This window comes from Hyla sarda, chromosome 4 (assembly GCF_029499605.1).
Source record: "Hyla sarda isolate aHylSar1 chromosome 4, aHylSar1.hap1, whole genome shotgun sequence".
In the NCBI taxonomy this organism is placed as follows: Eukaryota; Metazoa; Chordata; class Amphibia; order Anura; family Hylidae; genus Hyla; species Hyla sarda.
Window position 1 is genome coordinate 21,359,537 of NC_079192.1, and position 135,813 is coordinate 21,495,349.

General features: G+C 41.4%; 2 protein-coding genes and 7 non-coding genes across 13 annotated transcripts; 2 read left to right on the forward strand and 7 right to left on the reverse strand.

Annotated features, from left to right (window-relative positions):
* Positions 1–13,385: 13,385 nt before the first annotated feature.
* LOC130367602 (transcription factor HES-7.1-like) lies at positions 13,386–44,605 on the reverse strand. 5 transcript variants are annotated; one of them, XM_056570129.1, is made up of 4 exons: positions 21,431–21,570; positions 19,859–19,954; positions 15,206–15,473; positions 13,386–13,633 (listed from the first exon to the last, which is right to left on the reverse strand). In XM_056570129.1, exons 1-4 carry the CDS (start codon positions 21,479–21,481, stop codon positions 13,626–13,628), a joined length of 423 nt encoding a protein of 140 aa, XP_056426104.1. In that variant the 5' UTR covers positions 21,482–21,570; the 3' UTR covers positions 13,386–13,625. The 5 variants fall into 5 exon arrangements, 3 of the variants coding, with proteins under 3 accessions (XP_056426104.1, XP_056426103.1, XP_056426102.1); XR_008892108.1 differs by lacking the exons at positions 13,386–13,633; positions 21,431–21,570 and adding exons at positions 43,431–43,604; positions 44,414–44,605 and having other exon boundaries at positions 15,338–15,473; XR_008892109.1 differs by lacking the exons at positions 13,386–13,633; positions 21,431–21,570 and adding exons at positions 43,431–43,604; positions 44,414–44,605 and having other exon boundaries at positions 15,428–15,470.
* TRNAW-CCA (transfer RNA tryptophan (anticodon CCA)) lies at positions 43,065–43,136 on the reverse strand. The gene has a single exon. It is a non-coding gene; the product is annotated as a tRNA-Trp (tRNA).
* A 17,639-nt stretch (positions 44,606–62,244) lies between the features above and the next one.
* LOC130367601 (transcription factor HES-7-like) lies at positions 62,245–66,915 on the forward strand. The gene is made up of 4 exons (XM_056570126.1): positions 62,245–63,449; positions 63,682–63,777; positions 65,321–65,399; positions 66,322–66,915. The coding sequence occupies exons 1-4, from the start codon at positions 63,414–63,416 to the stop codon at positions 66,813–66,815; spliced, it is 705 nt and encodes a 234-aa protein (XP_056426101.1). The 5' UTR covers positions 62,245–63,413; the 3' UTR covers positions 66,816–66,915.
* Positions 66,916–79,666: 12,751 nt separating this feature from the next.
* Positions 79,667–79,737, reverse strand: TRNAG-GCC (transfer RNA glycine (anticodon GCC)). Its single transcript has one exon. It is a non-coding gene; the product is annotated as a tRNA-Gly (tRNA).
* An 8,584-nt stretch (positions 79,738–88,321) lies between these two features.
* TRNAG-GCC (transfer RNA glycine (anticodon GCC)) lies at positions 88,322–88,392 on the reverse strand. Its single transcript has one exon. It is a non-coding gene; the product is annotated as a tRNA-Gly (tRNA).
* Positions 88,393–89,809: 1,417 nt separating this feature from the next.
* Positions 89,810–89,880, reverse strand: TRNAG-GCC (transfer RNA glycine (anticodon GCC)). Its single transcript has one exon. It is a non-coding gene; the product is annotated as a tRNA-Gly (tRNA).
* A 6,868-nt stretch (positions 89,881–96,748) lies between these two features.
* On the forward strand, positions 96,749–96,819 carry TRNAG-GCC (transfer RNA glycine (anticodon GCC)). The gene has a single exon. It is a non-coding gene; the product is annotated as a tRNA-Gly (tRNA).
* A 1,207-nt stretch (positions 96,820–98,026) lies between these two features.
* Positions 98,027–98,097, reverse strand: TRNAG-GCC (transfer RNA glycine (anticodon GCC)). Its single transcript has one exon. It is a non-coding gene; the product is annotated as a tRNA-Gly (tRNA).
* A 19,820-nt stretch (positions 98,098–117,917) lies between these two features.
* On the reverse strand, positions 117,918–117,988 carry TRNAG-GCC (transfer RNA glycine (anticodon GCC)). Its single transcript has one exon. It is a non-coding gene; the product is annotated as a tRNA-Gly (tRNA).
* Between the last annotated feature and the right edge of the window lie 17,825 nt (positions 117,989–135,813).

The window sequence follows — 135,813 nt, forward strand, 5'->3', positions numbered from 1 at the left end:
AACCTCTGAATATATTACTACAACACACTGTATGCTCTAAATATCCCTCTGAATACAATACCGTGATGTATTGTGGCTAATGAAAACCATACTACCCCAGAAATTCCTTATACTCTGTGCCCCTCATATATAGTAGTAATGCCCCATCCTGTGCCCCCACATATAACTATGACCTGTCCTGTTCTCCCTCATAATAATAATAATGCCCTCTGTCCTGTGCCCCTACCATATAATGCCCCCCCTGTGCTGTGCCCCTCACATATAATGCCCCTGCAATGTTCCCCTCACATATAATGCCCCCCGTCCTGCTCCCTCAGGGGGCATTATAAGTAAGGGGCACATGACAGGGGGCATTATAAGTTGAAGCACATTATAAGTAAGGGACACAAGACAGGGGGCATTATAAGTGAGTGGCACATGACAGGGGGCATATAAATGAGTATGCTTTAAAGTGTCCTCTTCTCACCCCTATAACCCTTTTATTCTTCCGCATACGGGGCTATATGAGGGCTTATTTTTTGTGCTGTGATCTGATGTTTTTGTCAGGACCATTTTTATTTTGATGGCACTTTTTGATAGTTCTGTTTTTTTTTTAGTTTATGAAGTGACCAAAAATACGCACTTCTGGACTTTGATATTTTTTCATGCTTTCGCCTTTCAGTGTGCAATTTAATTATTATATTTTATTAGTTCAGACATTTGGGCAAGTGGCGCTACCACATATGTTTAGGGTTTATGTCTAGGGTTTTCCTTACATTATTTCATTTAAAAAATGGGAACAAAGGGTGATTCAAACTTTTATTAGGCAAGGGGTAAATCACATTTATTCCTTTTTTTAAATGTATATATATATATATATATATATATATATATATATATTTTTTTTTTTTTTACACTTTTTTGGTCCCCATGTATAGGCCGGTATAGGCCAGTGAGAAAAGGGACATAATACTGCGGGACTATATACATCAGCTTCCCTGTGCTGTACCCACTGCCCTGGCTACTATATATATATATATATATATATATATATATATATATATATATGTTTCTATGCATAAATAAAGCTGCCAGGGCAGTGGGTACAGCACAGGGAAGCTGATGTATATAGCCCAACAGTATCATATCCCGTCCTCATATCCTGTCCTCATTTCCCATCCTCATATCCCGTCCTCATATCCCGTCCTCATATCCTGTCCTCATTTCCCATCCTCATATCCTGTTCTCATTTCCCATCCTCATATCCCTCCCTCATATCCCCTCCTCATATCCCATCCTCATATCCCGTCATCATATCCTGTCCTCATTTCCCATCCTCATATCCCGTCCTCTCATCCCGTCCTCATTTCCTGTCCTTATTTCCCGTCCTCATGTCCTTACCTCATGTCCTGTCCTCATATCCCACCTTCATATCCTGTCCTCATATCCCCTCCTCATATCCCCTCCTCATTTCCCATCCTCCTATCTCGTCCTCATATCCTGTCCTCATATCCCATCCTCCTACCCCGTCCTAATATCCCGTCCTTGTATCCTGTCCTCATATCCCAACATCATATCTCATCCTCATATCCTGTATCTCATACTCATATACCTTGTATCCATTCCTCATATCTCATACTCATATCCCGTCCTCATACAGCGACCTTATATTAAATCCTTGTATCCTAACCTCGTATCCCGTCCTTACATCTCCTTACAGGTGGGGCTGAGCTGTGATGAAAACAATGTAAGGCAAAAATAGAAGGGGGTTTGCAGGGTGTGTGGCTTGGGGTGGGTGTGTGGCTTGAGGAGGGTGTGTGGCCTGGGGAGGGTGTGTGGCTTGGGGAGGGTGTGTGGCTTGGGAAGGGTGTGTGGCTTGGGGAGGGTGTGTGGCTTGATAGCCAGACTGACACATTTACCAAGAGATGAGGAGCTTGTGGTGTAAGGTACCGGAAGTCCCATGGACTTGCATGGGACTTTAGATAAAAACTCTGACCCTCCCAAATGGAGTTGGATTAGGGTTTATTTAACCATCTTTTATTTTTATTATGAATTCAAGTAGACATGGGCACAAGAATCGGGGGGGACACATCCCCTCCCCCCCTCCCCAGGAAATCATGTGGGGGGACCGCTAATTAAGGAATCTCCCCCCCCCCCCCCCCCCAGTTTTGCCCGCATTTCCAATTTAAAAAGTGAGACTACAGGCAAAGTTGGGATTGCGGAGGGAAGGGAGAGGAGAAGGAGTCAGGTGGATGCAGGTATGTCCCAGTCTTCTGCCATGGGCCGAGCATGCGGCCACTTTAAATGACCGGAGGCTGCCAGGAGGTGGTGCACGGAGGCACGTCACTGGCGTACCTGTGTGAGCCTGGGCAGAAGGAACACCGCGGATCAGGAAGACAGGCAGCCGGCCAAGTAATTATACCGGCATAGCACGCTGCCTTCACTGCTCCTCCAGTCCAGGGACCTGCTGCTATAGCCCATAGGTCCAGGACCAAAGGAGTAGTGAGATTGGAGCACAGAGGCGGTTCAGTACACAGACATATTGCCTGCAGCCATATTTTGTACATGGCTGGAGGCAGTATGTTTGTGGGGGCATAGGGGGCCTACACCTAACTTTGGGGGCACTGTGGGCTTACACCTAACAGTGGGGGCACTGGGAGCCTTCATCTACCAATGGTGGCACTGGGGACCTACATCTACCTATGGGGGCAATATTGGGACCTACATCTACTTATGGGGGCAATATGGCGGCCTACATCTACCTATGGAGGCAATATCGGGGCCTACATCTACTTATGGGGGCCTACATCTACTTATGTGGGCAATATGGAAGCCTACATCTACTTATGGGGGCAATACAAGGAGCTTAATAAAATCTGTAAAAATGTAATAAAAACAGCAAAAATTCAAAATGAGAGACAGGTGGCCAAAGAAAGCAAAACTAATCCTAAATATTTTTTTAGATATATAAATACAAAAAAAACAAGGACAGAGCATGTAGGACCCCTTAATAATGATAATGGGGAGGTTGTCACGGGCGATCAAGAGAAGGCGGAGCTACTGAATGGGTTCTTTAGTTCTGTATATACTATGGAAGAAGGAGCTGACATTGGCCAGGTCAGTGCTGGTAACACATCATGTAATGTACTGAACTGGCTTAATGTAGAGATGGTACAAGGTAAGTTAAGTAAAGTAAATGTAAGCAAATCTCCAGGGCCAGATGGACTACACCCAAGAGTTCTTAGAGAGGTAAGTTCAGTAATATCTGTACCCCTGTTCATGATATTTAGAGATTCTCTGGTGTCTGGTATTGTGCCAAGGGACTGGCGCAAGGCTAATGTGGTACCAATCTTCAAGAAGGGCTCTAGGTCTTCGCCAGGCAATTATAGACCGGTAAGTCTAACGTGCATTGTGGGTAAATTGTTTGAAGGACTTATATCGGATTACATACAGGAATACATAGGGGATAATAGTATTATAAGTGATAGCCAGCATGGGTTTACTAAGGATAGAAGTTGTCAAACCAATCTAATTTGCTTTTATGAAGAGGTGAGAAGCCTTGACAGAGGAATGGCTGTGGATATAGTGTTTCTGGATTTTGCTAAAGCGTTTGATACTGTCCCTCATAGACGTCTGACAGGTAAGTTAAGGTCCTTGGGCTTGGAAACTTTAGTTTGTAACTGGATTGAACACTGGCTCATGGATCGTACCCAGAGAGTGGTGGTCAATGATTCGTACTCTGATTGGTCCCCGGTTATTAGTGGTGTACCCCAAGGTTCAGTACTGGGCCCGCTGTTGTATAATTTATTTATCAATGATATAGAGGATGGTATTAACAGCTCTGTTTCTATCTTTGCAGATGACACCAAGCTTTGTAGCACGGTACAGTCTATAGAGGATGTGCATAAGTTACAAGATGACTTGGATAGACTAAGTGTCTGGGCATCCACTTGGCAAATGAGGTTCAATGTGGATAAATGTAAAGTTATGCATCTGGGTACTAATAACCTGCATGCGTCGTATGTCTTAGGGGGGATTAAACTGGCAGAGTCACTGGTAGAGAAGGATCTGGGTGTACTTGTAGATCACAGACTACAGAATAGCATGCAATGTCAGGCTGCTGCTTCCAAAGCCGGCAGGATATTGTCATGTATCAAAAGAGGCATGGACTCAAGGGACAGGGACATAATACTCCCCCTTTATAAAGCATTGGTACGGCCTCACCTGGAATATGCTGTTCAGTTTTGGTCACCTGTTCATAAAAGGGACACTGCGGAGTTGGAAAGGGTGCAGAGACGCGCGACTAAACTAATATGGGGCATGGAACATCTTAGCTATGAGGAGCGATTAAAGGAGTTACAACTGTTTAGTCTTGAGAAGAGACGTTTAAGGGGGGATATGATAAACGTATATAAGTATATTAATGGCCCATACAAAAAATATGGAGAAAAACTGTTCCAGGTTAAACCCCCCCAAAGGACGAGGGGGCACTCCCTCCGTCTGGAGAAGAAAAGGTTTAGTCTAAAGGGGCGACACGCCTTCTTTACCGTGAGGACTGTGAATTTATGGAACGGTCTACCTCAGGAACTGGTCACAGCAGGAACAATTAACAGCTTTAAAACAGGGTTAGATACATTCCTGGAACAAAATAACATTAAAGGAGTAGTCCAGTGGTGATTCAGTGGTGAGCAACTTATCCCCTATCCTAAGGATAGGGGATAAGTTGCAGATCGCGGGGGGTCCGACCCCTGGGGCCCCCCGCGATCTCCTGTACGGAGCCCCGACAGCCCGCTGGAAGGGGGCGTGTTGACCTCCGCACGAGGCGGCGGCCGACACGCCCCCTCAATACAACTCTATGGCAGAGCCGAAGCGCTGCCTTCGGCAATCTCCGGCTCTGCCATAGAGATGTATTGAGGGGGCGTGTCGGCCGCCGCCTCGTGCGGGGGTCGACACCCGCTATCTCGGCGGAGAGCCGGGGCCCCGTACAGAGAGATCGCAGGGGGCCCCAGCGGTCGGACCCCCCGCAATCTCAAACTTATCCCCTATCCTTAGGATAGGGGATAAGTTTTTCACCACTGGACTACCCCTTTAATGCTTATGCAGAATTATAAAACTACATCCCTTCCCCTTATCCCCTTACACCCTTCCCTTCAATTCCCTGGTTGGACTTGATGGACGTATGTCTTTTTTCAACCATACTAACTATATATGTAACTATATATGTAACTATATAATATGGGGGCCTATATCTACTTATGGGGGCAATATGGGGGCCTACACCTACTTATGGGGGCCTACATCTACTTATGGGGGCAGTATGGGGGCCTATATCTACTTATGAGGGCCTACATCTACTAATGGGGGCCTACATCTACTTATAGGGGACTAGATCTACTTATGGGGGCAATATGGGGGCCTACATCTACTTTTGGGGGCAATATGAAGGCCTACATCTGCCTATGGTGGCCTACACCTACCTATGGGACAATATGGGGGCCTACACCTACCTATGGGGGCCTATACCTACCTATGGGGGCAATATGTAGTTTGGGGGCCTACATATACCTATGGAGGCAATGTGGGGACCTACATCTACTTATGGGGGCAATATGGGGGCCTACATCTACTTTTAAGGGCAATATGAAGGCCTACATCTACCTAAGGGGCAATAGGGGGTCCTAAACCTACCTATGGGGGCCTACATCTATCTATGGGGGCCTACACATACCTATGGGGGCAATATGTAGTTTGGGGCCTATATCTACCTATAAGGGCCTGCACCTACCTATGGGGGCAATATGGGAGCCTACACCTACGTATGGGGGCAATGTGGGGGCCTACACCTACCTATAGGGGCAATATGGAGAGCTACACCTACCTATGGGGGCCTACACCAACTTATGGGGGCCTACATCTACCTATGAGGGCCTACATCTACCTATGGGGGCAATATGTAGTATGGGGGCCTACATCTACCTATGGGGGCCTACACATACCTATGGGGGCAATATGTAGTATGGGGCCTACATCTACCTATGAGGGCCTGCACCTACGTATAGGGGCAATGTGGGGGCCTACACCTACCTATTGGGGCAATATGGGGACCTACACCTACCTATGCGGGCCTACACCAACCTATGGGGGCCTACATCTACCTATGGGAGCCTACATCTACCTATGGGGTCAATATGGGGACCTACATCTACCAATGGAGGCCTACACCTACCTATGGGAGCCTACATCTACCTATGGGGTCAATATGGTGACCTACATCTACCAATGGGGGCCTACACCTACCTATGGGGGCCTACCTCTACCTATGGTGGCAATATAGGAGCCTACACCTACCTATGGGGGCTTAAAATATTTATGGGGGCACTGTACCATCTGACTGTACAATTGAATCCTGTAGTGTCGTTGCCGAGAAAGAAGAAGAACAGATCACATGACCTCTTATCATGTGACCTGTAAAGAGATGGGAGAGAAGGCGGGACTGGGCAGCAGCATTCAGCAGCAGGAGCAGAATGTGACAAGTTCCTGTACAGGTGCCCTGGAGGGATTGAGTGGTGTGTGTACAGCAGGGGCGGATCCAGAGCCTAGTCTCGGGAGGGACACTATTAGAGAATTTTGCATTGGCGGACAGCAAATAAGGTGTTGCTTAAGGAACTTACAATATTTTTAAATGTATATAGTATAATAATCAAATATACCAATTACCACAGAATGGGAAAGTGCTAAAGAATTTTTTACCATTTAAAACTACAGCTCCCAGTATGACCTAAGTAGTGGTGAGGAGATGCTGGGAGTTGTTGTTTCACCCATCATTACTGCAAAACTTACAAGTGACTACAGCTCTGATGGGACAGTCAGGACACTACACAATGATATCAGTGACTACAGGTGACGTCTACTCTATAGTCTTTCCTTATGTAATTAAGATGGTACATACCACCGGGTCCAGCTAAATCTTCTCGCTGCAGAACTTGATGCCCAGACGTCTCCCCACTATGTCAGCGCATTCTGATCCTCTATATAAAAACAATAATTATTATAAACCTTCCTGACACTGTATCCTTTGAATATAATACTGGCACACACCCTCTGAATATAATTCTTACACACTGTACCCTACCCTCTGAATTTAATACTGCCACACACTGTACCCTCTAAATATAATACTGCCACACACTGTACCCTCTAAATATAATACTGCCACACACTGAACCCTCTAAATATAATACTGTCACAAATTGTACCCACTGAATAATACTGCCACACATTGTACCCACTGAATAATACTGCCACACATTGTACCCACTGAATATAATACTGCCACACACTGTACCCCTGAATATAATACTGCCACACTGTAACCTCTGAATATATTACTACAACACACTGTACCCTCTAAATATAATACTGCCACAAATTGTACCCACTGAATAATACTGCCACACATTGTACCCACTGAATATAATATTGCCACACACTGTACCCCTGAATATAATACTGCCACACTGTAACCTCTGAATATATTACTACAACACACTGTACCCTCTAAATATAATACTGCCACAAATTGTACCCACTGAATAATACTGCCACACACTGTACCCACTGAATAGAATACTGCCACACACTGTACCCACTGAATATAATACTGCCAAACATTGTACCCACTGAATATAATACTGCCAAACACTGTACCCCTGAATATAATACTGCCACACACTGTACCCCTGAATATAATACTGCCACGCACTGTAACCTCTGAATATATTACTACAACACACTGTATGCTCTAAATATCCCTCTGAATACAATACCGTGATGTATTGTGGCTAATGAAAACCATACTACCCCAGAAATTCCTTATACTCTGTGCCCCTCATATATAGTAGTAATGCCCCATCCTGTGCCCCCACATATAACTATGACCTGTCCTGTTCTCCCTCATAATAATAATAATGCCCTCTGTCCTGTGCCCCTACCATATAATGCCCCCCCTGTGCTGTGCCCCTCACATATAATGCCCCTGCAATGTTCCCCTCACATATAATGCCCCCCGTCCTGCTCCCTCAGGGGGCATTATAAGTAAGGGGCACATGACAGGGGGCATTATAAGTTGAAGCACATTATAAGTAAGGGACACAAGACAGGGGGCATTATAAGTGAGTGGCACATGACAGGGGGCATATAAATGAGTATGCTTTAAAGTGTCCTCTTCTCACCCCTATAACCCTTTTATTCTTCCGCATACGGGGCTATATGAGGGCTTATTTTTTGTGCTGTGATCTGATGTTTTTGTCAGGACCATTTTTATTTTGATGGCACTTTTTGATAGTTCTGTTTTTTTTTTTAGTTTATGAAGTGACCAAAAATACGCACTTCTGGACTTTGATATTTTTTCATGCTTTCGCCTTTCAGTGTGCAATTTTATTATTATAGTTCAGACATTTGGGCAAGTGGCGCTACCACATATGTTTAGGGTTTATGTATAGGGTTTTCCTTACATTATTTCATTTAAAAAATGGGAACAAAGGGTGATTCAAACTTTTATTAGGCAAGGGGTAAATCACATTTATTCCTTTTTTTAAATGTATATATATATATATATATATATATATATATATATATATATATATATATATATATATTTTTTTTTACACTTTTTTGGTCCCCATGTATAGGCCGGTATAGGCCAGTGAGAAAAGGGACATAATACTGCGGGACTATATACATCAGCTTCCCTGTGCTGTACCCACTGCCCTGGCTACTATATATATATATATATATATATATATGTTTCTATGCATAAATAAAGCTGCCAGGGCAGTGGGTACAGCACAGGGAAGCTGATGTATATAGCCCAACAGTATTATGTCCCTATATAGGAATGCCTGTGCTGTGTGTCCTCTGAACTGGCTAGCCCATACTACATATATTATACACGTAATATGGGCCAGGCAGGGCAGAGAACACAGCACAGACATTGGTATACAGTGACAACACTGCGGAACTATATACATCAGCTGTGCTGTACCCACTGCCCTGGCTACTATATATATGTTACGCCGAGCGCTCCGGGTCCCTGCTCCTCCCCGGAGCGCTCACGGCGTCTCTCTCCCTGCAGCGCCCCGGTCAGACCTGCTGACCGGGAGCGCTGCACTGACATTGCCGGCGGGGATGCGATTCGCATAGCGGGACGCGCCCGCTCGCGAATCGCATCCCAAGTCACTTACCCGTCCCGGTCCCCGGCTGTCATGCGCTGGCGCGCGCGGCTCCGCTCTCTAGGGCGCGCGCGCGCCAGCTCTCTGAGACTTAAAGGGCCAGTGCACCAATGATTGGTGCCTGGCCCAATTAGCTTGATTAGCTTCCACCTGCTCCCTGGCTATATTACCTCACTTCCCCTGCACTCCCTTGCTGGATCTTGTTGCCTTGTGCCAGTGAAAGCGTTTTGTGTTGTCCAAGCCTGTGTTACCTGATCTCCTGCTATCCATATTGACTACGAACCTTGCCGCCTGCCCCGACCTTCTGCTACGTCTGACCTTGCCTCTGCCTAGTCCTTCTGTCACACGCCTTCTCAGCAGTCAGCGAGGTTGAGCCGTTGCTAGTGGATACGACCTGGTTGCTACCGCCGCAGCAAGACCATCCCGCTTTGCGGCGGGCTTTGGTGAAAACCAGTAGCCACTTAGAACCGGTCCACCAGCACGGTCCACGCCAATCCCTCGCTGACACAGTGGATCCACAACCTGTAAGCCGAATCGTGACAAAATATATATATATATATATATATATATATATATATATATATATGTTTCTATGCGTAAATATAGCTGCCAGGACAGTGGGTACAGCACAGATAAGCTGATGTATATAGTCCTGCAGTATTATGTCCCTATATACGTGTTGTGTGTCCTCTGAACTGGCTAGCCCATACTACATATATTATATACGTAATATGGGCCAGGCACAGCACAGACATTGGTATACAGTGACATAACACTGAGAGGCTATATACATTAATTGTAGCCTTGACTACTATATACATGCATATATTTATAGCAGCCAGGGCAGTGGGTACAGCACAGCTGATGTATATAGCCCCACAGTGTTATGTCATTGTTTCCCAACTAGGGTGCCTCCAGCTGTTGCAAAGCTACAACTCCCAGCATGCCGGGATAGCCTTTGGCTGTCTGAGCATGCTGGTAGTTGTAGTTTTGCAACAGCTGGAGGCACCCTGTTTGAGAAACACATCACTGTATATCAATGACTGGCCCATACTGCATATACTATATGTAGTATAGGACAGAGGGCACAGCAGTCACTGGTATACAGGTAGTGACTGACATGCCTGGACACTGGGACCTAACTACAGACCTCCTCACCTCTGATGGCCGCCCTGCAGATCAGAGACTGTCAGACTGGACGGAGCTCCGCTGGTATGGAGGATACAGGCCGCAGAGGCTGTACAGCTGGCAGGCAGTGTCTCTCTCTCTGAGGTGAGCAGCCGGGGAGGGGTCGGACGAGCAGGGACTAAGTTGCAGCAGCCGTCAGCTCCCTCTCTTAAAGGGGCAGCAGGAGCTGGAGCAACGTGTGAAAGGTGAGGGGACAGTGGAGCCGGGGACAGCTCCCGCTCCTCAATAATAGGGGCAGCAATTGCCCCGTTTCCCCACCCCCCTGGATCCGCCACTGGTGTACAGGCAGGTACTTGTGTGAATAATGTCCACCACATCTACATTATCATTGGGGTCTCTGAGAGCTCATTATAAATATAGAGAGGGCATATAATTTCTGGCTACTGAATACAGAGGGGAAGCTATAGGGGCTACGGGGGGCATTATGACTGTACAGGGGGTATAGTGGATACAGAGGGGGACATAATGCCTCCTATGTAGCCTCTATGGCTCCTATGCAGTCATTATGCCCACTCTGTAGCCTTTAATATGTCCCCTATACACAGAATGAGCCCTCCGTAGCCAGTAATTTGCCCCCTGTACAGTCATAAGACCCCCTCTGTAGCCTCTATGCCCCTCTGTAGTCATAATGCCCACTGTGCAGTACATAGGGCATATTACTGGCAACAGCGGGGGCATTATGACTGTGTACAGGGGCATAGAGGATACAGAGGGGGCATTATGACTGTGTACAGGGGCATAGAGGATACAGAGGGGGCATTATGACTGTGTACAGGGGCATAGAGGATACAGAGGGGGCATTATGACTGTGTACAGGGGCATAGAGGATACAGGGGGGGGCATTATGACTGTGTACAGGGGCATAGAGGATACAGAGGGGGCATTATGACTGTGTACAGGGGCATAGAGGATACAGAGGGGGCATTATGACTGTGTACAGGGGCATAGAGGATACAGAGGGGGCATTATGACTGTGTACAGGGGCATAGAGGATACAGAGGGGGCATTATGACTGTGTACAGGGGCATAGAGGATACAGAGGGGGCATTATGACTGTGTACAGGGGCATAGAGGATACAGAGGGGGCATTATGACTGTGTACAGGGGCATAAAGGATACAGAGGGGGCATTATGACTGTGTACAGAGGGCATATTAGATACAGAGGGGGCATTATGACTGTGTACAGAGGGCATATTAGATACAGAGGGGGCATTATGACTGTGCACAGAGGGCATATTAGATACAGAGGGGGCATTATGACTGTGTACAGAGGGCATATTAGATACAGAGGGGGCATTATGACTGTGCACAGAGGGCATATTAGATACAGAGGGGGCATTATGACTGTGTACAGAGGGCATATTAGATACAGAGGGGGCATTATGACTGTGCACAAAGGGCATATTAGATACAGAGGGGGCATTATGACTGTGCACAGAGGGCATATTAGATACAGAGGGGGCATTATGACTGTGCACAGAGGGCATATTGGATACAGAGGGGGCATTATGACTGTACATGGGCATATTGGATACAGAGGGGGCATTATAACTGTACATGGGCATATTGGATACAGAGGGGGCATTATGACTGTACATGGGCATATTACTGGCTACAGAGGGGGGATTATGACTGTACAGGGGCATATTGGATACAGAGGGGGTATTATGACTGTACAGGGGCATATTGGATACAGAGGGGGCATTATGACTGTGTACAGGGGCATATTGGATACAGAGGGGGCATTGTGACTGTACATGGGCATATTATTGGCTACAGAAGGGGGATTATGACTGTACAGGGGCATATTGGATACAGAGGGGGCATTATGACTGTACAGGGGCATATTGGATACAGAGGGGGCATTATGACTGTACATGGGCATATTGGATACAGAGGGGGCATTATGACTGTACATGGGCATATTGGATACAGAGGGGGCATTATGACTGTGTACAGAGGGCATATTGAATACAGAGCGGGCATTATGACTGTACATGGGCATATTACTGGCTACAGAGGGGGGATTATGACTCTACAGGGGCACATATAAATTAAGCAAAAATGAAGCTCAATTTGGTACCATCATGCAATATTCAGTGGTTCTGTATCTTTTGGCTCCTCCCCTTTGATACACCCCTTTATGGCTCCACCCCTGCATAGCCACACCCAGTTATAATGTTATCCCCTCCCAGATTTGTGGGGGTTCCTACGCGCCTGCAAGTAGAGAAAAAAAACAGACATGGTCGCACATCCACAACATGCACAATGATCTAAGGCTTCTCAGCAACATTTATCAAACTAACAGGTCGTTAATTTATGTTGTGATAATGAATTGCAAGCCCACTAGCCCCGTCACGGCCACCTGTAAGTGGCGGGTCCCTAACATCCCTATCATAATATGGCGCAGCACTGAGCGGCGACCACCAGCACTGGTGCTGTGTGGCGTCCATTGCTGCCGTGGCACAGTGTCTGTGGGGAGGCGCGGCCCAGGAACTTGTTCGGGCGGCATTGGGGCCGCTCTGCCAGTGGGTCGTTCCCCCTGTGGGCACTGGTGTTGCGGCGGTGGTGGTAAGTACACTAACCACCTGTTAGTGTAATAAATTTTGCTGAGAAGCCTTAGATCAATGTGCATGTTGTGGATGTGCGACCATGTCTGTTTTCTTCTCCCCTTGAATTCATCTTTTATTTTTAGTTGACATAGGTAACATGTGACTAAGTTTCATCGAAATATCTCCAGCCATGTGAAAGTGATGCTGGAACATACACACATACATAGACACACACAAGTTTTCTTTATATATAGATGGTCATCATTACATCCACACCAATCAGGAATGAGGGTTATCAAAACAATATGGCGTCACTTCCTATGGTGGATTGAACCTGGTATGAGGAGGAGGAGCAGGGCCCAACAGCTTCAAGCTCCACCACTAGAGACGACCACTGGACCCAAAGCACAAAAGTTCTTATAAGTCATGTTGGCTTCAATGAATTTATTTTTCTCAATCCATTGACCTTACATCATAACATTATAAATAATACTGTAAACAGTCATGGCACTGCACCTTCACACAACATGAGGAGACCATGGTGGGACCCAAGCTCCAGCTTACTGACAGTCACCACCTCATCCAGTGGCTTACACAGGTCTATATATCGGATACATCAAGAAACTGTGATCATGTTGTATCTAAACAAAGGCCCCATTTGGGTTAACGGTGTATTCAGGTATCTAAAAAAAATAATTGTAGATTGAGGTCATATACAACAAAAAACCTATGCTACCCCAGGTCCCCCGCAGTTCCTGTTCCACTCCTTCTGGTCCCCCTATGCTCCTGTCTTCTTCTGCTTGTGACATGAGATCACAGAGCAGGACCTGCCTGCTCAGCCAATCACTGACCGCAGCAGTATCCTGTCTTGGCCAGTGATTGGCTGAGCTCTTGTCTAGGAAGCAGAAAGGAGACAGGAGCATCGGGGGACTAGAAGGAGACAAATGGGAGCTGCCGGGGATGAGGAGTAGGTAAGTACAGCTTTTATTCCCCCAAGCAATATACAAGCAGAATACCTCTTTAAGGCACAACCGAAACACATCAGGGGAAACACTGTTATATACTATATCGTACTCCAAGTACCCTTCGATTCATGCCTTATGGTTGCTATTATCACTATTGCCTGCTAACTTTATATACGGGGAAGGGCTCTCTTAACCCCTGATATCGAGGCTATCAATGCCCCGATGTTGTAGCTTCAGGGTCAGGACCCAGCTTCTTCTGGTTAATTCAATGGGTAAAAAGGGTCATTTTAAGTGCCTGTTAAGGGGCAATGTATTTTCCTAAATATTTATCCAGTGGGAACCAAGGCTGGATTGTGATATGACCTTACCCAATGTGATCATAGATTATAGCAAAATGGCCTGTTTTATTGAAAAACTGGACCCTGGGTAGGGCCCACCTGCTCATCATTTAACAAAGATTTTCTTGTGAATTCAATATAGAGAAAGAATAATAGTTAAATCACACAGTGTAATGGTTATTTTTACATTACTTGTGGACTAAGGCACTTAAGGGGTCAATAGTAAGTTCATGAAGTTCCCATCATAAAGTGACCCCTAGGAAAAGAGGGTCTTGGACAAGTAAACACTTTGCCTCTCTGTTAAATGTTCTACGTGTAGCAAAATAAATGTGGGCAACGTGTCCCCTTTGCCCACTCCCACTCTGATTTACACCAACCTCTTACGTCTAATTGGCCACCAAGACGTTGTAGGCCCAAAATTTTGTAATACAAAATACAAGATATAAAGAACTATTGTTCGTGTCTACATGAATCTTAACTTAAGGGTTCTGAACCCTAAGCCTAGGGCTCAAGTTCTGCATGAACGCATGGAAACTTAGATTCTGAACTTTTTCCATAGCAGGAACACCATTCCCATTAGCAGGAGTCCTGCAGGACCAGCCCTTGAGTGGGAATCTTGGGTGAGTTCCCATACTTTTTTTTTACTTTTTTCCTAGGACTTGACCCCTGCCTAAAGCATAACCTTATTTATAATACCGGTGTCTTTATAAATGGTCTAGTGGCCGTTGAGCCACCTTGGGCCCAAGGGCCCAGGGTCCAAGTGCAACTTTGTATCCTTCATAGCTGTGGTATCTCAGTACAACCGCCTACAGCCATGGTCTCCAGGACTTGCACGTTTGGTCAGGATGCCAGTCACTTTGGATATCAACATCAGCATTATTTACAACGGGGTTGCGATTATGGTGGTCAAGCCGTTTTGGATTTTCTGTAGACGTGGGATGCAATGACCTACGGAAGCGGAGAGAACGTTGGTCAACTCTAGAAGACATTCTTGTAGAAGACAAGTTTTGGCACAAGAAGTCCTTGCTTGAAGAAGACAACTGCCGATTCCGGGTGATGAAATTCACGGTGGTCCGAAGACATTGTTGGAAGCCGGATCGGTAATCAACAGATTGGAGGTCTTCATGGAACCTCTCTGTGGACCAGATTTTAGACTGAAGATATTCGACCGTGTACTCCAGGATCTCTGCTTTCTCCATCTTTGGATTCTTGAGCTTCTGCTATGGTAAAACAAAATCGATGGATTATACTTCACTTTTTTTTTTTGATGATCTTAAAGGGGTACTCCCCTGAAAAACATTTTTTCAAAATCAACTGGTGCCAGAATGTTGAACAGATTTGCATATTACAGCTATTTAAAAAAAAAATCTTACTCCTTCTAGTTCTTTTCAGCTGCTGCATGCTCTAGTTCTTTTCTTTTTTAATTTCCTTTCTGTCTGACCACAATGCTCTCTGCTGACACCTCTGTCCATGTCAGGAACTGTCCAGAGCAGGATAGGTTTGATATGGGGATTTGCTCCAACTCTGGACAGTTCCTAAAATGGACAGCAGAGAGCGCTATGTTCAGACAGAAAGGAAATTCAAAAAGAGAAGAACTTCCTCTGAAACATACAGTGGCTGATTAGTACTGGAAGAGTTAAGATATTTAAATAGAAGTAATTTGCAAATCTGTTTAATATGTAAACATCTTCTCAAAAGTTTACACAATTTTAGATGCTTATTTTAACATTTTCGTCAAAATTTTGGTCCCGGTAGGACATCTACTGGATCACTCAACCCAAAGTTTGCCTAGTCTAGTAGGTTGAGTTACATGTATAAAGCAGGCCATCTACATTAGATCAGTAGAACCAGGGGGCCTCTAGCTATTGCAAAACTTCAACTCCCAGCATGGGAGGTATTCCAGGAAAAAAAAACTTATATATATATATATATATATATATATATATATATATATATATATATCAACTGGCTCCAGAAAGTTAAACAGATTTGTAAATTACTTCTATTAAAAAATCTTAATCCTTTCAGTACTTTTGAGCTTCTGAAGTTAAGGTTGTTCTTTTCTGTCTAAATTCTCTCTGATGACACCTGTCTCGGGAAACGCCCAGTTTAGAAGAGGTTTGCTATGGGGATTTGCTTCTAAACTGGGCGTTTCCCGAGACAGGTGTCATCAGAGAGCACTTAGACAGAAAAGAACAACCTTAACTTCAGAAGCTCATAAGTACTGAAAGGATTAATATTTTTTAATAGAAGTCATTTACAAATCTGTTTAACTTTCTGGAGCCAGTTGATATATATAAAAAAGTTTTTTTCCTGCATAACCCCTTTAAGTATGTTGGATTTCAAATGCCTGATCCTTTTTTCTTTTGGTTGGCAGCAGCTTACCCCTCCTCTCCCAATCCAGGACACATGCACACTCGGCTGAGACCAAGCTTGCATTTGTATGGAGGAATTGAAAGAAGAACTGTTGGACAAGATTTCCTTAAGTCAACAGTGTTCTTACGTGATTCTCCAGCTTTAGACTGATATTAGCAACTCAACTTGTAAGAAATAGATCCATAATGTTAAGACTTAAAGGGGTATTCTGGTAAAAAAAAAAAAAAAAAATTCATATCATCTGGCTCCAGAAAGTTAAACAGATTTGTAAATGACTTCTATTAAAAAATCTTAATCCTACCAATACTTATCAGCTGCTGAAGTTGAGTTGTTATTTCTGTCTAACAACAGTGCTCTCTGCTGACACCTCTGTCTGTCTCAGGAACTGTCCAGAGCAGGAGAGGTTTGCTATGGGGATTTGCTCCTACTCTGGCCAGTTCCTGAGATAGACAGAGGTGTCAGCAGAGAGCACTGTGGTCAGACAGAAAAGAACAACTCAACTTCAGCAGCTGATAAGTACTGGAAGGATGAATATTTTTTTATAGAAGTAATTTACAAATGAGTAATTTAACTTTCTGGAGCTAGCTGATATGAAAAAAAAAATTCACCGGAGTACCCCTTTAAGGTCACCATACACATTAGCAAAACAGTCAGACGAATCCTACAATTTTAGGGTGACCAGACAAGCATATAATGTGTATGGAGGCCTCAGAAATCTCCTTTACAAGTGATGTTGAGGAAGAGAAGGATCAGGCATGTAGGATTTCAAATGCCCAATCCTTTTTTTCTTTTCTTTTTTTTTTGAGGAAGAAGCCACAGTCTGACAACAGCTTACCTCCCCCCTCCTAGTTTAGAACACATAAATGCTCAGCCAAGCGAATGTTCATGTATTTGAGAGTTAGCTGTTGAAGGTGCATGGGCACCCCAACCCCTAGTGGACCCATAATGTAAATGTACGTCAATTCTGATCACGGCATCTTTAGGCAAATTATAGGTGCCAGAGGATTTGGTTGGGCTCATCAGACCTCCGGCAGCCATTTGTGCTCATCGGACCCCTGCAATTTTTAAATTTTTTAAAAAATCTTTAAAATATATATATATATATATATATATATATATATATATATATATATATATCGTACCCCCTCCCTAATAAATATGTAAATTATCCCCCTTCTTTCCTTAAAAAAAAAAAACATTATTAGCTGCTGAATACTACAGAGGAAATTATTTTCTTTTTGGAACACAGAGCTCTCTGCTGACATCACGGGCACAGTGCTCTCTGCTGACATCTCTGTCCATTTTAGGAACTGCCCAGAGCAGCATTTGTTTTCTATGGGGATTTTCTCCTACTCTGGACAGTTCCTAAAATGGACAGAGGTGTCAGCAGAGAGCACTGTGCCCGTGATGTCAGCAGAGAGCTCTGTGTTCCAAAAAGAAAAGAATTTCCTCTGTAGTATTCAGCAGCTAATAAGTACTGGAAGGATTCATATTTTTTAATTGAAGTAATTACAAATCTGTTTAACTTTCTGGCACCAGTTGATAAAAAAAAAAAAAAGTTTGCCACCGAAGTACCCCTTTAACCCCTTCCCGCTATAGGACGTATGCATACGTCCAAGCATCCGACATGTTCGCGCAATTGGACGTATGCATACGTCCTAGTGATCTCCGGCACTGCCGCGGGCAGCGCAGGAGATCGGCGACGGGACCCGGCTGTTAATCACAGCTGGCGTCCCGCGGCAGCTGCCGGAGCCGCGATCGCGCCAGTCCGGGCAGCATTAACCCCCTAGATGCCGTGATCAATCCTGATCATGGCATCTATGGTGTTGACAGGGGGAGCGCTCTCCCTCTGTTCACCAACAGCGGCGCCGCGATACGATCGCGGGTCGCCGTTGGTTGCTATGGCAGCAGGAGGTCAGATCATGACCTCCTGTCCGCCTGCTACAGAAGCCTGTGAGATCCAGCCAGAGGCTGTAGTGTATGCAGCTCACCAGGTTATACTGTACTGCAGTACAAATATATTGCAGCATAGTATAACCTGTAAAAAGTGTAATAAAAGTGTAATAAAAAGTTCTTCAATAAAAGTATGAAGTGTAAAAAAAAAAAAAAAAAAAAAAATGCCCCTTTCCCAATAAAAGCCCTGTATTATCACCAAAAAAGATCAAAAACACAAATATACATAATAGGTATTGCCACGTCTGTAATGACGTGTACTATAAAACTATAATATAAATTATCCCGCACAGTGAACGCCGTAAAAAAAACCATCAAAAAAAGCACAAAGGTAGCACGAAGCACAAAAATTATACCAATAAAAAGTACAGCTCATCCCGCAAAAAATAATCCCTCACTCAATGGTGTCGGACGAAAAATAAAAAAGTTACGGCTGTTGGAAAATAAATGGCAGAAAAAGAATTTTGCTCAGAAAAGGAAAAAGAACATAGAAAGCGACATAAAATGTTATCGCCATAATCCTACCGACCCACAGAATAAATATAACATCACTTTTACCGCACAGTGTACAGCATTAAAAAAAAGACAGAAATGTTCCAGTTTTTCACAAAAAATGCTGCATGTGTTAACAAAAATGCACCAGTTATATAAAGTACAATATGTCACGAAAAAACTCAGAATCGCTCCGCTCAGAAAAAGCGTTCTAAAGTTATTACCATTTAAAGAGATACATGTCATATTAAAAAAAAAGAGCCTGGTCATTGAGGTTAAAAATGGGTCCGTCCTTAAAGGGGTTATCCATTAAAAAACTTTTTTTTATATATCAACTGGCTTCAGAAAGTTAAACAGATTTGTAAATTACTTCTATTAAAAAATCTTAATCCTTTCAGTACTTATGAGCTTCTGAAGTTGAGTTGTTCTTTTCTGTCTAAGTGCTCTCTGATGACACCTGTCTCGGGAACCGCCCAGCTTAGAAGAAAATCCCCATAGCAAACCTCTTCTAAACTGGGCGGTTCCCGAGACATGTGTCATCAGAGAGCACTTAGACAGAAAAGAACAACTCAACTTCAGAAGCTCATAAGTACTGAAAGGATTAAGATTTTTTAATAGAAGTAATTTACAAATTTGTTTAACTTTCTGGAGCCAGTTGATATATATATATATATATATATATATATATATCTCAAGTTTTTTTTCCTGGATAACCCCTTTAAGGGGTTAAAGGTTGAGTGAAACCATAAAGCACACATCAGGTGTAAATTCCCATCATCCTTACCTCGTCTTTCATGGCCTCAGATAAGAGAAGTCTCATTTTCTCCAGGCAGCTGTTGATTCTCTCTCGTCTTCGTCGTTCTACTTGTGGTTTCAGGAGCTGAGAAGGAGGAAAAGATATTATAAGTGTCCGAATCTCCATCATGACCTCGTGTCACCGCAGGACCTTCTTCACTGAGATGTCCCGTCATTGACCCTGATAATAAATGTTGAGGAAGATCTCTTTAAAGGGGCACTCTGCCCCTAGACATCTTATCCCCTATCCAAAGAATAGGGGATAAGATGTCTGATCGTGGGGGTCCTGTGCCAGATGACTGAAGGCTCGTGGAATCACGGTCACGCAACACTTGCGACGTCACGGCCATGCCCCCTCAATGCAAGTCTATGGCAGGGGGCTGTGACGTCACGAGCGGGGCGCGGCCGTGATGTCACGAGCGGGGCGCGGCCGTGGGGTCACGAGCCTCCGGCGCTGAACCGGGTGCTGAGCCAGGTGTAGCACGGAGATCACGGGGGTCCCCAGCGGCAGGACCCCCGCGATCAGACATCTTATCCCCTATCCAAAGAATAGGGGATAAGATGTCTGATCGTGGGGGTCCTGTGCCAGATGACTGAAGGCTCATGGCATCACAGTCACGCAACGGCCGTCACGCTTCCTTCCATAGACTTGCATTGAGGGGGCTCGGACGTGACGTCACGAGCGGGGCACGGCCGTGATGTCACGAGCGGGACGCGGCAGTGATGTCACGAGCGGGGCACGGCCATGGGGTCACGAGCGGCCAGCACTGAACCGAGTGCTGAGCCGGGTGTAGCACAGAGATCATGGGGTTCCCCAGCGGCAGGAGCCCCGCGATTAGACATCTTATCCCCTATCCAAAGGATAAGGGATAAGATGTCTAGGGGCAGAGTACCCCTTTAAACATTTTACACAGTTCTTCAGACATCTTGACAAACTACGATGACTCCAAAGAAAAGGGGGGGCTTGACCATGACACCACGAGCCTCCGGCGCTGAACCATACGCTCTAACCAAACGCCGGGTGTAGCACGGAGATCACAGGGGTCCCCAGCGCGAGTGCTGAGTGCCGCACTAACATTTCCCATCAAAGGTGATAGACCTGGATCCTGATGGTAGTGTGAACACAGTCTTACAGCTTCAGATATGTTATAGTCAAGTCTAGACAGTGCTCTGTGAGCCAAATAGCCCAGACTCCAGACTGAGACCTTTCACCTGTAATAACACTACGTAGAGAGTCGAGTTGTCCTCCTCATGCGTTGGACTCACAGAGACTTGTCTAGACCGGACACGAATATTTTATGACTAGAATAAGAATTAGGGGGGAGATTTATCAAAACCTGTGTAGAGGAAGAGTGGGGCAGTTGCCCATAGCAACCAATCAGATCGCTTCTTTCATTTCTAAAAAGGCCCCTGGGAAATGAAAGAAGGGATCTGATTGGTTGATATGGGTAACTGCCCCACTCTTCCTCTACACAAGCCATGATAAATCTCTCCCTAGGTCTCTAAAGCAGCAGAAGAGCTTCCTTGAGTCTGTGATATAACGAGACTATAGTAACTTTACCTTTCTTCGAGCCTCCGGTGGGGACTTGGTGGCTTCCATGTCGCCTCTCATGGTCCAGACCCGACCGAGTACAAGGTGTCCTTGTCTGACAGAAACATTGAGATTTTCCCTAGTCGACCCTCACACAGCCTATTTATATGGTCTGGGCTCCACTTGGGCATTGTATACCCTCAACAATGAAATGACCAATCGGTGGTCACCCACCCAGTAGACACAGCCGGCTCAGTAATCCCATTGACTCCCTCCCCGGCCCGCGTCTTCTTCTCTTTTCACATGGGTAATGAAGTAATTCATTAGATCTTAAAGAAGCTGTGAAGATACCAGGATAGGTCTGATAGGTCCGGACTATGCGTGTATTAAAGGAGACCATAGACGGGAAGGTCTACCACCAGTCCTACTAAACTTTAACCCCTTAAGGACCAGGCCATTTTACACCTTAGGACCCGGCCATGTTTTGCACATCTGACCACTGTCACTTTAAACATTAATAACTCTGGAATGCTTTTACCTTTCATTCTGATTCCGAGATAGTTTTTTCGTGACATATTCTACTTTAACATAGTGGTAAAATTTTGTGGTAACTTGCATCCTTTCTTGGTGAAAAATCCCAAAATTTTATGAAAAATTTGAAAATTTAGCATTTTTTTTACTTTGAAGCTCTCTGCTTGTAAGGAAAATGGATATTCCAAATAATTTTTTTTAATTCACATATACAATATGTCCACTTTATGTTTGCATAATAAAATTGACAAGTTTTTACTTTTGGAAGACACCAGAGGGCTTCAAAGTTCAGCAGCAATTTTCCAATTTTTCACAAAATTTCCAAACTCACTATTTTTCAGGGACCAGTTCCGCTTTGAAGTGGATTTGAAGGGTCTTCATCTTAGAAATACCCCACAAATGACCCCATTATAAAAACTGCACCTCCCAAAGTATTCAAAATGACATTCAGTCAGCGTTTTAACCCTTTAGGTGTTTCACAGGAATAGCAGCAAAGTGAAGGAGAAAATTCACAATCTTCATTTTTTACACTTGCATGTTCTTGTAGACCCAATGTTTGAATTTTTACAAGGGGTAAAAGGAGAAAATGTATACTTTTATTTGTAGCCCAATTTCTCTCGAGTAATCACATACCTCATATCTCTATGTAAAGTGTTCGGCGGGTGCAGTAGAGGGCTCAGAAGCGACAAGGGGATTTTGGAGAGTACGTTTTTCTGAAAAGGTTTTTGGGGGGCATGTTGCTCTTAGGAAGCCCCTAAAACACATGGCATACCATTTTGGAAACTAGACGCCTTGAGGAACATAACAAGGAATTAAGTGAGCCTTAATACCCCACAGGTGTTTCACGACTTTTGCATATGTAAAAAATGTTTACTAAATTTCACTAAAATGTGTGTTTCCCCCCAAATTTCACATTTTTGCATGGATTAATAGCAGAAAATACCCCCCAAAATTTGTAACCTCATCTCTTCTGAGTATGGAGGTACCCCATAAGTTGACCTGAAGCGCACTACGGGCGAACTATAATGCTCAGAAGAGAAGGAGTCATATTTGGCTTTTTGAGAGCAAATTTTGCCCGGGGGGCATGTCACATTTAGGAAGCCCCTATGGTGCCAGGACAGCAAAAAAAGCCACATGGCATACCATTTTGGAAACTAGACCCCTTGAGGAATGTAACAAGGGGTACAGTGAGCATTTACCCCCCACTGGTGTCTGTCAGATCTTTGGAACAGTGGGCTGTACAAAATTTTTAATTTGCACAGCCCACTGTTCCAAAGATCTGTCAGACACCAGTGGGGTGTAAATTCTCACTGCACCCCTCATTACATTCCGTGAGGGGTGTAGTTTCCGAAATGGGGTCACATGTGGTGTTTTTTTTTTTTTTTGCATTTGTCAAAACCGCTGTAACAATCAGCCACCCCTGTGCAAATCACCTCAAATGTACATGGTGCACTCTCCCTTCTGGGCCTTGTTGTGTGCCCCCAGAGCACTTTGCGCCCACATATGGGGTATCTCCGTAGTCGGGAGAAATTGCATTACAAATTTTGGGGGGCTTTTTTCCCCTTTTACCTCTTGTCAAAATGAAAAGTATGGGGCAACACCAGTATGTTAGTGTAAAAAATAATTTTTTTAACACTAACATGCTGGTGTAGACCCCAATTTCACCTTTTCATAAGGGGTGAAAGGAGAAAAAGCCCCCCAAGATTTGTAAGGCAATTTCTCCCGAGTACGGCGATACCCCATATGTGGCCCTAAACTGTTGCCTTGAAATACGACAGGGCTCCAAAGTGAGAGCGCCATGTGCATTTGAGGCCTGAATTAGGGATTTGCATAGGGGTGGACATAGGGGTATTCTACGCCAGTGATTCCCAAACAGGGTGCCTCCAGCTGTTGCAAAACTCCCAGCATGCTTGGCCAGTCAACAGCTGTCCGGCAATACTGGGAGTTGTTGTTTTGGAACAACAAAATGGAGGCTCCATTTTGGAAACAGTGGCGTACCAGACGTTTTTCATCTTTATTGCGGAGGGGGGCTGTGTAGGGGTATGTGTATATGTAGTGTTTTTTTACTTTTTATTTTATTTTGTGTTAGTGTAGTGTAGTGTTTTTCGGGGACAGTCACACGGGTGGGGAATTACAGCGAGTTTCCTGCTGCGAGTTTGAGCTGCCACGCAAAATTTGCTGCATCGCAAACTTGCAGCCTGATACTCACTGTAAGCCCCCTGCCCATGTGAGTGTACCCTGTACATTCACAGGGGGGGGGGGGACACCTCCAGCTGTTGTAAAACCACAACTCCCAGCATGTCCAGACAGCCGAAGGGCATATTGGGAGTAGTGGTTACGCAACAGCTGGAGGAGAACAGTTTGGGGACCATTGTGTAGTGGTGTCCAAGCTGTAGCCCTCCAGATGTTGCAAAACTACAACTCCCAGCATGCCCGGACGCCAAGGGCTGTCTGGGCATGCTGGGAGTTGTAGTTTACAAGGTCCCATTAAAGCAATGCATTTCACTTTACGGCGACGTGCATTGCTGTAAAGGGCCCGACGCTGTATTCACCGCCGGGATCTGGGTCTTCAGGGATGAGGTAAGTACCGGGGCCGGGCCCCAGCACTCCCCCGTCCCCCCGCCGCGTCCTCCGGTCTCCGTTGCGTCCTTCCACCTCACTCCTATTCTTTAGCTTGGTCCTGGCTGTCTGTGACAGCCGGGATCATGCAAAATTACCGGGCGGTCGGGTCCCAGAGACCCGATCAGCCCGGTATCGCCGCAGATCGCAGGGGCGATTTCCCTAGCAATTTGCGGCGATTGCCAACATGGGGGGCCTACATGGCCCCCCTCTGCGTTTGCCCTGGATCCCTGCTGAGGCATTTCAGCAGGCATCCGCTTCCGATTTTTGCCCGTGGCGCGGCAGAGACCAGAGAAACACCAGGACGTACGGGGACGTCCTGGGTCCTTAAAGCCCAGGGTGCCAGGACGTTCTAGTACGTCCTGGGTCCTTAAGGGGTTAATTAAAGGGGTACTCTGGTGGAAAACTGTTTTTATTTTTTTAATCAACTGGTGCCAGAAAGTTAAACAGATTTGTAAATTACTTCTATTAAAAAAAATCTTAATCCTTCCAGTACTTATTAGCTGCTGAATACTACAGAGGAAATTCTTTTCTTTTTACTACACAGAGCTCTCTGCTGACATCATGACTACAGTGCTCTCTGCTGACCTCTCTGTCCATTTTAAGAACTGTCCAGAGTAGGAGAAAATCCCCGTAGAAAATATATATACTGCTCGGGACAGTTCCTAAAATGGACAGAGATGTCAGCAGAGAGCACTGTGCTCATAATGTCAGCGGAGAGCACTGTGGTCCAAAAAGAAAATGATTTCCTCTGTAGTATTCAGCAGCTAATAAGTACTGGAAGCATTAAGATTTTTAAATAGAAGTCATTTACAAACGCCAAAGGCGTAACACGTTGTAACCCCAACACCAAATAAAATGCAAGTCAATGTATAAAAATATAGAATTCTTACAGTAATTAAAAGGACATATCTCTAAAAATGTACGTACCGTATTTTTCACCGTATAAGACGCACTTTTTTTTCCCCAAAACTGGGGGGGGAGTTGGTGCGTCTTATACGGCGAATACACCCCTATCGCGTCGGTCCCTGTGGCCATCAACGGCAGTGATGCCCTGTATTAACCCTTCAGACGCGGCGATCAAAGCTGACCGCCGCGTCTGAAGTGAAAGTGACACTAACCCGGGCTGTTCGGGACCGCCGCGGTGAAATTGCGGCGTCCCGAACAGCTTACAGGACACCGGGAGGGACCTTACCTGCCTCCTTGGTGTCTGCTCCGTGCCGGGATCCCCTGCATGGCCGGCGCTCTCCTTCACGTCGTCGCGCACGCCGTCCCGTCATCCAATAGGAGCGGTGTGTGTAGCGACGTGATGGCGGCGATGGACAGCTTGGATCCCGGGGAAGAAGACGTCCGGAGCGTTGGGGACGCGGCGACAGCGATGGAGCGACATTCAGGGCAGCGGTGACGGGTCCGGAGCGGCGGGGACAGGTGAGTATTAACTCCTATCCAGTGGTCTTCAACCTGCGGACCTCCAGATGTTGCAAAACTACAACTCCCAGCATGCCCGGACAGCCAACGGCTGTCCGGGCATGCTGGGAGTTGTAGTTTTGAAACATCTGGAGGTCTGCAGGTTGAAGATCACTGTTGGGTTCAGAATCTTTTTTTTTCTAGGTTTTGCACCTATAAATTGGGTGCATCTTATACGCCGGTGCGTCCTATAGGGCGAAAAATACGGTAATAGACGGAATAAAAAAGATATATCAATCTATAAAAAAAATCATCTCTAGATATATATAGACTGTAGTCCCTCAAGGTACAATATTAATCGGTTCCAGGACGACCATTGTATGTTGAATCCATTGTATGTTGAGACCAGAACTCTATGGAAACCTGGTAATTGGTTCTGAAGCCCCAAAATGTCATCCAAAAATAGGAAAAAGTGAGGATTAAAGAAAAATAAGTAGATAACTAATATAGATAAAACAAAAGTAAGAAAGATCTGCTGGGAGCTGTAATCACTGTCTATTTCAGTGTTTCCCAAAGACGGTGCCTCCAGCTGTTGCAGAACTACAACTCCCAGCATGCCTATGTTTTGTTTTTTATATATGGTCTATGTAGAGGACAGGAGCTTCTTAAGGCTTCTTTTTTTATTTATTTTTTAAATCAGCTGGTGCCAGAAAGTTAAACAGATTTGTAAATTACTATAAAAAAATCTTAATCCTTCCAGTACTTATTAGCTGCTAAAGGGTGGGGTTCACACACTCCTTGTTTTTGCGGGTTTTCCGCTGCGTATTTGAAAGTGGGCGGGCTCTTCTCGACTATCCGCAGCAGATTTGCCACGGCGGAATTTACATTGCGGAAAATCCGCCTGCAAGCCCCATTGAAGTCAATAGGGACTGCGGCGGATTTTCCGCAACGTAAATTCCACCGCGGACAATCTGCTATGGACAGTCGAATAGGGACCGCACCCTTTCAAATACGCAGCGGATAACCCGCGAAAACAAAGAGCGTGTGAATGCACCCAAATACTACAGAGGAAATTCTTTTCTTTTTGGAACACAGTGCTCTCTGCTGACATCATGAGTACAGTGCTCTCTGCTGACACCTCTGTCCATTTTAGGAACTGTCCAGAGCGGCATATGTTTTCGATGGGGATTTTCTCCTACTCTGGACAGTTCCTAAAATGGACAGAGATGTCAGCAGAGAGCACTGTGCTCGTGATGTCAGCAGAGAGCTCTGTGTTCCAAAAAAGAAAATAATTTCCTCTGTAGTATTCAGCAGCTAATAAGTACTGGAAGGATTAAGATTTTTTAATAGAAGTAATTTACAAAACTGTTTAACTTTCTGGCACCAGTTGATTACAAAAAAAAAAAAAAGTTTTCCACCGGAGTACCCCTTTAATTACTATATAAATTAGTATTTATTTATTTAAATTATTTATTTATTTATTATTATTTATTTAAATTATATTTTTTATAGATTGATATACCGTATATTTTTTATTCCATCTATTATGTACATTTTTAGAGATATGTCTTTTTAATTACAATAAAAATTATATATTTGTATACATTGACTTGCATTTTATTTGGTGTTGGGGTCACAACGTGTTTCGCCTTTGGCGTTTGCAGGTATATAACCTTTAATGGCCATACACATTAGGCAACTGTTGGTTGACCCCTCTGAATTGAACAGGATTGGCTGACCTTCTAATGAATATGGGGGTCTCCCGATTGCACATGTTGGGAGATGAAAGATTGGGCAGGTTATATGCCCCTCGAGAAGTCTGGCAGTGACTTACCCCCCCCCCCTCTCCTTATTTATATCTAATGCATGTGTATGGGGGGAACGGGAGAGATAGCTGTTGGAAGAAGAAGCCCAGATGGCTTTTGGTCCTATAGGTGAAATGGCTGGACAATAGGGTCATGTTTAGGTATTTTGGCCACCCTGACATTATTTTTATATGCAATGGCCGGTATTTATCCAACCAATCCTCCAACTCCCGGAATGTTTCACCATATACTATACCAGTGTTTCCCAACCAGAGCGCCCCCAGCTGTTGCAAAACTACAACTCCCAGCATGCTCGGACAGCCGTTGGCTGTCCGGGCATGCTGGGAATTGTAGTTTTGCAACAGCTGGAGGCACCCCTGGTTGAGAAACACTGACCTAAACTATATACTACTATATAGTCCAACATGATGGGAGTTGTAATTTTGCAACAGCTGGAGGCACCCCTGGTTGGGAAACACTGATCTATACTATATACTACTATATAATCCAACATGCTGGGAGTTGTAATTTTGCAACAGCTGGAGGCACGCCTAGTTGGGAAACACTGACCTATACTATATACTAGGGATCGACCGATAGCCGATCGGTGGAGGTTAGGGCCGATAGCCGATAACTTATACCGATATTCCGGCATAAGTTATCGGCTATTTATCCCCCCTCGACACCGCTGCAGATCATTGATTTAAAGCGGGCGCTTTAAATCAATGCACTGCAGTGGCTTTTGTGGTGCCATAGACCGCCGCCGCCACCCGCTTCTCTCCCCCTACCTGTCAGGGTGGTCCGGGCCATCCATCCTTCGTGTAGTGTCCGGCGGCATTCCGGGTGGAGGATGAACCGGTCCGGGCTGTCCTTCTTCTCCGGACGTCATCTTCTCCACTCCGGGCAGGCTCCGGCCTAGTAACGCAGCATAGACGCCGATGCGCAGTGACGCCCGTGCGCAGTGACGCACCTGACGTCACGGCGTAGCGGCGTCTATGCAGCGTACTAGGCCGGAGCCTGCCCGGAGTGGAGAAGATGAACCCCGGAGAAGGACAGCCCGGACCGGTGCACCCTCCACCCGGAATGCCGCCGGACACTACAGGAAGGATGAATGGCCCGGACCACCCCCATTACAGGTAAGTTTAATTTATTTTATTGACTCGGAGGGTGGGGGAGGGGCCCGACCGGTATAGCGGTATGGGCAAAAATCCATACCGTGGGAGAAAAAAAAACACTATCCAGTTCATACTGGTATACCGCCCAGCACTACGGTGGGGGGTGCGACGCGGTGCGGTGGGTTGGGGGGGGGGCTGTCGCGGTGCGGCGGGTCGGGGGGGGGGGCGGTCGCGGTGCGGTGGGGGTGGTGCGGGGGGCGGGGCATTATTGGCTAATCGGCAAGGTAATTGCCGATACCAATAATGACCAAAAATCGTGATTATCGGCCGATAATATCGGCCATACCGATAATCGGTCGATCCCTACTATATACTACTATATAGTCCAACATGCTGGCAGTTGTAGTTTTGCAACAGCTGGAGGCACGCCTAGTTGGGAAACACTGATTTATACTATATATTACTACAGTGGGGGATCAAAAGTTTGGGCACCCTAGGTAAAAATTTGTATTAATGTGCATAAAGAAGCCAAGGAAAGAAGGAAAAATCTCCAAAAGGCATCAAATTACAGATTAGACTTTCTTATAATATGTCAACAAAAGTTAGATTTTATTTCCATCATTTACACTTTCAAAATAACAGAAAACAAAAAAATGGCGTCTGCAAAAGTTTGGGCACCCTGCAGAATTTATAGCATGCACTGCCCCCTTTGCAAAGCTGAGACCTTCCAGTGTCATGGATTGTTCTCAATCATCATCTGGGAAGACCAGGTGATGTCAATCTCAAAGGTTTTAAATGCCCAGACTCATCTGACCTTGCCCCAACAATCAGCACCATGGGTTCTTCTAAACAGTTGTCTAGAAATCTGAAACTGAAAATAGTTAACTCTCACAAAGTTGGAGAAGGCTATAAGAAGATAGCAAAACATTTTCAGATGTCAATATCCTCTGTTGGGAATGTAATTAAGAAATGGCAGTCATCAGGAACAGTGGAAGTTAAAGCAAGATCTGGAAGACCAAGAAAAATATCAGACAGAACAGCTCGCAGGATTGTGAGAAAAACAATTCAAAACTCACGTTTGACTGCACAATCCCTCCAGAAAGATTGGGCAGACACTGGAGTTGTGGTACACTATTCCACTACAAAGAGATACTTGTACAAATATGGTCTTCATGGAAGAGTCATCAGAAGAAAATCTCTTCTACGTCCTCACCACAAAAATCAGTGTTTGAACTTTTCAACTTTGCAAATGAACATATAGACAAGCCTGATACATTTTGGAAACAATTTCTGTGGACCAATGAGGTTAAAATTGAACTTTTTGGATACTATGGATAGACCTTAAAAGAGCAGTGCGCGACAGACAGTCCAGAAATTCTCAAAGAACTGGAAGACTTTTATAAGGAAGAATGGGCAAAGATAGCTCAAACAAGAATTGAAAGACTCTTGGCTGGCTACAAAAAGCGTTTAGAAGCTGTGATACTTGCCAAAGAGGGCAGTAAAAGATATTAACTCTACAGGTGCCCAAACTTTTGCAGACGCCATTTTATTGTTTTCTGAAAATAAAATCTAACATTTGTTGACATATTATAAGAATGTCTAATCTGTAATTTGATGCCTTTTGGAGATTTTTCCATCTTTCCTTGGCTTCTTTATGCACATTAATACCAATTTTTATCTGGGGTGCCCAAACTTTTGATCCCCACTGTGTTTATCTTATATCTATCTATCTATCTATCTCTCTATCTCATATCTATCTCATTTCTATCTATCTATCTATCTATCTATCTCATATCTATCTATCTCATATCTATCTATCTCATATCTATCTATCTATCTCATATCAATCTATCTATCTCATATCTATCTATCTATCTCATTTCTATCTATCTATCTATCTATCTATCTCATATCTATCTATCTATCTCATATCTATCTCATTTCTATCTATCTATCTCATAGATAGATAGATAGATATGAGATAGATAGATAGAAATGAGATAGATATGAGATAGATAGATAGATATGAGATAGATAGATAGATAGATATCTCATATCTATCTCATTTCTATCTATCTATCTCATATCTATCTATCTATCTATCTCATATGCATCTATCTATCTATCTCATATCTATCTCATTTATATCTATCTTCCTATCTCATATATATCTATCTATCTATCTCATATCTATCTATCTCATATCTATCTATCTATCTAGATAAGTAAATACGATGCAGCACTCCACAAGTAGCAAAGAAGGTGATTTTATTCCATCATGTGCATAGACAACGTTTCACCAGTCTCACACTGGCTTTTTCAAGTGAATAATAGTGATACAGGTGGGTATTTATAGACCGCCCACTGGGTCATGTGACATGGAAAATACATGATTTGCATACATAAACAAAAGCGATCCTGATATATTGTGCAATCAATAATACAAAACTTAATGTACAAGACATATATAGACATCCGATAATCAAAGGTTGAGAAAACATACATGTTTTGCTGAAAGTGCAAGAATTGCAGTGACTGTGATCCAAAATACCGGGTGTAGCCGTGTATGCCTTCCGGGGTCCCGCCACGAGGTTTCCTGATCTCAGGCGCCAAAGCGCCGTGTGTGCAATGTGCATCGTAGCAGAGGAGAAGTGCTTCCGGGTCGGGAGAACGCGTCCTCGTATCCATAGAAACCCGACTCCGGAGTGAGCCGTAGCCAGCGCATGCTCAGAGAGGTCTGTGTGTCCGTACATATACAAGCGCTTGTTGTAGAGAGTTCGTCTGAGGTAGGTGTAATCATAATGTGTACACAAGAAAAGGTGTCGCTCCTGGGGACAGCACCATACAGCACAGTAGAAAGTATAGATGAAATATAGAGAAGGCAGTTTGCAGTCGCTGGTCCTCATTTTCTCGATGCAGGAGCCAGATAGTGAGGAATCACTAACTTGTGGTTGCCCATGATAACCGACTGGTCAGTTAGCAAACTATATAGATAAGGCAAAGAAAATGGAACAATGGGTAATGACTCACTCCAGTCGGCGTGCATGGGCCAACTCCACTCTCCATGTATATCATGATTACCGGTGTGTATGAACCGGAGTTAACGATTCGTCCTCGTCTGTGGACCAGACTTGCATCGGTGTATTTGGACCGATATCCGTGTGGTGGTGATCTGTAAAGCACATCACTAGAGAAGGAAAAACGATATTAGAGTAACCAAATAACTCCGCCAGGCGCAATCATTCATCATGGGGCATAGATTACAAGGTCCTGTGCGTATCGGATCATATTTCGGGGGGTGTCTTATGGGTGTTTGTCCATGGACATGGACTGACCCTGCACCTGTGACAGTACCCAAACTGTATATAGGGTAGTTAACTGTCCTGTAACCCCTGAGACCCACGCTATCCAGGGACCTGTATCAATTTGCCCCTGCATGCAACTCTAACATACTGGAGTATCAGTTGTCACTTAATAAGTTGTGAATACATAGGTCCACAGAAGGGCACAGAGGACGGAAGGAGAAATTGATACACGGAGGGGGAGTCATGTCAATTACCCAAAGAGAAGAGTGTGTACAGGGATGGTCAAATGCTGTCTCCACAGGGGTGGGAGAGTCAAAGTCAGAGTGCGATGGTATACAAATTGAGGCTTGTGGCGCGGCTTGACATCAAGGCAGGTACCCGGAAGGCATGTGAACTAAAGGAAAAAAAGAGAAATTAATAATAAAATTAATGATAAGGATTGATCACTATTCACCTAAGCAGGGTAGATGTATCCCAACATATGAGGCTAGACCCATTAACGCTTCAACATTTTGGGTAGCACAGTGAACTCTACATTGAGCCCATTGGGTTTGAGTGTATTCAGATTGTGGATCCACTTGAGTTCTCTGACCTGTAGGAGAGCTATTCTATCACCCCCTCTTTTGGGGGGAGGAATATGGTCTACAATCATGCATTTGAGATCGGCCTCCGTGTGTCCAGCTTCAATGAAGTGTTTGGACACAGGGAGGTCCACACGTTTTTTTCTGATAGAGTACCTGTGTTGGTTCAATCTTGTCCGAAAGTCGTTTTTTGTTTCGCCTATATATAAGAATTTACACGGACACCAAAGAATGTATACTACATGGTCGCTGTCACAGGTTAAATAGAATTTAATGGGGTATTCTTTGTGTGTTTTGGGATGTGTGAATGTTGTTCCTTTCTGTAAGTATTTGCATGTAATGCAGCGGAGGCAGGGAAAACATCCTTTAGTTTTTGTAGAGAAATATTTCTGTTGTTGACCTGGTCCCGAGATATCGGCTTTGACCAGATGGTCTCTAAGGTTGCGTGCTCTGCGATAAGACATGAGTGGGGGAGTCTGGAATTCCCTAATATGGGGATAGCTGTCCTTGACCAAATGCCAGTGTTTCTTAATAGCTCTAGATATATTGTTGGAGACTTCATTGTAGGTGGAAATGAATGGTATCCTAAGGGATTGGTCTTTCTTGTACGTATTGGGTTTGCCTGTGTGTCTTTCTGTCTTAACCTTCTGTACATGTTTGGAGATAATCCTTCTAGGGTAGCCCCTATCTCTAAATTGTTTGACCATTTGATTGACGGCCGCATCAAATTTATTGTCCGTGTCCGTGATACGACTGGCTCTCAATAATTGACTATATGGCAGTGAAGATATCATAGACCTAGGGTGTGACGATTCAAATTTTAATAGAGTATTGCAATCCGTGGGTTTGTGATAGAGATCTGTAGTTAATTTGTTGTTGGAGATGGAAACTTTGGTGTCTAAAAAATTAACTGTATTGTCTGAATGAGATAATGTAAATTGAAGATTAGGGTCAACACTGTTGAGAAAGTTGTGGAAATCCGTAAGCTCATCTGTATTGCCTGTCCAGATGAAGAAGATGTCGTCGATGTACCTCCACCACCCCAGGAGTTTCCTGGAGTGGTGGGATACAAAGACGACATCCTCCTCAAATTCCGCCATCACAATGTTAGCGTACGTGGGTGCCACGTTACTCCCCATCGCGGTCCCACGTAACTGAATGTAAAATTTGTCATTAAAGAAAAAATAGTTGTTTTCTAGGACGAAAGTGAGTAATTGCATGACAAAGGTGGATTGTTGTGAATTGAGATGGAGTTTTTTCAGTCCTTTCTGGACTGCTCTAATGCCTCTATCATGTTGTATGGACGTGTATAAGGATACAATGTCAAAGGAAGCAATAATTGTACGATCCGGAATGTAAATATTTTGAATGATAGATAGAAAATGCATCGTGTCCCTCAAATAGGATTTAGTGTTTGTTGCTAATGGTCTAAGAACTTTATCTAAAAAGATGGAAATGTGATTGGATAGAGAGTTCCTCCCTGAGACAATCGGTCTCCCTGGGGGATCAATTAGTCGTTTGTGTATCTTGGGCAGTAGATATAACACTGGGGTCACGGGAAATTCCACTTGTAAGAATTCTCTAAGCTTAGCATCAATTACATCATTAGTCAATGCTTGTTCTAATATGGTGTTGATTTTCTGTTGCATGTCATTTTTGGGATCATATTTCAGTGTTTTATAGACCTCTTCCTCACCCAACTGTCTATATGCTTCTTTGAGGTATGTACTCCTGTCCATGACCACAATCCCACCGCCTTTATCGGCCGGTTTGATGATAAGATTGTGGTCATGGACAAGTTGTTGCATAGCCATGAGTTCCTCATGAGTCAAATTAGGATGTTTGAGTCTAGTCTGCTGGTCTTTAATGTGTGCAAAGTCTCTTTTAACACAGTCTATAAATGTGGCAATGGAGTGTGATTCAACCGGAGGCTGAAAATCACTACAAGAAGGTAAGTTATACTGTTTGAATTCAAACCTGTGGGGACCCTGGTTAGGGACAGATAGTCCACCAAGGTTTTCCACAGGATGTGAATCAAACCACACCTTGAGTTTTAACCTGCGGATAAAGCTTACAAAATCCATTTCAAGTTGGAACCAATCATTGTATGTACTTGGACAAAAACTTAACCCTTTAGATAACAATAACAGTTGTTCTTTAGAAAGGATATATGAGGAGATATTTACCACAGTCTCTGTGTCGTTTGCTATTGTTTCTTCCTCTGTTGAGTGCTTTTGTGGTTCTGTGCCCGACCAGCTCTCTGTGCCCTTGTTTTTCCTGCTCCTGTGGTGTTTGCGTCCTCCTCGTCTAGGCCGTCCCCGACGGACGGCGTATTCACTAAAAAAGATTCCTGGTTGCTTTGGCGATGTCCAGCTTTAGTTGATTCTGTATCTTCATGTACCTCTGTTTTATTCTTATTGGAGTATCGTTTGTTGGTGGTGGATAAATTTTCCCATGTATAGATATGTCTATATATTTCCCATGTATCGGATGTCTATATATGTCTTGTACATTAAGTTTTGTATTATTGATTGCACAATATATCAGGATCGCTTTTGTTTATGTATGCAAATCATGTATTTTCCATGTCACATGACCCAGTGGGCGGTCTATAAATACCCACCTGTATCACTATTATTCACTTGAAAAAGCCAGTGTGAGACTGGTGAAACGTTGTCTATGCACATGATGGAATAAAATCACCTTCTTTGCTACTTGTGGAGTGCTGCATCGTATTTACTTATCTGGATTAAGGAACCGGAAGGACCCAGGTTCCAGATATGCGGGCACCCCGAATTTCTTCTTCTTTTTTACCCTGGATTTTGGTTGTGCCGTTTTTATTTGCATTGGATTTGAAGGTCGACAAACGAGCACCCTCATCTAAGAACCATAACATGGATATAAACACAGAGACTGCTTCTGCTCCACCTTCCACCGATGTGTTTTCCTATAGCAAGGTTGATGCAGACCGCATTATGGGGAGTTTACCCAGCGACGCTTCTTTTTTACACAATCCATCCAAAATTGATCTCAGGAGGACCTACGAAAGTGAGACCAAGAAACTACTATCTGTCCAACTCCATTTGTCTACTATGAGCGAATACTACAGATCAAGAAAGATACCTAGAGGTATGAGAGCTCAACCCAGAGCTAATGCATTTACAAATGATTCTGACTACCGGACCTGCTATGAAGCTATCTCGAACAAATACTCTCTAGACCTCATACTGCTAAACATAGAATTCCTCCAGCGAGATCTAACATCCATCAAGAACAAAATTTCAGAAGTGGAAACAGCCCTGAAAGCTTCTCTGACCGAGGAAGAATGGAGAGAACTATCAGAAAAACAACAAGCTTTTTTACTTAAACAACGAACCCAAATCGAGGAGACCAAGAGACACAAATGGTTTCGTGATTGTCAGGACTACACCAGCGGACATATCTATACATGGGAAAATTTATCCACCACCAACAAACGATACTCCAATAAGAATAAAACAGAGGTACATGAAGATACAGAATCAACTAAAGCTGGACATCGCCAAAGCAACCAGGAATCTTTTTTAGTGAATACGCCGTCCGTCGGGGACGGCCTAGACGAGGAGGACGCAAACACCACAGGAGCAGGAAAAACAAGGGCACAGAGAGCTGGTCGGGCACAGAACCACAAAAGCACTCAACAGAGGAAGAAACAATAGCAAACGACACAGAGACTGTGGTAAATATCTCCTCATATATCCTTTCTAAAGAACAACTGTTATTGTTATCTAAAGGGTTAAGTTTTTGTCCAAGTACATACAATGATTGGTTCCAACTTGAAATGGATTTTGTAAGCTTTATCCGCAGGTTAAAACTCAAGGTGTGGTTTGATTCACATCCTGTGGAAAACCTTGGTGGACTATCTGTCCCTAACCAGGGTCCCCACAGGTTTGAATTCAAACAGTATAACTTACCTTCTTGTAGTGATTTTCAGCCTCCGGTTGAATCACACTCCATTGCCACATTTATAGACTGTGTTAAAAGAGACTTTGCACACATTAAAGACCAGCAGACTAGACTCAAACATCCTAATTTGACTCATGAGGAACTCATGGCTATGCAACAACTTGTCCATGACCACAATCTTATCATCAAACCGGCCGATAAAGGCGGTGGGATTGTGGTCATGGACAGGAGTACATACCTCAAAGAAGCATATAGACAGTTGGGTGAGGAAGAGGTCTATAAAACACTGAAATATGATCCCAAAAATGACATGCAACAGAAAATCAACACCATATTAGAACAAGCATTGACTAATGATGTAATTGATGCTAAGCTTAGAGAATTCTTACAAGTGGAATTTCCCGTGACCCCAGTGTTATATCTACTGCCCAAGATACACAAACGACTAATTGATCCCCCAGGGAGACCGATTGTCTCAGGGAGGAACTCTCTATCCAATCACATTTCCATCTTTTTAGATAAAGTTCTTAGACCATTAGCAACAAACACTAAATCCTATTTGAGGGACACGATGCATTTTCTATCTATCATTCAAAATATTTACATTCCGGATCGTACAATTATTGCTTCCTTTGACATTGTATCCTTATACACGTCCATACAACATGATAGAGGCATTAGAGCAGTCCAGAAAGGACTGAAAAAACTCCATCTCAATTCACAACAATCCACCTTTGTCATGCAATTACTCACTTTCGTCCTAGAAAACAACTATTTTTTCTTTAATGACAAATTTTACATTCAGTTACGTGGGACCGCGATGGGGAGTAACGTGGCACCCACGTACGCTAACATTGTGATGGCGGAATTTGAGGAGGATGTCGTCTTTGTATCCCACCACTCCAGGAAACTCCTGGGGTGGTGGAGGTACATCGACGACATCTTCTTCATCTGGACAGGCAATACAGATGAGCTTACGGATTTCCACAACTTTCTCAACAGTGTTGACCCTAATCTTCAATTTACATTATCTCATTCAGACAATACAGTTAATTTTTTAGACACCAAAGTTTCCATCTCCAACAACAAATTAACTACAGATCTCTATCACAAACCCACGGATTGCAATACTCTATTAAAATTTGAATCGTCACACCCTAGGTCTATGATATCTTCACTGCCATATAGTCAATTATTGAGAGCCAGTCGTATCACGGACACGGACAATAAATTTGATGCGGCCGTCAATCAAATGGTCAAACAATTTAGAGATAGGGGCTACCCTAGAAGGATTATCTCCAAACATGTACAGAAGGTTAAGACAGAAAGACACACAGGCAAACCCAATACGTACAAGAAAGACCAATCCCTTAGGATACCATTCATTTCCACCTACAATGAAGTCTCCAACAATATATCTAGAGCTATTAAGAAACACTGGCATTTGGTCAAGGACAGCTATCCCCATATTAGGGAATTCCAGACTCCCCCACTCATGTCTTATCGCAGAGCACGCAACCTTAGAGACCATCTGGTCAAAGCCGATATCTCGGGACCAGGTCAACAACAGAAATATTTCTCTACAAAAACTAAAGGATGTTTTCCCTGCCTCCGCTGCATTACATGCAAATACTTACAGAAAGGAACAACATTCACACATCCCAAAACACACAAAGAATACCCCATTAAATTCTATTTAACCTGTGACAGCGACCATGTAGTATACATTCTTTGGTGTCCGTGTAAATTCTTATATATAGGCGAAACAAAAAACGACTTTCGGACAAGATTGAACCAACACAGGTACTCTATCAGAAAAAAACGTGTGGACCTCCCTGTGTCCAAACACTTCATTGAAGCTGGACACACGGAGGCCGATCTCAAATGCATGATTGTAGACCATATTCCTCCCCCCAAAAGAGGGGGTGATAGAATAGCTCTCCTACAGGTCAGAGAACTCAAGTGGATCCACAATCTGAATACACTCAAACCCAATGGGCTCAATGTAGAGTTCACTGTGCTACCCAAAATGTTGAAGCGTTAATGGGTCTAGCCTCATATGTTGGGATACATCTACCCTGCTTAGGTGAATAGTGATCAATCCTTATCATTAATTTTATTATTAATTTCTCTTTTTTTCCTTTAGTTCACATGCCTTCCGGGTACCTGCCTTGATGTCAAGCCGCGCCACAAGCCTCAATTTGTATACCATCGCACTCTGACTTTGACTCTCCCACCCCTGTGGAGACAGCATTTGACCATCCCTGTACACACTCTTCTCTTTGGGTAATTGACATGACTCCCCCTCCGTGTATCAATTTCTCCTTCCGTCCTCTGTGCCCTTCTGTGGACCTATGTATTCACAACTTATTAAGTGACAACTGATACTCCAGTATGTTAGAGTTGCATGCAGGGGCAAATTGATACAGGTCCCTGGATAGCGTGGGTCTCAGGGGTTACAGGACAGTTAACTACCCTATATACAGTTTGGGTACTGTCACAGGTGCAGGGTCAGTCCATGTCCATGGACAAACACCCATAAGACACCCCCCGAAATATGATCCGATACGCACAGGACCTTGTAATCTATGCCCCATGATGAATGATTGCGCCTGGCGGAGTTATTTGGTTACTCTAATATCGTTTTTCCTTCTCTAGTGATGTGCTTTACAGATCACCACCACACGGATATCGGTCCAAATACACCGATGCAAGTCTGGTCCACAGACGAGGACGAATCGTTAACTCCGGTTCATACACACCGGTAATCATGATATACATGGAGAGTGGAGTTGGCCCATGCACGCCGACTGGAGTGAGTCATTACCCATTGTTCCATTTTCTTTGCCTTATCTATATAGTTTGCTAACTGACCAGTCGGTTATCATGGGCAACCACAAGTTAGTGATTCCTCACTATCTGGCTCCTGCATCGAGAAAATGAGGACCAGCGACTGCAAACTGCCTTCTCTATATTTCATCTATACTTTCTACTGTGCTGTATGGTGCTGTCCCCAGGAGCGACACCTTTTCTTGTGTACACATTATGATTACACCTACCTCAGACGAACTCTCTACAACAAGCGCTTGTATATGTACGGACACACAGACCTCTCTGAGCATGCGCTGGCTACGGCTCACTCCGGAGTCGGGTTTCTATGGATACGAGGACGCGTTCTCCCGACCCGGAAGCACTTCTCCTCTGCTACGATGCACATTGCACACACGGCGCTTTGGCGCCTGAGATCAGGAAACCTCGTGGCGGGACCCCGGAAGGCATACACGGCTACACCCGGTATTTTGGATCACAGTCACTGCAATTCTTGCACTTTCAGCAAAACATGTATGTTTTCTCAACCTTTGATTATCGGATGTCTATATATGTCTTGTACATTAAGTTTTGTATTATTGATTGCACAATATATCAGGATCGCTTTTGTTTATGTATGCAAATCATGTATTTTCCATGTCACATGACCCAGTGGGCGGTCTATAAATACCCACCTGTATCACTATTATTCACTTGAAAAAGCCAGTGTGAGACTGGTGAAACGTTGTCTATGCACATGATGGAATAAAATCACCTTCTTTGCTACTTGTGGAGTGCTGCATCGTATTTACTTATCTGGATTAAGGAACCGGAAGGACCCAGGTTCCAGATATGCGGGCACCCCGAATTTCTTCTTCTTTTTTACCCTGGATTTTGGTTGTGCCGTTTTTATTTGCATTGTATCTATCTATCTATCTATCTCATATCTATCTATCTCATATCTATTTATCTATCTCATATCTATCTATCTCATATCTATCTATCTATTTATCTATCTCATATCTATCTATCTCATATCTATTTATCTATCTCATATCTATCTATCTATCTATCTCATATCTATCTCCTATCTATCTTTCTCATATCTATCTATCTATCTATCTATCTATCTATCTATCTTATATTTATCTATCTTCTATTTACCCTCTTAAAATTCCTTTTCATCTACAGTATGAAGTCATGTGAACAGGTCACATGACTATTAACCAAGAATATTTTTCTAGAATGTTCCAATGTTTAGCGGTCCTTTAGGACAGATAATGTGGAGTTCTTGTTGGATCATTTTCCTCTCTCCAGATTACCATGTTGTCCTCTAGTAAGATGTTTGGTTACATGACCTCCTGTATGGTCTTGTGCCCCTCGGGTTTGATGTGTATCATTCCGAGGGTCCTCAGTGATCTCCTATTTCCTCTTTGGGAGGATTTTTAGCTGTAATCTGCAGTCTCTATGGAAGCCTGAGCCAATGTTATGGACCTTGTAGGGCAGAAGAAATGAGTGTGAAGAAGGGTGAGGAGGATTTAGGGCATCTTGAATATCTAAGCAGCTGCCAGAACGAAGGAAGAGACAGGATTTAAGAGTCTTTAAAGGCCGAAATGAGCCTCCACAAAAGGGCCGCAGATAAGATGGATTAGGGGGATAAGCCGTGTTTAATGCCCTTATGGACGGTCAGGGGGAGAACAATAGATCTTACAAGTGTCCCAACCTACCCTGCTACCGCTCGGAAAGAATGTAAATAGATGAGTAAACACGAAATCCAATTATATCACAGAAAATCCATATGTTATCTATCTATCTATCTATCTCATATCTATTTATCTATCTATCTATCTCATATCTATCTATCTATCTATCTATCTCATATCTATCTCTCTCATATCTATCTATCTCATATCTATTTATCTATCTCATATCTATCTATCTCATATCTATCTCATATCTATCTATCTATCTCATATCTATCTATCTATCTATCTCATATCTATCTCTCTCATATCTATCTATCTCATATCTATTTATCTATCTCATATCTATCTATCTCATATCTATCTATCTCATATCTATCTCCTATCTATCTATCTCCTATCTATCTCATATCTCTCTCATATCTATCTATCTATCTATCTCATATCTATCTATCTATCTATCTCTCATATCTGTCTATCTATCTATCTCATATCTATCTATCTATCTATCTATCTATCTCATATCTATCTATCTATCTCCTATCTATCTATCTCCTATCTATCTATCTCATATCTATCTATCTATCTCATATCTATCTATATCATATCTATCTCATATCTATCTATCTATCTCATATCTATCTATATCATATCTATCTCATATCTATCTATCTATCTATCTCATATCTATCTATCTATCTATCTCATATCTATCTATCTCATATCTATCTATCTATCTATCTCATATCTATCTATCTATCTATCTATCTATCTCCTATCTATCTATCTCATATCTATCTATCTATCTCATATCTATCTATATCATATCTATCTATCTATCTATCTATCTCATATCTATCTATATCATATCTATCTCATATCTATCTATCTATCTATCTATCTATCTATCTATCTATCTATCTCATATCTATCTATCTATCTAATATCTATCTATCTCATATCTATCTATCTATCTCATATCTATCTATCTATCTCCTATCTATCTATCTCTACCGATCCTCTCGGGCTCTATCAGGTTGGATAGACCCCCAGTTGAAGTAATTTTCCGGTGTCTCCTCAGATGTTCCATTTTTTCCGGGCTCTGGTTGGGCCCCTAGAGAACATTCTCAGCATTATCTGTCAGGCCGGGTTCACACCACATTTATCATGTACGTTTCCTGTATATATTTTCATTATTGGACTGTATTGAAAACCGTAAACATAGACCAATAACTGAACACCTTATGCATCCGTTTGCGGGCGGTTCGCTTGCTATATGGTTTTCTCCCGTACTCAAAACCGCAGTTTACCACAGTTTAGTCTCTGGTTTAAAAACCTACATCAACCGCATACGTTTTTTGGAACATGGACGTCAATGGGAAACGCACATGTATACGGTTTTTTCTTTGCACATGCGCATTTGCATCCTAAATTCCCTTCCCAACACCCCTCCCATTAAAAATGAACAACATTTTCAAAAACCTATGTTTTTTTTTTTTTTAATTAAAACGGACGGAACTGTATGCACTTTTAAAAAACAGTATATGGTTTAAAAACGCATCCGGTTTACTTTTTCCCATACTGTTCCATCCGTTTTTTTGTCATACGGTTTTCTTTAGAAAAACGGATTGAAAACAGTATGGGAAAAGCATGATGTGAACCCAGCCTTGGCCGCGCTGTCTCGGCTGTGATGTCTCGGCTGTGATGTCTCGGCTGCGCACTTTGGGCCATTGTCTTGTTGGAAGGTGACCCCTAAACCACAGTCCGGAGCGCTCTGTAGTCTATAAATGGGCAGCAAGGCCACTGACCTCCTGTTTCTGTTTCTATTAAGTAAAAAAGGACTTCTGACCCCGACGTGATTTGAACACGCAACCTTCTGATCTGGAGTCAGACGCGCTACCGTTGCGCCACGAGGTCACCTGATAGAATGGTGTTTGCTCTTTATTGATACCAATGTCTCATGGACAAAACGCCCTCCTCCTCCTCCTCCCAGGAGACAATGATCTTCATCTTTGTCCATCACAACATTCTAAGAGCCAAAACCATTTATATTTTACTCCACATAACAATATTTAACCATTAACAGTACATAGAACTTATATAGTAACTTTATTTATATATTTACAAGAACATATATAAGAGAATATATAATATACATAAGAGAATGGAGGATGTAAGGATCTAAGATAGATAGATAGATATGTTGCTCACATTTTGTTCACTGGATTAACGGAATAAACTTCCACCTTTTGACACGAATACCTTTTGTGTGCTGCTGCTTCTTGGATTTTTATGTAAGCGGATCCTCTGACCCAGGCTCCCATACAGCTTGCACCTTATCTCTATTTTGTCTTGCTTTTTTGGTTGTGCTGCTCTCCTGGAATACTAGATAGACAGATAGATAGATAGATGATAGATAGATAGATAGATAGATAGATAGATGATAGATAGATAGATAGATAGTTAGATAGATATGAGGTAGATAGATAATAGATAGATATGAGATAGATAGATAGATATGAGATAGATAGATAGATAGATATGAGATAGATAGATAGATAGATATGAGATAGATAGATAGATAGATATGAGGTAGATAGATAATAGATAGATATGAGATAGATATGAGATAGATAGATAGATAGATATGAGATAGATAGATAGATATGAGATACATAGATATGAGATAGATAGATAGATAGATATGAGATAGATAGATAAATAGATAGATATGAGATAGATAGATATGAGATTATAGATAGATAGATATGAGATAGATAGATATGAGATAGATAGATAGATAGATATGAGATAGATAGATATGAGATAGATAGATAAATATGAGATAGATAGATAGATAGATAGATAGATAGATATGAGATAGATAGATAGATATGAGATAGATAGATAAATATGAGATAGATAGATAGATAGATAGATAGATAGATAGATAGATATGAGATAGATAGATATGAGATAGATAGATATGAGATTATAGATAGATAGATATGAGATAGATAGATAGATATGAGATAGATATGAGATAGATATGAGATAGATAGATAGATAGATAGATAGATAGATAGATAGATAAATAGGAGATAGATAGATAGATAAATATGAGATAGATATGAGGTAGATAGATAATAGATATGGGATAGATAAATAGATTTCAGAACGTTCATGTCATTGACCTCTATAATGATCCGGCTGTCACCAATATCTGATCTATTGTAGGAGATAAATATTTAGGAGAGAATAATTTTTCCCCCGATCTCCCAAATCATAGAAAAGAATAATAAATGGATGTTTTGCTATTAGAGAAGTGGACGGCATCCAAGACAACTCAGAGACGTTGGGGGAGATTTATCAAAACCAGTGCAAAGGAAAACTTGCCCAGTTGCCCATAGCAACCAATCAGATCGCTACTTTCATTTTTCACAGGCCTTCATAATAATGAAAGAAGCGATCTGATTGGTTGCTATGGGCAACTGGGCAAGTTTTCCTTTGCACTGGTTTTGATAAATCTCCCCCGTTGTGCGTCCTGGAGATACATTCAGGATCTTATTATTATTATTATTTTCAGTGTTTTTGGGACCTTCTGCCCTTTTTGGTCGGACTGTTTGATCTCTGGACGCTGACGGCTCCTTCCATGGCCGGGAACAGATTGGGACTTTTCTTCCAGGATTAGGCTCAAGTGACTGAATGTTTGGGCAGGAGGGGCGTCCTTAATGATTATGTGGGGGGCGTCCTGGCAGGGGGGCACAATGAGGAGGCTTCATGGGAGGCAGGAGCGGAAGGGTAGGGGGTAATCAGCCATAGAATTACCAGCTGAATGGTCCAGAGGACGGAGGAGGAGGGGCAGCCCGGCCTCAGCAATTACCACAGGGTTTCCCAAAAGGGGAAACTACAACTCCCAGCATGCTCAACAGCTGGAGGCACCCTTTTGGGAAAAACTAGGATAGGCTGTGCCACAGTATTACATATGATAAATATGCATAACGTATCCCAGCAGGCAGTATCACATATGATTAGCTTAGATACAGTGCTTCACCAGACATGATCATGTGACATATTATAGGCTTACAGTACGGTATTCCTTATGATAAGCTTAGATACAGTAAAAGATATGACAGGATTACAGGACAGTAATAAACATAATAGGCTTTGATACAGTATAACATGACAGGATTAGATACAACATAACATATGATAGGCTTAGATACAGCATTTTAGCAGGCAGTATCACATATGATAAGCTTAGATACAGTGGTTAACCAGATATTATCATACATGATAAGTTTATATACATGATTGAACATGATATTGAACAGGGATGGCTTAGATACACCGACTTAGATACACATCTCAGCAGACGGTATCACACATCATGAAATTAGATACAGCAGCTCAGTGGACAGTATTACACATCATGGGATTAGATACAGCAGCTCAGTGGACAGTATCACACATGGGATTAGATACAGCAGCTCAGAAGAAAGTATCACACATCATGGGATTAGATACAGCAGCTCAGCAGATGGTATCACACATCATGGTATTAGATACAGCAGCTCAACAGACAGAATCACACATCATGGGATTAGAAACAGCAGCTCAGCAGACAGTATCGCACATCATGGGATTAGATACAACAGCTCAGCAGACATTATACTGTATACAGGCTTAGATACACAGTTCTCAGGCAGTATTAAACATGACCAGCTTAGATACACAGCTCAGCAGACAGTATCACACATCATAAGTTTAGCTACACAGGTCAGCAGACAGTATCACATATGATATGATTAGATCCATCAGTTTAGCAGACAGTATCACACATCATAGGATTAGATCCATCAGTTTAGCAGACAGTATCACACATCATAGGATTAGATCCATCAGTTTAGCAGACAGTATCACACATCATAGGATTAGATCCATCAGTTTAGCAGACAGTATCACACATAATAGAATTAGATACATCAGTTTAGCAGACAGTATCACACATCATAGGATTAGATACATCAGTTTAGCAGACAGTATCACACATCATAGGATTAGATACAGCAGTTTAGCAGACAGTATCACACATCATAGGATTAGATACATCAGTTTAGCAGACAGTATCACACATCATAGGATTAGATACAGCAGTTTAGCAGACAGTATCACACATCATAGGATTAGATACATCAGTTTAGCAGACAGTATCACACATCATAGGATTAGATACAGCAGTTTAGCAGACAGTATCACACATGACAGGATTACATACAGCAGCTTATTAAACAGCTTCATGATGGGCTTAGATACACCAGACTCAGTGCTCTTATAGTTCTATCTAGAAGCAAAAAAAATGCCAAAAAAATCTAGAAAAAGATGAGAGAACAGTAATAACAGTAACGTAAAGAACCACAAGGTATGAAACATCATTCACAATAACTATAGAAGAGAGGACGATACATGATCCAACAGCATCACACGGAGGCTTAGATACACATCTCAGCAGACGGTATCACACATCATGAAATTAGATACAGCAGCTCAGTGGACAGTATTACACATCATGGGATTAGATACAGCAGCTCAGTGGACAGTATCACACATGGGATTAGATACAGCAGCTCAGAAGAAAGTATCACACATCATGGGATTAGATACAGCAGCTCAGCAGATGGTATCACACATCATGGTATTAGATACAGCAGCTCAACAGACAGAATCACACATCATGGGATTAGAAACAGCAGCTCAGCAGACAGTATCGCACATCATGGGATTAGATACAACAGCTCAGCAGACATTATACTGTATACAGGCTTAGATACACAGTTCTCAGGCAGTATTAAACATGACCAGCTTAGATACACAGCTCAGCAGACAGTATCACACATCATAAGTTTAGCTACACAGGTCAGCAGACAGTATCACATATGATATGATTAGATCCATCAGTTTAGCAGACAGTATCACACATCATAGGATTAGATCCATCAGTTTAGCAGACAGTATCACACATCATAGGATTAGATACAGCAGTTTAGCAGACAGTATCACACATCATAGGATTAGATCCATCAGTTTAGCAGACAGTATCACACATAATAGAATTAGATACATCAGTTTAGCAGACAGTATCACACATCATAGGATTAGATACATCAGTTTAGCAGACAGTATCACACATCATAGGATTAGATACAGCAGTTTAGCAGACAGTATCACACATCATAGGATTAGATCCATCAGTTTAGCAGACAGTATCACACATCATAGGATTAGATCCATCAGTTTAGCAGACAGTATCACACATCATAGGATTAGATCCATCAGTTTAGCAGACAGTATCACACATCATAGGATTAGATACAGCAGTTTAGCAGACAGTATCACACATCATAGGATTAGATCCATCAGTTTAGCAGACAGTATCACACATAATAGAATTAGATACATCAGTTTAGCAGACAGTATCACACATCATAGGATTAGATACATCAGTTTAGCAGACAGTATCACACATCATAGGATTAGATACAGCAGTTTAGCAGACAGTATCACACATCATAGGATTAGATACATCAGTTTAGCAGACAGTATCACACATCATAGGATTAGATACAGCAGTTTAGCAGACAGTATCACACATGACAGGATTACATACAGCAGCTTATTAAACAGCTTCATGATGGGCTTAGATACACCAGACTCAGTGCTCTTATAGTTCTATCTAGAAGCAAAAAAAATGCCAAAAAAATCTAGAAAAAGATGAGAGAACAGTAATAACAGTAACGTAAAGAACCACAAGGTATGAAACATCATTCACAATAACTATAGAAGAGAGGACGATACATGATCCAACAGCATCACACGGAGGCTTAGATACACAGCTCAGCAGGCAGTATCACACATGATAAGCTTAGATACACAGCTCAGCAGACAGTATCACACATGATAAGCTTAGATACACAGCCCATCTGACAGTATCACATATGATAAGCTTAGATACACAGCTCAGCAGACAGTATCACACATGATAAGCTTAGATACACATCTCAGCAGACAGTATCACACATGAAAAGCTTAGATAAACAGCCCATCTGACAGTATCACACATGATAAGCTTAGATACACAGCACATCTGACAGTATCACATATGATAAGCTTAGATACACTGCTCATCAGACAGTATCACATATGATAAGCTTAGATACACAGCTCATCAGACAGTATCACATATGATAAGCTTAGATACACAGTTCATCAGATAGTATCACATTTGATAAGTTTAGATACACAGCTCATTAGGCAGTATCACATATGATAAGCTTAGATACACAGCTCAGCAGACAGTATCACATATGATAAGCTTAGATACACAGCCTATCTGACAGTATCACATATGATAAGCTTAGATACACAGCTCAGCAGACAGTATCACATATGATAAGCTTAGATACACAGCTCAGCAGATAGTATTACATATGATAAGCTTAGATACACAGCTCAGCAGACAGTATCACATATGATAAGCTTAGATACACAGCTCAGCAGACAGTATCACATATGATAAGCTTAGATACACAGCCCATCTGACAGTATCACATATGATAAGCTTAGATACACAGCTCAGCAGACAGTATCACATATGATAAGCTTAGATACACAGCTCAGCAGACAGTATCACATATGATAAGCTTAGATACACAGCCCATCTGACAGTATCACATATGATAAGCTTAGATACATAGCTCAGCAGACAGTATCACATATGATAAGCTTAGATACACAGCTCAGCAGACAGTATTACATGATAGGCTTAGATACACAGCTCATAAGAAAGTATCACATATGATAGGCTTAGATACACAGCTCATAAGAAAGTATCACATATGATATTGGCCAACAGCTGTCCGGGCATGCTGAGAGTTGTAGTTTTGCAGCATCTGGAGGGCCACAGTTTGGAGACCACTGTGCAGGGGAACACTGGGACTGATATAATCATATATGAGGTGTCCATTATACTCCAGTGGGTGTCTCTGGCCTGTAATTCTCCATGTGTCCACCAGATGGCGATATCATCTACCTTCTCTATACAGTACAGTATGTGGCCTATTCTGGACGCTGTTCACACATTCGGTGTTTGGATTGTGCCGTTCTCCTCTGGACATAGTGTGAGGTGTGAGGACGGACACCGGGACACACTTAGGGGATGGGGTGTGGGACAATTGGGATCCTGAAACAATATTATCCCACCCACCTTCTGATATGTCCCAACAGATATCCTAATGTCCTATATATCAATGTGGGGCAAACTTATCAATGTTGGGGTATGTAGATGTTTTGGTTGGTGTAGATTTGGTGTAATTGCACCAGACCTACCATACTTGTGCAAGCCACATGATACATTCTGATAAAGCTCTAAATCTCCCCACAGTTCTATTTGTTCACCTGATCTGCACCTCACAGGAAAAGTGGACACAGGGATTTTGTTCTATTGCTTTGGATTCCATTGGATTCCATTGAGGTTTTTTGCGTTTTTTTCTTTCTTTTTTGCTGGCGTGTGGAAACAGTCATTTTTGTACCCTGTGGCAATTTTTTTCACTGCCTTCAGGTACCACTCCATGGGTCGGATGCAGAGCGCCCAGTTCACAGGTGTATACAGGGTGCAGAGCATCGCTACTTACCTCCGCCAGCTGTATAGTATACAGGGGTGAATAGTGTACCCATGTATACTATACAGGAGCCCAGCATGGAAAGAGTTAACCCACACTGCTGCTGAGCAGTTCTGGGTTAAGTCTTTGTGCGCTATCCTGTATATAAAGCCGTCTATAGATGATTATATATACAGGATACAGTAGGCAGACGTCGACAATTGGAGGCTCCCTGTTTAGGAACACCCCAGGGGAGAGCGCCAAAAATGTACTAACCTTTTTTTTTTCTCATTTTAGATATGTGAATGCAGAGGACTACGTCAGATTTGGTGGATTGCGACGATGAACAGTGTTTTTTTTTTAAATATCAATAAAAGGGTTAATGAGGGCTGTGGGGGAGTGTTTTTTAAATATTTTTTTTTTATGTGTCGTGTTTTTTTATAATTGAATTTTCAGGCTTAGTAGTGGAAGCCATCTTGTAGATAGAATCCATTACTAAGCCGGGGCTTAGCGTTAGCCTCAAAATCAGTTAGTGCTAACCCAATTATTACTCCTGTACCCACCGCCCCAGGGGTGACGGTAAGAGCCACAGCAACAGGCCCGGAGTGTAAAAAATGGTGCTCTTGGGTCTAGGCGGTAACAGGCTAGTGCTATTTAGGCTGGGGAGGGCCAGAAACAATGGTTCTCGCCCACCCTGGTAACATCAGGCTGTTGCTGCTTGGTTGGTATCTGGCTTTTACTGAAAATAGGGGCAACCCTATGCGTTTGTTTTTTTATTAATTTAAAAAAAATGCATAGGGTTCCCCCTATTTTCAATATCAGCCAGATACCAACCAAGCAGCAACAGCCTGACGCTGCCAGGGTGGGCGAGGACCATTGTTACTGGCCCTCCCCAGCCTAATTAACACCAGCCTGTTACCACCTAGGCCCAGGAGCGCCATTTTGATGCTCTGGGCCTGTTGCTAATGGCTCTTACCGGCACCCCTGTGGTGGTGGATACCGGGGTACTAATTGGGGATTTGCACTAACTGATTTTGGAGCTAACGCTAAGCCCCGGCTTAGTAATGGATTCCGTCTATAAGATGGCTTCCACTACTAAGCCTGAAAACTCAATTATAAAAACACGACACATTGAAAAAAAAATTATTTAGAAAAAAATAAACACTCCCCCACAGCCCTCACTAACCATTTTATTGAAATTAAAAAAATGCTGTTCATCGTCGAATCTGACATAGTCCTCCGCATTCACGTATCTGAAATGAGAAGAAAAGAAGAACAAGAAATATGGGTTAGTAGATTTTTTGCGCTCTCACCTGGGGAGAGCACACATAATGCAGCGTGTTCATAAACAGGGAGCCTCCAATTGTTGCTAAACTACAACTCCCATCATGGGGGCTGTAGTTAAAGGGGTACTCCGCCCCTAGACATCCAAAGGATAGCGGATAAGATTTCAGATCGCCGGGGTCCCGCTGCTGGGGACCCCGGGGATCGCTGCTGCAGCACCCTGCTATCATTACTGCGCAGAGAAAGATTGCCCGTCATGGCCCGCCCGTCACGGCCCGCCCCCGTCAATACAAGTCTATAGGAAGGGGGCGTGATGGTCGTCACGCCCCCTGCCATAGATTTGCATTAAGGGGACGGGCCGTGATGTCATGAGGGGCGGATTCATGACGTCACGCTGCTCCGGCCCCTGTATCGCCCGTCATTACGCACAGAGCGAACTCGCTCTGTGCAGTAATGATGGCGGGGTGCCGCAGCGGCGGTCCCCGGGGTCCCCAGCAACGGGACCGCGGCGATCTAAAATCTTATCCCCTATCCTTTGGATAGGGGATAAGATGCCAGGGGCGGAGTACCCCTTTAAGCAACAGCGGGAAACTCCCTGTTTGAGAACACACTGCCAGAAAGGCTCTGTTCCCATTATGCAAAATGAGAACAGAGTCAGGCCTGGACTGTGTAGCTCCACCCCCTAATGACGTCATCACTATGGGGTGGAGCAGTAAAGGTCACAGGGGGTCTCAGGAGTGAGACCCCCTTTCGATCTGTCCCTCTTCCCTTGGACTACTGTCCCATGATGGGAGTAGTTGTAGTACCGCAGCGTTGAGGGATGGCACTTGCACATCCCCCGGCTGCGAGACTTTTAGGACTACTACCCCCATCATGGACAGACTCCTTCCATGATGGGAATTATAGTCCAGGGGCTGAGGTGCAGATCGCAGCAGGTCATTCTCCAGAGACCCGCTGCGTTCCTTATTTATTAAGTTACCAAGCCGGCAGCACATGCGGCTACACTGCGCACCCAGTCGGCTCCAGGCTCCTGTATACGCTGTCATAATTCATAGTCCCCGCCGCCGGGAGACGGGAACTCTGATTGGTGAATAGCTATTCACCAATTAGAGCTCCTGTCTCCCAGAGGCGGGGAATATGAATTATGAGAGCTGTATATAGGAGCGCAGTGGAGCCACATGTGGCGCTGGGTTGGTAACTTAATAAATGTGGATCGCAGCGGGTCTCTGGAGAATGACCTGCTGCGATCTGCACCTCAGCCCCTGGACTATAACTCCCATCATGAGACAGAGTCTGTCTCATGATGGGAGTAGTTGTAGAACCGCAGCCCTGAGGGATGGCACTTGCACATCCCCCGGCTGCGGGACTTTTAGGACTACTACTACTATCATGGACAGACTCCTTCCATGATGGAAGTTATAGTCCAGGGGCTGAGGTGCAGATCGCAGCAGGTCATTCTCCAGAGACCCACTGCGATCCACATTTATTAAGTTAACAAGCCGGCGTCACATGCGGCTCCACTGCTCTCCCCGCTGGCTCCAGATGGGGAATAATGTATGCGCTGTCATAATTAATAATCCCAGCCGCCGGGAGACCAGAGCTCTGATTGGTGAATAGCTATTCACCAATCAGAGCTCCCATCTCCTGGGCAGGCATTGTGAATTGTGACAGCGTATAAAGGAGCCGGTGCGGAGCGCAGTGAAGCCGCATGTGCCGCCAGCTTTTACAGTTAATAAATGCGGATCTGCACATCAGCCCCTGGACTACTTACCTTATGTTCACTTATAGTGGTGCACAAGGTAAGGGGTTATGTTCACTTATAGCAGTGCGCAAGGTAAGTAGTTATGTTCACTTATAGTGGTGTACAAGGTAAGTAGTTATGTTCACTTATAGTGGTGCACAAGGTAAGTGGTTATGTTCACTTTTAGTGGTGCACAAGGTAAGTAGTTATGTTCACTTATAGTGGTGCACAAGGTAAGTGGTTATGTTCACTTATAGTGGTGCACAAGGTAAGTGGTTATGTTCACTTTTAGTGGTGCACAAGGTAAATAGTTATGTTCACTCATAGTGGTGCACAAGGTAAGTGGTTATGTTCACTTATAGCGGTGCGCAAGGTAAGTAGTTATGTTCACTTATAGTGGTGCACAAGGTAAGTAGTTATGTTCACTTATAGTGGTGCACAAGGTAAGTGGTTATGTTCACTTTTAGTGGTGCACAAGGTAAGTAGTTATGTTCACTTATAGTGGTGCACAAGGTAAGTAGTTATGTTCACGTATAGTGGTGCACAAGGTAAGTAGGTATGTTCACTTATAGTGGTGCACAAGGTAAGTGGTTATGTTCACTTATAGTGGTGCACAAGGTAAGTGGTTATGTTCACTTATAGCGGTGCACAAGGTAAGTGGTTATGTTCACTTATAGTGGTGCACAAGGTAAGTGGTTATGTTCACTTATAGCGGTGCACAAGGTAAGTGGTTATGTTCACTTATAGTGGTGCACAAGGTAAGTGGTTTTGTTCCCTTATAGTGGTGCACAAGGTAAGTGGTTATGTTCACTTATAGTGGTGCACAAGGTAAGTGGTTATGTTCACTTATAGTGGTGCACAAGGTAAGTGGTTATGTTCACTTATAGTGGTGCACAAGGTAAGTGGTTATGTTCACTTATAGTGGTGCACAAGGTAAGTGGTTATGTTCACTTATAGTGGTGCACAAGGTAAGTGGTTATGTTCACTTATAGTGGTGCACAAGGTAAGTGGTTATGTTCACTTATAGTGGTGCACAAGGTAAGTGGTTATGTTCACTTATAGTGGTGCACAAGGTAAGTGGTTATGTTCACTTATAGTGGTGCACAAGGTAAGTGGTTATGTTCACTTATAGTGGTGCACAAGGTAAGTGGTTATGTTCACTTATAGTGGTGCACAAGGTAAGTGGTTATGTTCACTTATAGTGGTGCACAAGGTAAGTGGTTATGTTCACTTATAGTGGTGCACAAGGTAAGTGGTTATGTTCACGTATAGTGGTGCACAAGGTAAGTAGTTATGTTCACTTATAGTGGTGCACAAGGTAAGTGGTTATGTTCACTTATAGTGGTGCACAAGGTAAGTGGTTATGTTCACCTATAGTGGTGCACAAGGTAAGTGGTTATGTTCACTTATAGTGGTGCACAAGATAAGTGGTTATGTTCACGTATAGTGGTGCACAAGGTAAGTGGTTATGTTCACGTATAGTGGTGCACAAGGTAAGTAGACAGTGGTAACTGACATCATTTGGGAGTTTTTTCTTTTGCCTCCAGTAAGTCACAAGGTGGGGGTGGGGCGTAGCTTTTTTTGATGTGCGCCTGTGTAGGAAAGTCTCTGTTTTGTAGAACATGGCGCACGGACGAGACATTGCAGAGATGTGTTCCTGCGCAAAATCAATCAAATGTGGCGCACGTTGTATAAATTTGGCGCACATGCACATTAACGCCACAATAAAGTAATAAAGTACATAATAAAGATGGATAAAAATCGTTTAGCTATGCCAGTGGTCTCCAAACTGTGGACCTCCAGATGTTGCAAAACGAAAACTCCCAGCATGTCCGGACAGCCATTGGCTTTCTGGGCATGCTGGGAGTTGTAGTTTTGCAACATCTGGAGGGCCACAGCTTGGAGACCACTGAAATAGACCCTGTGAGGAATAGTAGCTGGATCAGGGGACATTTTATGTGTGATACTGTCTGGTAAGCTGTGTATCTAAGTTTATCATGTGTGATACTGTCTGATAAAAAGTGTATCTAAGCTTATAATGTGCGATACTGTCTGATGAGCTATGTATCTAAGCTTATCATATGTGATACTGTCTGCTGAGCTGTGTATCTAAGCTTATCGGATGTGATACAGTCTACTGAGCCGTGTATGTAAGCTTATCATATGTGATACAGTCTGCTGAGCTGTGTATCTAAGCTTATCGGATGTGATACAGTCTGCTGAGCTGTGTATCTAAGCTTATCATATGTTATACAGTCTGCTGAGCTGTGTATCTAAGCTTATCCTGTGCGATACTGTCTGCTGAGCTGTGTATCTAAGCTTATCATATGTGATACAGTCTTCTGAGCTGTGTATCTAAGCTTATCATATGTGATACAGTCTGCTGGGCTGTGTATGTAAGCTTATCATATGTGATACAGTCTGCTGAGCTGTGTATCTAAGCTTATTGGATGTGATACAGTCTGCTGAGCTGTGTATCTAAGCTTATCATGTGTGATACAGTCTGCTGAGCTGTGTATCTAAGCTTATCATATGTGATACAATCTGCTGAGCTGAGTATGTCAGCTTATCCTGTGCGATACTGTTTGCTGAGCTGTGTATCTAAGCCTATCATGTGTGATACTGTCTGATGAGCTATGTATCTAAGTTTATCATGTGTGATACTGTCTTCTGAGCAGTGTATCTAAGCCTGCTGTGTATCTAAGCTGATCATGTAAGATACTGTCTAATGAGCTGTGTATCTAAGCTGATCATATGTGATACTGTCTGCTGAGCTGTTTATCTAAGCTTATCCTGTGTGATACTGCCTGCTGAGCTTCATATCTAAGCTTATCATATGTGATACTGTCTGCGCTGAGCTGTGTTTCTAAGTTGATCATTTGTTATACTGTCTGATGGGCAGTGTATCTAAGCTTATCATGTGTGATACTGTCTGATGAGCTTTGTATCTAAGTTTATAATGTGTGATACCTTCTGATGAGCTGTGTATCTAAGCTTATAACGTGGGGTACTGTCTAATGAGCTGTGTATCTAAGCTTTTCCTGTGCGATACTGTCTGCTGAGCTTTGTATCTAAGCTTATAATGTGTGATACCCTCTGCTGAGCTGTGTTTCTAAGCTTGTCCTGTCCAATACTGTCTGCTGAGCTGTGTATCTAAGCTTATTATGTGTGACACTGTCTGCTGAGCTGTGTATCTAAGTTGATCATATGTGATACTGTCTGCTGAGCTGTGTATCTAAGTTCATAATGTGTGATACTGTCTGCTGAGCTGTGTATCTAAGCTTATTATGAGTGATACTGTCTGCTGAACTGTGTATCTAAGCTTATCATATGCAATACTGTCTGCTGAGCTGCATATCTAAGCTTATTATGTGTGATACTCTCTGCTGAGCTGTGTATCTAAGCTTATCATATGCAATACTGTCTGCTGAGCTGCATATCTAAGCCTATTATGTGTGATACTGTCTGATGAAAAGATGTAGAAAAGTCTATTTTTTTTGTGCGCGACGGGACAAAAAAAAACGCCAACAGGTAAATCGTTCAACTGCGTAAGTGGTCTCCAAACTGTGGACCTCCAGAGGTTATAAAACTACAACTCCCAGCATGCCAAGACAGCCAACGGCTGTCTGGGCATTCTGGGAGTTGTAGTTTTGCAACATCTGGAGGTCCACAGTTTGAACACCACTGACCTACACTACGAATGATCAATTCCCTCACCACAGAGTCTGTAAACCCGGTCGGTATCTAATCCTTGTATCTAATCTAGTTGTATCTAATCTAGACAGCTCCAGAACGATACATTGAGAGCGTCACGTAACTGTTGCCGATTTTATTAGGGACACAATCGTAACCTCTTCTCTTAGGTTAGGGCTACGCAGAAACTTGGGCCCCAACTGGGGTCACATGACCACAAAGTGTTTTTCTTTTTTGTACACAAAGTAATGCAACAGGAAGAGTTATAAAATCCAACAAGCACAAATGTGAATGGGGACAAAAGAATTATCTTTGAAATGTTCCCCGGAGCACCCATCCCATAAAGGGGGAACCTATGCTGAAACCTGACCCCGGTGTACCCCTATTTACTCCAATTACTAACATCCCGACGTGTTTCTCAACAAGCAGAACTTCAGGGGACCAGACTGGGATAAAAAAAAAAAAAAAATAGCAAATAAACAAGGATGATTGTAATAATGAGTCTGTCCAACCAATCACTGTCCAGGTGGTTTATCTCATCTGTATTGCCGGAATATTCCATTAACCCCTTGAGGACTCAGCCAATTTCCTTTTTTGCGCTTTCGTTTTCCTCCTCCCCTTATAAGACCCCTAACCCTTTTATTTTTCCATCCACAGACCCGTATGAGGGCTTGTTTTTTACGCGACCAATTGTACTTTTATTTTTACTATAAAGTGTACGAAGCAATGGAAAAAATATATATTTGTGGGTGTAAAATTGAAAAAAAAAAGGGAATATAGACTTCTTACTTTTCTGTATGCGCGGCTGTATGAGCGCTCATTTTTTTTGCATGAATTTGTCATTTTTATCGGTTCGGCGTTTTTGTGACTTTTTGATCTGTTTTACGTTTTTATTCCAATTTTTTCTGGGATGTGATCAAAAATCAGCAATTTTTGACTTTTTTTTTTTAATTACATTTATGCCATTTACCGTATGGGATTATGAACATTGTATTTAAATAGTTGGGAAATTTCCGCACGCGAAGATAGCAAATGTTTCTTTTATTTTTCTTATTTGAAAAATTGGAAAAGAGGGGGGGGGATTCAAATTTTTATTAGGGGATGGGCTTATGTAGATTTATCTTTGAGTTTACCATTTTTATTTTTTTGTTTATTTTTTTTTTTTATTTTTTTAATGGAAATGTTTGTGCAATGCCACATTTGCAGACTGTACTTTGAGGGAGATGGGGGGGGGGGGTGCTCTGTTGAAATCTATTTTACAGTGGGGATCAAAAGTTTGGGCACCCCAGGTAAACATTTGTATTAATGTGCATAAAGAAGCCAAGGAAAGATGGAAAAATCTCCAAAAGGCATCAAATTACAGATTAGACATTCTTATAATATGTCAACAAAAATTAGATTTTATTTCCATCATTTACACTTTCAAAATAAAAGAAAACAAAAAAATGGCGTCTGCAAAAGTTTGGGCCCCCTGCAGAATTTATGCACTGCCCCCTTTGCAAAGCTGAGACCTGCCAGTGTCATGGATTGTTCTCAGTCATCATCTGGGAAGACCAGGTGATGTCAATCTCAAGGGTTTTATATGCCCAGACTAATCTGACCTTGCCCCAACAATCAGCACCATGGGTTCTTCTAAGCAGTTGTCTAGAAATCTGAAAATAGTTGACACTCACAAAGCTGGAGAAGGCTATAAGAAGATAGAAAAACGTTTTCAGATGTCAATATCCTCTGTTCGGAATGTAATTAAGAAATGGCAGTCATCAGGAACAGTGGAAGTTAAAGCTAGATCTGGAAGACCAAGAAAAATATCAGACAGAACAGCTCGCAGGATTGTGAGAAAAAACAATTCAAAACCCACGTTTGACTGCACAATCCCTCCAGAAAGATCTGGCAGACACTGGAGTTGTGGTACACGATTCCACTATAAAGAGATACTTGTACAAATATGGTCATCATGGAAGAGTCATCAGAAGAAAACCTCTTCCACGTCCTCACCACAAAAATCAGCATTTGAACTTTGCAAATGAACATATAGACAAGCCTGATGCATTTTGGAAACAAGTTCTGTGGACTGATGAGAAGAAGGGGAACAGATTTTAATGAAAAGAACCTCTGTCCAACTGTTAAGCATGGGGGTGGATCAATCATGCTTTGGAGTTGTATTGCAGCCAGTGGCACAGGGAATCTCTCACGAGTAGAAGGAAAAACGGATTCATAAAAATTTCAGCAAATTTTGGATGCTAACTTGATGCCATCTGTGAAAAAGCTGAAGTTAAAGAGAGGATGGCTTCTACAAATGGATAATGATCCTAAACACACCTCGAAATCCACGGGGGATTACATCAAGAGGCGTAAACTGAAGGTTTTGCCATGGCCTTCACAATCTCTTGACCTCAACATAATTGAAAATCTATGGATAGACCTTAAAAGAGCAGTGCGTGACAGACAGCCCAGAAATCTCAAAGAACTGGAAGACTTTTATAAGGAAGAATGGACAAAGATACCTCAAACAAGAATTGAAAGACTCTTGGCTGGCTACAAAAAGCGTTTACAAGCTGTGATACTTGCCAAAGGGGGCAGTACTAGATATTAACTCTGCAGGGTGCCCAAACTTTTGCAGACGCCATTTTTTTGTTTTTTTGTTATTTTGAAAGTGTAAATGATGGAAATAAAATCTAACTTTTGTTGACATATTATAAGAATGTCTAATCTGTAATTTGATGCCTTTTGGAGATTTTTCCATCTTTCCTTGGCTTCTTTATGCACATTAATACAAAATGTTTTGATCCCCACTGTACCTTTTGCGGGTTGCAGCGGTAACTAATGTATTTATTTATTAATTATATTTATTTATTATTAACTAATGTATTCTAATTTATTTTCTAATTTTTTTAAAAATGTTATTGTCACAAATTTTAGAGCAAGCGCCTCGGACAGGGCTTAGTTTTTTTTTTTTTTTAGTGTGTATGTTTCGAAAAATCCCTTTTCTTTTGTGCGCGACGGTGCAAAAAAAGGTTGCAAAAATGTTGTGCAAAGGGGTAAACCGTAGAAAATGGCGTACTGGAGTGACATTGCAGAAAATGTGTACCAGCGCAAAACCAATCAATTGTGGTGCACATTGAATACATTTGTCACACATGCGCATTAGCACCACAAAGATAAAGGTGGATAAAAATAATTCAGTTACGCCAGTGGTCTTCAAACTGTGGACCTCCAGATGTTGCAAAACTACAACTCCCAGCATGCCCGGACAGCCGTTGGCTGTCCGGGCATGCTGGGAGTTGTAGATTTGCAACATCTGGGGGTCCACAGTTTGAACACCATTAACCTACACCAAGAATGATAAATCCCCCCCCCCCCCTACAGAGTCTGCAATCCCTGTAGGTATCTAATCCTTGTATCTAATCTAGTTGTACCTAACCTAGACAGCTCCAGAATGACACATTGTATCAAACTACCAGAGAGCTTCATGTCGCTATTGCTGATTTTATTAGGGCTGAGTTGTAATACCACACACAACCTGAGGACATTGGTGGCGCTGTTTTTTGGAAGAAATTAGCTCTTTTTTTTTGTCCATAACCCCTTTAGAATGTACCACATGAACATGGCCTAATACTACCTCATCTGTATGAAACCAAAGTAATGAATCAGGTCCAAATATAGCAAACATTATAATAAAGATGCCCAAAGAAGCACAACAGGAGAGGTAACCCAATCCAGCAAGTCCAGATATGACAAAGTAATATTTCTCTATCAACCATGAGATAGTCAATGGAGCCTGTGCTGGAAACCGATCCCGCTGTACCCCTATCTACTCCAATCACTCATGTCCCAACATGTTTCTCAGTAAATGGATCTTCAGGGGATCGGACAGGGATTAGAAAGACTAAAGTAAATACACAAGGATTTTTATAGTAAAAAGCATTATTGTAAAAAGTGTCTCAATCTTTCTTGACCCCATTGTTGGCCTAATTGTTATATGGGGGGGGGGTATAAAAGGGTGGTATAAGACCCTAATGATGCAGGGACCATTTACAGTGCAAACAATAGAAAGCACAAGAGTTAGTCTCTTAGGTCAGTAGTCTTCACATTGTGGACCTCCAGATGTTGCAAAACTACAACTCCCAGCATGCTGATAGTTTTAGTTTTTGAGACAGCTTGAGGGCCACAGTTTGGTGACCTAGGTCGTAGGTTTGTGTTTTTTTCTTTTTGTCCTGAGCAGGGTAACGTTCCAGCAGCAGAAGTAGAGTATGGAACGTAATGTCAAGGCTGGAGATGTATGGTTGTGCAGTAGTGCAGTGTACAGTAGTGCAGCTGTGTGGGGCTAATAGTAGTAGTACGGTATCGAACATGATGGACAAGGCAGAAGATGTGCGGCTGTGTAGGGCTAGTAGTGGGAGTAGTAGTTGTAGTAGTTGTAGTAGTAGTAATAGTAGTAGTAGGAGCAGTAGTTGTAGTAGTAATAGAAGTAGTAGTTGTAGTAGTAGTAATAGTAGTAGTAGTTGTAGTAGTAGTAATAGTAGTAGTAGGAGCACTAGTAGGAGGAGGAGGAGGAAAAGTAGTAGGAGTAGTAGGAGTAGTAGTTGTAGTAGTAGTATTAGTAATAGTAGTAGTAGGAGCAGTAGTTGTAGTAGTAATAGAAGTAGTAGTTGTAGTAGTAGTAATAGTAGTAGTAGGAGCAGTAGTAGGAGCAGTAGTTGTAGTAGTAATAGAAGTAGTAGTTGTAGTAGTAGTAATAGTAGTAGTAGGAGCACTAGTAGGAGGAGGAGGAAAAGTAGTAGGAGTAGTAGTTGTAGTAGTAGTAAGAGTAGTAGTTGTAGTAGTAATAGTAGGAGTAGGAGTTGTAGGAGTAGTAGTAGTAGTGGGAAGAGTAGTAGTAGGAGTAATAGTAGGAGTAGAGGTAGTAGTAATAGCAGTAGGAGTAGGAGGAGAAGAAGTAGTTGTAGAAGTAGTAATGGGAGTAGTAGTGTAGTAGGAGGAGGAGTATGAGTAGTAATGGGAGTAGTAGTAGGAGAAGTAATGGGAGTAGTAGTAGGAGTAGTAGTAGGAGTAGTAGGAGTAGTAGTAGGAGTAGTAGTTGGAGTAGTAGGAGGAGTAGTACTAGGAGTAGTAGTTGGAGTAGTAGTAGGAGTAGTAGCAGTAGTAGTAGTAGGAGTAGTAATGGGAGTAGTAGTAGGAGTAGTAATGGGAGTAGTAGTTGGAGTAGTAGTAGGAGTAGTAGTTGTTGTTGTAGTAGTAGGAGGAGTAGTTGTTGTTGTAGTAGTAGGAGGAGTAGTACTAGGAGTAGTAGTTGGAGTAGTAGTAGGAGTAGTAGCAGTAGTAGTAGTGGGAGTAGTAATGGGAGTAGTAGTAGGAGTAGTAATGGGAGTAGTAGTAGGAGTAGTAGTTGGAGTAGTAGTAGGAGTAGTAGTAGGAGTAGTAATGGGAGTAGTAGTAGGAGGAGTAGTTGTTGTTGTAGTAGTAGGAGGAGTAGTACTAGGAGTAGTAGGAGTAGTAATGGGAGTAGTAGTAGGAGTAGTAATGGGAGTAGTAGTTGGAGTAGTAGTAGGAGTAGTAATGGGAGTAGTAGTAGGAGTAGTAGTTGTTGTTGTAGTAGTAGTTGGAGTAGTAGTAGGAGTAGTAGTTGGAGTAGTAGGAGTAGTAATGGGAGTAGTAGTAGGAGTAGTAGTTGTTGTTGTTGTAGTAGTAGGAGGAGTAGTACTAGGAGTAGTAGGAGTAGTAGGAGTAGTAGGAGTAGGAGTAGTTGTAGGAGTAGGAGTAGTAGGAGTATAGTATGGGACATGGTGGACAAGGCAGGAGATGTGCGGCTAATAGGTATTAGATGAGATTCATCCTAAACAAATCTCATACGTTTTTGGTAAGTTTAGATCAAACTCAATCTGTGATTCTGAGATGTTTACAGACAATATACTGTACCCTGACCTGGGGTGATATACAGAGCTGGACTATTATAAAGTTCTGGGTCTTATTAGTCCATGGTTTGTTTATATCGATGACCATAAAGATGGAGTATTCTACGAAAGCCATAACCTGAAACTCCAGTCTGACCCTAATGCAAACTCTATTGAGGCCGCGCCAATGCATATATAATGCTGATGTGGTCTGACTGATACCTCTATAGTCATGGTCTCATATAAGCGTGGGAACCTGGGCACTATGACCTTGATAGACAAACACTGGGCCATTCTCAGATGGGTGTGAATTGTGTTAGGGCCGTTCCATGACAAAAGGCAAAGTGTGTCAGTCTGCACCTCCAGCCTCCTCCACCATTTTCCCACCAGCTCCTGCAATGCCAACTTGTCTTCTAGCACCTTCTGCTATAGGGACTGAGCTCAATCCATAACATGAACTCTTATGATTAGTATTAAGATATCTAGATAGTTGGGTCAATGGACAAGCCATGATGGCCATTATGAGTATATATGTACACACTGGATCCATATGGGCTACACATATTAATAGATCCCCATTCAGCTCATACACATCCTCCATTCACACTGTGCGTAACCCACTTATCCATTACCCCTATTTACCCCCTGCAGACACACTTGCGTATTGGTGGCAACAGGTAATTGATATGGTAACGTTATATGTGGAGTGTGCTGGGGCAGGAGCCAGGAAGGACATGGGGGCGGGCAATGGCCATTGACTCTGGGGAGGACAATAGTCTTCTGGGTGTGGACCAAGCATCTTCTTCCATAGTAGCTGAGGGGGTGGAGCCACCAACTGAAGGGCGGAGTCTTTGAGCTAAGGTAGAAGGGCAGTGTCTCGTCCCTTCAGATCCTACTTGATTTTTGGATTGAGCAGACCACTGCCAACATGAGAAACACATACCTCACGAAAGAGGACAAAAAGGTAAGTGACCCTCTAGGAAACACAACCTTCCTTAAAATTCTACTTCATATTATTTATCTTTTTTAGACAAGTTTAGATAAAGGTTTCTTTGGACTTCTTCCACTTTTTTCCTTCTTTGACCATGATCTTCTTCCATTCTTTTTGGTTATTTCTTCATCTATTTCTTTATCTATATTTATGTATGTATTAGGAAAAGACTCTAAACTTGACTCTTTTCATGTGTCCTCCTCAGCTTATGAAGCCCGTCATAGAAAAAAGAAGACGGGACAGGATAAACCAGAGCTTGGAGAACCTGAGGGCGCTTCTTCTGGAGGCCACACAGGATGAGGTGGGGAACTTGTTTCGTATTTGATAGGTTGGGTTGTAGACCCTTTGAGAACCTGCTACAAAAGTGGTCTCCAAACTGTGGTCGTAGACTCTTTAAGAACCTTCGACAAAAGTGGTCTCCAAACTGTGGACCTTCAGCTTTTGCAAAGTTACAACTTCCAGTATGACCGGGCTGTCCGGTCATACTGGAAGTTGTGGCTTTGCAAAAGCTGAAGGTCCACAGTTTGGAGACCATTTTTGTAGAAGGTTCTCAAAGGGTTCCCACCATGAAAAGTAGAGACAGATGTAACTGGTGGTGGAGACTTGAAAGCTCAGGAGGTGAAACATCTCATCCCTGGTCATTTCCTGAGGACATTAGCAAGTTCATGGTGAGGTGTTACTCTAGTGAAGAGTCTTCAGTCGTTCGGCCAGGACAGGCCAGATGACTCTGGAATTAGGAAATACAAAAAAATTTTAAAGCCGTCCAAGGAGATGGAGAAAGCCCATTCGGCTTTCAAGAACTGTCTAGGGAATTTATACTTAAATTCAATTAGGTTCTGTATAGATAGATTCGTAAATTTTGGAGAAAATGTATTAGGGGGGGGGAGAATATATATATATATATATATTTATATATATATATATATATATATATATATAACAAATTAATTAACTAATTTATTATTAATTTATTATTTTTTTATCTAGCTTTTTTTTATACTGTACATTATTTTTAATTCTTTCATGTATATTATTATATTATTTATATGATATTGTTATATAGTTTTTTATTTTCTCAGACATTAGTTATACTTTAAGAAATCCAGTTTTATATTTTTTTTTATGCATGCCTAGAATTTTCTTTACATTTTCGTAAAAACTAACAAATTGATTAATTTATTTATTCATTTATTTATTTTTGTATAGCATTTTTTATACGTTATTTTTAACTCTTTTTTATATTCCTTATATGATATAATATTTGATTGTCTCAGACATTCGTTATAGATTTTAAAAAATACAGTTTTTACATAATTTTTTTTGCCTATAATTATTTTTTATTACTTTTTTTATATTTAACAAATTAATTAATTCATTTATTTATCATTTTAATATAATTTTCTCATTCTTTATTTTTAATTCTTTATTTTATATTATTTATATGATATTTTATGTGTAGTATTTGATCGTCTCAGACATTATACATTTTACTCAATACTTTGAAATATTTAAAATACATAAACCAATATATAATTAATATTTTTTCCTTGCAATTACATTGTTATTTATTAAATAATTCATTCATTATGTTTTCTGCATGCTTTATATATTATTTGTTATTCCATTTTATATTATTTATATGATATTTTTTATAGTATTGGATCGTTTCATGCATTAGTTGTACATTCTACTCAATACCTTGACATATTTTAAATACGTCAACCAATGGATGGTTAATTTCGTAATTTTATTTAGTTTTATTTAATTTATTTTTTGAAATTTTGTAATGCTAATTTTCATGGCAATTTCCTAAATAAAGTTAAAATGAATTGCTATTTTTGCAGTCATTAAAGAATCCTAAAGCGGAGAAGGCTGACATATTGAAAAAGACAGTGCAGTTTTTGAAACTGTGTCATAATTCAGGTGAGAGATATCCAAAATTTTTTTTTTTTTCCATTTCTATGTTTTTAATTTAGTCCTACTTAGACTCTATTCACACTAATATAATGGGGTGTAGAATGCATAATTTCTAAAAGGGCCCCCATCTATACTGGACTCTTAATACTGGGTACCCATAAAGAGGTACTCTGCCCCTAGACATCTTATAGGGGATAAGATGTCAGATCATGGTGGGTACAGCTGCTGGCCAGCGGCCAGACCCCCGAGAGATGATATCTTATCTCCTATCCTTTGGATAGGGGATAAGATGTCTGGGGCCCTTTGAGCACCCTGTATTCATATTTGGATATGTATGGCATATCCTGTCTGATAGATGCGGGTCTCACCTGTGAGACCCACATCTATCTTAATCTTGGCATAGCCTGTGCATATGCCATAAATATCCCCTGACAACCTCTATTTATAGGGTCAAAACTAAAGGGGGCACAGGAATAGCAATTTCTCTTTGTCCGAATGGGGCACAAAGGAACCTCTACCGCATGAATGGCTTATGGTAGACATACTAGATTTAGCATTGGGGCCCAGAAGCTACAAGTTACACCTCTATGATATCTAGAACAGGTCAATACCTGGTGAACCCTGATGGACCTCATTGACCTTAAAAGGTTCCACCAGGTTCTTATATTTTTGATACACTGCACTGTTTTTGATACGAAATATACTGGAACTCCCATTTGAAACCCAAACGAACCCCATTGATACAAGTGTGAACAGAGTCTTAAGACTTGTTAATGTAGTTATGTCACAGAACGTATATTTTAATGTAAATGTATATTCCTACATTTAATTTCTTCTTAAAAATGTATACATTTATTGCCAAATCATGTGATATTAACAAATTTAATTTTTTTTGTTTTTGTTTTTTTTTGCCTTTTTTTGCTTATAGGACCAGAAGATGCCAAAAAGGCTATGCCTGAGTTTGATAGTGGGTTCCAGGAAGGTCTGAGCCGAGCCACCAACTTCCTAAGCTCCAGGTCTAGTATCTGTGAGAAGAAGAGAGATTACGTTGTCGGGAAACTGTGTCGGCACATAGAAGGGAGGAGCCCCAAAGAGTGGAAAGACTCGGCATCAGATGACTCTTTTTGCCTGGACCAAAACCAACTCATACCAAGTCCTCCCCAAATTTCTAGGCTCCCTGAACACTCCTCAACAATGTGTCCAGAAAGACTCTCTTGTCAACCATTTCTTCACTACTCCTCACCCCCCAGTTCTGCAGAAACACCCTCTTTCGGCCAAATCCAACAGACTTCAACACGCAAGTCAACCCAGTCTCCACACCAAGCCGACAGCTGCCGAAAGTCTGTTCAGAGGACACTTTTCCCGCCGGTGGCCCCGAGCCCCAATTTGTCTTCAGCACTTGTCTGGAGACCATGGCCATAATTTCATGTACTCCTTTAATTTATTCACTTTTTGTAACTTTTTGTACATAAACATTGTAAATTTAAATTATATTTTGTTTACTTCGTGTTTACGTGCTTTGTATGTGTATGTTTTATTGTAAATTAAAGCAAAATCATTGATTTTTTTTCTCTGTTAATCTTTTTTCAAAACAAAAAAAAAAGTATCTGATTATTTTCCAGAAACTCCACCACTCTGATCTATTGGCTGTATCTGGTATACTCAAGGCAGTTTAATTGAATGGGGTTAAAGGGGTTCTCCGGTGAAAACCTTTTTTCTTTTAAATCAACTGGTGGCAGAAAGTTAAACATATTTGTAAATTACTTCTATTAAAAAATCTTAATCCTTCCAGTACTTATTAGCTGCTGAATTCTACAGAGGAAATTCCTTTCTTTTTGGAACACTGATGACAACACGAGCACAGTGCTCTCTGCTGACATCTCTGTCCATTTTAGCAACCATGCATAGCAGATGCATGCTAAGGGCTGGGGACTTGGGTTCAAATCCCACTACGGACAACAATAAATAAAGTGTTATTATTTTTATAATAACATCAGCAGAGAGCACTGTGCTCGTGATGTCATCAGAGAGCATTCCAAAAAGAAAAGAATTTCCTCTGTAGTATTCAGCAGCTAATAAGTACAGGAAGGATTAAGATTTTTTAATAGAAGTAATTTACAAATATGTTTAACTTTCTGCCACCAGTTGATTTAAAAGAAAAAAGGTTTTCACCGGAGTACCCCTTTAAGGCTCTTTCACATCTGCATTCGGGAGATCTGTTTGCAGAATTCACTCAAATTACGGGAGTTGGAAAAAAAAATACTGCCAGTATGTTTTTTTCTTTCTATGCTCAACTCTCCAAAAGCAATGGGCACCAGATGGAAAACGGACGGACCCCATTCAAATTCAATGGAACCTGGTGGTATACATTGTGCAATGGACCCATAGCTGTAATTCTAAGCAGACTTTTTTTCATCGCCATCTTGGTGGCCCATATAAATTAAAAAGGGTATCTGGGATTGAAAAAACAAAACAGAGCTGATTTCTTCAAAAACAGCACCACCCCGGTCCTCAGGTTGTGTGTGGTATTACAACTTGGGTTCATTCACTTCAATGAAATTGAGCTGCAATACCGCACCCAACCTGAGGGCATTGGTGGCGCTGTTTTTTGAAAAAAATAGATTTGCATTTCATATCGAGTCAGAGATTACCACACAATGTTAGGCTCACAGATTCTAACTGGACCTCTGCCCTCGATAGCACAGGGCCAAATAAATAACAATAACAAAATAATTTTCATGTTAAAGAATTACATTTTAATTACATAAAAAAACGAAAAACAGTGTCACGGGGGTGTTACTAGCTAAACCACTACAATAAAAATAATAGTAAAAGCTGGAAAAAGCAGAAGGGGTGAGGGGGGGGGGGAGAAACCTTGGCAGAGAAAGATTAAGTTAATATATAGTAGATGGAGTAAACAGTACAAAATACTAAAAAATAAAATAAAAAATGAAACCACATCAAAATAAAGGGAATACAATGTTTTTTTTGTATTTTGTACTATCCATTTTTTTTTTACTGTATATTTACTTGATAAGTCTTTGTTATTGTGATTTAGATTAGTAATTCCCCACAATTTCCAGCTTTTACTATACTTTTAGATACCACCACATTGCGGTTTCCATAAATTTTTTATGTATTTTTATATAATGATCTTCAATAGAAAGGATTTGGTTAGCTATTGGGCACTGTGGGCACTTTTCATTGGAGAGCTCATGTCCCAACAACCTGTCAAAGGTTTTTCATCTAAAGTGACAGACACACATTTAACTCCTTGGGGACGGTGCCCATTATAACCCTAAGGACGGGAGCATTTTTTACAATTCTGACCACTGTCATTTTAAGCATTAATAACTCTGGGATGCTTTTACTTTTCATTCTGATTCCGAGATTGTTTTTTCGTGACATATTCTACTTTATGTTAGTGGTAAATTTTTGTCGATACTGGCATCATTTCTTGGTGAAAAATTCCAAAATTTGATGAAAAAATTGAAAATGTTGCATTTTTCTAACTTTGAAGCTCTCTGCTTGTAAGGAAAATAAACATTCTAAATAAATAACATTTTGATTCACATATACAATATGTCTACTTTATGTTTTCATCATAAAGTTGACATGTTTTTGCTTTTGGAGGACATCAGTGGGCTTCAAAGTTCAGAAGCAATTTTCCAATTTTTCACAAAATTTTCAAAATCGGAATTTTTTAGGGGCCAGTTCAGTTTTGAAGTGGATTTGAAGGGCCTTCATATTAGAAATACCCCATAAATGACCCCATTATAAAAACTGCACCCCTCAAAGTATTCAAAATGACATTCAGTAAGTTTGTTAACCCTTTAGGTGTTTCACAGGAATAGCAGCAAAGTGAAGGAGAAAATTCAAAACTTTTGCAAGGGGTAAAAGGAGAAAAAGCCCCCCAAAATTTGTAACCCAATTTATCTCGAGTAAGGAAATACCTCATATGTGTATGTCAAGTGTTCGGCGGGCGCAGTAGAGGTCTCAGAAGGGAAGGAGCGACAATGGGATTTTGGAGAGTGAGTTTTGCTGAAATGGTTTTTGGGGGGCATGTCGCATTTAGGAAGCCCCTATGGTGCCAGAACATTAAAAAAACACATGGCATACTATTTTGGAAACTACACCCCTAAAGGCACGTAACAAGGGGTCCGGTGAGCCTTAACACCCCACAGGTGTTTGACGACTTTTCGTTAAATTCGGATGTGTAAATGAAAAAAAAATTTCACTAAAGTGCAGGTTTTTTCCCCAAATTTACCATTTCTACGAAGGGTAATGGGAGAAAAATCCCCCCAAAATTTGTAACACAATTTCTCCTTGATACGGAGGTACCCCATATGTGGCCCTAAACTGTTGCCTTGAAATACGACATGGCTCCGAAGTGAGAGAGCGCCATGCGCATTTGAGGCCTGAATAAGGAATTTGCAGTAGGGGTGGACCCGGTTACAAGGATGGGGCTTGTCTCCACCAAAACCCTACAGCAGTGTCTCCCACAGGGTGCCTCCAGCTGTTGCAAGACTCCCAGCCTGCCAGGACAGTCTATGGGTGTCCGGCAACACTGGGAGTTGTGGTTTTGCCACAGCTGGAGGCGCCGTTTAGGAAACACTGCCGTGTGAGACTTTTTCATTTTTATTGGGGGGGGGGGGGCGACGTGTAAGGGGGTGTATGTGTAGTGTTTTACTTTTTATTATTTGTTAGTGTAGTGTAGTGTTTTTAGGGTACATTCACACAGGCGGGGGTTCACAGTATGTTTCCTTGAAGGAAACCCACTGTAAACCCGCCCGTGTGACTGTACCCTGTATATTCAGCTGTGGCAAAATGACAACTCCCAGAATGCACTGACAGACCGTACATGCTGGGAGTTGTAGTTTTACAACAGCTGTAGGCACACTGGTGGGGAACCACTGAGTTAGAAAACAGACTCTAGCTCAGTGATTCCAACCCATGTGCCTCCAGCTGTTGCAAGACTACAACTCCCAGCATGTACGGTCTGTCAGTGCACTCTGGGAATTGTAGTTTTGCAACAGCTGGAGGCACACGGGTTGGAATCACTGAGTTAGGAAACAGACTCTAGCTCAGTGTTTCCCAACCAGTGTGCCTATAGCTGTTGCAAAACTACAATTCCCAGCATGCCAGTACAGTCAGGGATGCTGGGCGTGTAGTTCTGCAATATCTGGCCCTTCAGATGTTGCAGAACTACAACTCCCAGCATGCCTGGACAGTCTGGGCATGCTAGGAGTTGTAGCTATGCAACAACTGGGGAAGAACAGTGGCCTCCAAACTGTAGCCCGCCAGATGTTGCAAAACTGTCCAGGCATGCTGGGAGTTGTAGTTCTGCAACATCTGGAGGGCTACAGTTTGGAGACCACCATATAGTGGTCTCCAAACTGTGCCACTTCAGATGTTGTAAAATTACAACTCCCAGCATGCCCAGACAGTCAGTGCATTCTGGGAGTTGTAGTTTTGCAACATCTGGAGGACCACAGTTTAGAGACCACTGCACAGTGGTCTCCAAACTGTGACCCTCCAGATGTTGCAAAACTACAACTCCCAGCATGCCCAGACAGCCTTTGGCTGTGTGGGCATGCTGGGAGTTGTAGTTTTGCAGCTTTTAGAAGGCCACAGTGAAGATCACTTATCGCGATCTTAACTGCAGCCTTCTCAGCCGCCGCTCTTCCTCCTGGTGCCCGGGATGTCGCCGCAGGTCCGGGTAAGCCGGGCCATGTCCCCTCGCCGCCCGTGTTCCCCCCGTGTTCCCCCCGCTCTGTACCGACTTCGATCGGTGCGCAGAGCGGGGGGAAATGAACTGTAACCCCCCGCCCCCCTCCTGCCATTGGTGGTCAGCCTGACCGACCAATGGCAGGGAATAGGAGGGGGTGGCAACATTGCCACCTCGCTCCTATCCTTTAGGCTGGTCGGAGCTGTCTCTGACAGCTCCGATCAGTCTTATTTTCCGGGAGATCGGGTAACCAGTTTGAATTGACCTGCGATTTGCTGCGATCGCCGATAGATAGATATCAGCAGGCATCCCGGTCCGATCACCGCCCGGCGAGCGGCAGTGATCGGAAATGCCGAGGGCGTATGGATACGCCCTCCGTCCTTAAGTGACGGGACGCAAGGGCGTATGCATACGCCCTTCGTCCCCAAGGAGTTAAAGAGAAGCCTTACAATATATTAAACTACACATTTCTTAAAATAAAATAACCTTTTTAATTTAGTCAGCTCTATCCTCCACTTTCATCTTTACACCTTCTTAAAGGTCTTCACACCTTACTTTAAGGGGTACTCCACCCCTAGACATCTTATCCCCTATTCAAAGGATAGGGTATAAGATGTCTAATCACGGGGGACATGAATGGAGGGGCATGGTGTGACATCATGACCACATAATGTTCAGAATGCCGATTGCCTGCATGGAGATCATGGGGGTCAGACATCTTATCCCTGATCCTTTGAAAAGAGGTAGAGTACCCCTTTAAGGAACAAAATGGAGGAGAACCAAGATCCCCTCTGAAGAGCCAAGAATCTTCTGGATAATGCCCCCCATTCATGAATCTTTACAAGACAAAAAGCAGCTGTTTATAGAAAATTCTATTTTTAAAGGAGTACTCTATGAAGGATAGGGGATAAGTGTCAGATCACAGGGGATCAAACCCCTGGGGCCCCCCATCTGCACAGCCCCCCCCCCCCCCATCTTCCGTTCGGCGCCCCAGCTCGAGATAGGGGATGTGTCGGCCACATCTTCATGTGGTGGTTGACATGCCCAATCAGAAGGAGAGCTGGGACACGTATAGGATACTTTTTTTTCTATCCTGGAGTACTCCTTTAAAAAGTTTTGATTTCATATTTAAGAGTTACTCAACCTCTACATTTCAAAATTTTTGTAAAAGTTGAACTCTGAAAAAAAAAAATATCAAGAGAATATTCACCAGCAGTCAGATTCTTCATTGACCATTCAGGAAAAAAAACAACAACAAAAAAAAAAACAATGACATAATGAGAACCTATGGGATCCAATGAGGACATCTAGGTCCCAGAACAGTGGCAAGGTCCATAAAATGGATAACATTACCTTCAAGAAATGGGCACACTCCCTTCTCATAAATAAATATTTCCACAAATCACTGCTCTCCTCCTATTTAAACAAAATTGACTCTTGGAAATTAAGATTTGAGCCCGGTCTTTGGAGAAAATTTTCAGATCACCAATGGGATGTGACCTATGCAGCTATCTCTTCGGGTCCTAGATGTTCTAACCAGGTTTCCATACTTCTTCCTATGTTAACAGTAATGACATCTAAAGCCAAAAACTAGAATTAGGATTCCATCCCAACAATGTCTGAAACATTGTTATCAATGAGACCGAGATGGTCTCGGACCAAAATAGGAGTCAAGTATTTTGAGAAGAGAAATGTAGGTTAAATTGTAAATACAACATAATCCACTTGTAATAAACCTTATCTGATGGTCCCATATTTTGTATTTCTCATCCTCCTAAAATTCCTCCAAAACATTTGCTAATTTTCTACATTATCAAAAGAAATGAGTTTGGTTCTCCCTGTAGTTTTTTTATGTTTTTAATGAATTTTTCTCTATTGAGAACATTTTTGGAGGCCACAATGTTTCCGATATTCCAATCCTAATATGAAGACAACCCAATGTTCTTACAGATCACTATAGGGGTTTAGGTCTGGTACAGGAGGACCACCGGGTCCAGGATATGTTACAATTCAAAAATAAAATACATCAACAGAAAAATAAAAAAAATAAACTGAGATGTAATAGTAATAATAGATCGGTCACAAGGTCACAAGAATCTAACATAAAGAAAAGTCTAAAAAAAACTTTTACCAGGACTTTTATTGGATCACAGGGGAGTGTGTCCCTTCTGAGGGGGAGGGACAAATGGCAGAAGCAGTGAACATGTTGTCACCTCTCCAGTCTTCTGTCACCTCTCCATACATCCACCAAGTGTGGCCGAGGCAAAAGGAGAGGCTACATCTCAGGAGGGGACATCACATGACTCCAGGGTCAAGAGGAGGGACCATAATTTGTGATCTTGGATGTAACGTTTCTTGAAGGTCTTAACACATTTTGATAGTAAACAAACACTGGTTGAACCTAAAACATATTGTCGAAATGTAAAATAAAGACCAAAGTGTTACGGTGAGCGCTCCGGTCCGGTGCTCTGTCCGTGATCACTCGCCGCCCCGCTCTCCCAGCCGGGCTGCAGTTTGCATTGTGGGACGCGCCCGCATGCAAATTGGGGCCCGTTGATAACCTTCCTCTGCCCGGCTTTCTGCTTCCCTGCACACGCCTCCGCCTCCTAGGTTGCGCGCGCCGGCTTCCTAAGATTTAAAGGGCCAGTGCACCCCTGATTGGTGCCTGGTCCTTCTGCTATGTTATTTAAGCTCCTCACCCTCTTCCCTGCCCGATCTTCAGTGTCATTTGCCTGAGAATAAGTGTACCCTTTGTACCCCTTTGCCTAGTCTGTGTTCTGACCCTTCTGCTGCGTTATTCAGACTATGAACCTTTGCCGCCTGCCTTGACCTTCTGCTTAGTCCGACTTCGTATTTGCCTCATCCTACTGTACTTCACCTCGCCCAGTTACCTGTGTGGTCGAGTCGTATCGGGGGCAGCGACCTGGTTGTTTCCGGTGAAGACCAGTGGCACCTTAGATTCCACTCCCCAATATGGCCTGCATCATCTGCCACACAGGACAGTGGATCCACATGCAGCTCTGTAACACAAAGAGTTGTTATTATTAATATCACTATTATTATTATATTTTTTTATTTATTTTATTTATTTATTTATTATTAACTGCATATTTTTCCCCTACAGTGTTAAATTCATGACCATTTGCATGAAATATATATTTCAGCTCCTCCATGGAGCCTTTTTCAAGCAAAATAGGAGAGTCTTTATACCCAGTGAAATCGTTAACAACAATTAAGCAATAATATACAAAATATCAAAATTACATACATTACAGTGAATAAAGTGCACTATTATTGTAAACATAGGAGTACCTGCGTACATATTAAAGTGCATAGTACAGTGATAGTGCATAGTTAAAATCCATAGGGCCCGAAATTCAGTGCTCCATCATAACAATCTATTACAAAACACATCTGCAGAAAATATATAATTAAATACATATGGGAATATAGGAGCCACTCACCGACTCTGTATACAGCTAAATGGCAGTCTCGGCTTGTAAACAACAGAACTGAGCATGCGTGAAAATCAGGGCCATGCTCCGAGTCCACCACATCCATTTCATGTGACACGTCGTGTGATCACTCCAGAAAACATGATCGGCACCCTCACGTGACCTCATGTGACCTAATGTTGCCGAATGTAAGATACTATCTTCCAAGGATACACGGCTGTGGTCATGTGGCAAATCCCCATGGATACCCCTGACGCTAACACGTGCAAGCGGAATCCATGAAAAACCTGAGAAATGACACTATATATAGCAAACTCTAATATTCATTGTTATGCAAGTTACAATACAGTCAAGTGATTCTCCATCAAGCATCCATGACAAAAAAATCACCCGGCAGAAATACTTTAATACTCTATCAATTATCATTCCTGTGTAATACCATCATATAATTCTATACCACCAAAATATAAGTCTGTGTACCCCAAATAATGTGTGAAAGAAATGTTTGTTTAGAAAACCATCTGTATGTGTCCGACTAATGGGAATTAAAACTAAAAATTGTTGTAATGTAAATGTTAATTAGATTAAATAAATAATAATATAAAATAAATGAAATAAAACTAAAATCTAAACATAAATTAATACAATTTTTTTTGTCCAAAACTACCTATCTAAAATAAATAAAAATAATATGAAAAATTAAAAATTAAAATAGATTTAAAAAAATATGAATATAAACTGCCTAACAAATGCAGTGAGACTCCACTGGGTCCAAAATTGTAGCCAATCAGATCCACCACAATATATATAAAGAGACACTATCTAGTGTGTGCACCATTAACTATTGGCGTGCCTCCATGGTTTGTAGAACCGCTAGTCTTCACCCTCCAAGGAGGGTATCAGACCAGCCGTAAATGGGGGACATCTTCCTACATGGCTGCAACGTAAAGATTGGCATACATGGATGCCACCTTTGTCCCCATGGCGGTCCCAATTAATTGTAAATAAAATTGATCCTCAAACATAAAATACTTTTGAGCCAAAATAAGATAATAGTAATTGCAACATAAAATCTTGGGCCACCATGGAGAAGTTAGTGGTGGAAAGTACCCTCTGAACTGCACCCATACCAGCATCATGCCTAAGTATATAAGCTGGTAATGTCAAAAGAAACAAGAATCCCATTATTGGGAACTCTTATTTCTCTATTCTTGTTCAAAAAATCACTGGTGTCTCTCATATATGAAATGACAAATGGCCTTAGAATCTTATCTAGAAAAATAGAGGCACAACTCAACACCGAATTCCATCCAGAGACGATGGGCCTCCCTTGAGGATTCACTAAAGATTTAAGAATCTTTGTTAAAATATAAATTGAGGGAATCACCGGATATTTAACCAGTAAGAACTCCCTCAATTTATCCTCAATCAGTCCATCATCAAAAGCTTGTTCAACGATATTGGTCACCTTAATCACAATGTCACGTCTAGGGTCTCCATCCAACCTCCTGTGTGTCTGTGTGTCAGATAATTGTCTATGTATCTCCTGCTTGTATTTAACTATGTCCATAACTACGACCCCACCAACCTTATCGGCGGGTTTAATTGTGAGGTCGCAGTTCCGAACAAGTTAATCCAGTGCAGCAGTTTCCTCCTTGGAAAGATTACAGTGTATAACAGCCATTTCATCAATATTTGTTTTCAATTGTTCAATGTCACCTCTAACTAAAGCTATATACATCTCCAGAGGATGGGAGACTGATTGAACAATTCAAACTGATTTATGCATTAAAGCATTGTTGTGGATATCTACTGGGACTGTGATTGAGTCGAGGGTGCTGGCACCACAAAGGACTGGTGAAGTAGTGCTGCAATTCTTTGAAGATATATATATATATATATACATATATATATATATATATATATATATATATATATATATATATATACATTTTCAAATAAATAATTAAATTATACACAAAAACTATTTACAAAAATTTCGTTTATCCACGAGCAGTCAACCCAAGAGATGTAAAGTTTATGATGTCAAAGTAACAAGGAAGAACCTGGAATGATGTAGACGGTGTCACCTCTTTATGGTAATGTGCAGTGTGGCCTTGGGAAATACACATTTTTTGAGCTCCGAGAGTCCTCTGTCCTGTTGGTGTCTATGACACTTTTAATGAGTCTTTGAAGTCCCTCCGAAGGTCTACCTAAAGCAAATTAACGTCTTTGACTTAAACATCAGAGCCATTTAGCCATGTTATACATTGTGGTATCATAGGTTTACTAAGGGCATTCTATGTCATGGGAAGAGTCTACTCTTCGCAATGATGTGTTTTTTTTTTTGTTTTTAGTTTTTATGTAAAACATATATATTCACATAGTCACAATGGATCTCATGTCCATTCACAGTAATAAACCCAACAGATTTTTCATTTTGAGTATTGAGGGAAAACCAGAACAGAATAGAACGAATATCTATACAGACAATGGTCAGGTGGAAGGTTCCATTACTGAGCCACAGGCAATGCTGAAATTTGGACGTGCTAATGGAACTAGACCTGAAGTGAAATGGTGATTCCCTCTTTAGCTACATAATTTCCTCAAATCCAAAATAGCCCTAACACATAGAGACTTAAAGGGGTACCCCGCCCCTAGACATCTTATCCTCTATATCTGCTGCAACCATGTATTCATAAACCGTGGTTCGTTTAGAGCGTCGGGTGCAGCACCGGAGGCTCATGACATCATGGTCACGCCTGCTCGTAATGTCCCGGCCACGCCACCTCAAGGCAAGTCTATCGGAGGGGGCGTGATGTCCGTCACACCCCCTGCCATAGACTTGCATTGAGGTTGCATAGCCATGACATCAGGAATTGGGCGTGATCATGACATCCTGAGCCTCCACCCCGCATCGCCATTCATCCGGCACGGAGCAAAGTCTGGGCAGGCCCAGACGAGATCGCGGGGGTACCCAGCGGCGAGACTCCTGCGATCAGACATCTTATCCCCTATCCTTTGGATAGGGGATAAGATGTCTAGGGGCGGAGTACCCCTTTAAAGGAGTACTGTGGTGTAGGGCAATATATCCCCTTTTCCTAGGGGACCTAGTGTCTGATCTCGGGGGTCCGAACGCTGGGCCAGCACCTCTCCTCGTGCACGTATTGATCTCCATTCCATGCAAGGCGACTGTCGACCTCCACACAAAGTGGTGGCGAATACGACCTTTCCATGTATCCCTATAGGAAAGTTGCTCTCCTGTAGAGATACATGGAGGGGGTGTCGGCCACGGTGACAACACAGCTCTGTTCATAAGGAGAGCCGGGGCACTGTGCAGGAGATTTCGGGGGGTTCCAGCGGTCAGACCCCAGTGATCAGACACTTATCTCCTATCCTTTGGATAGGGGATAAAATGTCCTACACCACAGTACTCCATTAAAAAAAAACAATCTAGTGTTTGCCCACTCTCAGAGATTCCTCCAGTAGGCAAAGTATCAGACACAATAATGTTCCCATTGGTCCAGCAGAAGACAACCCCATCTGGAGAAGACTTCAGAACCAATCTCTTATTACTAGGATCTTTTTTATATTTGGGCTAGTCCCAAATAGCCAATTAGACCTTATACTAATATGACCATTGTAAAGCTGGAGGATGACCCTCTGGTGGACCCATGGAACCCTCGACAATACAGAAGACACTCATGTGTTCTGATGACATAGTTCTTCATTATAACCACTTATGATTCTTGGACTGATTCTAAAGCCTCTCCATTCCATTACACCCATGAAGAGACCCAACCAATATGTCTCCTTGAGATATGGGACAGTTTTAGGCGGGTATGTCTTTTATCAATGTTAAGACTCAAGAAACATGCCACCTACAGAATTCCACTGGTGAATAATGACTTATATAATATAACTTATGGCAAGGTTAACACCTCTTTACACCTCTTTACAGGTGTGACTTAAATGGTCCGTCCTACTAATTCTTTGTACCTAAACCATCCAATAAATGTTCTTACACGTTATAGATGATCTTTGTACATTTTACATTTCAAACATCTAGAGAATGACCATTAAAGGAGACATATCATACCCAAAAACATATCCCCTATCCGCAGGTAAGATTTAGATCGCTGGGGGTCTGACCAATGGGACCCTTGCGATCTCATGTTCTCCCTGGGAATAGGTTGTGCCGACCCCTGCGCTCTCCTGTATGGGGCCCCGGCTCTTTCTGGGAACAGAGCATCACAACCCCCTGCACAAAGCATATCTCTATGGTTGGAGCCACTTGGTTATCTTCAGCTCTCCCATAAGATATGTGCCCCCCCCCCCCCAATTCAACGTCCCCCTTTTGCGATCTAAAACTCATCACTGTCCTGTGGATAGGGAATATGTTTTTGGGTATGATATATCTCCTTTAATGGTCATTCTCTAGATGTTGGAAGTGTGAGTTTTAGATCGCGGGGGTAACAAACGTTGGGACCCCTCACGATCTTCTGCCCATGTCCCCTGCTTTCCCCAGGAACGGGGAGTGCGGACCCCCACACAAAGCGGTGGCCAACCCGCCCCCTCCAACTATCTCAAAGGAAGAGCCATTCGGCTATCTTCTGCTTCCCATAGGGATACATGGAGGGGACATGTCGGCCGAAGCTTTGTGTTGAGGTTGTGACGTTGCTTCCTGGGGGCAGTCGAGGCCCCATACAGGAGATCGCAGGAGGGTCCCAGAGGTCGAACCCCACGCAATCTAAAACGTATCCTCTTTCCCCTTTCCTGTTTTTGGCTGTGATACTGCTCCTTTAACTGCAACAGGGTCCCCATGCTGAGATGGTTGTGACTGATTCATTTAGAAACCTCATCGCTCTAAAAGATCAACTGTAATACATCATAATCCGACCAAACTGCTCCATATTATAGAAAAAAAAAACATGATTTGTAAAAAGTGGCATGAATAAATTCCCAGTAACATTAAACAAACAACAAGAAAAAAAAATAACACACAACAATGTCTTGATACCGATATCTGATCATCATTTTATACATTTCTATAAAGTTTGTTAGAAGATTAGAGTAAAAAATGAATTGTCTGCATTGGCCGGGAATCGAACCCGGGCCTCCCGCGTGGCAGGCGAGAATTCTACCACTGAACCACCAATGCTTGACACTCTTACTCACTGTCCTTTTAACCCCACATAGCAGCTATATACATTAAAGCACTGCAAAAGTTGCAATATATATTTGCATAGGAGGCGGTATTATAGTAGTTTTCTCATTGCACATAGGCTGCAATATTATTGAAGTTTTCTTCTTATAGGAGCAGTATTAGTAGTTACATTCTTGTATATAGGAGCAGTATTATAGTAGTTATATTCTTGTATATAGGAGCAGTATTATAGTAGTTATATTCTTGTATATAGGAGACAGTATTATAGTAGTCATATTCCTGTATATAGGAGCAGTATTATAGTAGTTATATTCTTGTATATAGAAGATGTATTATAGTAGTTATATTCTTGTACATAGGAAGCAGTATTATAGTAGATATATCCTTGTATATAGGAGCAGTATTATAGTAGTTATATCCTTGTATATAGGAGCAGTATTATAGTAGTTATATTCTTGTATATAGGAGCAGTATTATAGTAGTTATATTATTGTACTTATGGGCAGTATTACAGTAGTTATATCCTTGTATATAGGAGCAGTATTATAGTAGTTATATTCTTGTATATAGGAGCAGTATTATAGTAGTTATATTCTTGTATATAGGAGCAATATTATAGTAGTTATATTCTTGTATATAGGAGCAGTATTATAGTAGTTATATTCTTGTATATAGAAGGCAGTATTATAGTAGTTATATTCTTGTATATAGGAGCAGTATTATAGTAGTTATATTCTTGTATATAGGAGCAGTATTATAGTAGTTATATTCTTGTATATAGGAGCAGTATTATAGTAGTTATATTCTTGTATATAGGAGCAGTATTATAGTAGTTATATTCTTGTATATAGGAGCAGTATTATAGTAGTTATATTCTTGTATATAGGAGCAGTATTATAGTAGTTATATTCTTGTATATAGGAGGCAGTATTATAGTAGTTATATTCTTGTATATAGGTGGCAGTATTATAGTAGTTATATTCTTGTATATAGGAGCAGTATTATAGTAGTTATATTCTTGTATATATGAGCAGTATTATAGTAGTTATATTCTTGTATATAGGAGCAGTATTATAGTAGTTATATTCTTGTATATAGGAGGCAGTATTATAGTAGTTATATTCTTGTATATAGGAGCAGTATTATAGTAGTTATAATCTTGTATATAGGAGCAGTATTATAGTAGTTATATTCTTGTATATAGGAGCAGTATTATAGTAGTTATATTCTTGTATATAGGAGCAGTATTATAGTAGTTATATTCTTGTATATAGGAGCAATATTATAGTAGTTATATTCTTGTATATAGGAGCAGTATTATAGTAGTTATATTCTTGTATATAGGAGCAGTATTATAGTAGTTATATTCTTGTATATAGAGGGCAGTATTATAGTATTTATATTCTTGTATATAGGAGCAGTATTATAGTAGTTATATTCTGGTATATAGGGGCAGTATTATAGTAGTTATATTCTTGTATATAGAAGCAGTATTATAGTAGTTATATTCTTGTATATAGGAGCAGTATTATAGTATTTATATTCTTGTATATAGGAGCAGTATTATAGTAGTTATATTCTTGTATATAGGGGCAGTATTATAGTAGTTATATTCTTGTACATAGTAGCAGTATTATAGTAGTTATATTATTGTATATAGGATACAAAAGAACACAAAACAACAAGAAAAGACAAAAAAACAAAACAGAAATCTGTCCAGGTGATGACTGGGCTGTAATGTAGCAGCACTGGGGGGGGGGGGGGGCTGCAGTCACAGATGGGGGGGTTTCTTTTATGTGGAATGAACCTAATATCGAATTGACTCATTTATTAAATGAACATAATAATAATGACAATAGTTATAATTTTTATTATTATTAGTAGTAGTAGTAATAGTAGTATACAATAAATCAGATGGAGTCAGCACTCATGGTGCATAGAGTGGTGCTCAGAGATCAAGAACAAGTGCAATATATAGGAAGAAGTCTCGGCACTCACCTATCTCTGCAAAATCTTTCATGTTTATTTACATATCTTCTGTATTGTAGCGACACACAGGACCCGTTTCGGCCAAAAACCATTATCGACCGTTACACTCACAAGTTGATACACAGTATAATATATAGGAAGCCTGCCCCATCCGGTAGACTACTTAATTAGTCCCAGTTCTAGTGGCAGTTTAACTAACACTGGAACTGGGACTAATTAAGTATTCTACCGGATGGGGCAGGCTTCCTATATATTATACTGTGCATCATCAACTTGTGAGCGAAATGGTTGATAACGGCTTGTGGCTGAAACGCGTCCTGTGTGTCGCTACAATACAGAAGATGTTTGAATAAACAGGAAAGATTTTGTAGTGATACAAGAGTGGCGAGATTTCCTATATACTGTATAATAGAATAAAACTGAGATGAAATAATCTAAACCTTCAGTCATTTGTATCCATGAAAAGATAGTTTAAGCCAAGAGTAGAATATTCTGTCCTATCAAACATGTTTTAGTCAACCATGAAGAATATAGGATGAAATTATTAACTTCTGACTATAAAAACTCTTAGATGACTGTAAAATAGGCGTATTAATTACGTAAGACCACCTACCCCCCCCCCCTCCCCCTCCTATTTCTTTGTGCAGGGTTCTTCGGTGAATTTGGTGTTCTATGGTTCTGTAGAAACATCTGATCTCCAAGACTTCTGCTCACAAGCTGGACAAGAAGAAGCAGCCATATTTCTATCATCTATGAGGAGAATCGTTGGAAATGGTCAGTCTTTGTAGAAGAGCTCTACATTTATTATACCTATATTCACTGTAAAAATGTAAGTTCTCCATAAGTAAAAGATACAAAATATAAAAGATCAAAACACTACATAGAACGGGACTCTACACCGGTCATAAAGAGGTACTCCACCCCTAGACATTTTCTCCCCTATCCAAAGGATAGGGGATAAGATGTCTGATGGGAGTTTCCCCGCGATCTTGGCTGTGGCACCATAGAAATCTGGTGCACGGAGTGAACTTTGCTCCGTACCGGATGACTGATGGGATGCAGGGCAGGGCACGGTCATGCCCCGCTCGTGAAGTCACGGCCATGTCCCCTCAATGCAAGTCTATGGGAGGCGGCGTGACGGCCGTCACGCCCCCTCCCATAGACTTGTATTGAGGGGGCGTGGACGTGACGTCCTTATCGGGGTGCAACCGTGACTTCACGCCTTCAAAGCTGCACCCGATGCTCTAAACGAATGCTGGGTTCAGCAGGGAGATTGCGGGGGTCCCCATCAGCGGGACCCCCACAATCAAACATCTTATTCCCTATCCTTTGGATAGGGAATAAGATGTCTAGGGATAGAGTAATCCTTTAAGGTAACCGGAATCTAACGTAATATAAAGAAAAGTCTACAAAACTTTTCCCAGGACTTTTTACTGGATATTTGCGGAGTGTGTCCGAGCAGCAGGAGGGACAAATGGCAGAAGCAGTGATTTTGTCTTAACCTCTCCATTCCTCTGTCACCTCTCCATACATCCACCAAGTGTGACCAAGACAAAAGGAGAGGCAACATATCAGGAGGGGACAATGGAAAACCACAGGTTCAGAGGATACTTATTAATTTATAATTTTAAGAAGAGGTTCTATCCATAGACATGTGTGTGTGTAGATATATATATATATATATATATATATATATATATATATATATATTAAAACTAAGAGAGAAGTTCGTCACACAGATGTGAAGTTTTTGACACCAACTGGACATGATTTCTTGTAAATATGTAGAATAAGGATTCAAGAGTTGATTAATATGCTTATTATGATTATTATTATTATTACTATTTTCATTCTTATTAGATTGGCAATTTTTGCAACACCGTATTCTTTACAGTTACAGCACAAACCACCATATCATTCGAATGATCATTGTCAAGGCTTCATAACTAGTCCAAGGAAAGAGCATGCTAATAAAACAAATTCTTCCATATTACCTAAAAAAGAAATAATGTAAATTAAAAAAAAATAAAACTGTTCTCCACAAGGTCATATTTGTCATGGTGTAAAGTAGCCAACCAGTACATGCCATCTCCAATGTGGAAACCCGGGAGATTGAGAGCTGAGGATTTCCCACAGTGTTGTGTGAAAGTAACAAGGAAGCTTAAATTATGGCGATGGTGTCGCCTCTTTATTGCATTTTTAAGTGTGGCCTTGGGAAAGACACACTTCTCGAGCTTCAAGAGTCCTCCAGCCTTTTGGTGTCATTAACACTGTTAATGAGACTTTGATGTCACCATGGCCTCCAGAGGTCTACCTGAAATGCATCAATGTCCTTGAGTACATAGATATCCAGGCCTTAATATATATTGTGGTATACAATGGGTTTTTTTTTATCACATTTGAAGTTTTCTCAACTCTTTGGCTTCTTCTGATTTTCTCTGTATCCAAAATGTCGAAAATCCTAAATTCATCTTGCTTACATTCAGCTTGTGACCAAATAAAGAAGGCAAGTGACCCAAAAGATCCCTCATTCTGGGTAGTATGAGGGAAAACAAGAACAGAATAAACTGAATATCTGTAAAAACATTGGTAAGGGGAATGGTTCTACTCACTGAGCCGCGGGAAACATTGACGTCATTCTCAACTTGAATTGAAATAATGACTCCCTTTGTATCTACACAATAATCTTCTGAAAATATATGTGGCATCTTTCATTACAGAAGGTCAGGGTCAAAATGGCCCAGGACCAAAGGATCCTCCAATACCAGAGGATCCTCAAATTACCCAGTACCAGATGATCCTCCAATGACCCCGTACCAGAGGATCCTTCGATGACCCCGTATCAGAGAATCCTCCAATGACCCTGTACCAGAGGATTCTCCAATGACCCCGTACCAGAGGATCCTCCAATGACCCCATACCAAAGGATCCTCCGATGACCCCCTATCAGAGAATCCTCCAATGACCCTATACCAGAGGATCCTCCAATGACCCTGTACCAGAGGATCCTCCAATGACCCCATACCAAAGGATCCTCCGATGACCCCCTATCAGAGAATCCTCCAATGACCCTATACCAGAGGATCCTCCAATGACCCTGTACCAGAGGATCCTCCAATGACCCCACATCAGAGAATCCTCCAATGACCCTATACCAGAGGATCCTCCAATGACCCCGTACCAGAGGATCCTCCAATGACCCTGTACCAGAGGATCCTCCATTGATTCCATACCAGAGGATCCTCCAATGACCCCATACCAGAGGATCCTCCAATGACCCTGTACCAGAGGATCCTCCAATGACCCATACTAGAGGATCCTCCAATAGGACCATGCTCTGATACAATAATGAACCCCAAATGTCCAGCAGAAGACAACCACATTTGTAACGGCCTTAGAAGCCAATAATTTATCACTAGGTTATTTGGGAATTATTAAAATAGGTGACCCCTACAAATATTTCTGCAGGTGGCTTAAGGAACTCCAAATGCTGAAGGCATCTCTACGTCTTCATGATGGAGCTCGAAATTGAAGCCTTCCATTACCCCTGGAGTGACTGTGTTGAAGTCCCGTACATTTTACTGACCACTATCCAAGATTTTACTTTTTGGGGCCATTTGCTCTATGAATGCCAGAAAACAATGCCACCACCATCCACCAAATCCAGTTAGTGAATTATATTTCCATTCATTTACAGGAACATTCTCACCTGTTATCCTAAATGGTCTTTCCTGCTCAGTCTGTTTACCCAAAACATCCAATGAATGTTCCATTACTATGTAGATGAGCTCTCGATATATCACATCTACAACATGCAAGGAATGGCCATTTACTGGGACAGCCTCCTCCTGCTGAGTTGTTTATGGGAAAACACAAGGCACATGCATGGCAGGAAAAAAAGAAGTTTTAGCCTATATTGGCCTAAAATAGTAGTAAAAAGAAGACCACAGGGTTTAGCTGATGAGTATAGGAAAGTACGCTGACCTACTGAACACTAGAGGACCACCATGGGTTTAGTTTGTTTGGACCAATACATTAAAGCAAGGATCATTTCAGACCGTAGGAAGACCCTGACAGATATTTTGACCAGGCCGATAAGGACCCAAGTTGCCCAAAGTTCGAAAACTTATTTGATTCCCTTTGCCTCACATTATATAGATGGTTATAAATTTCAGACTTACTGTAGTGTTTCTTTTATTATAGTAATCTATTCGGTAAGAAAGGCCACCTAAATGTTCATGGGAATGATGCCAGTCAGCAATGACAAGGACAGTACGGTAGGACTCTATAGTCACGTCTCACAAGTCCACCTTTCCCAGGCAGGGGATATGGTCCCTCTTCAACCTGCCATCGGAGAAGGTTACTTTCCAACCGACCAACTTTTGACACCTTGTCAATATATGATATACTGTAGTGCAATAGGCACACAGATTAGTACAAGAATACTGGCTCCAGAAAATTAAACACATTTGTAAATTACTTCTATTAAAAATTATTAATCCTTTCAGTACTTATGAGCTGCTGAAGTTGAGTTGTTCTTTTCTGTCTAAGTGCTCTCTGATGACACGTGTCTCGGGAACTGTCCAGAGTAAAAGCCAATCCCCATAGCAAACCTCTTTTGCCCTGCACAGTTCCCGAGACAAGCAGAGATGTCAGCAGAGATCATAGTTGCCAGACAGAAAAGAACAACTCAACTTCAGCAGCTGATAATTATTGGAAGGATTAAGATTTTTTAATAGAACTAATTTACAAAACTGTTTAACTTTCTGGAGCCAGTTGATCTAAAACAAAAAGTTTTTTCCTGGAATACCCCTTTAATGTTCCTAAGAGGTTACTCCAAAAGGAAGAAGAATGGATGAAGAATCCGGACCAGGTTTGAAACCCAATGTTGCGTGTATGGAATAAACTACATAGCTTTTTTTTTATCAAGATCTATGGTCATACTATGTATGATTGTAATTTTTTTGTATGATCTGTAATGACAACTGAATGATCACCCAAGCTCTTTTAATAAACTATGGTCAGATTCATAACAAGCCTTTGAACGAGCGCCAATTGGTATCGTCCATTTGTCAAGCGTTTGTCGATCCCGTTTAAGTGCATTGTCTAAACCAGGCATAGGACTGGGAGATGTAGTCCAAAACATCTGCAGTGCCGAAGGTTGCCTATGCCTGGTCTAAACCAAGGATCCTGACAGACCTCGAGAGGACGCCGCTGCAGCTGACTACTGTCTTGACTTCCATTGCCAGTCGTGTGCCCATTATGGTGTTGGGCCCTCTGCACATTTTCTCATAAGCGTTCAAGAAAACATTGTGAGGGTTTATCTTAACATTATTACAGCTTTTTTTCTTTTTTTTTTTTTTTTGTGTCCATAGAAGACCTCTGGGCAAGAAGATAAAAGGACTTTACAGGGGAGGGAAGTGTGTCGGGGAAGTGTGTCTAGGTGATGATCCAGCAGGGACCAGGCCAGCAGGAGATCTGAGAGTGACCGGTCGGGGAGGGGAAGGCAAGGTGACAAGACTTCCATTTTGAAGTGAGGACATGGGAAAGATACACTTCTTGAGGTTCAAGAGTCCTCCATCCTTTTGGTGTCTTTAAAGGGGCACTCCATTAAAAACATCTTATCAACTCTCCAAAGGATAGGGGATAAGATGTCTGATCTCTGGCGTGGCACCCTAGTCCTCCGTGCACGGAGCAAACTCCTCTCCGTGACGGATGACTCGCGACTACAACTGCCACGCCCCCTCCATTTATGTCTATGGGAGGAGGCGTGACAGCTAAGTAGTAGTTGTCAAGCCTCCTCCCATAGACATGAATGGAGGGGGTGCGGCATGACATCACGAACACGGAAGCTCCAAGCTTCCGTTTCCGGACAGAGTACCCCTTTAAAAATGTTAAATATGGTTTTGATATCACCATGGCCTCCAGAGGTCCACCTGAAATGCATCAATGTGCTTGATTCAGAGCGCACAGATATCCAGGCCATAATAATAATTGTGGTGTAAGTTATTTTTTAAGAACATGTTTCATGGTGGTCACTAAATTCTTAGGTGATCTTTGCCCTAATGTTTTTTTTTTAAAGCCTACAAAATGACTGTCGTCTCAGGATTGTTCCCTGTTCACAGGTGAGGGGATAAATTGCAGGTCAGTGGGGTCCAACCACTAGGATGACCCCCGATCCTGAGAACAGAGGTCAATTATCCCTCAAACGAACATGTGATTTAATGGAGATGGTCCTCAGCTGCTGTATTGGTCCCAGTTCCATCCATGTCACTGGTTTCACTCGGAAGATCACCGATCCTTAAAGGTTCATTTAACAAATATAAGTGTGTCTGGAAAGTGTGTCCAAGAGACACTAAAACTGTAATGTACCCATACTGCTGGGTGTACGGCTAGAGGTCTGTATTTTCTCTTCAAAGGTGAATCTAGATTCCTGTGGGCCCCAGGGAAAGTTTTGGACTCAGGCTCCCCCAAAACAATATTAATCTGATCCATATTATTCATACACTTACTTTATGTATCAGTTTGTGAAGTCTCCAAAATAAAACTTACACCATTTAAAAAAAACAATGGGGAAAAAGAATTAATCTGCATTGGCCGGGAATCGAACCCGGGCCTCCCGCGTGGCAGGCGAGAATTCTACCACTGAACCACCAATGCTTGACATGAAAATAGATGTGTTTTTGCAGAGGGATTGTTTAAAGATTGCACCATGTGCCCTGTTCACAGGTGAGGGGAGACATTGCAGGTCAGTGGGGTCCAACCACTAGGATGACCACTGATCCTGAGAACAGAGGTCAATTGTCCCTCAAACGAACAGACCATGTGATTTGATGGAGATGGTCCTCAGCTGCTGTATTGGTCCCAGTTCCATCTATGCCACTGGTTTCAAACAGTGGCCCTCCAGATGTTGCAAAACTTCACACCATTTAAAACACCATTTAAAACAAATGGTATTTCCTGCTTGCAGTGCGGTCCGAGACATTACATCACTAGTCAGGTGTTCAAAGGAGCCTGTCTGGTTCACTGGGTGGAGCAACTGCTGGGTGGGAAGGAGATTATTCTGGCTTTGCAACCGCTGGAGGCACCCTGCATAGAAAACACTGGTATATTGTTCACAGCACCGCATGGTAGGGAGCTCAGGTGTGCTTCAATTGATGGGGTGGCTGATGTGTGGGAGGGAAAAAAGTGAAAGAATTCTGGGACTTGTTTTAGAAGGGAGTGAACACCAACAGGAAATTGCCATTTCACAAAAAGAAAACAGAAGCGTTATGGTAATCTCATAACACAGACATTTAGCTCAACGACAAGCACAGATCCTTCCTAAGCATGTCCTATACTGTCTGCCAGGTAAGTACTAAAATCCCCTTATGGTGGATAACCCCTTTAAGACTATGGACCTTCAGATGCGAATTTTCAGTTTTATAGGTCCTAGTTCTGCAAGCTGCTACTAGCAGTCCACTGGAAACTCCCATTGGGCTCCAAAGTCCATGCATATGTGATATCTCGGGGACTGGAGGGGTCGATTAAATAATAAAAGGTATGTACTGATTCGGGTTCAAAAGCCCAATGCAGTCATGCCCTTACTTTATACCCTTATATTCTGCTGACAGGTCCACTTTAAAGTTTTATATGAGTTAATTCTTGGCAAAGTAGCAGAAGAACATAACACATATCCTTATTCTTCTTCCACTTTCTTTATACATCAGTTGAAGTAGCCTTCTCCATAAAACTTAGATTTTAAAAAAAGGAACTAGCTATTTTTTTAAATAATTTTTTTACAATTTTTAATTAACATTTAAAAAAATTATTTCCTAGCTAGTAAAATCATTTAACAAATATAAGTGTGTCCAAGAGACAATAAAACCGTAACATGCCCATATTGCTGGGTGTACGGCTGGAGGTCTGTAGTTTCTCTTCACAGTTGTATCTAGACTCCTGTGGGCCTCAGGGAAAGTTTTGGACATTAATCTGGTCCATATTCTTCTTACACTTTCTTTATGTATCAGTGTGTGAAGTCTCCTATGAAAACTCAAAACATAAAAAAAAAAAAAAAATGGGGGAAAAAAAAATCATCTGCATTGGCCGGGAATCGAACCCGGGCCTCCCGCGTGGCAGGCGAGAATTCTACCACTGAACCACCAATGCTTGATATGAAAAGTCTAGGGTTTTTCTAGGTGGATCGTTCAAAGATTGAAATTTGGTCCCTGTCCACAGGTGAGGGGATAAATTGCAGGTCAGTGTGATCCAACCACTAGGATGACCACCGATCCTGAGAACAGAGGTCAATTGTCCTTCAAATGAACAGAGCATGTGATTTAATGGAGATGGTCCTCAGCTGCTGTATTGGTCCCAGTTCCATCTATGTCAATGGTTTCCAACTGTGGCCCTCCAGATGTTGCAAAACTTCAACTCCCAGTATGCCCGGACAGCCAATGGCTGTCTGGGCATGCTGGGAGTTGAAGTTTTGCAACATCTGAAAGGTCCCAGGTTGAAACCAGTGATCTCTGTAGTCTCATAGTGATCTACCGGTGAGTAAGTAGATGGCAAACCAAAGTTACCCTTAGTTAAGCACAAGTCAGATTGTCATGTCACATAGATGATATATAAGGAGGGCCTGCGAAAGCTTTCAAAGTGTCCATGCTGGGACCTGAGAGAGTGTTGGCACACTCCGCCGGTAGCATGAACCACCAAACTTACGGCCATAGTTGGAATGACGTCACTACAAGAACATATATGCTGAAGATGGACAAACAACCTCCGACGCATTTTGACAAATAAAAGTTTTCTTCCTCAGGGAGGGAGAAGTACATTATCCTATGGAGACAATGTTGGGGGATATCTCAAGAATTTTTTTTCACATTAAAAATTCTTGATGTTTTTCCTAACGTGGTCACTTGATCAGTAGTAATACATGTGAGTTATGGTATCTGGCCTGCAACAATGTTTCCCCTAATCCTCTATTGAAGAAGTTATCGGACCGGTATAACATACCAATGTTTTTTTAGACAATACATTGGAAATTATCCCTTAGTCCAGGTTTATAATGAAACCAACCCTCAGGGATATAAGCAGCAGATTGTCCATGTCCACATGTCTATAGAAGACCTCAGGGTGTGAGGATAAAAGGACTTTACAGGGGCGAAAAGAGTGTCGGGGAAGTGTGTCTAGGGGATGATCCCACAGGGACCAGGTCACACTTCTGAGCAGCAGGAGATCTGGAAGTGACCTGTTGGGGAGGAGAAGACAAGGTGACAAGTTTCCAGAAGTCTTTGGGACAAAAGTTTTGCAACCGGGCTCCCTCAAAACAACATTAATCTGGTCCTTATTCTTCTTAGGCCCCTTTTACACTCCCATTGTCCTCTTGTAAAAACCTCCGTCATGAACTCCCGTCAGAAAGTCTATAAAACGGCCGTCAAAAAATCCCATTCATGTCAAAGGGATATTTTTACCATGTTATCATCCATTGTATTCAGTTATTTCATCCATTTTTTCGTGACCAGTTGTTGCTGAATAACAGGTGTCAGAATGCAGGAAAATACCGGTAGTGTGAAAGGGGCCTTACACTTTCTTTGTGTATCAGTTTGTAAATTCTCCTAAATAAAACTCAAAACATTTAAAACAAAACTGATCTGCATTGGCCAGGAATCAACCCCAGGCCTCTTGTGTGGCAGGCAAGACTTCTACCACCGAACCACCAATGCTTGCTGTGAAAAAAAAAGGTAATCTTTGTGAAGGAGCTAAATCCAATATGAAAAGTAACTGCCTGTTCACAGGGGAGTGATTAAAGGGGTTGTGCGCTGCCCTGCAGTTCGGAGCTCCACTCAGAGCATCCGGAAGTTCATCACTCCGAACGCTGTGTGCGGGCATCCGCGTTCGACGTTGCGACGTCTCGCCCGCCCCCTTGTGACGTCACGCCTGTCCCCTCTACCAAAGTCTATGGGAAGGGGGCGTGAATTTCATTGAGGGGGCTGGCAAGACTTCACGAGGGGGCGGGCGAGACGTCGCGAGGGGCCGGGCGTGACGTCACGCCCGGCGGCTGCGAACTCGGAAGCCCACACACAGCGTACAGAGTAATGAACTTCCGGACGCTGTAAGTGGAGCTCCGAACTGCAGGGCAGCGCACAACCCCTTTAACTGCCCCATACAGTAGTAAGGCCCCCACATTGCCCACATTAAAAAGTTATGCTACCCACACTGCCTCTAATAGTGTTTCGGTCCCCCACACTGCCCCATATATTTTTTTTGCCCCCACACTTCCCCCATATAGTAGTTAGTCCTCCCACACTACTCCCATATAGTAATTAGACCATCCACATTGCCTCCATATAGTAGTAAGGCCCCCAAACTGCCCTATATAGGTCATTAAAAAAAATGTAGTAATAGAAAAAAAACTATAAAACCTAAAATTCAAAACCTCCAGTCACTGGACTTACTTTTCTTCCATAGTCCCATATATTCCCACATGATGCTGGTTGTTTAATCTATTTCAGTTATGGCCAAGAACAGAAGAGATGAATATTCTGTCCAGTAAAATGTTACGTCCCAGTCAGCAATGAAGGATGAATAATGAAATCTACAATACCCGGCTACACTCTCTGATGTCCGTCGTTCAGACACAAAACCCAGACCCCATAGGGAGCTCAATTGTGAAATATCTGGTTACTCAGGACTCGTGGAGGCGAGCAGAACCATTATAATCATGTATGTTGGCGTGTGGAACTGGACAGAGTATAACCTGTTCAACAAGAGAATCATTACAAATGGTTCTTATTACCAAAAAAGGACTAAATGTTTTATAATTTTTTATTATATCTGCAGTGTATTATACCTTCCACTCTATGCGGAATAAGTGGAAGATACAATCCATACAAGACATGAACACTGTATAAATAGTGACACAATGCATCGGTCACAAGGTCACCGGAATCTAACAGAATATGAAGAAAAGTCTACAAAACCTTTCCCAGGACTTTTATTAGATAATAGAGAAGTGTGTCGGCCCAATAGAGGACAGACAAATGGCTGATGCCGTGAACTTGTTGTCGCCTCTCCATTCTTCTATCACCTCTCTGTACATCTACAAAGTGTGACCGAGGGAAAAGGAAAGGCACCACCTCCGGAGGGGACATCAAAGGTCTCCAGGTTTCAAGGTTGGGATCTTGGATGGAAAGTTCATAGAAGGGATAGAGATATATAGATAGATATATAAGAGGGAGTGTGAGACAGTACCGGGGGTCGACCTCTGTGCCCATGAATACCCAGGTGGCCAAGCCAGAATCAATGTAGTCAAAATCCCGAAATCGCAGCACCAGCCAGGTTATGGATCTTGAAAAACTGGATTACTTTATTGTCCCCATATCAAATGCAACATTTCGGCAGCAGTAGCCTTTATCAAGCAGTTTTTTCAAGATCCATGACCTGGCTGGAGCTGAGATTTTGGGATTTTGACTAGATATCTTTATATATATACTACAATGCAATGAGAGATGTTCAGTTGTCACCAACTGGTCCATAATCTCTGAGATCTATAAGATCTAATAGTTACATTTGTCATTTAGGTCCTTCATTTTCTGTACTATATTTTTCTCCTTCACAATCCACATCAGCAATGTCACAATTTTAAGAGTAAGCTTTAAAGGGGTATTTCGGGTAAAAACATTTTATCCCCTATCCAAATGAAGGGATAAGATGTCTGATCGCTGGGGGGGGGGGGGGGGGGGGCGCTGCTGAGACCCCCTGCAATCTCCCTGTTGCACCCGCGTCTATGCGGGTGCTGAATCTCCAGTTTGGGAAACCTCCGGGTTTCCGGGACTGGGGAAGTGATGTCACGCCACGCCCCCTACATTCATGTCTATGGGAGATTCAGCACCCGCATAGAATGCAGGGAGATCGCGGGGGGTCTCAGCAGTGCAACCCCCCCCCCCCCCCCCCCCGTGAGGGGATAAGATGTCTGATCGCGGGGGGGTGTAGCACTGCAGAGACCCCCCGCGATCTCCCTGCAGCACCCACTATGGGAGATTCAGCACCCACATAGAATGTGGGTGCTGCAGGGAGATCGCGGGGGGTCTCTGCAGTGCTACACCCCCCCGCGATCAGACATCTTATCCCCTCACGGGGGGGGGGTTGCACTGCTGAGACTCCCCGCGATCTCCCTGCATTCTATGTGGGTGCTGAATCTCCCATAGACATGAATGGAGGGGGCGTGGCGTGACGTCACTTCCCCAGTCCCGGAAACCCGGAGGTTTTCCAAACTGGAGATTCTACAGGGGGTCTCAGCAGCAAACCCACCAACCCCCCCCCCCCCCCCTCCAGCGATCAGACATCTTATCCCCTTTGGATAGGGGATAAAATGTTTTTGCCCAGAATACCCCTTTAAAGAGTCAGTTTTCTCCACTATAATATGAATTATGTTAATTGTGGTGCCTTAAAAAGCCAACAAGTACATGTCATCTCCAATGAGGACACCCTGTGTCTGGGAGATGGAGAGTTGAGTATTTCCCACAGTGTTGTGTGAAAGTAACAAGGATCCTCAAATTATGGAGGCGGTGTCACCTCTTTATTGTGTGGTGAAGTGTGGCCTCGGGAAAGACACAACACACTTCTCCAGCTCCAAGATTCCTCCAGCCATTTGGTGTCTCTACCACTTTTATGGAGACTTTGATGAAACCATGTCCTCCGGAGGTCTACCTAAAGAAAAACAATGCCATCTACAAAGATATCTCAGGAGCATAGCCAGGCAATAAAATGGTGTGTATGGGGCTTCCTGAAAACATTCTGCTATATTTCAAGTCTTTTCAACTTTGTGATTCCTCTCATTCTATTTATTCAGAACATTAAAAATCCAAAACTCATCAAAACTAAGTTACCCCTAGTTATACAGAAGTCCAGAATGTCCTGTCACAAAGATGATGTGTAAGGAATAGCTGCCAAAACTTTCAATGTGTCCGTGCTGGGACCTGGGAGGGTTGGCACACTCCGGCCGGTAGCATGAACCACCAAACTTGCTACAATAGTAGGAATGATGTCACCACAAGAACATGGGTGTTAAAGGGGTACTCCAGTGGAAAACTTTTTTTTTTTAAATCACCTGGTGCCAGAAGGTTAAACAGATTTGTAAATTACTTCTATTAAAAAATCTTAATCCTTCCAGGATTAGCTGCTGAATACGACAGAGAAATCTCTTTTCTTTTTGGAACACAGAGCTCTCTGCTTACATCACGAGCACAGTGCTCTCTGCTGATTTCTCTGTCCATTTTAGGAACTGTCCAGAGCAGCATATGTTTGCAATGGGGATTTTCTCCTAGTCTGGACAGTTCTTAAAATGGACAGAGATGTCAGCAGAGAGCACTGTGCTCGTGATTCAGCAAAGAGCTCTATGTTCCAAAAAGAAAATAATTTCCTCTGTAGTATTCAGCAGCTAATAAGTACTGGAAGGATTAAGATTTTTTTTAATAGAAGTAATTTACAAATTTGTTTAACTTTCTGGCACCAGTTGATTTAAAAAAAAAAAGTTTTCCACCGGAGTACCCCTTTAAAGATGGACAAACAACCTCCGACACATTTTGGCAAATCCTGGTTTCCTTCCTCAGGGAGGGAAAAGTACATTATCCTATGGAGACAATGTTAGGGGATATCTCAAGATGTTTTTCACATTAAAAATTCTTGGTGTTTTTCCTCACGTGGTCATGTGTTTAGTAGCAATACATGTGAGTTATTGTAAGATATTTTTCCATTACCCACAATAATCCATAGAATTGGCCTGAAGCAATGTTTCCCATAATCCTCTATTGAAGAAATGATCAGACGGGTATCACACAGCAATCTTTTTTAAGACAACACATCAGACATGATCCCTCAGTCCAGGCTTAGATGGTTATAATGAAACCAACCTTTAGGGATATTAACAGTAGATTGTCCATGTCCACATGTCTATAGACCTCAGGGTATGAGGATAAAAGGACTTCACAGGGGAGAGAAGAGTGTCGGAGAAGTGTGCCTAGGTGAAGATCGAGCAGTGACCAGACTACAGCAGGAGATCTGGAAGTGACCGGTTGGGGAGGAGAAAACAAGGTGAGAAGTCTCCAGAAGTCTATGGGACAACATCTCATCAATGTTTTGTTTTTTCCATTGTTTTTCCAGCCATGGTCTCCTGCCAGATGTGACATTGGGCTGACTCACTTGACACACCATCTCTATGGACCAGACAAGATCATATAGTCATGTGTCATGTAAAACAGGGGCCTCAGGAACAATTAATACTTCTTAAATCTAAGTATTTGAAGAAATTTTGTAAAAAAAAAAAAATGTTTGCAATTTCTAACTAACATTTTTTTTTAAGTTGTCCCCTAACTTGTATTATACATTTAACAAATGGAAGTGTGTCTGAAAAGTGTGTCCAGGTGACAGTAAAACGCTAACATAGCTGCACTGCTGGATGTATGGCTATGCTTTCTCTTCAGAGGTATTAGAGTCCTGTGGCCCTCAGGGCATGTTTTGGTCCCAGGCTCCCCTGCAACATATTTTTCTTACACTTTATTTATGTATCAATTCGTAATATCCTAAAGAAAACTGACACAAAGAGAGATCCCCAAGGGTCACTGACCCAATCTTAAGTTATAGCAAATTACCAAAGAAATATATATGTTTATATGGATCAAAATCGTATTATGACAAAATCCCAGACAATACAAATAAATTCATTAAGAACAATTAAAATCATGATAAGGGACAGTCCAAAAATGGTTGTCCAGTGGACAAAAACCAATTGCATCCAATCACAATTACATCACCAGCACATCAACAACACAATAACAACACAACACATCAACACCACACACATCAACACCAAACACATCAACACCACACACATCAACACCAAACACATCAACACCACACACATCAACACAAAACACATCAACACCAAACACATCAACACCAAACACATTTACAATACATCTACAACAAACACACCTTCACCACACCTACACCGACTACAACACATATAGGACATCAAGCATTGGTGGTTCAGTGGTAGAATTCTCGCCTGCCACGCGGGAGGCCCGGGTTCGATTCCCGGCCAATGCAGATGATTAATTTGTTTTAAATTTTCTGGTAGTTTAATTTAGGAAATTACCAAAGAAACAGATGCGTTTATATGGATCACAATTTATTTGATGACAAAATCACAGACAATACAAAGAAATTCATTAGGAACAATTAAAATCATGATAAGGGACAGTCCAAAAATGGTAGTCCAGTGGTCAAAAAACAATTGGCGGGGCTAGGACCAAAGGGTGGGTATATAAAAGTAACCATATCAAATACTAATCTTCATATAAAACGCCAGGAACATAAATATGCAATCATCAAAGTGCACGAAGAGACTCCTTTGTTGGAGGCACATACAAAATAATATGATAAAGTGCAATAATAGTACAAATTAGATAACACAGGTCTCCCTCTGAGTTACCAAAGGTAGGTACAAAGAGTAAAGTGCAGTCAATTAGAGAGAAAGTGCGTGACAAAATGTAGCAGAACACCTATAATAATACATGTAAAATACTGCATATAGGAGACAACATATATAAGCATGGTAGCAAATACATGATACAACCTGGTGAGAAGGAACCTAGTCAGCCGCCGGACCCAACATTTCGCTTATCGCTTCAACCGCAGTGTCACACTTCAACCAGGGTGTAACACACCCCGGTTGAAGCGATAAGCGAAATGTTGGGTCCGGCGGCTGACTAGGTTCCTTCTCACCAGGTTGTATCATGTATTTGCTACCATGCTTATATATGTTCTCTCCTATATACAGTATTTTACATGTATTATTATAGGTGTTCTGCTACATTTTGTCACGCACTTTCTCTCTAATTGACTGCACTTTACTCTTTGTACCTACCTTTGGTAACTCAGAGGGAGACCTGTGTTATCTAATTTGTACTATTATTGCACTTTATCATACTATTTTGTATGTGCCTCCAACAAAGGAGTCTCTTCATGCACTTTGATGATTGCATATTTATTTTCCTTGTGTTTTATATGAAGATTAGTATTTGATCTGGTTACTTTATATATCCATCTTTTGGTCCTAGCCCCCGCAAATTGTTTTTTGTCTACTGGACTACCATTTTTGGACTGTCCCTTATCATTATTTTAATTGTTCTTAATGAATTTTTGTATTGTCTGTGATTTTGTCATCAAATTAATTGTGATCCATATAAACGCATCTGTTTCTTAGGTAATTTCCTAAATAAAACTACCAGAAAATTTAAAAGAAAAGAACATCTGCATTGGCCGGGAATCGAACCCGGGCCTTCCGCGTGGCAGGCGAGAATTCTACCACTGAACCACCAATGCTTGATGTGCTATACGGATTTTGTTTTAGCTGTGTGGTAGATGTAAGGAAGATGTATTTCTTGTAGATGTGTTGTAGATGTGTTTGTTGTAGATGTGTTTGTTGTAGATGTATTGTTGATGTGTTGTAGATGTGTGGTAGATGTGTTTGTTGTAGATGTGTTTGCTGTAGATGTGTTTGTTGTGGATGTGTTGTAGATGTGTTATAGATGTGTTGTAGGTGTGTCGTAGATGTGTTGTTGTAAATGTGTTTGTTGTAGATGTATTGTTGATGTGTTGTAGGTGTGTGGTAGATGTGTTTGTTGTAGATGTATTGTTGATGTGTTGTAGGTGTGTGGTAGATGTGTTTGTTGTAGATATGTTTGCTGTAGATGTGTTTGTTGTGGATGTATTGTTGATTTGTTGTAGATGTGTTATAGATGTGTTGTAGGTGTGTTGTAGATGTGTTGTTGCTACCTTAACTTTTGTGATCTCCACTTGCCGTGTATTCTCTTGGGGGTCAGGGGTTGCTTTTGGTGGTGCTAAACCTTCTAATACACTTGCAATAAAACATCCAGCGTAGAAAGTAGAAGAAATATGAAGGTAGCCACTCACCATTGCATTCTTCAAACTGTAGTCTTTATTTTCAATACAAAAAGTGCACAATAGTTACTGGCAGGCTTAGCGCTTGTTGCAATCAGATGATGGCCGTTTCACATGATTCACGCGCTTCAACAGATCTGACAATCTGCTAAACGCCAGCCCTGAAGTACGTGACCTCCTCTGATGTCAGCACAAGGTAAATAAAACACAATAAAAACATTTACAAAAAAAAACTGCTATTTACATGTCTGGCAATAATTATAAGAAGATGCTCATCTCGATTTTGTCATTTAGACCTTGTAAATCTTGCGCCTGCGTTTTACTATCCCCCAGGCTTTTCTCTTCTGTGTTGTAGATGTGTTGATCAGAGCTTAAAAATGATTCCCTGTCCAGGAGATGAGATAACTGCCTTCATAAAGTAGTTAGACCCTCCACACAACCCCTATATGGTTGTTAGGCCCACACACTGCCTTTATATATTATAAAAAGCCCCACACACTAGCCCCATACAGTAGTAAGGCCTTCCACTCTGCCCTATATAGGTCATTAAAAAATGTCGACTCTCACGCGGTCCGTGCAAGAGGGATAAAAGGAGACACTCAGGTGGCACTTGCTGGTGGAGAACGGTGATTAACCAACAACTGGACTTAAAATAATAAAGAATAAAGGCTTTATTTGACCAAATAGGGACAACGCGTTTCGAGGGGACCTGCTCCCCTCTTCCTCAGGTCCGGACGGACCTGAGGAAGAGGGGTGCAGGTCCCCTCGAAACGCGCTGTCGCTATTTTTTCAAATAAAGCCCTATGTGGTCAAATAAAGGCAATTGTTGACTCTCACGCTTGGACCGCGTGAGAGTCAGCAATTGCCTCACACCGTCCGAGGGCTCTGGGGACGGATCGACACAGGCTGCGGCTGGGATCTTCAGCATACCCTTCATACAAGGCAAACTATGGTGTTGTGCCTGGAGCACAACACATAAAGGTGAGCATATTTTCACCTATTGCACCTTCTTCACACCACCGGATAATTGTGCACAGGGTGCGCCGGCATTGTGTTCCCCTCCCCCCACATTTTTCTATCTACACATTACATTAAAAAAATGTAATAGTAATAGAAAGAAAATTAAATTAAAAATTTGGAACCTTCAGTCTCTGGACTTACTTTGCTTCCATAGTCACATATATTCCCACAGGATGCTGGTTGTTTCATCTATATCAGTTATGGCCAAGAAGTGGTTACTCAGGACTCGTAGAGGCGAGCTGAACCATTATAATCATGTATGTTATTGGCGTGTGGAACTGGACCAAGTATAACCTGTTCAACAAGAGAATCATTACAAATGGTTCTCAGTACAAAAACGACTAAATATTTTATTATTCATCTGCTGTAATTTTAGATGATTTCTCTATAACAATTACACATTTTTAGACCTACACATCATATAAAAGCTTCTATGCAGAATAAGCATAAGCTACAAATGGTATAAGACAATAACACGGCATAAATAGTGACACAATGCATCGGTCACAAGGTCACCAGAATCTAACATAACATAAAGAAAAGTCTACAAAACCTTTCCCAGGACTTTTATAGATAATAGAGAAGTGTGTTGGCCCAGTAGAGGAGGGACAAATGGCAGACACCGTGAACTTGTTGTCGCCTCTCCATTCTTCTATCACCTCTCTGTACATCTACAAAGTGTGACCGAGGGAAAAGGAAAGGCACCACCTTCGGAGGGGACATCAAAGGTCTCCAGGTTCCTAGGTTTGGATCTTGGATGGAAAGTTCTTAGAATGTCTATCCATATATATATTATTTCAAAGAGAGAGTTCACTAGCACTCAGCGGTCCTGTGGTAGTCATTGTTTTGGATGTTTCCGTAATGGTGGGAGACGACTGGATGAGGGTGCTCAGAGGCTAACAGCCATTTTCGCGCACAGCCGCGCGCTTCTTCCGGCCTCTGAGGCCGGAAGAAGCGCGCGGCTGTGCGTTAAAATGGCTGTTAGCCTCTGAGCACCCTCATCCAGTCGTCTCCCAGCACTACGGAAACATCCAAAACACAGACTACCACAGGACCGGTGAGTGCGAGTGAACTACCTCTTCGATATTGTACATGAATACTAGTATACTTTGACACTCAGCACCATGGCAGTGTAATATTATAGAAACAGCTACGGCCACTGATACTGCTAACCATACTCCGATATTTAATATAAAAATACAATAAGTAACAGAGCAGTGCCCTCCAAATTTTCTACAAACATACTAGTATATATTTACATATATATATATATATATATATATATACACAATACAATGAGAGATGTTTAGTTAGCATCAACTAGTCCATAATTCATAAGATCTAATAGTTATATTTGTCATTTAGGTCTTCAGTTTTGGGTACTAAATTATTCTTCAACACAATCCACATCAGCAATGTCCCAATTTTACAAGTAACCCTTAAATATTCAGTTTATCCACTATAATATAAATGATATCAATTGTGGTGTGTTAAAAAGCCAACAAGTACATGTCATCTCCAACGAGGACTCCCTGTGTCTGGGAGATGGAGAGTTGAGTATTTCCCACAGTGTTGTGTGAAAGTAACAAGGATCCTCAAATTATGGAGGCGGTGTCACCTCTTTATTGTGTGGTGAAGTGTGGCCTCGGGAAAGACACAACACACTTCTCCAGCTCCAAGATTCCTCCAGCCATTTGGTGTCTTTAACAATTTTATGGAGACTTTGATGAAACCATGTCCTCCGGAGGTCTACCTTTAGACTTAACCCCTTAAGGACTCAGCGTTTTTCCGTTTTTTGCATTTTCATTTTTTTCTCATCACCTTCTAAAAACCATAACGCTTTCAATTTTGCACATAAAATTCCATATGATGGCTTATTTTTTGCGCCACCAATTCTACTTTGCAGTGACATTAGTCATTTTACCAAAATATGCACGGCGAATCGGAAAAAAAAATCATTGTGCGACAAAATTGAAGAAAAAATGTAATTTTGTAACTTTTGGGGGCTTCCGTTTCTACGCAGTACATTTTTCAGTAAAAATTACACCTTCTCTTTATTCTGTAGGTCCATACAGTTAAAATGATACCCTACTTATATAGGTTTGATTTTGTCATATTTCTGAAAAAAATCATAACTACATGCAGGAAAATGTATACGTTTAAAATTCTCATCTTCTGACCCCTATAACTTTTTTTTATTTTCTACGTATGGGGCGGTATGAGGGCTCATTTTTTGCGCCGTCATATAAAAAGTGACCAAAAATACACTATTTTGGACTTTGGAATTTTTTTGCGCGTACGCCATTGACCTTGCGGTTTAATTAATGATATATTTTTATAGTTACATTTACGCACGTGGTGACATCACATATGTTTATTTTTATTTTTATTTACACCGTTTTTTTTATGGGAAAAGGGGGGGGGGTGATTCAAACATTTATTAGGGAAGGGGTTAAATGACCATTATTAACTTTTTTTTTTCACTTTTTTTTTTCTTTGCAATGTTATAGCTCCCATAGGGACCTATAGCACTGCACACACTGATCTTTTACCCTGATCCCTGCAAAGCCATAGCTTTGCATGGATCAGCTTTCTAGAGGCTCGATTGCTCAAGCCTGTAGCTCAGGCTTGGATCAATCAAACACCGATTGGACGCGACGGAGCAAGGTAAGGGGGTCTCCCCTCACGTCCAACTGATAGGGACATTGCGATTTTATCATGATAGTCCCGATCAGCCCGATCATACTGAACTGCCAGGAAGCTTTTACCTTTGTTTTGGACACGACAATTAACTTTGAAGGGTTAATAGCGCGCAGCACAGATCGTTGTGGCTATTAGCCCAGGGTCCCAGCTATCATGAGCAGCCGGGACCGACCCGGTATGATGCAGGGTCACGGCGTGCCCCCGTTTTAAATACCGGGACCGGGCATACAGATACGCCCTGCGTCCTTAAGAGCTTAAGATTTTTAGAAGCATAACCAGGCTATAAAATGTGAATTAAGAGGCTTCCTGAGGGCTTTCTGCTGTGACTTTTCTCATTCTATTTATCCAGAACATTGAAAATCCAAAATTCATCTTGTGTATATTCAGCTTGTGGCCAAACAAAAAGTGCAAGCAACCCAAAAAATGTCTCAGTCTACACTGTTTAAGAGAAAATTAGAACAAAAAAAACAATAAATATCTGTAGAGACAATGGTCTGGGGGACGGTTCCATTAACTGAGACACAGGCATTATTGACATTTAAGGGGTACTCCACTGGAAAACATTTTTGTTTTTCAAATCAACTGGTGCCAGAAATGTATACATATTAAAAAATTACTTCTATTTAAAAAATATTAACCTTTCCAGTACTTATCAGCTGCTGTATGATCCACATGAAGTTCTTTTCTTTTTGGATTTCCTTTCTGTCTCACCACAGTGCTCTCTGCTGACACCTCTGTCCATTTTAGGAACTTTCTAGAGTAGGAGCAAATTCCATAGCAAACCTCTCCTGCTCTGGACAGTTCCTGAAATGAACAGAGGTGTCAGCAGAGAGCACTGTGGTCACTTCCTGTGGAGCATATAGCAACTGATAACTACTGGAAGGATTAAGATTTTTAAATAGAAGTAATTTACAAATCTGTTTAACTTTCTGGCACCAGTTGGTTAAAAAAAATGTTTTCCAGTGGAGTATCCTTTTAACCCGTTAAGGACCAGGCCAATTTTATTTTTGCATTTTCGTTTTTTCCTCCTCGCCTTCTAAAAATCATAACTCTTTTGTATTTCCATCCATAGACCCATATGAGGGCTTGTTTTTTGAGTCACCAATTTTGCTTTGAAATGACATCACTTATTTTATGATAAAATGTACAGTGTAACCAAAAATATTATTTATGTGGAAATTGAAAAGAAAACCACAATCTAGCAAATGTTTTGATTCGCGCTGTACACTTTACGGTAAAAATGACATGTTTTCTTTTTCTGTGGGTCAATACTATTAAAATGATACCAATGTTATATGCTTTTCTATAATTGTACTGCTTTAAAAAAAAATCTCAATATTATAGTATATATTATAGCAATATATTAATATATATATATATATATATATATATATATTGTCACGATTCGGCTAGCTGGTTGTGGACCCACTGTGTCAGCGAGGGATTGGCGTGGACCGTGTCGGTGGACCGGTACTAAGTTGCTACTGGTTTTCACCAGAGCCCGCCGCAAAGCGGGATGGTCTTGCTGCGGCGGTAGCAACCAGGTCGTATCCACTGGCAACGGCTCAACCTCGCTGACTGCTGAGAAGGCGAGGGACAGAAGGACTAGGCAGAGGCAAGGTCAGACGTAGCAGAAGGTCGGGGCAGGCGGCAAGGTTCGTAGTCAAGATGGATAGCAGGAGATCAGGTAACACAGGCTTTGACAACACTAAACGCTTTCACTGGCACAAGGCAACAAGATCCGGCAAGGGAGTGCAGGGGAAGTGAGGTGATATAGCCAGGGAGCAGGTGGAAGCTAATTAGGCTAATTAGGCCAGGCACCAATCATTGGTGCACTGGCCCTTTAAATCTTAGAGAGCTGGCGCGTGCGCGCCCTAAGGAGCGGAGCCGCGCGCGCCAGGACATGACAGCCGGGGGCCGGGACAGGTAAGTGACTTGGGATGCGATTCGCGAGCGGGCGCGTCCCGCTATGCGAATCGCATCCCCGCCGGCAATGTCAGTGCAGCGCTCCCGGTCAGCGGGTCTGACCGGGCAGCTGCAGAGAGAGGAACGCTGCGAGTTTATACATGAAGTTCACAAAAAAATACAGTGAAACATCTTTGGAATTTTTGGACGTGCTGCTAGTTGTGGATAACGGGAATTTTTTCACCCAAGGCTATCGTAAGCCCACAGCCTCTAGTAATCTATTGCACTATAACAGTTTTCAACCAACTCATACAAAACAAGCCTTACCTTATAGCCAATTTTTAAGACTACGGAAAATTAATAAAAGGGAGGAAGATTTTCAGGCACAGGCAAAGGAACTATTTAATAGATTCCTGAAAAGAGGGTATACCCCCCCCCCCACCCCCACCCCCGAATTTGAAAAGGCTCTACATAAAGCAGAAGCAATTTCTAGATTGGACTTAATTAAAAAAACTAACAAGAAGAAAAAGAAAAAAAATCACATCTACCACCTCTGACTGTCCCCGTTTCGTTTTTTCTTTCAAATATAATGTCTTAGCAGACACGATAAAACAAGTTATAAAAAACAACTGGTTTTTGATTGAAAACGACCCAGTGTTTAAAGACGCAGCTGTGAAAAAACCACTAATTTCATTCAGAAAAAGTAAAAGCATCAATAACCTATTGGTACGCAGCGCTTCACCTGCAGTGACAAAAGAAAAAGATTGGCTTACAGCCACCATCCCCCCTGGCAACCACAAATGTGGCAACTTTCCTCATTGCAAATTCCTCATCCCTGGAAAATTTTACACACTAGGAGGAACTAACATCACAATAAAAGACTTTATGTGCTGCCGTACCGACCATGTCGTATATGCAGTAATCTGTCCGTGTAAGTGCTTCTACATTGGCTCAACAGTTAGACCACTAAGGATCAGATTCCGTGAACACATCAGGTCTATATACACTGGACACGGGTGTGCTCGGCTAATCGAACATATGAGGTCAGTTCACAAAGGAGCGGCAGACACAATGCGATTTTTCGGCATCGAAAGAATTAAACACAACTCACCTGGTATCGACCGGCATAAGACTTTACTTCACGTTGGATTATGCGCACCAGAGCGCTAGAAGGAATGGGACTTAATGATCGACAAGACTTGAGTGTCTTCCTATAACGCCCTATCTTTTTTCTTTTTTCTATTTCCTTTTATTCCTTATTCTATTTTGGGCCTTTTTTCCTAATTTTGTTGTATACTTTTGTATAGAATTAACCCCCCCTTTTATTTTGCATCCACCTACGTCATCAGTTCTGGCTAGTGAAATTACTTCCCCTCCCCGCCAGCTGGTGTAGCCCAGTCAGAGGAAGCGCCGTCCGGCGCGAAACTAGTCCTGGCGTTCTTTCCCCTCCATGTCCTCCACCTTATGGATCCATCTCTAAGGATCTGAATAAATCCACATCTTCAAGTTTATACAGTGGGTGAGTGCGGTATCTCTATTTTTCTTCTTCTCCGGCATATTTATAGTAGATATATTCTTGTATATAGGAGCAGTATTATAGTAGTTATATTCTTGTATATAGGAACAGTATTATAGTAGTTATATTCTTGTATATAGAGGCAGTATTATAGTAGTTATATTCTTGTATATAGGAGGCAGTATTACAGTAGTTATATTCCTGAACAAAATGGCAGTATTATAGTAGTTATATTCTTGTATATAGGGGGCAATATTATAGTAGTTATATTCTTGTATATAGGAGCCTTATTATAGTAGTTATAGTCTTGTACATAGGAGGCAGTATTATAGTAGTTATATTCTTGTATATAGGAGCAGTATTATAGTAGTTATATTCTTGTATATAGGAGCAGTATTATAGTAGTTATATTCTTGTATATAGGAGGCAGTATTATAGTAGTTATATTCTTGTATATAGGAGCAGTATTATAGTAGTAATATTCTTGTATATAGGCGCCATATTATAGTAGTTATATTCTTGTATATAGGAGGCAGTATGATAGTAGTTATATTCTTGTATATAGGAGCAGTATTATAGTAGTTATATTCTTGTATATAGGAGCAGTATTATAGTAGTTATATTCTTGTATATAGGAGGCAGTATTACAGTAGTTATATTCTTGTATATAGGAGGCAGTATTATAGTAGTTATATTCTTGTACATAGGTGCAGTATTATAGTTGATATATTCTTGTATATAGAAGCAGTATTATAGTAGTTATATTCTTGTATATAGGAGCAGTATTATAGTAGTTATATTCTTGTATATAGGAGCAGTATTATAGTAGTTATATTCTTGTATATAGAGGCAGTATTATAGTAGTTATATTCTTGTATATAGGAGCAGTATTATAGTAGTTATATTCTTTTATATAGGAGCAGCATTATAGTAGTTATATTCTTGTATATAGGGGGCAGTATTATAGTAGATATATTCTTGTTTATAGGAGCAGTATTATAGTAGTTATATTCTTGTATATAGGAGCAGTATTATATTAGGTATATTCTTGTATATAGGAGCAGTATTATAGTAGTTATATTCTTGTATATAGGAGCAGTATTATAGTAGTTATATTCTTGTATATAGGAGGCAGTATTATAGTAGTTATATTCTTGTATATAGGAGCAGTATTGTAGTAGTTATATTCTTGTATATAGGAGCAGTATTATAGTAGTTATATTCTTGTATATAGGAGGCAGTATTATAGTAGTTATATTCTTGTATATAGGAGGCAGTATTATAGTAGTTATATTCTTGTATATGGGAGCAGTATTATAGTAGTTATATTCTTGTATATAGAAGCAGTATTATAGTAGTTATATTCTTGTATATAGGAGCAGTATTATAGTAGTTATATTTTTGTATGTAGGAGGCAGTATTATAGTAGTTATATTCTTGTATATAGGAACAGTATTATAGTAGTTATATTCTTATTAATATATATTATTATTATTATTATTATTCTTGTATATAGGACAGCAATTTGTTAGAAGAAGACTGAATATTTTATTATCCATCTTGAATAAGATCTGCAGGGCCTGTATGACTCATCTGGCACAGTTATATATAAATAATAGACTTTTATACCTACGCCCCATATAAAAACGTCCATGTGTGGAAGCTACACAATATATGACGTAAACAGTACATACATTGTGACAATACGACATCGGTCACAAGGTCACCAGAATCTAACATAACATGAAGAAAAGTCTACAAAACCTTTCCCAGGACTTTTATTGGATAATAGAGAAGTGTGTCGGCTCAGTAGAGGAGGGACAAATGGCAGACGCCGTGAACATGTTGTCACCTCTCCATTCTTCTATCACCTCTCCAAACACCAAATGTGACTGAGGCAAAAGGAGAGGCTACATCTCAGGAGGGGACATCATGTGACTCCAGGGTCAAGAGGATGGATCATAATTTGTCATCATGGGTGGAGGTTTCTGGTAGTAGCTGAAGAACACGTGGGCCATAATTCCCTGACAATATGTTACATTAACCTCAAGGAGATATTATACTGGACACCACCGACAGCTTCTGAACCATCAATGTCAACATTTTAAGAACAGTCATGAAAGAGCATGTTCTTCAATGTTACCTAAAAATTATCTTAAAGGGGTACTCCGCCCCTAGACATCTTATCCCCTATCCAAAGATTAGAGGATAAGATGTCTGATTGCGGGGGTCCTTCCGCTGGGGCCCCCCGCGATTTTGGCTGCGGAACCCCAGACATCCTGTGCATGGAGCGAACTTTGTTCAGTGCCAGATGACTGACTATGCCAGGCGGAGGCTCGGAACAACATGGTCACGCCCGCTCGGGATGTCACAGCCATGCCCCCTCAATATAAGTCTATGGAAGCAGGCGTGATGACCGTCACGCCCCCTTCCATATACTTACATTGAGGGGGCGTGGCTGTGAGGTCACGAGCGGGGCATGACCATGATGCCACGAGCCTCTGGAGCTGCACCCGATGCCCTAAACGAATGGCGGGTGCAGCAGGGAGATCTCGGGGGTCCCCAGCCCCTTTGGATAGGTGATTGGATGTCTGGCGGCGGAGTACCCCTTTAACTCCTAGAGGTCACAAGACGTAAATGTATCCTTGGCTGACTAGTACCAAGCTCATTAGAGGGAGATCTAAAACTTTAGAGGGCGTGATCGTGGGGGTCCAATGAGTCAGGCCTCGTCACATGTTCTGTGCTGCTCTGCTACAATCCAGATGTATGATCTGCCTTCTGGCAGGCTGTACAAGTGGATTTCCAATATCACTGATCCATGTTATGTCTATACATAGCTCTGAACAGTATTAGCAATCAAGATTGATGGAAAAATTTTCCTATGGGGACTTAAAAAGAATGTAAAATAAAAAAAGACTAATAAAAACTTTTTTTAAATGTGACTAGGCCCCTCTCCTAATAAAAAAAAATTTAAATCTCCCCCCACTTTAATTTTTCTAATAAATATTGTTTAAAATTTTTTTAAAAAATATAAAGTCACATAAATGCAAACGTGGTACTGATAATAACTACAGATCACTTACATGGGGCAATTTTAAACGTACTTACTGTATTTTGTTTAAAAAGTTTGACTGTTGTTAAGTGGTACAATAATAGAGAAGCATGTCATCATGGGTATCATTCTAATGGTTGTGACCCACAGAATGAATAGAACATCTCAGTTTAGCCGTAAAGTCCACTGTGAAAAAACAAAACCCTCCAAAAGCTGCAAAATTGATGGTTTTTGTTTCAATTTTCAAGAATAGATAATATGTTTTTGGTTGTGTCATACATTTTATTGTAAAATGAAAGCTGTCATTACAAAGAACAATTGGTCGTGCAAAAAAAAAAATCTCAGGATATGAGAATGGGATATGAGGTCAGGATATGAGGTCAGGATATGAGAATAGGATATGAGGTTAGGATAGGAGGTCAGGATATGAGAATAGGATATGAGGTTAGGATATGAGAACGGGGTATGAGGTCAGAATATGAGGTCAGGATATGAGGACGAGATATGAGGTCAGGATATGAGAATTGGATATGAGGTCAGGATATGAGAACGGGGTATGCGGTCAAGATATGAGGTAAGGATATGAGAATGGGATATGAGGTCAGGATATGAGAATAGAATATGAGGTTAGGATATGAGGTAAGGATATGAGAATGGGATATGAGTGCAGGATATGAGGTAAGGATATGAGAATGGGATATGAGGTCAGGATATGAGGTCAGGATATGAGAATAGGATATGAGAACGGGGTATCAGGTCAGAATATGAGGTCAGGATATGAGGACGAGATATGAGCAAGAGATATGAGGCCAGGATATGACGTCAGGATATGAGAAAAGGGTATGAGGTCAGGATATGAGAATTGGATATGAGGTCAGGATATGAGAACGGGGTATGAGGTCAGGATATGAGAACGGGGTATGAGATCAGGATATGAGGACGAGATATATGGTTGGGATATGAGGATGAGATATGAGGATGGAATGTGAATATTAGATATGAGGTCGGGATATGAGGTCTGGAAATAAGGACAGGTTATGAGGTTGGAATACAAGGTTGTGATTGGTGGATAGGATATGAGGACAGGATATGAGGACGGGATACAAGCTTGTGATATGTGGATGGAATATAATGTCAGAATATGAGGAAAAAATATGAGGACAGAGTATGAGGATGTGATATGGGGTAGGGATGTGACAAGGGTATATACGGTCGGGATATTAGAATGCAATATGAGGTCGAGATAGAAGGGCAGGATATGAGGACGGCATATGAGGATATAATACGAGGATGGGAAATAAAGATGGGATAGGAGGTCGGGATATGACAATAAGATATGAGGACAATATATGAGGATAGAATATGAGGGCTGGATATGAGGACGGCATTTGAGGACATAATACGAGGATGGGAAATAAAGATGGGGCATGAGGTAAGGATATGACGATAAGATATGAGCACAATATATGAGGTAGACATGAGGTCAGGATATGAGGATGGGATATGAGGACGGGATATGAGGTCAGTAATGAGGTCGGGATATGAGGACGGGATATCAGGTCAGGATGTGAGGACTGGATATGAGGTCAGTAATGAGGTCGGATATGAGGACGGGATATCAGGTCAGGATATGAGGACGGGATACGAGGACAGGATATGAGGTCGGGATATGAGATCGGGATATGAGGACGGGATATGAGGTCGGGATATGAGGACGGGATATGAGGACGGGATATGAGGACGGGATATGAGGTCGGGAAATGAAGATGGGATGTGAGGACGGGAGATAAGGAAGGGATATGAGGAGGGGACATCAAGATTGGAGATAAGGTTGGGTTATAAGGACAAGAGTGCCATTGTTGCTTTTCCTCTTCCACAAAGGTTTAGGAAGGAAGAGAGGGCAATGAATTCTCCTCGACAAAGCTCAAAAAAGGAAATAAAAAGCATGTGCACATGGCTGGCGAGAATTCTACCGCTGAACCATCAATACTTGCACAAATGTGTTGGTTCTATTTCAAAAGTTAAACTGTACCTGTAAATGTGTAAAACATTTTAGACATCAAAAGTTTTGATCAGTCAGGGTTGTTATAGTCTTGTATATAGGAGCAGTATTATAGTAGTTATATTCCTGTATATAGTAGTTATATTCTTGTATATAGGAGCAGAATTATAGTAGTTATATTCTTGTATATAGGAGCAGTATTATAGTAGATATATTCTTGTATATAAGAGCAGTATTATAGTAGTTATATTCTTGTATATAGGAGCAGAATTATAGTAGTTATATTCTTGTATATAGGAGCAGTATTATAGTAGTTATATTCTTGTATATAGGAGCAGTATTATAGTAGTTATATTCCTGTATATAGGAGCAGTATTATAGTAGATATATTCTTGTATATAGGAGCAGTATTATAGTAGTTATATTCTTGTATATAGGAGCAGTATTATAGTAGATATATTCTTGTATATAGGAGCAGTATTATAGTAGTTATATTCTTGTATATAGGAGCAGAATTATAGTAGTTATATTCTTGTATATAGGAGCAGTATTATAGTAGTTATATTCTTGTATATAGGAGCAGTATTATAGTAGTTATATTCCTGTATATAGGAGCAGTATTATAGTAGATATATTCTTGTATATAGGAGCAGTATTATAGTAGTTATATTCTTGTATATAGGAGCAGTATTATAGTAGATATATTCTTGTATATAGGAGCAGTATTATAGTAGTTATATTCTTGTATATAGGAACAGTATTATAGTAGTTATATTCTTGTATATAGGAACAGTATTATAGTAGTTATATTCTTGTATATAGGAGCAGTATTATAGTAGATATAGTCTTGTATATAGGAGCAGTATTATAGTAGTTATATTCTTGTATATAGGAGCAGTATTATAGTAGTTTTATTCTTGTATATAGGGGCAGTATTATAGTAGTTATATTCTTGTACATTGGAGGCAGTATTACAGTAGTTATATTCTTGTATATAGGAGCAGTATTATAGAAGTTCTATTCTTGTATATAGGAGCAGTATTATAGTAGTTATATTCTTGTATATAGGAGCAGTATTATAGTAGCTATATTCTTGTATATAGGAGCAGTATTATAGTAGTTATATTCTTGTACATAGGAGGCAGTATTATAGTAGTTATATTCTTGTATATAGCAGCAGTATTATAGTAGTTATATTCTTGTATATAGGAGCAGTATTATAGTAGTTATATTTCTGTATATAGGAGCAGTATTATAGTAGTTATATTCTTGTACATAGGAGCAGTATTATAGTAGCTATATTCTTGTGTATAGGAGCAGTATTATAGTAGCTATATTCTTGTATATAGGAGACAGTATTATAGTAGTTATATTCTTGTAAAATAGGAGCAGTAGTATAGTAGTTATATTCTTATATATAGGAGCAGTATTATAGTAGATATATTCTTGCATATAGGAGCAGTATTATAGTAGTTATATTCTTGTACATAGGAGCAGTATTATAATAGTTATATTCTTGTATATAGGAGCAGTATTATAATAGTTATATTCTTGTATATAGGAGCAGTATTATAGTAGTTATATTATTGTATATAGGAGCAGTATTATAGTAGTTATATTCTTGTACAGAGGAGGCAGTATTATAGTAGTTATATTCTTGTATATAGCAGCAGTATTATAGTAGTTATATTCTTGTATATAGGAGCAGTATTATAGTAGATATATTCTTGCATATAGGAGCAGTATTATAGTAGTTATATTCTTGTACATAGGAGCAGTATTATAATAGTTATATTCTTGTATATAGGAGCAGTATTATAATAGTTATATTCTTGTATATAGGAGCAGTATTATAGTAGTTATATTCTGGTATATAGGAGGCAGTATTATAGTAGTTATATTCTTGTATGTAGGAGCAGTATTATAGTAGTTATATTCTTGTATATAGGAGGCAGTATTATAATAGTTATATTCTTGTATATAGGAGGCAGTATTATAGTAGTTATATTCTTGTATATAGGAGCAGTATTATAGTAGTTATATTCTTGTACATAGAGGCAGTATTATAATAGTTATATTCTTGTATATAGGAGCAGTATTATAGTAGTTATATTCTTGTATATAGGAGCAGTATTATAGTAGTTATATTCTTGTACATAGGAGGCAGTATTATAGTAGGTATATTCTTGTATATAGCAGCAGTATTATAGTAGTTATATTCTTGTATATAGGAGCAGTATTATAGTAGTTATATTCCTGTATATAGGAGCAGTATTATAGTAGTTATATTCTTGTACATAGGAGCAGTATTATAGTAGCTATATTCTTGTGTAGAGGAGCAGTATTATAGTAGCTATATTCTTGTATATAGGAGACAGCATTATAGTAGTTATATTCTTGTAAAATAGGAGCAGTAGTATAGTAGTTATATTCTTGTATATAGGAGCAGTATTATAGTAGATATATTCTTGCATATAGGAGCAGTATTATAGTAGTTATATTCTTGTACATAGGAGCAGTATTATAATAGTTATATTCTTGTATATAGGAGCAGTATTATAGTAGTTATATTCTTGTATGTAGGAGTAGTATTATAGTAGTTATATTCTTGTATATAGGAGGCAGTATTATAATAGTTATATTCTTGTATATAGGAAGCAGTATTATAGTAGTTATATTCATGTATATAGGAGCAGTATTATAGTAGTTATAGTCTTGTACATAGGAGCAGTATTATAGTAGTTATATTCTGGTATATAGGAGGCAGTATTATAGTAGTTATATTCTTGTATATAGGAGCAGTATTATAGTAGTTATATTCTTGTATATAGGAGCAGTATTATAGTAGTTATATTTTTGTATATAGGAGCAGAATTATAGTAGTTATATTCTTGTACATAGGAGCAGTATTATAGTAGTTATATTCTGGTATATAGGAGCAGTATTATAGTAGTTATATTCTTGTATATAGGAGCAGTATTATAGTAGTTATATTCTTGTATATAGGAGCAGTATTATAGTAGTTATATTCTTGTATATAGGAGCAATATTATAGTAGTTATATTCTTGTATATAGGAGCAGTATTATAGTAGTTATATTCTTGTATATAGGGAGTAGTATTACAGTAGTTTTATTCTTATGCGTAGGGGACAGGATAGCAGTTAGTGTGATAATAATAGTCAGTAGTGCTTTGTGGCTTGCTGTAAAAGTATGGCTATGAATACAGCTGCTCAGCAAACAGTATCACAAAACAGGATTAGATATCCCAGCTGAGCAGGCAGTATCACACATGAACAGTTTAGATACAGCAGCTCACATGGACTGTATGAACAGCACAGTACAGATGTGGAATGTGAGATGACGTGGAGCTGGATCTGACACGTTGACATTACCGTCTCCTCCCGGTCATTTTGTACCAGATTGGAAGAAGAGAACACATAGCTCTTTATACTGTATATATAGAGAGAAGCCAAAGAACACTATGAGGGTCACATGATCATATACGCTGAAGTTCAGAATATTCTTTTTTCTAGAAGGAATCAGTAGTTTACAATTACTCTATACATTCCCTATAGCTAAAGAGGAAATCTCAATATTTCTTTATTTTAGAGTCTTAGTTATTCAGGAGATCCTGCACTAGGGACCCTAGAATAGTGATACTATTGATTTACCATGATTCACATCCTAACACAAATGCCACTACTAGTGATGTCGCAAACATAACATTTTCGGTTCGCGAACGGCGAAGGCGAACTTCCGCAAATGTTCGCAAACCGGCGAACCACCATTGACTTAAATGGGCAGGCGAATTTAAAAACCTAAAGGGACTCTTTCTGGCCACAATAGTGATGGAAAAGTTGTTTCAAGGGGACTAATACCTGGACTGTGGCGTGCCGGAGCGGGATCCATGGCAAAACTCCCATGGAAAATTATATAGTTGATGCAGAGTCTGGTTTTAATCCATAAAGGGCATAAATCACCAATTATTCCTAAATTCTTTGGAATAACGTGCTTTAGCCCCCTTTAGGCAGCACATAGAGCCCCCCTTTAGGCATCACATAGTTAGATCCCCTTTAGGCAGCACATAGAGCCCCCAATATTAGGCAGCACATAGTTAGAGCCCCCCTTTAGGCCGCACTGGTTTTATTTCACAGCCAAAAAAGGTATTTTTTATTTTTTATTTGAACAACTGTTACACCAAATATGATTTGCACTAGTGTGACAATGAGCAAAAAAGCTTGCCAGCGGAGTTCCCCTTTTAAGAAGAGGTCCCCAACCAGGGTGCCTCCAGCAGTTGCAAGACACATGGACTGAACTTATAGCCCTTTTAATACTGTAGTTAGTTGCTTGAAGGAACTTAAGTTTTACACTGGAGTACCCCTTTTAACCAGCGGTACCCTGCCAACCAGGGTGCCTCCAGCTGTTGCAAGACACATGGACTGATATTTGAGCCATAAAAAGGGCTTTTTTGGGTGCTGTCCTTAAAGCAGATGTTACACTAGTGCTTTAGGAGTAAAGTGGACCCTGAATACACCACCTAGCAGCAACCTAGCTATCACTTTCCCTATATAGCAGGAGCAGCTTCTCTGTCCCTCCACTTCCTAAGCCTGCAGCATGCTGAATGAGGGTAAAATGGCGTCCGTGCAAGAGGTAGGAGGGTCTGGAAGGGAGGGACTGATGCTGATTGGCTGTAATGTGTCTGCTGACTCTGACTCACAGGGTCAAAGTTTACCGCAATGTTAAAGTATAGGGGGCGGATCGAACTTCACATATGTTTGCCCGGCGATGCGAATGCGAACATGCTAAGTTCGCCGCCGAACAATTCGCGACATCTCTAGCCACTACAGCTGCTATTTATTTCCCATTATTCTCTATTGGAGTGGGTTATCCAGGATTTCTTCCTGAAACAGCGCCACTCAAGTCCAGTTCCATTGAAGTGAATGGAGCCAAGTTGTAATACCACACACAACCTGAAGACAGGGGTGGCGCTGTTTCTGGAAGAAATCATTTTGTAATCCTGGATAACACCATTAAAATTTTATAGGACCGGTAACACACAACAGTTGCACTATGTGATCCATACCGGATAGCTTCACCTGTTGCAGATGATCCTTCCTTATCTTTCCAATCTTATTCTGTAGCCCAGGCATTTCAGAGATATTAGCACCAAATGAAAAGTAGGAGGCTATTTTTTTGCCTCCCATAGTTTTCTTTGGGTTAGAAACACACAAAAAAAGTCATAACCTCAGCATACTACGATTTTGGAAAACTGAGCACCCCCCCCCCCCCCCCTTGGGATAGGGGATAAGTTTTTCATCACTGGATATTACTAAAAGTTACTGCAAATACAGTTTATATTTATTGTATTATTAGTATACTAGTTATTATGACATAGATGTATGGCATGGCTGCCTGGTACTTGTACACCATGCTGTGCAGAGAGTCAATGGAGCTGCAGTCGCTTCAAGGACAGTGAGTGACGGTTGCTATCAGCATCCAGGACTCACCGCTAATGACGGACATCAGTGATCACACTGATGTCTGCCATTAAACCCTTTATATGCTGTGATCAATGCCGATAAAGACACCTAAAAGCTAAAATGACAAGTAGGGGGGAAGTTGGGACACTTAACAACACCCCCACAATTGTGGGGGTTCGATGAGTTAAGATGTCGGTCAGAGTTATCCTGCTTACCTCTGTTCCAGCCATAGGCATTTCTCAAATACAGTCTGTCTATGGTATAGCGTTGAACAGTGTAAGGGTGCATTCACACCATGTTTTCTTCACAAGCTGACCAGATCTGGATGCAAAATGTCAAAACCAGGCGCCCCATATCCAAGCCAGACCCAACCTGCATCTCATTCAGATAGTGAGTCGGCTCATTTTTGCCCCGTATCCGGTTTTGTGGCCTGGCTGTAAAACCGTGATATGCTATGGTTTTCAGTCCGGCCACAAAAAACGGATATGGGGCAAAAAATAAGCCGACTGGCATACCAATTTTTACGTTTGGGGCCCAGGTGAAAATTTTACTCAAATGACAGTGACACTTCAAAGGGGGGGATTAAATAAAGGAGGCAGCACTGTGTATATTAAGCAGCAGCACCAAGGGAAGAGAGAGCAGTGAAACTGTTGCTGCTCAGACAAGCAGGAAAGCCTTGATTTACCTTGTATGGACAGTGCAAATCCTCTGGAGAACAGGCTCAGCTTGCAGATACTATCTCTCTATCTGTCTCTCTCCCTCATTCCGGCACATAGCAGTGGTTAAGTCTTGCCTCCCCTACTTGTGTTATGTCTTGCTGTGACTGTCACTAGAGACAGAATGCCCCTAACAACAGGTAGTGGATAACAGATTGGTGGAAACAAAGACAATTAGTGGCCAAAACTTTAGAGCTGTTTTTCTGGGCTAAGGGGTCTTTTTTTGGTATAGGAAGGGGGAAAAAAAAGTTAGAAATCACATAGTCTATCACAAGACAGAGACTATTTAAATCTATGATCTACTATTACAGTCTGTCAGTGGTAAGCTGTATTGGTAGAACAATTTTGGCAGCCACAAAGGCCTTTGGTAGACCTCGGGCTGCCACAATGACCACTTGGCTCCTGAGCCCTTGTCATATTTTCTGTAAGTCACAGGACAACATGCAACTAATGTTGAATTAGTAGGTTAAATATGCTTTTATGAATTATTTTTACTCATATAGATTCTTGTTAAGAGGAAAAAATCCTACTGTTTTGTCAAGGAATTAATATAGCAACCTCACTGACACAGAAATGAAATACGGACTAATACAGATACTATGATTGGGCTCCTGAGAAACAATAGGGGAGAGTTCACTGCTTCACCCTTCACCCTATGGGGCCGTCCGAAGTTCTAAAGTCACCACATGGCTTCTTTTGGCATATGAATATGGAACTGTTAAAAAAAAAAACATTTTACACGAATGACATCCCCAGTAATGTAGAATACAAATATAATCATTATTTTCTTAGAATTGTCTTTATGTGTCTGTATTTGATGCTAATTTTTTTCCAAAGAAAAGTACATGCATTGGCCGGGAATCAAACCCGGGCCTCCCGCGTGGCAGGCGAGAATTCTACCACTGAACCACCAATGCTTTATGCATTCAATATATGTTCTTTCTAAGTTTGTTCTGTCACTTTAACAAAAAAAAAAAAAGGGTTTAGACCCTGACTGATTAGTAGAACATAAAGGGAAGGAAGTAGTAGTTATATTCTTGTATATAGGAGCAGTATTATAATAGTTATATTCTTGTATATAGGAGCAGTATTATAGTAGTTATATTCTTGTATATAGGAGCAGTATTATAGTAGTTATATTCTTGTATATAGGAGGCAGTATTATAGTAGTTATATTCTTGTATATAGGAGACAGTATTATAGTAGTTATATTCTTGTATATAGGAGCAGTATTATAGTAGTTATATTCTTGTATATAGGAGGCAGTATTATAGTAGTTATATTCTTGTATATAGGAGCAGTATTATAGTTGTTATATTCCTGTATATAGGAGCAGTATTATAGTAGTTATATTCTTGTACATAGGAGGCAGTATTATAGTAGTTATATTCTTGTATATAGAGGGCAGTATTATAGTAGTTATATTCTTGTATATAGGAGCAGTATTATAGTAGTTATATTCTTGTATATAGGAGCAGTATTATAGTAGTTATATTCTTGTATATAGGAGGTAGTATTATAGTAGTTATATTCTTGTACATAGGAGCAGTATTATAGTAGTTATATTCTTGTATATAGGAGCAGTATTATAGCAGTTATATAACTACTATAATACTGCCCCTTATATACAAGAATATAACTACTATAATACTGCTCCTATGTACAAGAATATAACTACTATAATACTGCTCCTATATACAATAATATAACTACTATAATACTGCTCCTATGTACAAGAATATAACTACTATAATACTGCTCCTATATACAAGAATATAACTACTATAATAGTAGTTATATTCTGGTATATAAGGGGCAGTATTATAGTAGTTATATTCTTGTATATAGGAGCAGTATTATAGTAGTTATATTCTTGTATATAGGAGGCAGTATTATAGTAGTTATATTCTTGTATATTGGAGCAGTATTATAGTAGTTATATTCTTGTACATAGGAAGCAGTATTATAGTAGTTATATTCTTGTATATAGGAGCAGTATTATAGTAGTTATATTCTTCTATATAGGAGAAGTATTATAGTAGTTCTATCCTTGAATATAGGAGGCAGTATTATAGTAGTTATATTCTTTTATATAGGGGGCAGTACTATGGTAGTTCTATTCTTGTATATAGTAGCAGTATTATAGTAGTTCTATTCTTGTATATAGGAGACAGTATTATAGTAGTTATAATCGTGTATATAGGAGAATTATTATAGTAGTTATATTCTTGTATGTAGGAGCAGTATTATAGTAGTCATATTCTTGTATATAGGAGACAGTATTATAGTAGTTATATTCTTGTATATAGGAGATAGTATTATAGTAGTTCTATTCTTGTATATAGGAGCAGTATTATAGTAGTTATAATCTTGTATATAGGAGCAGTATTATAGTAGTTATATTCTGGTATATAGGAGCAGTATTATAGCAGTTATATTCTTGTATATAGGAGGCAGTATTATAGTAGTTATATTCTTGTATATAGGAGCAGTTTTATAGTAGTTATATTTTTGTATATAGGAGGTAATATTATAGTAGTTATATTCTTGTACTGTACACAGGAGGCAGTATTATAGTACAAATATTTCTGTACAGTATTATTGGGTAATAGGTATGTTCCCAGTGTTGTAGTAATTATATCATTTTATATTTTTAGGAGTAGGCCGTATCAAACATGATAGTCTTAGATACACCAAGTCAACAAATATTATCACACATGGTTGGTTTAGATACATTGACTGACTAGATACTATCATAGATATAGATTTAGATACACATCTCAGCAGATAGTATCCCAGATGAAAAGCTTAGAGACAGCAGCTCACATACACTAGGTATGTACAGATGTGGAATGTGAGATGACGTGGAGCTGGATCTGACACGTTGATACAAAAATCCCCGGGGCTCTCCTCCCTCCTCCCTGTCATGTTTAACACCAGACTGAAGGGTAAGTTCTGTATATATAGCCCTGGGTCCTCATTTATAGAAAGAAGACACTGACAGTCACATGAACATATAAGTTGAGGCTGATATGCACAATATTCACAAGGCCACCATATTGTCGTAGTGCCAGGACCATGAAGAGGCCTTGTTTGTAGTATCTTCTGCTCCTCGTCTTGTTATGTATATTTTCATATGTATTGAATGCATCTACTGTATATTACCAACTTCTTTTTCTATATTCTGACAGTTCCCTTAAAATAATAAATTATTTTAAAAAATATTGGAAAAAAACTATAAATAATAATAATAACAATAATAATAACAATAATAATAATAATTATTATTAGTAATAATAATTCATAATTATTATTATTAAAAAGGAATTCCAAAGAAATGTTTAATCCTATAACATTTTTATATTTAATTTTATTTAATTCAATTCAATTTTTATTTTAGTCAATACGTTTAGTTAACTTGTTCACCCTGCTTCCTTTTTCTAAGCTTTTAATAGTCTAGTAATATAAATAGTTTTTGATTACAAATCTTATCTTAAAAGCGACATTACTATTGTTGTTGTTGTTATTCTTAGTAATTCCAGCATTGTAACGTGTGTATCCTTCAGACATTCTAACAATACATTTTGTAAACATTTTTACACAGTTAATTGTATTTTAGAACTACCGTAATTTTAAAAAATGATTAAAATTTTACTCTACTGGAACATTAAAATCATATTTAGTACCAAATATGTTTATTATTATTATTTTTTTTACATTAGTAAAATGGAAGTTAGGGTGGTTTAAGGTGTTTTTTTTTAATTGTGGGAGGGGCTTATTCCCTTTTTTTGTTAAAAAATACAAAACATTTTATTACTTTACTTATCTATTTATTTTTTTTATTATTTTTTTATTCAATTAATTAATTATATATTTATATATAATTAAATATTTATATTTTTACATTTTTGAAGACTCATTAGATTACTATTACTGTTCAGGGCTTTGCAGTGGCATAGTACTGATCAGTAGAAACAGCGATCTACTTGTACAGCCCGCCAGAGGGCAGACTATACAAGTAGATGGCAGCAGAGAGGCAGTAAGCATGTAAAGAGTGCTCCGGTCCCCATTTTCACTCATCGGACCCCCGCGATCGAGCTGTGGGTGATACGGTGAGTGTAACTGTTAGCAGGGACTGCTTCAGATTCCATGGTCAGTATGAATGACGGCATCTAAAGCTATAATGGCAGGCAACAAAGGGATCGCTGATGTCCACCATTATTAGGGATGGCGCTGCCGGGAGCCACGGTGCAAGAAGTAAGCGCAGCTCATGTTCATGACGTAAATGTAGGGCCCTCATGGTGTGCTAAGTATCAGGACACCATGATGCACAATAACGTCATGTGTCCTCTAGGGGTTAATCTTCCTCTATTTATAGTGCCACAAAAAGAAGAGTGGCAGAAGTGTGCCTTGGAAGTGTGTCCAGGTGACAATGGAGCCATAATGCAGTCACACTTCTTGTGCAGCAGGAGATCTGGAGACACAGGAAGAAGACATGGGGGGGAAGGTGACAAATTTCACTGGTACATGAAAAGACCTGCTGTAAAGAAAAAGAATAATAAAGTGAGGAAGAAAAAGCCAAATATAGTAAGTGTTTAGTTATTGGGAACTTTACATGAGGTTTTTACAGGTTGCAATTTTGTCAAAATGTGTATATAGGGGTATCCCCTCTTCGTAACTGCAGATGTTCTCAAATCTACACATACTGTGGACCTCCCGCTGTTTCAAAACTACAACTCCCAGCATGTCTGGACAGCCAACGGCTGTCCAGGCATGTTGGGAGTTGTAGTCTTGCTACATCTGGAGGCAGTTTGGAGACCACTAACAATGATGTACACTAGGGATCGACCGATTATCGGTATGGCCGATATTATCGGCAGATAATCACGATTTTGGGCATTATCGGTATCGGCAATTACCTTGCCGATAAGCCGATAATGCCCCGCCCCCCGCACCGCCTCCACCGCACCGCAAACGCCCCCCCCCCCCGACCAGCCGCACCACACCGCGACCCTCGACCCACCACACCGTGTCGCACCCCCCACCGTAGTGCTGGGCGGTATACCGGTGTGAACCGGATACCGTTTTTTTTCTCCCACGGTATGGATTTTTGCCCATACCGCTATACCGGTCGGGCCCCTCCCCCACCCTCCGAGTCAAAAAAAATAATTAAACTTCCCCGTAATGGGGGTGGTCCGGGCCATCCATCCTTCCTGTAGTGTCCGTCGGCATTCCGGGTGGAGGGTGAACCGGTCCGGGCTGTCCTTCTTCTCCGGGGGTGCTCTTCTCCACTCAGGGCAGGCTCTGGCCTAGTACGCTGCATAGACGCCGCTACGCCGTGACGTCAGGTGCGTCGCTGCGCACGGGCGTCACTGCGCAGCGGCATCTATGCTGCGTTACTAGGCCGGAGCCTGCCCAGAGTGGAGAAGAGCACCCCCGGAGAAGAAGGACAGCCCGGACCGGTGCACCCTCCACCCGGAATGCCGCCGGACACTACAGGAAGGATGGATGGCCCGGACCACCCTGACAGGTAGGGGGAGAGAAGCGGGTGGTGGCGGCCGCGGCCTATGGCACCGCAAAAGCCACTGCAGTGCATTGATTTAAAGCGCCCGCTTTAAATCAATGATCTGCAGCGGTGTCGCGGGGGGATAAATAGCCGATAACTTATACCGGAATATCGGTATAAGTTATCTGCTATCGGCCCTAACCTCCACGGATTATCGATATCGGCCCTAAAAAAACTATATCGGTCGATCCCTAATCTACACTATCAGTATTCATGGTCCCCATTACTCATATTTAGGCCTGGTAGAGTTGCACTGGGATCCATAGACTTCATGTTACCCTTGGGATTAGGGCTAGGACCAGCACAGGGCTGTATCCTCCTACTCTGAAAAAGTTCAAAGGAGCCACCAATATAACAAGAGGTGTGAAAGTGAAGTGTGTCCAGGTGACAATGTAGCAGTAAGAAGCTCACACGTCTGTCTAAACCCCCCCCCCCCCCCCCCCCCCATCCTGCAGGGGCTGGAAAAACAACTGACAGAAGGAATGACACTTTCTGAGGGAAGGTCTGGTCATGAACATTTTTATCTGCAACCACAATTTAAATAAAAAATAATAAAAATGAAAAGAAACACAGTCAAATAAAAAAAAAGGAAAAGAAACACAATGAAGAAAAAAAGAGAAAAAAGGAAAAAGGAAAGAAACACAATGAAGTTAAAAGGAAGGAAAAGAAGCATAATGAAATAAAAAGAGAAAAAAATGGGAAAAGAAAAGAAACACAATGAAATAAAAAAAAGTAAAAAAAAGGAAATTAAATTACACATAATCTAATAAAATAGGAGAAAAAATGAAAATAAAAGAAACAATGAAAAAAATGAAAAGAAAAGAAACATAATCAAGTAAAAAAAAAGGAAAAATAAAAATAAAAGAAACCCAATTAAATAAAATAAGAAAAAAAAGGGAAAAGAAAAGAAACATACTCAAATAAAAATGGGGAAAAAGATCAAGAAAATTAAAGAAAGGGAAGAAAAGAAGCACATTTGAATAGGAAAAAAACACAAGAAGAAAAGAAACACAATAAAAAAGGAAAGAAAAAAAGAAAAGTTACACATCAAATACAAGATAAAAAGGAAAAAAAAACAAAATCAAATAAAAAAGAAAAAAAAGCTGCAAATAGATACTTTTGTTTTTTCATATTTTTGGCCTGAAAAAAAAATCACAAATAATAAATGCCCAATAATTTTTTTCCTCCATGATGCTTTTTTTGTGAATTTCATTTTTTACATTTATCATTATTTATTTTGGTAAGTTTTGCTTATGTGCCACATATTTGGCATACATATTTGTCATACTTTGTTCACACTATGTTTTGGTTAAACGGGGACCGGATCGGGCTGGTGGAGTAAAAACCAGGCGCGTCCGTGACCCAGCCAGACCCGGCCCCCTTCTCATTCATTTGAATAAGCCGACCGGAGTAAGATAGGGACTCACTCCGGTCGGCTCATTTTTGCCCCGGACCTAAAAGCGCTGTATACCCCAGCCACATCGAGTCCCCATATAGCCAAAACATAGTGTAAACCCAGCAGCTTAACACAAGGGGTTGATTATTGGGAGCACATAATCAAAGCAAAAAAGTCATAGCTTTTTTATATTTTTTTTATTTGCTCACGTACGGGACTTTTTGCTAACTTTCGACTTTCGCACATCATAAATACCTGACCACTGCAAAGTGAAAAATTAGGTAAGGTAAGGCAGTTTGTAACTTTTTGCTTACCCACAAAAGATGCACAAAAAAGTGCTTAGGTGCCTGTTCTAAAAAAAAAAAAAAAAAAAGGGGGGGGGGGGGCTCTAAATACCTTGATAAATGTCAACCATAGAGTTTTTACTGACTTTTTGATTTTTAACCTCTAGAGATCTATGGGGGGAAAAAATCAAACATTTTTAGAAAAAAAAAATACCATACCCCCAGTGTGCTGCAATTTTAAAAAACTTGCCACTGAACCTAAAAACTTACAAAATGGTGAAAGAACTCCTCCAAAATAAATATATAAGTAAAAGATGATGTAACAGTATTCTGTAAAAAATATATCTAATAACTTAAGTTTATTTATTTATAAATTGAGGATTTAAATACCCACACAATTTGTAAATATGTTGAAAGAAAAAAAAATTATATATATATTTAAATTTTATTTTACTCTTTGTAATTTTTTTTTTTTTTTTTACAGAAAAAAACTAAGCAAAACACTGTTTCCACATGCTGAGGAGAAGATAAAAGAGGCCCAGAACAAAGACAGATAAGTGTGTTGGTGAAGTGTGTCCTGGTGATAATGGAGCAATAACCGGAGTGCACACTTGTCTGACACCTGAGGGGGGGAGGGGGTGACACTTGTGCTTCCATCTGTGGGAAAGTCAACTTTGTAGAGAAAGTTTTTGGATAGAGATTTTGGCAGTTCTATTCTCTCTAAAAAGTCATAGTAAGTAGGTGATGATAATAGAGCCAGAGCCTCAAAAACAGTGGGCAAATGTAAGGCTGCATTCACACTGCGGAAGTTCCGAGTGGTGAAACTCATGTCCATTCTATCGGCAGAATCGGCTAAGATATGCATTGCCGTATATGAAGATGGCGTGTGTCTGAGCGGTGCACCTGCTGTGCACAGGATGCCCGTCTGAAATCTCTCTGGGTGAACATTCTGTAGTATGAATGCGCCCAAAATGTCACTACAAACTGCATTTACCTTCATGGATCGTTCCTCCGAGAACAACGATGTTATGGCAGCTAGATTGAAATAGACTTCGACCCCCCCATGAGCCAATCCCACCAGTCACCACTGCAATGAGTCTGCAGATGTGGCTGGCAGAAATGGGGGCAATGTGCTAATGGACGGCCATTGGCCAAGCAGAGAAGTAAGAAGGTGATGTCTACAGACTGATCGATTATTTGGGACACTGCTCGATGCTTTGATGGTTTTTGCTCTGAGTATATATATATATATATATATATATATATATATATATATATATATATATATTTAGCCAGTGGTTTACTTCGATATGGGCCTCCAATAATGACATCTTAATCCCCCCCCCCCTTTTACTTTCCATGTCCAAATGGAATGTGACCAACCACAATAAGGTGGTTGGACCACATATTCTGCAACTATGGCACAAACGTCCGAGTATGTGGCTGTTTGAGCTGTGTATGTAAACTTGGCTTTACACATTCCCCAGACAGCAGGCTGCTGTATTCTGGGGCCCCACATCGGGGATTCATTTTGTCCATGTAACTGTATAATAAAAGATAATAGGATTCTTTATCTGGTCCTCCAGGTGATTTTTATTTAGTTGTTATTCCTCATGGGTCACTCATCTCCCTTTTTTGAATGATGGCCACCATACTCCCAATTTATTCTACCAATGGAGTTGAAATGTTGGCAGAAGGCTTGGTTGACCCTTCACATTCGAGGAAACAATAGAAAATGACCAAAAACAGTAGTGTGATAGCCCCAACATCCGTGATAGTCCCTCCCATTTACAATACTAGTGTCTTCCTATATGGCAGAGAAGCCCATTCCCCCGGACACCAGGGACCAAGTTTGATCATAAAAAATTTGGCCCTAGGAGGCAACAGTAGAGGAGTTGCGGGAGCTCATTCTTATTTGTGAAGGTTTTTATGTCTTTGATGTCCGAATTTACATAACATTCAACATATCAGCACAATGGCCGAGGAGCCGATACCGTGTTAGTGTCTCTATATTCACCACACGGTATTGTTCTTCTTATACACAACAATGGCCCAGGAGTGTGCAGAGAAGTGTGCATATTGTATACATGCCTGTTATATACACAGGGGGGCCATGTTGGGTAAACAGAAAGTTGTGAGGTGAGCGTTGTGGATTCTCCCCCCTACAAACCAAAGACAAAGCCAAAAGGGAAATGTATTGTATCCTCACAGAAGATCCTAATGGGGGCGCTAATGAGATGATAATTTAGTTGTAGATACTACCAAAGTAGATGTCAATCCCACCACATGAAGACTGTAGGAGGACATCAGAAATCTGAGGAAACCTGAGTAGTCAAGAAAATTACTTTTTGCGACATGTTGGTGTTTGGTAGTATCTGTACATGAAATTGTTCCTTAGACTAAAAAGCTTAAACCACAATAATTTATGTAGACCAAGTCTAACTAGACATTTGCTATAGAAAAACTAGACCAAAAATTGTGGAAACTAGTGAAAAATTGTCGCGGCGGCACCGCTACTACACAGGGTCCACACCAGCATACTCTTACAGCACCAACTACAAGTGTACAGTGACCCCCCGACCTGCGATGGCCCCGACATACGATAATTTATCAGAGGCCATCGCATGTTGAAGGCAGCATCAATATGTGATGCTTTTGTATGTCGGGGCAATCGCATAAACGACTATCCGGCAGCGCAGATTGCTTCAGCTGCCACCGGATAGCCGTTTAAGGTGCCCCGTGTGATGGTCACTCACCTGTCCCCGATGTTCCAGACCGTCCTCTTCGGGCTCCGCTGCATCACCGTCGCTCTCCTTCGTTGTCATCACGTCGCCGCGCACGCCGTCCCGTCATCCAATAGGAGTGGCGTGCGCAGCAACGTGATGATGGCGATGAAGAGCGATGATCCCAGCCAGCAGAGACGGTCTGGAGCGGCGGGGACACCTCGGGGACGCAGCTACAGCGATGGAGGGCGACATCCAGGGCAGCGATGACGGTCCAGAGCGGCGGGGACAGGTGAGTATAACTTCCTATACTTTACATTGCACGGATCCCTCAACATACGATGGTTTCAACTAACGATGGTTCATTTGGAATGAATTACCATCGTAGTTGAGGGATCACTGTACTGCCAAATTGGACCTGAGGAAGGCAGTTTGTAAGTGCTGAAACATGTTGTCCGTACTGCCTAATAAAATATTTATTGTCCTGTGCCGGCCTGAGTCCGTCTTACTTTGAACACCCCTGAGCAGCGCCTCCAAGACCGCCTTTTCCTACTAATTCTCATATTTCTATGCTGGTCCCCATTGGGACCCCTGTCTCTTTATCTATCTCTCCCAACTATTATCATTATGTCACACCGCTATCATTCAGTCTCCTCTCTATGGGGGACATTTATGAAAGCATTTACCCATTTTTTCTTTCATATAAGTGTCTCAAAAAAGTCGCAACTGCGCCTACGCAATTTTCTGTGCGATAATCATCCCTAAGAGCGAGAAAAGCAAGAAAATTATTTTTTGCTTATGTAAGCAAGTTTTAGAAATTAACTTGCAGTAGTGAGAGATTTATCAAATGGGACTGTTGCTAAAAAGTCGCTATAGTGGAAAACTTAAATTTACTCCAGCACATTCCTGGCTTACTAAAATGCCTTACATCCTCTAAAATGAATTGTCCTCTTTTCTTAACCCCTTAAGGACGCAGGGTTTTTCCCTTTTTGCATTTTCATTTTTTCCTCATCACCTTCTAAAAATCATAACGCTTTCAATTTTGCACATAAAATTCCATATGATGGCTTATCGTTTGCATCACCAATTCTAATTTGCAGTGACATTAGTCATTTTACCAAAAAATCCACGGCAAAACGGAAAAAAAATTTCATGTGCGACAAAATTGAAGAAAAAATGCCATTTTGTCATTTTGGGGGCTTCCGTTTCTACGTAGTACATTTTTCGGTAAAAATAACACCTCATCTTTATTCTTTAGGTCCATACGGATAAAATGATACCCTACTTATATAGGTGATTTTGTCGCACTTCTGAAAAAAATCATAACTACATGCAGGAAAATGTATACGAAAGAAATTCTCACCTTCCGACCCCTATAACTTTTTATTTTTCCGCGTACGGGACGGTTTGAGGGCTATTTTTTTGTGCAGTAATCTGAAGTTTTTATCGGTACCATTTTTGTATTGATCAGGCTTTTTGATCGGTTTTTATTCATTTTTTCATTATATAAAAAGTGACCATATATACGCTTTTTTGGACGTTGGAATTTTTTGCGCGTACGCCATTGGCCGTGAGGTTTAATTAATTATATATTGTTATAATTCGGACATTTCCACACGCGGCGATACCATATATGTTTATTTACACAGTTTTTTTTTTATGTGAAAAGGGGGGTGATTCAAACTTTTTTTTAGGGAAGGGGTTAAATTACCTTTATTAACTTCTTTTTTTTTCCACTTTTTTTTGCAGTGTTATAGCTCCCATTGGGGGCTATAACACTGCACACACGGATCTTTTACACTGATCCCAGCAAAGCCATAGCTTTGCATGGATCAGTGTTCTAGGCTCTCGATTGTTCAAGCCTGTATCTCAGGCTTTGAGCAATCAATCGCCAATCAGAGCAATCAATCACCTAATAAATAGGATATTAGATATATTTTTACAGAATACCGCGGAACGGTATTCTATAAATATATATCTAATAACCTATTTATTTATTTTGTAAATTGAGGATTTAAATACCCACAAAATTTGTAAATATGTTGAAAGAAAGAAAAAAAAACTATATATATATTTATTTGTTTTATTTTTATTTTATTCTTTGTTAATTTTTTCTTTTTTTTTTTTACAATTAAACAAAGCAAAACACTGTTTAAACATGCTGAGGAGAAGATAAAAGAGGCCCAGAACAAAGACAGATAAGTGTGTTGGTGAAGTGTGTCCTGGTGATAATGGAGCAATAACCGGAGCGCACACTTGTCTGACACCTGGGGGGGAGGGGGGGACACTTGTGCTTCCATCTGTGGGAAAGTCAACTTTGTGAGAAAGTTTTTGGATAGAGATTTTGACAGTTCTGTTCTCTCTAAAAAGTCATAGTAAGTAGGTGATGATAATAGAGCCAGAGCCTCAAAAAACAGTGGGCAAATGGAAGGCTGCATTCACACTGCGGAAGTTCCGAGAGGAGAAACTCATGTCCATTCTATCGGCAGAATCGACTAAGATATGCATTGCCGTCTATGAAGACGGCGTGTGTCTGAGCAGTGCTAGTGCCAACTAAATCAGTGGGCACCTGCTGTGCACAGGATGCCCGTCTGAAATCTCTCTGGGTGAACATTCTGTAGTGTGAATGCGCCCAAAATGTCACTACAAACTGCATTTACCTTCATGAATCGTTCCTCCGAGAACAACGATGTTATGGCAGCTAGATTGAAATAGACTTCGACCCCCCCATGAGCCAATCTTACCAGTCACTACTGCAATGAGTCTTCAGATGTTGCTGGCAGAAATGGGGGCAATGTGCTAATGGACGGCCATTGGGGAAAATGTGCTAATGGACGGCCATTGGCCAAGACTGATCGGTTATTTGGGACACTGCTCGATGCTTTGATGGGTTTTGCTCTGAGCATATGTATATATATGGGGCCAGTGGTTTACATAGAAGAAGGGGGGGGGGGCATAGCAAAAATCGATATGGGCCTCCTATAATGACATCTTAATCCCACCCCCCCTTACCTTCCATGTCCTAATGGAATGTGACCAACCAAAATGGGGCCCCCTCTTGGGACCACATAGTCTGCAACTATGGCACAAACATCCGAGTATGTGGCTGTTTGAGCTGTGTATGTAAACTTGGCTTTACACATTCCCCAGACAGCAGGCTGCTGTATTCTGGGGCCCCACATCGGGGATTCATTTTGTCCATGTAACTGTATAATAAAAGATAATAGGATTCTTTATCTGGTCCTCCAGGTGATTTTTTATTTTGTTGCTATTCCTCATGGGTCACTCATCTCCCTTTATTGAATGATGGCCACCATACTCCCAATTACGTCTACCAATGGTGTCGAAATGTTGGCAGAAGGCTTGGTTGACCCTTCACATTCGAGGAAACAATAGAAAATGCCCAAAAACAGTAGTGTGATAGCCCCAACATCCGTGATAGTCCCTCCCATTTACAATACTAGTGTCTTCCTGTACAGCAGAGAAGCCCATTCCCCTGGACACCAGGGCCCAAGTTTGATCGTGAATATTTTGGCCCTAGGAGACAACAGTAGAGGAGATGCGGGAGCTCATTCTTATTTGTGAAGGTTCTTACGTCTTTGATGTCCGAATTTACATAACATTCAACATATCAGCTGTCACGATGCCGGCTGGCAGGAGGTGGATCCTCTGTGCCAGAGAGGGATTGGCGTGGACCGTGCTAGTGGACCGGTTCTAAGTCACTACTGGTGTTCACCAGAGCCCGCCGCAAAGCGGGATGGTCTTGCTGCGGCGGTAGTAACCAGGTCGTATCCACTAGCAACGGCTCAACCTCTCTGACTGCTGAAGATAGGCGCGGTACAAGGGAATAGACAAAAGCAAGGTCGGACGTAGCAGAAGGTCAGGGCAGGCAGCAAGGATCGTAGTCAGGGGCAACGGCAGGAGGTCTGGAACACAGGCTAGGAATACACAAGGGAACGCTTTCACTAGGCACAAGGGCAACAAGATCCGGCGAGGGAGTGCAGGGGAAGTGAGGTATACATAGGGAGTGCACAGGTGAAGACACTAATTGGAACCACTGCGCCAATCAGTGGCGCAGTGGCCCTTTAAATCGCAGAGACCCGGCGCGCGCGCGCCCTAGGGAGCGGGGCCGCGCGCTCCGGGACAGGACCGAGGGAGAGCGAGTCAGGTACGGAAGCCGGGGTGCGCATCGCGAGCGGGCGCCACCCGCATCGCGAATCGCATCCCGGCTGGAGGCGGTATCGCAGCGCACCCGGTCAGTGGATCTGACCGGGGCGCTGCCGTAGCGAGGATGTTGCGAGCGCTCCGGGGAGGAGCGGGGACCCGGAGCGCTCGGCGTAACATCAGCACAATGGCCGAGGAGTCGATACCGTGTTAATGTCACTATATTCACTGCACGGTATTGTTCTTCTTATACACAACAATGGCCCAGGAGTGTGCAGAGAAGTGTGCATATTGTATACATGCCTGTTATATACACAGGGGGACCATGTTGGGTAAACAGAAGGTTGTGAGGTGAGCGTTGTGGATTCTCCCCCCTACAAACCACAGACAAAGCCAGAAGGGAAATGTATTGTATCCCCACAGAAGATTCTAATGGGGGCGCTAATGAGATGATAATTTAGTTGTAGCTACTACCAAAGTAAATGTCAATCCCACCATATGAAGACTATAGGAGGTCATCAGAAATCTGAGGAAACCTGAGTAGTCAAGAAAATTACTTTTTGCGACATGTTGGTGTTTGGTAGAATCTGTACATGAAATTGTTCCATAGACTAAAAAGCTTAAACCACAATAATTTATGTAGACCAAGTCTAACTAGACATTTGCTATAGAAAAACTAGACCAAAAATTGTGGAAACTAGTGAAAAATTGTGCCGGCAATATCATTCAGGTGCGGTGGAGGGATCACACCGAGTCGATATTCGCTACAAGGAAGCGCCCCCTGTCTCTTTATCTATCTCTCCCAACTATTATCATTATGTCACACCGCTATCATTCAGTTTCCTCTCTATGGGGGACATTTATGAAAGCATTTACCCATTTTTTTTTTCATATAAGTGTCTCAAAAAAGTCGCAACTGCGCCTACGCAATTTTCTGTGCGACAATCATCCCTAAGAGCGAGAAAAGCAAGAAAATTATTTTTTGCTTATGTAAGCAAGTTTTAGAAATTAACTTGCAGTAGTGAGAGATTTATCAAATGGGACTGTTGCTAAAAAGTCGCTATAGTGGAAAACTTAAATTTACTCCAGCACATTCCTGGCTTACTAAAATGCCTTACATCCTCTAAAATGAATTGTCCTCTTTTCTTAACCCCTTAAGGACGCAGGGTTTTTCCCTTTTTGCATTTTCATTTTTTCCTCATCACCTTCTAAAAATCAAAACGCTTTCAATTTTGCACATAAAATTCCATATGATGGCTTATCGTTTGCATCACCAATTCTAATTTGCAGTGACATTAGTCATTTTACCAAAAAATCCACGGCACCGCTACTACACAGGGTCTCCACCAGCACACTCTTACAGCACCAACTACAAGTGTACAGTGACCCCGCGAGCTGCGATGGCCCCGACACACGATAATTTCAGCATACGATGGCCTCTCAGAGGCCATCGCATGTTGAAGGCAGCATCAATATACAATGCTTTTGTATGTCGGGGCCATCGCATAAATGGCTATCCGGCAGCTCAGACTGCTTCAGCTGCCGCCGGATAGCCATTTACAGTGCCCTGTGTGGTCCGGTGATGGTCACTCACCTGTCCCCGATGTTCCGGACCGTCCTCTTCGGGCTCCACTGCATCACCGGCGCTCTCCTTCATTGTCATCACGTCGCCGCGCACGCCGTCCCGTCATCCAATAGGAGTGGCGTGCGCAGCAACGTGATGACGGCGATAAAGAGCGATGATCCCAGCCAGCAGAGACGGTCCGGAGAGGCGGGGACACCACGGGGACGCGGCGACAGCGATGGAGGGTGACATCCAGGGCAGCGATGACGGCCCAGAGCGGCGGGGACCGGTGAGTATAACTTCCTATACTTTACATTGCACGGATCCCTCAACAAACGATGGTTTAAACTAACGATGGTTCATTTGGAAAGAATTACCATCGTAGTTGAGGGATCACTGTACTGCCAAATTGGACCTGAGGAAGGCTCTTTGTAAGTGCTGAAACATGTTGTCCGTACTGTCTAATAAAATATTTATTGTCCTGTGCCAGCCTGAGTCCGTCTTACTTTGAACACCCTCGAGCAGCGCCTCCAAGACCGCCTTTTCCTACTAATTCTCATATTTCTATGCTGGTCCCCCATTGGGAGTCCAGAATCGGTCCGAGTGCAGCAGCTCTATTTCCACACACTCAAGTGTACCCAAACCACTACGACCCCCAACAGCTGTGGATCAAAAACGTCATCATCTTATAGGTGAGTATATCATTCAGGTGCGGTGGAGGGATCACACCGAGTCGATATTCGCTACAAGGAAGCGCCCCCTGTCTCTTTATCTATCTCTCCCAACTATTAGCATTATGTCACACCGCTATCATTCAGTCTCCTCTCTATGGGGGACATTTATGAAAGCATTTACCCATTTTTTCTTTCATATAAGTGTCTCAAAAAAGTCGCAACTGCGCCTACGCAACTTTCTGTGCGACAATCATCCCTAAGAGCGAGAAAAGCAAGAAAATTATTTTTTGCTTATGTAAGCAAGTTTTAGAAATTAACTTGCAGTAGTGAGAGATTTATCAAATGGGACTGTTGCTAAAAAGTCGCTATAGTGCAAAACTTAAATTTACTCCAGCTTACTAAAATGCCTTACATCCTCTAAAATGAATTGTCCGTTTTTGCATTTTCATTTTTTCCTCATCACCTTCTAAAAATCATAACGCTTTCAATTTTGCACATAAAATTCCATATGATGGCTTATCGTTTGCATCACCAATTCTAATTTGCAGTGACATTAGTCATTTTACCAAAAAATCCACGTCAAAACGGAAAAAAAATTTCATGTGCGACAAAATTGAAGAAAAAATGCCATTTTGTCATTTTGGGGGCTTCCGTTTCTACGTAGTACATTTTTCGGTAAAAATAACACCTCATCTTTATTCTTTAGGTCCATACGGTTAAAATGATACCCTACTTATATAGGTTGGATTTTGTCGCACTTCTGAAAAAAATCATAACTACATGCAGGAAAATGTATACGTAAAAAATTCTCACCTTCCGACCCCTATAACTTTTTATTTTTCCGCGTACGGGACGGTTTGAGGGCTATTTTTTTGTGCAGTAATCTGAAGTTTTTATCGGTACCATTTTTGTATTGATCGGGCTTTTTGATCGGTTTTTATTCATTTTTTCATTATATAAAAAGTGACCATATATACGCTTTTTTGGACGTTGAAATTTTTTGCGCATACGCCATTGACCGTGAGGTTTAATTAATTATATATTGTTATAATTCGGACATTTTCACACGCGGCGATACCATATATGTTTATTTACACAGTTTTTTTTTTATGTGAAAAGGGGGTGATTCAAACTTTTTTTTAGGGAAGGGGTTAAATTACCTTTATTAACTTCTTTTTTTTCCCCTTTTTTTCCCCTTTTTTTTGCAGTGTTATAGCTCCCATTGGGGGCTATAACACTGCACACACGGATCTTTTACACTGATCCCAGCAAAGCCATAGCTTTGCATGGATCAGTGTTCTAGGCTCTCGATTGTTCAAGCCTGTATCTCAGGCTTTGAGCAATCAATCGCCAATCAGAGCAATCAATCACCTAATAAATAGGATATTAGATATATTTTTACAGAATACCGCGGAACGGTATTCTATAAATATATATCTAATAACCTATGTATTTATTTTGTAAATTGAGGATTTAAATACCCACAAAATTTGTAAATATGTTGAAAGAAAGAAAAAAAAACTATATATATTTATTTGTTTTATTTTTATTTTATTCTTTGTTAATTTCTTCTTTTTTTTTTTTTTTTTTTTTTACAATAAAACACTGTTTCCACATGCTGAGGAGAAGATAAAAGAGGCCCAGAACAAAGACAGATAAGTGTGTTGGTGAAGTGTGTCCTGGTGATAATGGAGCAATAACCGGAGTGCACACTTGTCTGACACCTGGGGGGGAGGGGGGGACACTTGTGCTTCCATCTGTGGGAAAGTCAACTTTGTGAGAAAGTTTTTGGATAGAGATTTTGACAGTTCTGTTCTCTCTAAAAAGTCATAGTAAGTAGGTGATGATAATAGAGCCAGAGCCTCAAAAAACAGTGGGCAAATGGAAGGCTGCATTCACACTGCGGAAGTTCCGAGTGGAGAAACTCATGTCCATTCTATCGGCAGAATCGACTAAGATATGCATTGCCGTCTATGAAGACGGCGTGTGTCTGAGCAGTGCTAGTGCCAACTAAATCAGTGGGCACCTGCTGTGCACAGGATGCCCGTCTGAAATCTCTCTGGGTGAACATTCTGTAGTGTGAATGCGCCCAAAATGTCACTACAAACTGCATTTACCTTCATGAATCGTTCCTCCGAGAACAACGATGTTATGGCAGCTAGATTGAAATAGACTTCGACCCCCCCATGAGCCAATCTTACCAGTCACTACTGCAATGAGTCTTCAGATGTTGCTGGCAGAAATGGGGGCAATGTGCTAATGGACGGCCATTGGCCAAGACTGATCGGTTATTTGGGACACTGCTCGATGCTTTGATGGGTTTTGCTCTGAGCATATGTATATATATGGGGCCAGTGGTTTACATAGAAGA

What these genes read in the sequence shown, in the direction of transcription:
- LOC130367602 (XM_056570127.1), bottom strand. Translation starts at nt 21,481, where the DNA reads ATGAGAGGCGACATGGAAGCCACCAAGTCCCCACCGGAGGCTCGAAGA. An exon ending in CACCGGAGGCTCGAAGAAAG is followed by an intron (nt 19,955 to 21,430) that starts GTAAAGTTACTA and finishes CCTCCTTCTCAG; the next exon opens with CTCCTGAAACCACAAGTAGA. An exon ending in CTGAGGCCATGAAAGACGAG is followed by an intron (nt 15,474 to 19,858) that starts GTAAGGATGATG and finishes GTTTTACCATAG; the next exon opens with CAGAAGCTCAAGAATCCAAA.
- LOC130367601 (XM_056570126.1), top strand. Translation starts at nt 63,414, where the DNA reads ATGAGAAACACATACCTCACGAAAGAGGACAAAAAG. An exon ending in TCACGAAAGAGGACAAAAAG is followed by an intron (nt 63,450 to 63,681) that starts GTAAGTGACCCT and finishes TGTCCTCCTCAG; the next exon opens with CTTATGAAGCCCGTCATAGA. An exon ending in GAAACTGTGTCATAATTCAG is followed by an intron (nt 65,400 to 66,321) that starts GTGAGAGATATC and finishes TTTTGCTTATAG; the next exon opens with GACCAGAAGATGCCAAAAAG.